Below are 107,027 nucleotides of genomic sequence, written 5' to 3'. Positions count from 1 at the left end.
GTATGTAGAAAAAAATGTTTCTTCAACTATTTTATACAAGAGCACGCATAATCCAAAATGGTTTTTTAGAAGATGATGATCTCTCAAAACAAACATCTGGATAACTTCAAAAAGTTCAGAAACTTAAGTCATCCAAAGCTGAGAATGAAACTTCCCAACTATTTTACTTGTCCTATTAAAATGTCCCTTTCCACCAGCTCTTCAGGATCCATTGCATGGAGTTGTATCAGTTTTTCACCCTGCTCTGAGACAGTACTAACCATCACTACTGATCATATTGATTTAGAACAGTCCAGTCATCTTGCCATTTTCTTCTTATCTGTCTTTTCAGCAGAACAGATGGAAAATGAAGCAATTCTGTTTGTGATGCCAAAGAAGTTGGAGCATCATGGATTGAAGCAATACAACAGGAACAAATTACCCTAGAGACCAGAATTTCTCAGTGACAATACTCTGAGCCAAGTCCTAACCCTGTTACTTGAACCAACTGTTTTCAAGACACCAGCACTCTCAAACTGCTTAGGCTAGTAATTTAAAGGGTAAGGAGAAATAGAACAGCAAAAGGATAAATTATATACAATAAATATGCATGGGTTTGTGTCTCCACTTCCCAGGTCTTATGACTGGTACTGGGACCTACGTTAAGGATCATTTTTAACAGCCACCACTAAGAAACTAGAATTGCCCTTTCAGGGTTAGACAGACTTTTGACCTTTATGAGGACATGGGGATGAGTTCCAGTTCTCTGTTGTGTGGAAATACTAGTAACACATAGCTGCAGCCGGTGTGAACGATAAAGCTGGCTGAAGCTAAATCACAAAACTCATTGCCATCTGGTGAAGTACATCTACAACTATCTATATCTGTGCAAAACATTTCAAATTTATGACTAATTACAAGAACTTTGGTTTTTTTTCTTTTTCCAGTTCTCATGAGCACTACATTATTTTGTAGAAGCAAGTACTTGCAGCCTCCACTTTCGTAGCTTGCGTTTTCTTTTCCCAAATCTGTAGTAGACGAGACAACTGCTAATGCTCATTCATCTACTGGGGACAATCATTTCTGTATGGAAGACATCCATTTCAGTCACCTCATCAGAACATACCAGTTTCTGACGTAAAGAGCAAGAGAAATATCTCAACACAAGCAAAATTACACATCTGCTTCGTTAAACTCAATGTTACAAACCTGAACACAGAAGAGTACTTCACCCACTCCCTCCTCTGAAGCAAACCTTTTTTTGTGTAGATAGGCAGGTTTAGTTTCATGACTATTTCACATGCAGCTGTTTTGCAGCCAAGCAGATGTTAATGGTTGCAACTACAATTAAATGAAAATACTTCCCACATCTTGAACACTTACCAACTGCTTGAAAGACCTGGAGACATGCATATTCAGAAACACCCAAAATTTAAAGCATTTCTGATTAGCCACCTCCAGGCCAACCTTACATCTTTCAGAAAGGACCCATCTAAAAATGTTCCAGCTTGTTCACCCACCCCTACACCAATATTAATTCTGTGGCAAACCCAGGGTATGAAGGTATAGCCACCAAGCAAGAAACAGTTTCTGGTCTGGTCTTTGGAAAAGACTTCAACTTTGGTTATTTGCTGACAGGAACAAATCAAATGAACTGTCAATCATCTCTTGCAGAGTCAACCTCCACTCCCAAGTTACAAGTACACTTTTATTTGCAGCCTGATTTACACCAGTGATGACTATATAGCACAGCATTACTTAAAAACATTGTAAAAGGGGGGGTGGGGGGGCGGTCTATACCCAATTATCAAAGGACTCCGATGGCATATACATCAGTAACAGCACGGTAACAGGATTAAGTTAAGAAGAGCATTCAGATGTTCAGAAAACATTCTAGAGTGATTCTCCTCAAAGTCACTCACTTTTATATGTGACTTGCTTGTTTTTTCAGCATAGAGGGAAAACACCAAATATAAAGAACAACGCTGAAGTATTTTTCTGCTGCAGAATCTACCAATGCCTTACATTTAAACTAGAGACTTTCAATGAAGTCCGAGTCTAATTTACATTGGTGGTACATTCTCATTATTTAGCATTTTAGGCAGGTTATCCATCTTTTTTCGTATGATTGCTCATATATTGGCATTAGCTTTTAGTTAGGATGATCCCCTTTTGCCTGAACAGCAGTACCCAGACTACAAGCTACTGCTGAAAAAGAAGCCTCTTTATATTACAGCATATTACTTTTTCTTGCAGAAGACTCACTGAGACCACTTTGTAACAATAAACCTCCATCAATTATGTAACACTAGTAATCTTTTCTACCATGCAAGTGTTGCTGAGTAACAGATATTTTATTTTAATTAAAAAAAAAACCCAAACCCATAATGCTTTTGTTTAACAGTAAATTTATTAGCCCTGGGAATTACTGCAATTCTACCCATCTGCTACACACAGGCAGACTTACTCCTAGAATATGCAGTCCATAGCTGAAGTTTGAAGTGATATTCTTATCCCAAACCCCAAAGGTAGTTTTAAATCCCTAGACAAGGTATGCATGCTTTTCCTTCTTTAGCTACTCATTATAAACTGAGTGTTAATTGTTTACATGAGATCAGTTTATGTCTACCACAGAAGAAGTAAATATAAACTTTATTAGCCATAACTGTTTAAGTACCTCAGCCAATCTGAAGTTAGTTTTCTACATGAAATACTGGTGCCTGAGGATTCCCCTCTCATACACTGGCACATCAACATATATGTAAGATAAAAATGCAACAAAACCAAGGCAAAGTTTTGAAGAAAGCATCTTGTTGCAAGAGGTGCAGTGCTAGTGCTGTCTGGAGTTTTTCAAGAAGCTAGTATATACAAGAACACTAATTATTCTGGGAATTTATCACCAATATCATCTCAGTACATCCACACTTCCTTCCTCTCATCCAGAAGGCCTGGACAATTATAAAACTGTTAATGTAAGAATATAGTAAAACTTTTCATGGTTTCTTGGTAAGAATTTTAAACAATTTAGTCCTCTGTATTTTAGAGGATTAAAACTCAACTTATATAACTTGCTCTTTTTTTCAGCATAAACGGAAAGCACCCTATGTAAAGGGCAACCCCAGAGTATTTTTCTGCTGCAGAATCTGCTGATGCATGTGTACTGACTAAAAAAAAGGCTCACTCTTGACTCTTGGAAGATGTTAACTACGGCAGACAGCAACTGACTTCCACCTGAGAATTTTTTTCATGTCCAAGAGATTAGTAGTGCTACTTTCAAAGGCAATTCCTGAATGAGAACACACCCCTCTAAAACAAATACTGGGTAACACCACACTCAAAAGCCAAGCTTTATCAGTTGCATTTTGTTATCCTTCGATTTTCCAACGCATATCCACTGCTGCACTGCCGCCTTCTAGTCACCGTAACTGAAAAAAGGAAATGCAAGTTAGTACACTCTCAGAAACCAAGAGACAGACAAAAAACCTAAATAATCTTCTGGTTGATTGTTTTTATATACAATGTATACATTAGCATTATATTCAATTTCTCTCAACAGTATGAAAATACATCAATAGCTAACTACAATAATCAAAACTATCTCAGCACTACTTGCATTAATGCACATTTCTTGTACAACACTGTCTCCAGAGCAAGTGCTAAGTAAAGCCTCTGCAATTCCTGTGCATATCCCCCTCTTGCCTACCACAAAATCCCACTAGCTCTTGACCATCTCAGCATGATACTCAGGAGTCCTGTAATAAACTGGCATATACACTGGTACTAATCTGTAAGTAATGATGTGCAATAAATTAAATAAAACTTGTGATCAAGAAAAGGTAAACAGCTTGCTGAATTAGTACAATTACGTCCTTTTTACCTTTCCTGCCATGTAGTCAGTTAAGTTCCATTTCCTGCTCCCAAAACTAACATTGTCACCATGCCTGCTAAGAATTTGGAAATGTTTATAAGCTGCAGAGTAGGCTGAGAAAATGTGCTTTTATCTCTCATATCTTTATTAATTACAACATGGCCCACTACCACCAGTAAGTGACAAAACACATCTAGTGAAATGAGAAAAAAGCACTTAATTTTTCCAAAAGAGAGCAGCTTTTTCACTTGCCAAGAGTAATCAACCTTCCGCTTCCTAGCTAATACAGAGGAAATTAAGCTAACATGGCACATACATACAAAAAACTTGGAAACATTCTGACACAACCTATATGATGATCTGGCAAAAACTTTTAAAGTCACCTAGGATGCTGCATATTAAAGACAGCATTCCATCTCTTTATTAGAGGATTCATGATCTGCATAAGCTTCAAACCGCAAATTTAAAAATTGACTCCTGCTAATTTTTTGCAGGTTGGTGGGGGAGCAAGGGAGAAGAGCTTACTTTTAGACATATTTCCCTAATCTACTTTGGTGCCATACTACTGACATCAGTGATTTCTGAATGAAAAGTGATTTCTGAATGAAAAAAAGCTAGGTTTTTTAATCTTTAAAAAGACACCTACAGTTCAAACAGTGTCCTTTCCAGTAGGATTTGTGGTTTAAATATTTCAACAGTCACACTTAAGAGGAATGTGAAGTGAAGATAAGGAAAGTAACGCTTTTTTTGTTGGTTGAAATGTTATCAAGTGACAGAAAAATAAAAAGTTGGTCAGGTAGCAGCTTTTATTTAACTATATGCTTTCTTTGACTCAGAACAGAAAATACCTGTGATGCTTCTGTATTTGATCTGCAATACAATCCAGTACCCTGAAATAAAAGCATATGTTTTCTTCTTTATCAAGGTAACAGTAGCAATTTATCAGGCATATTTACAAAATACTACTGGCATATTCCAACAAAAGCATTGCACAGATACTTAAGTTGCTGTGACTCTAAAAATAAACTGTAAGCCAACTCAGATTACAAACATCACACAGTATGCAACAGAACCTATCTTTCACACAAAATGGAACTTCCCTGAAATCAGTGACCATGTGTCAGATGGACAACACTGAACCAACTACAGCTTTTTCTTTTCACCATTTCAAAGTTGGTTCTCAAAAGCAGTATTTAAAACTAACAGCAAAGTATGTCCTTACATTTACAGAGTACTTTGAAAACTTATTAAAAAATTACATAAAAAGTACACACACTTCTTACATAAATACTTCCCTTGGAAAAGAGATTTATCCTTATCCTTCACTACTAGATTTTAAGAGATTTTGAACACATTAAAGTTATTTACTTTCTTTTAAAAATTATTACTTAGTAGAAAAGTTTTCTGAAAAGCTGTATCAGCATGACAGCCACTACCACTTTTTGTTTTCCTGGTGAGTTATCAGAGAAACAGAGACAGTCACTCTTCCATGTGAAGTCTGAAGATAGTTGTTCCTACATCTGCTTGAAAAATAATAGAGTAGCCTTCAAAGTCATGAAAAACAGCTGACCTACAAAGTTTTAAACCACTCTGGAGATGCCTGGAAGTCTGCAATTTAATCCAAGGACCTCTGCAGAGATTAATACCTAATCAAAGATTATACTCAGTATAATCATTAAATTGCATGTTCCGCACATTTAACAAGACTGATCAAATGTCTGTACTGACATTTATTATACCAATTTAGATTTTTATGGTCTGGTCTTATGAAGATTCCTAGACTAAGTACTCTCTGCAGCATGATTTAAAGTGCATCTGTAATCGTATTTTATGTTCAGCCATGCCCAAATTAGACAAACTTCTGCACATGAGAAGTCTTTCACTGTCATTCCTAACTTGGTAGGCTTAAAAAGCCTACTTAAACCCCCTCCTCCAAAATTCAAACAGGAAGTTGAAAATATTATTTAGCTACCAAGAATGTCCATCCACATCTATTAACACAGAAGCACCAGAAATCTTCCTTCCAGCTATTACGCTAGTATATTTACCTTATGTATTGCTACATGCACCACTCGTCTCTGCCATCAACACAGATGAACCAGCATTACTTCAGTGGTATCTTCTAGAAGTTATCACCCTGCAATCGAGAGAACATACAACAAATTGAGAAAAGTACATTTTACAGCACATGTCAACCTATAGTGCTTCCCCCCATTTCAAAAAAGTCACAAGCTTGGGTTTGCAGATTATTCTGTTGCAAGTTTTACTACTTCTCTTTTAAGTTGTGGAGGATTCACTGGCTTGGAATGGAGTGGAATGGCTTAGTGATAGGTTGCATGGCTTATGGATTCTCATTCCTTTTCAATGGTGCACTGCCACGTTAAATCCATAAGTTGAACGACAAAATTTACTGAGGACTAAACAGTAGTACAAAGCTTTTAGGTTTGTGCTTTTTGGTTTTTTAGTTGGAGGTCTTCATGTCTACTATATTCAAGAGCATCTTTTGAACTTCATGGCTTTACCTGAGTCATAACAACTTGCCACAGGTTCTGCCACATGTACTAGACATCCCTGTAACGCAGTGTCAAACTAAACAGAGTCAGGCATCCAACTAAACGTCAAGTTTGCAATGGCTTGCTTCAAACTCCCAATAGCCGAGCTGATATTTGTCAATCTAAATCAATTCCTGATTTCACAAGGCTTTAATTTTGTTTAATATAGTATAGGCAGCCTCTTTAAGCATCTTCACTGAAAAATACCGGGCACAAAATACCCCCTCCCAACCCTACTTGGCAATATTCTGTCTACAGTGAGCTGCATTATGTCTTTAGTTTCAAAATTGGTGCCATAAATGCTTTTATCCAAGAAGAAATGTTGAATTTGGAGAACTCCTAATGTATTGAAGTATTTCTTTTCCTTTTTTTTTAACATCTAGACAGCACTTCCATTGCCATAACGTGCAGCTTGTCTTACTGTACTAGAGGAAGATAACTTGGTTCAATTTTGACTTAGACTGAAAAACTAGTTTGCTTTGCTTACCATCTTTGCTGTTTCACAGGCATTTGATGCTTTAAATCAGCTGTGGAATGCTGAAAGATTCACTTGTTTTTATGAAGCCATAAGCCTTTGAGAAGTTGGAGAGAAAGACTTCTTTGCTTATCTTATTTTCTCCTTTGGAATCAAAGATGTTCCTTTAAAAGTGAAACACTACAGAGTTGCAAAAATTTGAAACAGTATGAGTAAGCATCGTTTTGCAGCTTCTTTGATGGAATTGGTCAATTTTTTTTTATTTTTACAGTATTCTGTAGCTGACTTACATGTACATGATTTATTTGGAGGGGAGATCTTTTCAAACTCCCCATGAAACAGTAGGAAGGCAGAAAACAGCATTATCCACTTGCTTTTTCGGGTTAAGTGGATGATATCCTCTATTTTTCTTTACACAAGGATCTGAAGGCATTTTGTACTGGGAACACTGTGACTTCAAATTCTAGGCAAAACTGAACTTTGTGTGGAATATCCCCACCACCCTCCAAATCACAAGCAATACTTTGTTTAAGAATGAGATGCTGAACATGTAGAACAATCCATCTCCATGTTAGATGGTTGGATGTTGTGTGGAAGATCTTAAGAACTGCTTGTTCCATTCATGAGGAAAATCAGATGGGAAGTGTGGCATTTCAGGGAAACTTTACTTTGAAAATTACAACACTAGTACACAGCTCAAGTTTTATACATTTAACATCTGCTTTTTGAAAGAAATGTTAACAATTTTGAAATGAAATTAAACATTGGTTTAACTTTTCCTCACAAAAGCATAAAAGTCATGGAGGGGAAAACTTAACAGGCAACAATAAAAAAAGGTAAAAACAACTTTTCCTCTTAGTAGTCCTCTGGTAGTAAAGATAGAACAACTTGCACTTTTCTTTTTTTTTTTTTTTGAGAAGTAATCTGTCTTGGTCCAAAAGTTTAAGAGTGTTTTTAGTATCTGCTTCTGCCTCCACCTCTATCAGATCTGCTTCCACCACGGCCACCACCTCTGGGTGCTCCGCGGCTTGAACTACTGTAAGAATCACGAGGAGGTGGATAGCCCCTTTCCATGGATGGGGGAAGACCCCTGTCTTGTCTTCCAACACGATCACGGCCACTTGAGTAGACATCACTTCTGCTGCTTGAGTAACTTTCTCGGCTTCCATATCCATCTCGTGTGCTGCCGTAATCATCATATCGACTGCTTCCACCATAAGATGGCGGGGGCCCTCGTGCAGGTGGAGCACTACGTGAGTTACCTGCAGGGTCAATGGTCAGGTAATATGGCAACACCATAAGTTATATATAACAATTTCAATCTGAATTTACAGAATTGCTGTATTAAATGTTTACTGCTACTCTTTTTTGTATGTATTGAGATGTTCTTAACAATCTGCCATGTTAATGGTATTTAAAGTGGGGATTGCATATCAGGCAGTGAGTGGATTTAAAGACTCTGAAGGAATGAAGACGGTGTTTATTCAGGCAGGCTCTTTACTGGGTATTCCAGAACAGCTTGTTATTTTAGAGAAGAAACTCAGCCATATTTTCCAGAGATAGTTGCAATTCTGAACTGTAGACTTTGCTTCTTTAGCTTATAGCTTATTTAACAAGATGATCAAATGATAACCAACAACTGCACTTTCACTGTAAGGGGAAAAAAAAGTGTGCCACTTCCCCCTAAAACACAAGCAACCTAGTAAAAGTCAGATTTTATGACACCTGTACAAATTACTACATGATCCTCAAAATGGATTCTTACCATAACTCTCATATGAATCTCTGTAGGAGCCTCCACTTGGATGATCCGAGTAGTCTCTGTCACGTCCACCACCGTATCCATCACGATCACTATAGGAGGAAAGACTACTAAGACTTAGTACAAATCAGTGGGATTCACAGAAAGACTAAAATGTCAGGGAGAAAAATCCAACAGTAGGTACCTATATCCCCTAGAGGGGTATTCGTCACGTGAACTGGAATGACCATAATCACGATACGCATAGTCTCGTGGAGGTGGCGCATAGTCCCGTGTATCCCTGGAACTGGGATAATCTCTGCTTGAATAACTACAAAGAACAAGAAATTGAGATGTTAGCTATATGTCACACATCAAAAGATCGGGGATCAAAATCCTTCTCTGAAGAAAAAAAAAGCCAAACTAAATTAGTAAGAGAATTTACCCGTCTTTAGTGCTATAGCCATCATCTCTTGGAGACATGTAGACATCTCTTCGTGATGGCATTGGTTCTCTGCGTGGAGGACCACCATAACTGTCTCTTCCACGTGACACAGGAGCTTAAAAGAAACAGTCCAAGTTTTTAAACTTAATTAGCATTTAGCCACACAGAAGACTCCTCAGGGCAAGTAAGTATTAGCAGACTGTTTATAGCAATTTAAACATCTCTGTAGCCTACATTTATAATACTTCACACTTCTGCTTCTACAGCACTAGAAGGAACATTCTCATCAAATCACACCAAACTGTTCCAAACAGCTACAAAATGATATTGGTATGAAGACAACTGATAGATTAGAAAAACAACACACTATCCCACAGCAGATTTAAGTTAGAATCAATGATTTGCAACAGTTCCTGAAGAAAGACTACGGTGCTACAGCTGACTAAGCAACAAAATAATTCAGGAAGTCCTTACCTCTTCCTCCCATACTACTGCTACGCACTGGTCCTGAAGGTGCAGATCTTTTAGGTGGAGGGCCTCCACTTCGTGGAGGTGGACCTCTCTTCATGGGAAGTGGCCCTCGAGAAGACCCTAGAAGGATAAGCCATGAACCAACTTGTTATTTCTGTGATATTCACCTGTATGCCCCTAAAGCCTGAACTACAATAACCTAGGCACTGCTACTACCCTTATGTGATTAACAGTAAAGCTCTAAAATTAGACCTCAAAGCTTTCTCTTGTGTTTTAGCCACTACTAGATGCTACTGGCAGAGTTGAGAGCCCACCAAGGTAACTTTTCCATAGCCTAAATTCCTGTCAAGAACTGTCTTTTAGAACTTATCCAAAAGCCACAGGGTGTGACACAAGGGAGAAAGACAGCTGATACCTGTAATCACTCACAGCTTAAATGCTCAACAAGTTATTGTTCCAGAAGACAAGAGCCACCTGGGAAGATGTACTAGAGAAGATCCTCCAGAGAGGGAACAGAGGTACTACAGAGTCTGTAGAACCTAATACACAGACTCTTCAAGAGAGGAGTTTTCACTATGTCCAGGGGGGGGTTTTCTGCATTATAGCTTTTACTGTTTTACCTCAGGTGCTGCTTGCTTTTTCTTTTAAGTGACAGTTTTGTTTTGATACTGAAAAGTCTCTGAATAAATAGCTGTATCTTAAAGAATATCCAGTATCAAGTAACATACTATCCTTCCACTTCAGAAAGCTTCAACTCAACACACTACTATGTTATAGCAACAAACAAGGCTTAGCTTCCCTAACTCCCACTATGATCTGGAAGGACAAGCCCTACAATTTATTAAGTTTAGACCTCGTGCTAGTAAGAATGAAAGGCAGTTCCCTTTCCCTGGTGGAAGAGAATCGCTTTTTCAACTTGAATACCAGAAAGCTTCCTTTCTCACGTGCAGGGCAGGAGTTTTGCTTTTCTTTCATAGCCAAAAGTCAAGTGGAGTGTTAGTTGTAGAAGGGAATCTTCATATTTGAAAGCCTTTTCTTAAGGTGTACTTGCCTAATCAAAAATTTGACTAAACTGCCGAGATCATATTTCACCATTTTAATAAAGAACAAGGAGTGCACTATTCGGCCGTTTGACTTTTTTTTCCAGTAGGATTATTGTCATCTTCCAATGGGATTGTCTTGTATGTTGTCCAAGTATATAATGAGAGAGGTAAATACATACCCAAGTGACTCCCTCTTGAAGGTGGTCCTCTCGCGCCACTTCCGCCTCTTCCACCTCTAAGGCCCCTGGGAGGACCTCTGCTTCGTGGAGGGGGTGGCGGCCCACGCCTACCACCACTTTCAAAGGATGGCTTGGTTGCTTGTTCCACTTTAATTGCTTTCCCATCTAATGACTAAAGAAGAAGCTGCTTTACTTACTGCTCAGTCATGTTTGTATTTCTTAAATTAAGCCCCTCTTGCTTCACTATTACAGGGCTTCCATTTTATAAAGTTAGAGCAACTCTAGAACTGATTTCAGTCTTCAGTATTAGTCCCCATGTACTCAGCAGCATGTTGGGCCTAATTTCTACAGTACTTCATTCTTGTGGTATTGACGAAAAAAAATTACAGAGCAGCATCAGAAATGACTTTCAGTGAAAACACAAGTGTCCAATGATTACGGCAGCCCCATGTCATTTATTCTGTAAATGAAACACGATTTATGATCTCCAATTTACTTTCAATTGCCACGGACTTTTGTACCAAACTAGGACTGCACCAGTAGTTACAGGATTAAGCTGAAGATATCTTAGCTTCAGTTGGGGTTTCTGGCAATGGGGAGGCCGTTTAGTATATTTTCTTGATGTCCTGATAAAACGGTGATCACTGAAGTATTTAGAAGTAATTTCAGCATCTACAAAGCAGAGCGAGTATGATAATTCAACCCTCTTTTCTACTGTTTCAAGCTGGGTTTTCAAAAAAGGTGACTGTCACAATTTATTCTATTACTTGCTTTTCCAGAGTAGAGGTGCTTTGTGGTTTGGGGTTTTTTTTTTCCTGTTTGTCTGGGGGTTTTGGGGGGTGGGTGTGTGTGCACGTGTGCAGTGTCGTGGAAAAGTAGAAGCTTTTTCTGGAATATAGACCTGCGATAACAGGAACTCTGCAGCCAACTATTATACCTCAAATATGAGCAGGTGGTAAGACATATTGAGTAACTCAATCTAATTAATCAAATTTCTGTATAATCTTTCAGACACCACGCATTTGGTAATGATAGAGCCAAGATCACAAGCTCTACTGAAGTTCAGTTACTGCACATCTATCCTGGCAAACATGGTTTATTTACCTTTTTTAGCAGTTAAATATTTAACTCTGCTATGACAACTAATCAATTATACATGCAGGAAGTGTTGTTTATTTCACTTCTTTGCTGCAATAAATGAACATGACTGCTAGTAACGGCTTACTCTGCTGATAGTTGTTTACCAAGGTACTGAATCTTTTTTGTTCTCCACTGACATCTAGCCCTCTCTGAAATAATCCACTTTAGTAGCTCGTGTATTCTGCCACCATACATAGTTGTAGCTACTGTTTGAAAAACCTATGTATATATCCACTGGTCCAACTTGATCCATTGTAAGGAAAAAAATACTAGCAAAATCATACTGGTCTTGGCTTTGACTTAATAAAAATATTTTACTTATGGAAGGTTCCTCAAAAAGCCTTTTGGCATGACAAGCTGAAACATTCCAGGAGCAAGTATTAGTAGCTCTAATCACTGGAACTTCTCAGCTTGTATCATATTGTTTTGCCATCATCATTCGTCTGTCTCTGTCACCCTTCTCAAAACAAGAACAGTGGACTTGAAGCCTTAAGCTTTGCCATCATGACCACTGCTGTCCTCAATTTCATGGCAGATTCCTGACAGCTTATCTCAAGTTTGGAAACCAAATACCATCCCCCTCTGCTAGCATCGGTTCTGAAAACCTGGATGCTAGGTCCAAGTTCTTTCCTTTTTTATGTAGGAGGTACAGTTTTCCTTATCGTTTCTCCTCCTATTTCCTTCTGCCTTGCACTTATGCATTTACATAGGCAAAAGATAGGTTTCTTTTGAAACTGCTTTATGCAAGCAGTCTTAAAAAGCTATGCCTACATTCCAAAAAGACCTTTCATTAGGTCCAAGAAGATTCTTTTTTTGTTGTTAACCAGGAGAAGATATTTGTCAAAGTTTGTCCTGTTTTAAAGCAGAAGGGACAACTTTATTTTATAAGTTCTTATGTCAAAGAAGAAAGGTCTCATCTCACTGAACAGATAAAACTCGGACAAGCCATCTCAGAATAAGGAATTTTTTTTCCAGTGAGCCCAAAGCACCAGCTGTCAACACAAACACTCATAGTTGGTGTTTATAACCTTCATTCAGAGTGTTACAGTAGCATTTTTAGTATGATATGGGCACCATAAAGTGCAGTCACCTTGGTTCTAAAAAGCAGGAAAGTCATTTAAGATACAAGTCATTTAAGGATAATAATAGATTGGCAGGCAATCATAAAAACTCCTGTAAGTGGAATGAACAATCTATACAGCTTTGTAAGGTGAGCCAGGGAACCTTAACCAAACAATTACAGAACTGTCCTGCAAACTGTTCCATGTTCCAACAGAAAAGATGAATGAAATTTGAAGTTTTGGGAGTGGGGCAGAAATCAAGTATTCCGAAGAAATTGTTACAGAAAATTGCATGAAACTGCAACCTAACGCATTGGGCTTTCCTCTCCAATGGATCGTTTTACTGTTGATGCTGCAGTGACTCCACCACTTCTGCATGTTCCTTGATGGCACATCAAGTGGGCTTCCGTTCAGCAGATATATTCAAGAACCGAAGATCATTTCTTATTACACTGAGAGCTTCTACATATTGTATTGCTTCTTCACCAAAAGAACTGGAAACACTTTCTGTTGATTAGAGGAAGACAACCTTCTGCAGCGCTGAGTACAGTTTAGACTATTGTTTGTAGTATTTGCTTCTAACCTCTTAACACAGTCCAGCTGGCTTGGCAGGTCTACACTGGAATTAGATCTTTGGCTTGTCCCGGATGTTTCCTCTAAGGTCATATTCTCTCTTTAATTATCCATTTTGTCCTCAGGACTTAATATCAAAAGATCATGAGAACAGCCTACTGCACAGAATGTCCACTACAGACTTGCGAGTATTCACACTTGTGTCCACATAGGCACATGCATTTCATGACATCAGTACGTAGAGTTGACTACCATGCAATTAAGGTTCTTCTCAAAGAAGGTTAATAATTTGCTATGATAAAGTACTTCTAACATTTCTTCTGTGCTGCTCAGACATGTTAACATTGATCCAATTCCGCAGAGAAAGTAATTTAAATGAAAAGTCTCCACCCCCGCTCCAAAACCATTATCTCCTGACCTCTTTCTGCAGGACTGAAATTAATCTTCAACAAGCAAGCTTAGACTAGTCTATGCTTGTCCCATTTTACAATGAAATATAATTAACCCCCTTCATTCCCCCCACCCAGAAAGGAGCAAAACATTGGACATATGTTTTTCATGAACATTTGCAAAGCAAAAAATCAAGTCCGAATTTGCTCTTGCAGAATCTATCCAAGTCAGCCTCTTCTACTGGCTGCAACTTTGAATTCCATTGGATTGACAGAATGAGCAACACGCTGGTGATGCAGAACTCTTCCCCACGGCCAGACAAGTCAACTGACTCCTTACAGACTGCTTGAGCTATTGACTGCACAGTGCTTCTGCTGCTTCTTCTTAAGTGCCTGAAATTCTCATGAGCGCTCCATCATTTCCAAATGGACAGAAAAACTCCAAGTTCTGATTTATTAGAGTGATGCCTTCCCACAGCATGTTTGATGCCTTAAACATCGCTCCTCCTCAGATCTAGAATGCAGAGTCTTTTTGAGGTACAAACAGTACTTATTGTCCAGAAGGCTTTCTGAAGATGAGGACAAGAGACTACCTCATGAACATCTTCCACATCTTTCATACCCATGGTTGAACCAAGCTAGACCAGTACTGAACTGGAACTATACACAGCAGCACCTAAAGGTTTATGTTAAAAAGGTCATTCTAGGACAAATCTAGAGTGAGGATGTTCTTTTCATACACTATTTGCTGCTCAAATTTCAAAGCGGATTAAGGCACTTTTAGATTTGTAGTGTTGAAGACAGAAACCATGAGAATGATGATCCACAAGGCAGTACTTCCTAGCATTTCTTGACAGTGATGCACATCATGCATTCCAGAACATGTAGACATTACCTCAGCCACAAACATTCAATCTCATTTAGCTATTTTACTAAACATTATTTTCCTGAATGTTTCCAATGTGACTAAACACATGCCACAACATTTAAGATTTCGAACAGTTGGTGATTATTTCCAGAGGGATTTTCATTTCAAAGCTGCACTCCACAAACACTTAGGATTAGTGACTGAACTTTCAGTCTGACAATTAGCTGTTGGTGCTTCCAGTTACCTTATGTGAGGGTTCAGTGTAATGACTACTTCAGAGGAAATCAGTGTTTAAGAACTGCAGTAAACAAGTCTTCAGAACTGTAGCAAACTACACAATGAAGAAATAAATTCAATAAAAGGAGTACCTTTAAGGATGTTTAGGCTGGTACAGAAAGGACATTATCTGACTTGTCACACTCTGCCTTGACAAAAAGTACTAACTTGTTTAAAAAGGAAGGAAGTCTCCAAAGAAAGTTAACACTAATTGTCATGAGGTTGTCCTGAAGCACCCAGAAACTAAGTACACACAGCAGAAAGCCTGCTGTAACACAAAACAAGGAAGTTCTACCATTTGTGTCCACTGTGAACACTACAGCAAGCTCATTTTTCTTATTCCCAATGTGCAAATATTGGTTATGCTTTACTTACTGACTGCAATGACTGACATTTTTCTTTCTCTTCAATGTCTTATGCTAACAAGACAAATAGCTATCAAAATCCCAAGTGTTAATCAGAATCAGTAGAAGCTTCTGCACCTTACATGAATGGCATCTCAGAGACACTGCTTAGAAAGAGGCCAATGCAGCACGACCTTAACACAACCGTTCAGATTATGCATGAAAGACCAGTCTGAAATTCAAGTTAACTCAGAAGACAGCTTTCACTGCCTAAAGAGACAGCACCTCTATGAAGGTAAGCAGCTGTTGACCATTAAGTTGCAAACTTGCATCTAGCTTTTCAAACACATGCCAGAACACAGATCACAATAGCCTACAATCCTTTGACAAATTATTCTGGTATTTATCTCAGAACTTTTGCTCCAAATTCCTAGGTTTTTCTTTTTAAAGACATTACATATGCATCAAATTTTTATTTCTTCTTAAAGTCCTGTCATTGCATTGTAGGGTGTAAACAAGCAAATTCAGTTGCTAGCTAACTGCAAAGCTATTTCACATTAACTGGCAAGACACTCCTCATACATGCCAAGTAGATTGGCAATGCAACTCACAAATGTAGGCGATTATCTACAGATTACAAGATAGCGCATCAACACTCCAGCACAGCAGGGAAGTCACATCGAACCCACATTAAGGGAACCATTAAGTTTTCAGGTAAGTTACTTCCCTAAAGTGTAATTTGATTTACACAGCACTGCATTTAAATATGACAAAACAAAAACATTATAGGAGACATTCAAGAATGAAGAGCTGACTACTAAAAAGCCCTCCATCACCAATTAAAAAAAAAAAAGACAGTATAACTGACTGACAGCCAGAGTTCACTTTCTACTGCCAAACCCACAATCAGGAGAAAGTGATTCCAGCTCCATGGAGGCAGAAACATCCTGCCAAATTTGAAGTTATGGCTTGTCTCCAGGATCTTCTAAACCCCATTGTCTTTCCAACTTTTATTACTAGTTAATTTACCCCAAAGATCAACATTGCTAGTCAGTAGCAACAGCAACATATAATTGGTCTTAATTCCTACCTTTCCATTCATATCTCTGGCAGCATCTTTTGCATCTGCTGGACTCTCAAATGTGACAAACGCAAATCCTCTGGACTTGTTGGTTTCACGATCTTTCATCAAAAGGACTGCAGAAATAAAGCCAATTACTCTTTCCTGTACTTAGGCAGCAACACTTAACCTTTATTTAACCTTTTAAGCTCAGAACTTCTTAGAGGACATGAAAGCACCATCATTTCAGGCGATCAACGCAAAAAAGTCATCACAGCTATGTTGTTGCTTTTTCTTAGTATCTTAAAATAGAAAGGTTTTTCTTTTTACCTTCCACAATCCGTCCATATTTGCCAAATACAGCCTCAAGGGCTTTTTCATTAGTCTCTGTGTTCAGGCCCCCAATGAACAGTTTCCCAGGACGATCTGCTTCAACCATTTTGATTCTGCAAATGACCTATTAAAAGCATAACGTTGTTATTAACAAAACATCAGACTGCCACCGAGACTTCCACACCACCTGAGGGAATATAAATGACTTCTTTCCTCAAAAGTACAAGCAAATTGTTTTGAGCAAGATGACAATTAAGAGATATGAGGTATAAAGAACATTAAAAAAATTAAGATTTTTAGACTGAAGCAACTAGAAGTAATACTGCCTTAAGTTACTTCTTCACATTATATAGTCTACTCCAAATACATTAAGTTAACTTTAAGAAGTGGAACAAAGCACTGATGAAAACTCGTGTAAGATCAAGTAGTATTGGTGAAGTCTTTCAGGGTTACTGTCTTTTTGCCCTCGATGGTAATCCTAGCACTCCCTCCCTCTAAATCCTGCCATAGCTGTTCTAAACAATGAACTTAATATGTCAAAGTAATACCAAAATATTAACTTTAAAGTCAGCTTGGGCCAATATTCCAAATTAAGCTCATTCTTTAAAATACATGGGAAGTACGCCAAAGTTCTGGCCTACACAACGCATCAGCCTGCACGGATACCAGACCATCACCGCAGCTCTTCACACAGCAAGGCCACAGCTAGGGCCAGGCGGGGGAACTTAAAAAAAAAAAAGGCCAGAGACAAAGCAAAACCTCAAAGTGCCTGGCAAAACGCCTGGCGCCTGTGGCCAAACGTTACCCGCTTGCCTCCAGCCCCATGGCGGGAAAGCCCGCAGCAGCGTGCAAGGAGAACGTGCGCAGCTCCCTCAGCACACAAGGAGAGCAGGGACAAAGCCCCCCGGGAAGCGGGAGGCCGGCGGGGGCCGGGCCGCCCAGGAGGCCTGGGTGCGCGCGCGGCCGCCCCCCTCTCTACGCCACGAAGGCGCGCGCCGGGCCGATGAACAGGGGGAGCGGGGGGGGGTGCGTCAGACCCTCCGCGGTCTCCAGGCACCTCCACAAAATGGCGGCCACCTTTAGCAGGGACTCTTCTCCCTCCCGGCGCCAGACGACCGCCCCGGCGCGAACCCGACCGTGCACCTCAACCCCGTTTTGAACTATCCGCCCGGCCCTCGAGGCGCGGCGGCCGCCGCCCTCCCTTCGTCCTCCTCGGCATGCGGCGGCCCACGCGGCGGGACCTCGAGAAGAACCCCCCGCACCTAAAATGGCGGCCACCGCGCCTCACGGGGTTGGAACCCCCCCCCTCCCTCGCTCCGCCACAGCCGCACTGCTCCCTCCACCCTACGCAGGGCCAGACGTCCGGAGAGGCAGGCCTGCCTCCGCCGCGCCTCGCCTCGGGCCCGCAGCGGCGGGCGGGCGGCACGCAGCTCCCTCGCCCACGGGCCGGGCCTTTCGCCCCGCCGCCAACTTCCGCGGCCCACTCCCGCCCTGCAGGGCGCCGCTTTCCCCCTCCCCAGAGCCCCCGGGCCTGGAGTTCGCCTGGCAGCACTCACCTCCGCTCAGACCGAACTGCAACTGCGCAATGAGAGCGAACAAAGGCGCTGCAGGCCTTTATACCGCTGACGTCACCAGCCGGCCGGGGCCCCGGATGCACGCGGCGGCGAGCCCGGCAGGGGGAGGCCGCAGCGCTCCCTGCGGCGGGCGCGGAGCGCTCCGGCAGCTGAGCGGGGTCGGTGGCGAGCGGGCAGGCACGGCGCCTCGGCGCGGCCCATCGGAGGGCTTACGGGGCCTGGAGTACCCCGTGCTGCCTGGAGACGGGGCGTGCAGCGGCCGGGAGTGGAGTGGGGTGGGGGGGCGTGAGCCGCGATAAATGAGCGCGACTTCATCCTCCCGGCTAGGAAAGGCGGACTGCCGCCGCAGCGCTTCCCTCTTTGTCTGCCGGCTTCGCCGCTGCCGCGGCTCCTCGTCCCGCTTCCGAGCGGGATGCCCAAAGGAGCCGCTGCTTCACTAGTTTGGAAGCAAAATCACTCGCGATGGTGTAGTCTGTCAGGGTTGTGGGATAACAATGGGGTCACTTTAACTTTGGGGAAGTGTCTGTGCGGGAGGTTGACACCGTTCAGCTAAAACAGTCTTAAGGCGGTTTTAGTTAATTAATATATGTGCATGTCAATACCCCTTCCTGGGAGACTTAAAGTGAAATAAGTGTAGTTTAAAATGAAATATGTTGATAGCACAAAGTTTTGCACTGGTTCAACTAACTCCATTTTTTAATTACATCTGAGGTTCAATTGCAGGTATTTTCTGTTGCTGACTAAACATCATAGCTGAAAAGTTAGGAGAAAGTCTGTGTGTACAAAATTGGCTAAGTTTTCATAATTTGAACTTGTAGATTATCTAAAGTGGTATTAATCAGTCAACAAGGCCTGTTTTCTTAGAGTCACCTAGTCTAATTACCACTCAGTCTTTTAATTCAAAAACAAAAATGGATTTTTTTGTTACCTTCTTAAAACCAAGTGATAAAAACAAATGGGAAGTTGCCTGATTATGTGTTCTATGTGGTTTTTAAACAGTGTAGCTATTTTGCAAGTCTGTCTGTCTCCATTTGTTACCTTTTATAAAAATTCCAGAAGCATGGGGAACATAGTCACTGAAAACTTTTAGCCAGGACCTGTAACTAATGCACATTCCTACTCCTTGAAGAAGGACCCTTAGAGTTGATTTCTTCAAGATGCAAAAGCTAAGGAATTGCAGGTTCCTTGAACGGTTTAGGATTTCATATAGCTCCTGACTCATCCTTGTGCAGTGAGGGAACAGTGCCAAGATGTATCACAGGTGAATTATTTAATACACCTGGTTTCCATGCTGAAATCCCACTAGAATTAACCAGAGGACTTAAAACAACCTCAGGTGAATCCCCTGATCCCAAGTTTGAGTAACAGGATGCTAAGGGCCAGTCCCTGTGCATTCATGGGGATCCGCGGTGCTGAGGGATGCCTGTCAGGCCTGAGGAGCTTGTCTCCAGAGCCACTTCATGTTCCCATACTGCGCCTGCACCAGCTGTGGCAGGTAACCAGGTGGTTTTTCCCAGGGCTTTTCAACGGGTATCCATGCTGTACAGTAGGCAGTGGTGCCTGGTACCTATTCTGGCTCTTGCTTGTGCATACCAAGATCCCTTTCCTTACAGGTACCATAGCATGTCTTCATGGAGAAGTCGCTGGGGCTGACAGGGCTCCACAATGAACCTGCTGGGAGCTAAAAGGAAAAAAAATGCTGCCTTTCCCATCTGTATGTACTGCCCTCCCAACTCTCTCCACACTGTTATTTGTGCCAGCTGCATGGAGGGGGAGGACGGGATGGGTGGGATTGAAGCAATTAGAAATGGCGGTATAGTTTCCTAGACCGTGTTGTCTTGTCAGAGTCACAGCAGACAATATGGCCCACGAGCATATTACCTCATCTACTTTCTTAATACATGGGATGGATGTTGCTCAACTCCTCTGTGACTTCTATTCTCCCTTGTGGTATTCTACAGACCTTTACTTCTGAGAGGTGCCACAGAGTCTATAGACTCTACTGGTACTGCCCAGTGCTGTTACAGTCACAGAGCTGCATAATTGTCGCATCCTGATAAGAGAAGATCAGCCTCTACTCTTATCTTCAGTTTTTCAGTCTCCTCTGTTCAGATACTGATATTCAACTGTTCTTTGTGTTAGGGAAAGCAGAAGGCGACATTGCTTCAAACTACCTCATAGATCTGTTGAGAATACAAAAGGAGGTAGCTCTCAAACACTTCTCTAGGCTGTAGTATGTACTTAAAGATGATCACCTTTCCAGCATAGATGCTAAGAGTTTCTGGATGCTGTTACTGTGCATGGGAAAAGGGAAAGATGACCTTCAGTAACGAAGTGGGAGGGCACTGCACGTGATAACAATGCAGTTGCCGAAGAATGGCATAGCTAGATACTCATCCAATTATCATACGAAAAAAAGGTTCAAATTCTAGTTTCAATACAGAAGAATTTAAACCTCAGAGTCTCCCTGGAATGGATAGTGAAAACTAAAGCGAATTGTTAGTCCTGTAAGAAACATGCTAAAAATAGTCTCCATCTATGTGTGAAGTCTCTGTGTGCTTCTATGACCTACAGTAGTGTATTTGCTGACTGCCTCCCAGGTAATTGGAAAGATAAGCAAATGCAAACTAAAGTCTCTTTTTCCTCCTCGGATTAAAAGAGTAAAATATTTCATTGGTAACTCTTGGCTTCATTTTAATAACATTCTGTTAACATGTACTATACAGGTAGCTAGAAGGGGATTAGCATGAACATAATTACATTTGAAACAGCATTTGAACATAACTGCTGTAATTGTATTAGAGCCAGATTCTTCTATCCTTTGTCCTAAAAGATATCTTCATCAGGCTTCTCATCAAAACCTTAGTTCCATCTGCACTGCAAACTGGAACAATATTTTACTATATTCCACTACACAGTTTATGTATGGTCTTGCTCCAAGTTCAGTGAGACAGATCTTTTTCCTAGAAGATTAGAGGATATATAATTCTTCTAAGTCTTCCTCCTCCTCTCTTTTTGTTTTTCTTTTTTGTAAGTTTGAATTTTTGTAGAAAAATTACAGAAACCTTCAGGGAACAAACTGCAGTCTGAATGGAAACTAATTGCTCTTCTACTTCATTCAGTAAGAAGTTCAAGGCTGAAGAGCCATGATGGTTTCTTTTGCAAATGATCTCTCAGCTTTTATTTTTTGACAGGAAATTAAGATAGTAATAAGAGGTCCTGATATAGGCCCCTACAGAATAGGAAACAGACTTAGATGGGATAACTGAGGAAACAGAGACCAGGAAAACTCTACCAACCTTTACACAGAAGACAGTTGCTATCTAACTAGCATAGATATACTTGTCCTTGCATTATCACAGCTTATAAAATTTTCCTTATGTTTTTTAAAGTAGAAGAAACACAATTAAGCATGTTACAAAACCACGTACATGTAAAGAAACTGATCTTTATGCCTTTTCACTGATAACCACAAAAATGAGCCCACTAGACGGGAGAGGTGGAGAACATTCCATGAGGGTAATATTTTATGAAATTTTTTGGTAGCTTTCACCTAAAATGTCACTCTCTTGAGTGAATCCTATGATGTTTAACAATGTAGTTGAATTTACACTACAAACCTTTTTATACAGAGGGCAGTACTTTGAATCTCCCTTGTACCACACTGCATATTTTCATCAAACGTATTGGCCTTTTACCAAGTTCATCATACTTTGGATTTAAACTGGATAAAGGGTTCAGGAGAGCTGGGGGATGAGGACTAACGAATACATAAATAATCTGATCCCATAAGACTCATTCAGAATGAATAAAAAAGGAATGTAATTCCCTCTAGATACATAGTAAAAAACTAATAACTGAAAAGATCAGTTTAATACTTTCATGACAAGGAGCAATTTTCTGGGCAGCTATCAGTTGATAGGTATTTATAGAAATACAGCATTTTTCCTCCATAAAACTCAAACTAGAGTGGATGAGAGCAGCACAAAACAATTCTTTCTGGCACTGACTTTGTCAACCAGTTTTAAACTGGAACTCCATAATGTGCTTCTCCCAGATCACCTATTTGGGATGTAATTGTGGCCCCTTTCAGTTTAGTAATACAAGGTGGATCACAGGTCCCTAAGACATAGCTGGAGCTGCCTGAAATGACAACTCAAATTTTCCAGGCTCAGCTGAAAAGATGGAAGACAAGCAATTATCATGCACCCTTTATTCTTTTTCCTCTTGCCTGGTGCTGTACTACGGTCAGGGCAACTCACTACTGATTGACGAGCTGGGTAAAACTGTTGGACATGGAGGTTTTGCAGGGGTAATGCAAATGTAATGTCACAGGTTGTAAACCAGAATAGCAACAGCTTGCCTAAACGGGAAATACAGAGGGGAAGATGGAGGCGTTGTCTACCCGGTATTGACAGCGATGCCTTTAGCATAATGTCTTAGACAGCAGTGAATATGCGTCTTGCCATGGCAGTGGGGAGCTCTGCTTGCAGCCATCACTTGTACTTACCCTACTTCTCAGACAGGTTTTGCAGCTGTCCTCGAGTGCTGCTCCTGCCATTGCCACCTGAACGAGCGAGCCCGGAGCTTGGCATCATGTTCATGGCACTGCTGTGGCTGCGTTGTGGTAGCAAGGAGCCACAGGACACCATGAGCTGGTGCGTATCCCACTGCTGTTGGCTGCAAACATCACAAACTGCTGAAAAAGACATCAAAAAGTCATCAAATATAATTCTTAAAAGTCACAGGGTTGCAGATAAAAATTGCAATACAAAATCTTGGATTTCCACCCCTAATTTCTGAGCTGGTAAAATCCAGCTTAAGTCTTTCCCTGTTATGCTGGGAGCTAAAACCTGGAAAGAGGTTCTGGTACGAGTCACCACAGGGGACTTTGGGAAAAAGGACTGAGGTGAGCGTGGAAGGCAAGAAGAAGGGAAACCACCTCCCTACCGAGAGGGAGGTGACAGCCCGCCCACACGTCCCGGAGCCAACGGCAGCCTCCGTGAAGAGAAGAGCCGCCGTGCCTCAGGGTGCCCTGCCTCAAGATGGCGCTCAGCGCCTCACCTGCTCACCGCGCAGGCGTCGCGGCCCCAACGCGATTGTGACGCCGCCGCTACCGGCCTCCGCCCCGGCTGAGGCTGCCTCCGTAAGGCGCTGGCCGGGGAGTCAGGGCTGCTGCCTCGGCTCATGCTGCCTTCGCGCCTTCAGGCTGGAAGATGAGGCTGCTGGCGGCCAGTCTCTTGCTGGTGGTACCTCTCTGTGCCGCTTTCTACCTTCCCGGCTTGGCGCCGGTCAGCTTCTGTGAGGAGGGCGAGGAGAGCGAGGGATGCAAGGTGAGAGCCCTCACGGGAGGGCCCGACACGGGCGGTCTCCCCCCCCCCCGCCGCCGCGGAAACCGAGGGGGAGGACCGCCGAGTATCCCCCGGCGCGCTGCGTGCGGGCCCGGGCGGTCTCCCTCAGGCGGCAACCTTTGCTCCGGGAGGAGCCAACCACCCCCAGCTCCCTTTCGCTTGGTGCGCTTGGTGGTTTTTTTACGGTGAAAACCTCCCCTTTTCCCGCTGAACTTTTCAGTCAGTGCCGGGGGGGGCCTTCGCCGGTGCTTCGTTCCTTGTTGCAGCCTCCGGTGGCGGCGGCGCAGCCGAGGGGGGGCGGCTCTGGCGTGGCCCAGCGCCGCGGCGGCGGTCGGGGCCTGTCAGAAGTACGTGGTAACTTCGCTGTGGGATAGTGAGCTCCGAAACTTGTAACAGCTCTTGCCAGCTAGCAATGCGTTTCGTGTCGGCCGCACATGTGTTTTTGCAAGTCTGTATTTTCATACTTTTTCTCCCTTGTCCTTCCCTGTTTCAGTCACTAATAGAGCTCTTTGTGAACAGACTGGACTCGGTTGAATCGGTTCTGCCGTACGAGTATGATGCGTAAGTACGTTGCAACAGGCTTCCAGAAGCGTTTGGAAAGCCTATTTTTTGTTCTCAGTGCAGTGATGCCACTCCTGATACAGTATGCGTGTTTCTTGTAAGCGGTGTTTTGAGTGTAGGGATGGAAGAGTAAATCCAGTGTTCGGTGGCAGGAATTAAATACAAGAGGGCGGAAAGGATGAGGGCCACACCTGTGCCTCCTGACCGTTCTCTGTTATTGTAAAAGACAAGGTTGCTGGGTTTCTAATGGGTGCATTTTTTTGAGCTGAGTACTAGATTTAGTGTTGACTGTTTGATATGTTCGAAAAATCTTCCTGTTAGTCAAATCTAGGAAGACAGGAGCTTTGTGTTCCTTGTTTCTGGCAACTAAAAGAAACTGGAAGAAGAGTCATTGTTATTTTTCCTTTTTCCACCAAAGCTCTGTATCTAATTATTGTTTTTTTTATTTTGATTATTGTCTGTGGAAACTATTACCTGCTTTTGTAGACATTTATAGGCCTACTAAGCAATGTTACACAATATGATTTGCAGTCTTGCTGTTGGGCATACAGAAAAGAGAAACTTGGAGGTGTTGTAGGTCTTATTGTGTGCAGTGCAACAGTAGCAGCAAGACCAGAGACTAGCTCAAAAAGCCCACAATGTCTCTATTTGCATTAAACTTTATGGATTTAGGACCGCTTATTGAGGAAAAGTACTTATTCACCAAAGATAAGTGATTTTGGTTTTTTTTTTCCATAATCTACTAGTACGCATGTTTAAATAACAAAGATCCAGAATGGTTACATTCTCTCTTCCATATTCAGCTGTTTCAGACTGTGTGTAGTTGAAAAGAATTCATGAATGGCATTTGGCAGTGTGGCATATTAAAAGCAATTCCCTTCTTTGGAACGTTTCACATTAAATACTGTTTGTAAAGACCCCTTTAAGAAAGGGGTGTAGTTATTTTTCTGAAACTTTTTTCAAGAGAAATGGACAGTGCATAGCATAGTCTTTTTTTCTTAATATGAAACATTCTGTTTGTTTAAATTGCTATTTGAAAAGGATGCTTGGACTAAGCATCATGCATTTTGTTAAAGATACTTCAACTGTGTTATATCTTGGTTGAAATTTATATCAAAATAGAAATATTTCTATATAATATATGCCAAATTTCTTTGCAAAGGCACTCAAATTTTTACTAACAGTGGCTGACCTGCCAAAAGAAGCGTGAAAACTGCCGTGTCAAGGACATAACTTGAATTGTTTTAGGCTGGTATTTACAGTTATATGTCAATTAAAAATTAAAGGTAATCTTTTTCACTTTTTTCCAGTTTTGATTTCTGTCAAGATACGGAAGAGAAAAGACCATCAGAAAATCTTGGACAAGTGTTGTTTGGGGAGAGAATAGCATCATCTCCATATAAGGTTATTTTTTCCCTTGAAGTTGATCCAGTTTAGATTTGATAGCTGTCATTCTGATGGCTGTAACCCACAGACATAGCTAAAGACTTGATGATTGTGTGATTATTTTTATATTTTTAATATAAGCTTTATACTGTTTCTGTAATAAAAACAAAGTCCCTCCCACCCCCCACCCCAAAGGCATCTTAGAGTGGGTAATTGAAGTTAGAAAGCTGAGCCAGTAATCATTCTTCTTTCCTGTTCCTCTGTGGTAGAGAAATCCAGAAACTGTATCTTAAGCAGTTCTTTAACAGCTGGGTGTATAGTGTTTCAGGTGATCTGAAATCATTAGTTTTTTTAAATGTAATATTGGAGGCTGTAAACTGGTGGTTCAGGAACTGTTTCATATACTTGGTTGTACTATTGGGCAACTTCCAGAGTGGGAAGGGGAAGCCAAGTTGGGGCTCACTTCCAGCTTTTCTCTACTTGTATGCACTTAACATCTGTTGTCTAAAACCAAATTTTTTCATTGTTGATGCATGGCACTTGAAATCTTCTGTAAAATAAATGTATGGAAGTATTTTGTAGATTAGGTATGTAGTATTTTTGTCTCATGCTCTGCATTAGCAATGGCCAAATGTAGCATCTCTAAACTGCTGTCCAATCAACTTGGGAAAATTATTGTCAGTAACAGAGATATGGTCAAACACTGGCTCCTAATGCTTGAAAGCTGTATACTGTTCAAGTGCAACTTCCAGACTGGGATTTGCTGGTGCAACTGAAAACTGGGCTATGTTTGTGTGTGAGGGTTGCTAGATAATCCAAATCCCTGTGAGAAAAAGAGGCAGCAGAGTTTCTGAGTCTACTGCTGCTCAGTCATTAGGGACCTAGTCACACCTTTTCATAGGAGTGTAGAGGAGGTGATGCCTCGTCCCTTCTGTAAACTGCTCCTAGAATTCTCTTTTTCTTTGACTCTCTGAGCTAATGTAATTTTAAGTCTTATGACTGCTGGCCACAAGAAGCTTTTAAATACGTAGCATGATGGGTCATTTGGGCTGGATACCTATTGAATAGATTAAGTATTATAAGAATTAATTGTTTGAAATGGCTGCACAGTACAGTAATTATAAAATGCTGTTATTGGTTACCACTTAGGCCTTGATAATGTTAGGATTTTCAGTCATGTTTGAAGTATGTTAGTTCACTAACAGATAAATCCTAACTGGGTTAGAATAGAAGTTTGATATACAAATGTGAGTACATTTGTGTTAGGTGATGTCTGCACTTGAAGCGTAGATGCTGTGCAACTTGTTGCATTTTTGGCAGCCTTGTCTAATAACTTAGTCATCATGGGGAAACGCAGCTAAAATTAATGTGAAACATTCAAAAATGGTGTAGTTAAAAGTCTGGTTTAGCAGATGATGAAGTTACTAAAATAAAACAAACTGATACAAGAAAAAAGCAATAACTTTTCTACTAATTTTCAAATGTCAGTCCTCAAGGTTTATCTGGAGGTAGTTTAGGCTATTGAAAAGTTTTTTAGCAATGTGAAAGGGGATTGCTGGTGCTGGATATACATAAATCTTGACATTTAAGTTAAAGCTCTTGTATGGGAAATTCTGGCTTTAGGAACTTTTATAGCAAGGAAGTGAATTATCTCAAAGTCAGCTTTACATGAAAAAAAGGCTCAAAGATTTTTGAAGCAAAACTGGAATTACTTTTTTTGTGTACCTTTTTAATAGTTCACTTTTAAAAAGCAAGAAACATGCAAGAAGGTTTGTACAAGATCATATGACCCAGGAAACAGTGCTGATAAAAGCAAACTGGCTTTTTTGAAGAAAGGAATGCAGTTGAATTATCAGCATCACTGGTAAGCTGTATGCTTGAGGTTGGGTTTTTTTTTCCTGCTGTTTTACATTGTTATCTATGTTTTGAGTGGTTGCTTTCTTCCTTCTATGTGATAGTTGTCCTCTACTGTGCGTCTTGTGGGCACTACTGAAAACAATGTCTGTTACGTGAATGTTAAATGTCAATGTGAAATAAGGTGCATCCCTTTCTGAGGACGTGTTCTTTGATAATTTCTGTCTAGGATTATCGATAACATGCCTGTAACGTGGTGCTATGATGTGGAAGATGGACAAAAATACTGTAATCCAGGATTTCCAATAGGATGTTTTGTTACTCCCGATGGTAGAGTTAAAGATGCTTGCGTTATAAATGTAAGTGGTGGAACTTTTTTTGTTAGTATGGCAGATGTAATTTAATTTACAGTTTTATTTTTAAGCTTCTTTTTTCCTGATAAAGAAGAGATACCCTTGTAAACATGGTTAATATTCAGAACGTGGGCATTGACAAAGTTGAATGCTGCTTCTGTATGCAGTGTCTCACTGTTACAATTGTCAAAAAAAATGTTCATGTAGATCTTTTGACCAATATAGATAAAGCTATAAAACAACCATATTGGTGTCTAAAAGCCTTAGAAAATTGAGGTTTTGTTCAGAAATCTCATGTTTGTCCATCCTTGTGCCTACTCATTCTTTGTCCACGCAACTAAGAGTCGTATTTGTGTGCAAGACCTTCTTTTACCAATTTCAGATAGAAGCTTCCTAGTGAAGTCCTAGAAATGAGCAGTGTGTTCTAGTTGCAAAAGTTATGTCTAGCACAGTTTACAAGTTAAATGTGTCAGGATTTTCCCAGATGGCTGTAAGATAACAAACACAGCTGTGAAAGGGAAAGAATTACATTGACAACCATTTGAAATGTGTCAGTCATCCTGGGAGTTCTATGGTGAACTAGTACAGTTACAGATAATAGTGGTACAGTTTTATCTCTCCTGGGGTAAGGGACCACACTCCTCTCAGTGAGGAGAGAGCTCTCTACTATGGCTCTGCTCTGCCGTATGACTTACTGCTTGTATGCAGTGCAGTCAATTTATTTGTATTCAGCAGGTCTGAAGCTTCTTGGAAAGTGGTGCATTTATCATGCATGTTGAGTTTACTCGGTCTATAGTCACCTTCCAACTGGGTTACTCTCTCAGGCTCCCTAGACTATTGAAAATGGTCTGTGAATTGAATAACCTGTTCTAGTTAGGTGTTCAACTCCATTAGTTTGTATGTAAGGTTGTTTTTATGTTAACTTGATACTGGTGTATGTTGTGTTGGAAGCTATCTGGTACACAGAAAACAGTTGTAGCAATGTCAGCAACTTGGATGAAAAGGTTTTTTTAGAGGGGGACCTTCATACATAGGCAGCAATAGTTGAATTTTCTAGTGAGTGCTTATGGAGCTTGTACTGTATCCATGAAGTGCTGTGCAAATTGTGTGTGCTAGCTGTGGTGTGGATGCTCTGCTAGTGTAGCTGTCATACCCAGTGTCAATTTTAGTCTGTAGATTCTAATTGCAATGAGAATGTTGCATGTCGTAGTGCTAGAGGGATGATTGTTACATGGGCAAATAAGAATGTAGCACCATGAATACGACTGTAATCTCTGGGCTGAGTTGGGGAATGTCATCCTCTTTTAGAAGTATACCCAAATACATATTCTAGCAGACATAATTATCTCTTTAAAAATGGGGGCAGGAAAGGGGTTGTTATCATGCAGTGGCACAGCTACAGTTCATCCTTGCATTTATGCAGCTGGACATGGAGGAAACAAGTACCTAAAGATGGGGTTATAGTATGATACAGGTATGATTCTAGTCTTATCCTGATGGGAATCTTGATCACGGTGAAAGCAGAGGAATCCAGATAAATTTAATGCAAGACACGTTCATATTTTGCTGGGAGGGGGCAGGGGATGGAAGTTGTATGGTAATTGGAAAATGGCTAATATACACAATAAATAAAGGAATTTTTTTTACCTGGAAACTCAACTAGCATGTGTCGTTCTGGTCCCCTAATTCAAATCAAAGTTAAAAGTTTTTTAAACAGTGACAGTATTGAGAAGAAAAGAAAATCCAAGTCAACTTAATTGACTCTGGTATCATCTGAGCTTTATATAGTTCTTTATAATTCCAAATTCTGAAAGGATAGGGATGACAAAGCAGAATAGCTACTGAAGGTGAAAAGTAGTCTTTTTGAAGCAGAACCTTGTTTGTAAGCTTCAGTAGCTGGAGTGTCTACCAGGAAGACTGGGGGTGGGGAGAAAGAAATGGTGAATCTGAATTACTTGTACTTTGAATAAATACATCTTTGAACTTGTTTTGGCAGCTTATTGTGGTAAATGCTACTAAAATTTAAATGTATTTGACACCATTTTTGTAACACGGATGTGATACTTTATTATATGGTATTTTATTTATATATTTTTCTATATATTATATTGTATTATATAAATATTTTATACAGGTATGTTAAAAAAGAAAAGTGAGTGTTGAAGTATTTCCCTGTCTTTCTTGCTCGTTCATTGGACAGTAGTCTCGTTTTAAAGTTCTTGACTGCTTGCGCCCTCTCCTGTTGGAGAAGTTTCTCAATCTCTTGGTGATATTTTGTAGTCAGAGTTTAACAAGAAGAACACTTTCTACCTCTTCAACCATGTTGACATAACAATCATGTACCATAGTGGGAAGGATGAAAACTGGCCTGGTGCAAGACTGGTGATGGCGAGACTGAGACCGCAAAGGTAATTGTGCATTAAAGGAGCCAGTTCTGGTATTAGGGAGTCCTAACAGTAGTTGCAAACTTAGAAATTGTACTTGGTGTCAATAAGTTCTGAGGAACTGGTTATTCTGAATTCTGATAAAGCTTTCAGTATACTGGTTCATGGCTGGAACTGTATTTACAAAGAGGAGTTCCACAACTGTAAATGTCATTTAACTTTGCTTTTAAACGTTCCCCAGAGTCCCTCCTGATGGACAAAACTGCTTATGCAGACTCTTATAACCTGACACAAACAATAGAAGCTTTCTCATGTTTTTATTGATTTGCATCTGGGTGTGCACTACTTCCTTTTAAAAGCCATGTTTTCAGATACACTGAGAAACATCCTTTAACTGAGTGACAGTTTCCCATGTCATCTCTCTTATAATTGCTCCATTGCCTCCCAAATGTACTTTGTATGAATATACAGTATTAGCACAGGTGTACTTTTTGCTGTGTTAGTTTGGATACTGAGGTATAGGTGAAGTAGCAGGTTAATACTGGTATTCAGAACAGCAGAAAATGACTAATTTTCTAAGAAGACTAACTTATTTTATTAAACAGTAGCATCTTAGTTTCTGTGTTGACCAGAGAGGAGATGCAACAATTTAGAGATCAGAAATAGACTGAAGCGATTACTTTGTCCTCTTGTCAGTCTGTTCATTCACAGTTCATACTTACCTACATATGAAAACTGCAGTCCATTTATAAAATTTCAAAGTAGGTTGCTTTTTTTTTTAGCTAAACTCTTCCCTCTTTTCTACAGACATTAAGTACATGCTTAAATTACGCTACCACAGTTTCTCAAGTCATGCAGACATGTATGGTACGACATGACTCGGGTATACTTGTTTTTTCTGTTGCAATGTTATAGCTTGTTTTTACTGAATTATACTTGCTATGCAAGTTTATTCCTTCCATTTACATCTGCTCTGAGATAGTGGCAAGGAGATTCTACCAACCTTCTCCATTTTTGATTAACGCTTTAGCAGTTGCAACCTGAATGGTTGAAAAATGAGAATTTGTCTTTTCACCAGTAATGCAGACCACAAGGGGGCACAGTTAGGTTGCACATAACCTTAATTTTGTCATTCTCTGACCTGCTGTTTTGCTTGGTGCTTTGCTTTGACCTTGAAGCTCTCCTGATGGGGAGTATTTGTGGTTGGAGCACCCTAGGCCTTTCATGAAAGTTTTTATTATCTTGTGGCTTGACTTAGTTGTTGACATATAATAACGCATATAAGGTAGAACTGTTTGTCTAAATTGGGTAAATAGAACTTGCCCAAGAGGACGTGAGAGGGAAGCTATTTACCAGTGTTAGAGGAGGTTCACAGGAATGAATTCAAGAAAACCTTAAGGTTTCTTAGACTTCGTGCTTCTATAGCTGCAGTATTTCTAAGGTACTGCCGAGAAAGGTTTGCATATTTGAACTTTAGAATGTAGAATGTTGTTCTATATTTTTAAGAGTACACAAGATTGATGAGAGGTGAGATTAGACCACTTGTATATGAATGGAAAATTGAAAGGTTCCCACAGTCATTTCTTTTGCCCCAGTGTAAGAAAAGATAGTAACAATAATTAAAAAAAGACACTCCCAAATCCACCAAAATAAAATGAAGTAAACACCCTTCTCCCTATGAAACTTGAGGGAAGGTGAGAACCTGTGGGAGACTGCTAAGAAATTCTCAGTCTTCCTTAGCCGACAAGCACATGCTGAGGTTAAGTCCCTCCCCAATAATGCAGTCTTGTTAAAATGTGGAAGGGAGGTATAATGGCAGGGAAGGGGTATTTTATGTTAAAACTTACCATCTTACCTGGTAAAGATCTCCAGACTTCACAGCCCAGTTAACCAAGCAGCATTTTAGCTTAGAACTAGGACTTCATGCTGATAGTGGCAGAAAAGTGGGTAGCGTGAAACCACATCTCGTGACCTTTCGGAGGTCTGTGGTTCTCATGTCCCACATGCTTAGCAAGCAACTTTACCTATAATGCTCTCAAATGCCTAGAAGCATGAACAGATATTAACTGAATGTAGGATAGTGATCCAAGATCCAGATCCCTAGGATGCTTTCTGTGGAGTTTTCAGCTCTCACCACAAGTGCTTGTGAGAACTAGCGTTCAGTGGCTTTAAGGCTGTTACAGAAATTCTGAATAATGATACCTTATTATATACATGACTTTATTTTTCTCATATTATCTCTAGCTACAAACATAAGTTAATAAAAATATATTTTAAAATCTTCAACCTTTGTTGGTAGAAGAACAGAAAAGCAGGTTCTCAAAGAAGTTGAATAGCTGGCACAAAATGATATACACAGCTCTCCTTGGTTTTTTTTTTTTTGTTTTGTGTTTTTTTTTTTTTAATAAAAAATTGTTTTAATTACCTTAGAAAAGAATTTGTGAAAATTCATCCTGTAGAGCATATGCAATTTTACTTAACTTTTTTTTTTTCCCCCTTAGCTACAAGCATACAGATGAGAACAACTTAAGTTGTGAAGGTCCACCTATGGAGATTCCTGGAGAATTCACCAATAAACTGAATTTGATCTACACTTACTCTGTGACATTTGAAGTAAGTATTGAACCTGTTACATGAATACATAATTCCCCAAAAGGATGAAATCAGAAAAACTGAATAATTTGCTAATAGCCATAACTGGATTAAAGCAGTGTAAATTCCATAAGCATGGTCTTGTGAAGCAGTTTTCCCAAAACCTGTTACTTTTCCATTACTGTGGTTTAAGTGACACTTGGAATGTATAAATAAAGACTTTTTTTTGCCCTGTTTTATTGATAATAGAAAGGTAATAGATTGAATAACTGCAAGAGTTGTCTTCCTTGAGGTATGCGCTATGTTTTCAGAGTTCAGTCAGGGTACTGAGAGTCTCATGTTGAAGGAGCATTTATATTATACTTGGAGACGCTTTTGTGTTAAATGTTGATTTTTAGCATATTGTAAAGCTGTTTTTTCTAGTGAAGTTGCAGGTTTTGTCTCATTTTGTATTGCTTTTATTCACTAGGTTTTTTTATGGGTAGGTGGCCATTTATCTTTTAGAGTTAATACTCTAATGTTTACTAATACTTTATTCAGCCTGTTAACGACTTAGGAGGAAATTAGGCTTTCTTGCAACTGGGTCTTTATCCCAGCCTGGAAAGTGAGCCTCCTGTGAGGGTGAGAGTAATTTGGTTCAAGCTACTTCAAACCTTGGTACCTTGGTTCCAGTCTGTCCCAAAAGCGTGGTTGTTTTTCTGGTGTAAGACACCAATCTTACAGGATTTGGCTTGAGACCACCAGCTTATTTTGTATAGACAGTCAAGCAGCTGTCATATGGTAACCGCTTTCATTCTACCAAATTGAATTTGATTTGAACCAATGACCTTGAGGTGCAAGGCTCTGGATCCTGTTACTTTTCCCTTGAGACACCCAATCCTCCTTAGGCTCTCTAATTTTACTACATGAATGAGCCTCCTGTCTATTAACATTTGTGTTTAAATCTTGATGATAAATTGCAATTTAGAATTGCAATGTGAACTTTGTCCAGTTATTCATGAAATGTGTTACGCATTTGGGCTACCTACTCCCTTTTTCTCGGGCATAGAGCAGGTGAAGCTTGGCTGCTGTGGGACGTCTCAATTGCCAGGCACTTCAAAACTGCTTCTTTTCTCTGTTACCTCTTAGCCTTGATTTGAAAGAATACCTGATAATGTTTTACTTTTTATTAGTAGTTTCAAAATAACTTAAAAGGGAAGTATTTATCAGTGAAAAGTATTCTTAAATAGGAGAACATTAGTTTCAGTAAGCCTGAATATGTAAACCAGTAAAATGTGTAACTGTTTTATGGTCCTTTCCAATATGGCAGCTGACAGAAAAGCTGAGAAGGCTATGGTGTCTGCTTTAATTCATTGAAATGGGCAAGGTATTTAGCTCTGTGTATGTGAAAAGTATACACGATTGTGCCTGTAATGTTTAATACACAGGTGTGTATTAAAACAAAAAATGTAAGCATGTGAACAGTTTGATACTCAAGTAACTAACTTTAGAACCATTCTTCTGAAACTCTGTGAACTAGCTGTGAGCTACTGAGCAACTATTGATTGAGCTGATGAAGAGCAACTTATGGCATTTTCGGCCACCTTGTTGTGTTGGTGCAGTTCTTCATTGTTACATGTTCTTGATCCAGAACATGAATCGGAACTTAAAAATTCTAGGCTGGAGACATAGTCTAAATTCTGAGAATTAACTGTACAAACTTACCACCTGGTGAATAAATGAAGAAGTTCTGCTGAACTTCATGCCAGTCATGAGAGAGAATTTGGTAGCAGGACAGCAGACGTACATCCCATGAGACAAGCTGTAGAGGACAAGGCTTGGGGGTCAGGAAGAATCATCACTTGTACAGCGCTCACATGAAACGCTTTGAGGAGGAGATAGAAGAGAATGGAAGCATCTTTTGAAGGTGAAAGTTGCTGAATGATTTCTTCTTAAATCCTTCACAGGGATATCTGGAAATGAAAGTTGTCTGCCAGGAATCAGAGTGGAAAATAGTCTGTATCAGACACCATTATGGCAGGGAGAGAGGAAGCCTGTGCTAAATACATTAAAGATGATGGAAGAGAAAAATTCCAGGGAAAACTAGAAACGTACTCGTAGAGTATGTTTAACAAAGCTGAAGTTTCAAGATCAGTGTGCTATGCTGGGAGTATCTTGTAGTGATGGCATGATTGTTTTTCAGCATGCGTTTGGGAGCTGCAGGCAGCTATGTACCGAATCATGGAAAGATGAGGGTTAGTGAAACCTCCGTTGAAGGTAGAAGACGTGGATAGGAGATTTCAATAAACAAGATATTCTTTGAGAGACTCAAGATAAAAAGAATTAATGCAAGAGGGAGGTCTGACATCCAGGCTTGATACCAAGCTTAGATATTAATGCTGAATGGAAGGTTTGTGGAAGAGATTTGATGTGCTTAGTCCTTCTCAGAGACTTCAACAAACTTGTACTTGTTTCTATTAATTGCTATTTAATTTCTTCATAGGAAAAGAATAATATTAAGTGGGCTTCCAGATGGGACTACATTTTGGAGTCCATGCCACATACAAACATCCAGTGGTTTAGGTAAGACTTGCATTTATTCAGTGAATAACCTTGCAGGGGAGCACAAGGATTTCTTATTTGTGCTTCTAGGGATATATAACTTCTGCTGTGGCAGAATGAAGCCTGTTAGTTTTCAGGCAAGAAAACTTTCTTGTTTTCAGATGTGAAGTAACTTTTATCAGTCTTCCATCTCTTGGGAGCGACTGTAGTATTGCATTTCACTAAAGGAATTCACCATTAGTGTCCAAAAGGAAAGCAGCGTTCATCGTTTTACTTTATCATCTCCATTCTGTAGAACTTTTGAGATGTTGCTGCTCTGCAGTGTTCTTATTGTTACTGTCTGGCTTTCCAACTGCCAAGTGAGAGGTACATATGTGTACTGCATGTTTTGTACTCAGCAGCTGCTTACAGTAAAAAGAAGGGCTTTTTTTTTTTTTTACAAGTAGAAGATGTATATGGAAAGCTCTTACTTCCCTCTGTACCACGCAAATGATGTCAAGTAAGTATATAATTTATGTTGAAATGTTAATGTTTTGCAATATAAAGTGTTTGAAAAGGATAATCTGATTAAATATGTCTCTACAAAATGTTAAATGGCATGATGTAGATTTCATTGGTTGATATAAAATCTACTTGACAAGGTCTGCTTTAACAGCTGTAGCTGTTTCACTAGGGAAATTACTTCTGAGCTATGTAAGGAGGAAAATAAAGAAAAGCAATATGTAACTGTCTTGAGAATTAACAATATATCATAAAATACTATTCTTCTCATCTCTGTCTCCTAAGAAATCATTAAGGTACACAACTTAAAACAGTTTATCTTCTCTGGGTGGGAAAATACTACAAGATCTGAATGACTTAAGTAAAGTCTGAATAGCTAAGGCTATTCCTCAGACTTGAGCTGTACCTGTGGTATGAATTGCAGTGCGTGTCCTGAAACCTGAATTGAGTGGATTTAAAGTTTGCCTTTTTCTTTATCTACAGTATAATGAATTCCCTCGTAATTGTTCTCTTCTTATCTGGCATGGTGGCTATGATAATTCTGAGGACTCTTCATAAAGATATTGCAAGATACAACCAGATTGACTCTTCTGTGAGTAAGATTTACAGCTTTTACATGAGCATGTTTTCTGGCGATAGTGATGTCTCTGAATTAGTTTTGAATACAGTCTAAAGAGATGTATAACTACTAAGAATTTGATACATGCTAATATATCTGGGGGTTAAAAATAGCTTTATCGCTATTTTATCTTTTCTAAAGCAGGAATACATGGTGCTGTGGTTTAGCCCCAGTCAGCAACCAGGCACCACAGAGCCACTTGCTCACCCTCTCCCCCTGGTGGGGTGAATCGGATGAATCGGGATGGGGAGAGAATTGGAAGAGCAAAAGTAAGAAAACTCGTGGGTTGAGATAAGAACAGTTTAATAATTGAAATAGAATAAAATAAAGCAATAATAATAAATTGTAATGAAAATGAAGACAAGGAGAGAGAGAGAGAGGAACAAAACCCAAGGGGGAAAAAAAAAGTGATGTAACAGCTCACCACCTGCTGACTGACGCCCAGCCAGTCCCTGAGCAGCAATCACTGCCCCCTGGCCAACTCCCCCCAGTTTCTATACCGAGCATGATGTCATATGGTATGGAATAGCCCTTGGGTCAGTTTGGCTGTGTCCCCTCCCAGTTTCTTGTGCACCTGGCAGAGCATGGGAAGCTGAAAAGTCCTTGACTAGTGTAAGTATTACTTAGCAACAACTAAAACATCAGTGTGTTATCAACATTATTCTCATACTAAATCTAAAACAGAGCACTACCAGCTACTAGAAAGAAAACTAACTCCCAGCCAAAACCAAGACACATGGGCAGATGCAACAGTCTTATTTTTCTAGCGTCATTTGATGAACTTGTAATATGCAAGGACAGACTTCAGATTTTAGAAGTATATGGAGTGATTCGTAGAAACTTTTTGATAGTGAACAAACTCACATTTGAAATGTAAGTCGCTTTGTTCCAAGGTCTCAACCAAGGAAAGCCTCTTTTTTTAATAAATACTTTCACAGTATACCAACAGCCACAAGACACAGTGCAGACATTGAAAAGTGTTCTGGCATTGGTTCACTGTCAAGATGTGGCAATTTCTCCTGAGTCCTATGGTTGCATTATGGAGTCAGTCTGGACATGTAGCTGGTGGTATGACACTGACCTAAGCAGCCAGTGTGTTGTTTATGGAATCTCCATTCTTGGAGATATTCAAAAGCCATCTGGACATGGTTCTGGCAAACCTGCTTTAGGTGGCCCTGCTTGAGCAGGGAGGTTAGACAAGATGACCTCCAGAGGTCTCTTCCAGCATCAACCATTGAGTGATTCTGTGACTCTGGCAACCTGGGATTATATGTAAGATTCCTTGTCAATGCAGCCCTGTTTTAAGTCATGTTATGTGGCCCTAGCAAAGGACTTGCACTGTCTCTGTTGGAGAGACATTTGTAGCACAGAAACAGAGTTGCTACCTGCTTTGGCATGTTTTCTGTCTAAAAATGCGTTTTATAGTCTGAACAACCAAACTTGTGAAGAGAACAGGTATTGATAACTGTTTTTTCCCCATCGTCAGGAGATCAGGCTGTAGGAAGCTCAGTTGCTGTATTTTTTCCAATTCCAAGGTGGTATTTCTTTATAGTAGTTTGTAGTATAGCTTGTCCAGAAAGCAAGTGTGCTAGCACGTGGCTTGTGAAGTTTGGAAAGTTTGTCGTCTAAATTTCATGAGAAGTATGATGCTATGCAACTTCATAAAGCAATGTATTAAAAAAAACCAAAACAAACCTATATCGGGTGATTATTGCAAAAAGGATCAAAAATTAAACCAAAGGCTAATAATAGGGGGAAAATAGTGTGAGGATGAGTAGTTGTCTTGCTAAATGTTATGGGAGAGATTCTGATTAGTTACAAGTTGATGTTGCCTTTCGTCTGTGGTGAAAGTGTGGTAGAATCATGTACTTTGTCTTGAGTTAGGAGATTGTAATATTGCAGTTCATGTGCAACATAACTTCTGGTTTCTAGCTGTGCTAGAACTACTTGGTGTGTGTGTAAGTGATTTTTATTTATTTTAAATACAATTCTGGTGATCACTGTGTCAAACTGAGCCTGGTTTGTCTGACTTAACGTAGTGACTGGAGCGTGTTGCCATCTGACTGAACCTGTTCTGAGTTCTTTTGAAATACGTACTCCTTAAAATGGGAAAGGGGCAGGTCCCTGTAGTGGCGTGCTGCCTTCGTGGAAGAGAATGTAACTGATTGTCAGTTAAAGAGACTTGACCAGTTGACTGTGAGTGAAAGGCTGAGTAAAAATTACTCTTTCTCATTGGTAAAAGTGGTATCTGCAAGCCAAAGATGAGAAGTCATGTCAGATACTACAAAGGCTTGAATTTTCACTGTTGCTGTCTATCTGGATAAAGAAATACTTTAAAATGCACAAAAACGTTTCATATTGAAACTAAAACATCTGAAAGTACTTTTATTCTTCTTTGTGTTTTTGATATTTAATATCTTTTGTTAATGCAAATCCAGACAGTAATTAAAGTGGAAGAATTTTTCCACATCCTTTAACTGATCGTTTTTGTGAAGCTCCTGTTTGATCTCTCAATTAAATTATGTTCAATATCTTATACTGTGTTGTCTTTATTAGTTGGTCATTCTTAATGTGATAAAGAGCAAGACTTGTAGAAGCTTGATTAGTTTTTATGGATAACAGCAGGGATAGGTGTGACTTTCAAAAAAACACTTTTTTTATTTTCTTGCCAGTTGTAAGAGACTTAAAATCTGTTGCAGTTCAAGGAGCTGATTTAAAAAGGTATGAAAAAATTGTGCAAAAGAGGACCTGGGCTGAGGAAGATGCAATGAAGCAATTAGTATCTCACACTTCGGGAATGCTGGTGATTCTACTTGAAAAGAGATACATGCACAAGCCAGTGATTGTGGTATTAGCTGAACGTTAAATGCGCATACTGATACCAGCTGGCTTTTAGTGTGATGTAGATTTAGTGAGACATACATTAATGAAGTGTTTAGAAATCATTAGATTACTTTTAGGGTCTTATGACTAAGAAAAGATTCCTGAACTGAAGAGCATGTCAATATCTTTTCAACAGTGAGAGGTAAAACTCTTGTCCTCTTTTTTTAAACTTCTTTGATTGTGACTACTTGAGTGTAGGGGAGTTAAATCTTTGTTAGAATATTTTGAGAACTAGGCTAAATTAATGGATAAGGTGAGGATTACTGCACTTTTAAAAAATTTACAGTAATTTTTAGCATATTAGCCAAGACTCAAAAGTATCTTAGATTTTCCTCAAATCTTTTTTTGTAACTATAAGGTGTAGCTTCCTACTTAGATTAGTTGTACAATTCTTATCCTCATCTTTGAACTGTAAAGGTTAGCAATATAGAATACCGCTGAATTCTTTAAACAGAAGTCTGGAAAATACTGACTCGTAGCCAACTGGCCTGCAACGGAAGAGTTTTATTAAAAATCGAACTTTGAGACAAACACTCTGGCCCATAGGCCCGTACAAGATAAATCAAGGGTCTCAATCTGCCAAGCTTGGTTTCTCTTTATTTTTTTTAAACCAAGATATTTTCCATGTAGCTATGTTTTAAAGTTTGTATTAAAACCAGAGGGTGTCTCTTGAGTGCGTTTGCCAGATTAGGTGTTGATAAGAAATCTAATACCAGCCATTCCAAATTTGTACAACATTTTCCTTGTTCTGTCAGGAACTAAAGTACTAGGCATTTATTTCTGCTTAGTGCTCATCGTTTTGAAAATAAAGATTTGCTTCAAATGGTAACCTTTTAAATTCTTTAATTCCTTACTTACAACTACCTGGGAAAAGTCTTTCTTCTGTCTTACCTCAACAACTTTCTCATCATCATCACAATTAGTTCAACTTCAGACTTATAGGAGACAGTGGTCTTTATGCTTCTTTAACCAAACAAACCTTTCTTTACTGGAAGAGCACTGATGTGTTGGAATTATACCTAGATGTCTGGTATAATTTTCTTTGTAGGCATAGTTTTTGTTGTGGTGTGTGTTTGGTTTTTTTTTTTTAATCTAAGTGTTATCTTGTGTTTAATAGCTTTCAGTTTTTGTATTAGTATATCAGACTTCTGAGAGTAATTTCTAGCCAACAAATGCAAGCAGAGGTATCAGCATGGGGAAGGCAAAGATAATCTTCCAGGAAAAAAAAATTACATAATTTGTTGCAAGTTAAGATGCTCTATGTCATTTGCCAGTTTGGTCTGTATTCTTTCTTACTCTATTTTTGTGTGTGCTGTAATTCTAGTGGTAATTAATTAGCATTGAACTAAACTCAATACTCCTAGGTTGAATGAAACGTGTAGCTTTTAACTTTGTGAGGAAGAGAGTGGTCTTCTTGAGGGGTCGGTTATTTGTGGTTGTGTGTGCTTGGGGTTTTTTGTGAGGGGAGGTGTTTGTTTTGAGTGATTTTATTGAAAAGTTTTGTTCTTCAGCAGTGGTTCCTTACAGCCACTGGACTGAGGATCCTCCCCCCCCCACCCCCACCCCCCATGCCATCCATCCGTTCACCTCTGGCAGTGGGACAAAGTGTTGGCACTTGCCCCTACTGATTCTAGGGAGCAGACTTTCTTCTGGAGTACAGGGACCATTTCATTCTTTTCCAATATTGTCATTGAGACCAATGTGCTTTGTAATGGAAGCAAAAAAAGATAAATGCTTGAACTAGATTGAAATGGTATAATCCAAGTTAAATTAAATGGGAAGCCTTGTTTTAGTTTTAAATTTAGAATGATGTTATACAGTTTGGCTAATTAGATTTTGTTTTTTCTTGCTTTAAGAGATGACTATTTTCTGGATAAATCTTGCCTTTTTCTTTCACTGAACCATTATGGAGTTATAAAATCCATGAGTGATGAATCACATGCAATTAGTGTGTCTTTGGATCTAAACTGGAAGTTAATCAAACTTTAAATATGTATTTTGCATCTTGTTTGTGTTAATTCACTACTGCATTACGTATCTTTGCTAAAGACTTTTTTATTTTATACAGGAAGATGCCCAAGAGGAATTTGGCTGGAAGCTGGTTCATGGAGATGTGTTTAGACCTCCAAGGAAAGGAATGTTACTGTCTGTCTTTTTGGGCCAAGGAACGCAAATTTTCATTATGACATTTATTACTTTATGTAAGTAACTTTATTAAGGTGATGTGTTTTTAGTGTAATAGTGTAAGAAAGATGCAATATTATTAAACAAATGATAGAAGCCTGCTTTTGAAAATGAATTCCTTCCTTTAGTAAAATAGAATATTAATACTGTTTCATAACAATAATCTAGATAGCTTCAGTAATGCTGTCGTTCAAAACGTTGTGGTATCTGGGCTAATTCAGATTCTTCATGATTGCAGAAATGAAGCTTCCTTGTTACAAGTTTCTTTTTAAAAAACAAAACCAGTTTGTCATGGTGTAAATTATCCAAGGATCCAGTAATGCAAGTTCAAAGACATGTAATCAAAGCTTTAATGTTCTCGAAACACTTTCTATCTGTTTGACGCAACAGCCTGCAGCCATGCAGAAATAAGAGCAAGAATGCATGCCAATGAAATAATCCTGACACAACATTGAGATAATATGAGAGCCTACCACAAATAGTTATATAAATATGTGATGATGTAACCTGCCACAAGTTGGTGTTTTATTATATGTTATCTATAAAGTATATGACCATTCCTTTTCTTACTGTACAGTATTATTGGGAAGTATACTGATATTTTATGACAAAAGAAGAATTTTTCAAATTCTGCTCTCCAGGTTTTATTCAAATTTTTTGGTCTTTCATAGAGGAGCTGCTTTTTTCTATTCATTACATGGTGCTGTAAGATTAATAGAATATTCTTGACGGGTTTGTCTTCCAGTGTTGATCACAGCTCTTTGTAACTTACTTAACTGCAATAGTTTCCTGTGCAACTAGTGTAGTATAGAAAGAAATCGGGGGGGGGGGGATCCTTTTTCTGTTTAAAAACAAAACTTCCCACTAGAGATCATTGACAAACTCCTTTTCTGAGAGTATCTCTGGGCTGGCCTCTACAATTAGTTCAGACACAGACAGCCTTCTTTGAGAGGCTTGTTTTCAAGATAGCATATTCTTGAGTAAAGTGTCCGTCATGGTGGCTGAGCGCCTTTTGTGGAATTTCAAGCAAGTGACTCCATACCTCTAAGATCTTCTATCTTTACACTTATTTCTACCTTATAAAACAAAAACCAAACAAAACCCCCAAAACCCAAAAAACCTCAACAACTTCTCCCCCCCCCCCCGCCCCCAGCAAAAAAACCCCCTTAGCTCTGTCAAAGGTTTTGGCTTCTCCAGACCTACTGTTCTCAGATGTCCTTTATGCCACATATTAAACTTCTCTTGTTACTTAGCGTGCATAAGTATTGACCATGGATGTTTACAGGAGGACTGTAGGATTCTGGAAGCAGACTTTTTCAAGCTGAAATTTGATTCAGGTTCATTGTTCATCTGTGTGGCATTTTATTTTTCCGTCTTTTGGCTATGAGAAACTTTCTATTTAAAAGATGAGGTGGAAATAATGCTTTATTATGAATGAAACAGTGACATTAGGGTTATGGTCATGTGATGGGGATATATAAAAGCTTATGCACATAGCCTTCATTTAAATATTTGGTAGTGAAAGGGGTAAACCTGTACAGTGATACATATTATAGGGGAATCTTGACACGTGTCCAAAAATGACTAAATCTTTTTGTCTCTTTAGTCCTAGCTTGCCTTGGTTTTCTTTCTCCTGCCAACCGTGGTGCTTTAATGACCTGTGCAGTTGTATTGTGGGTCTTACTGGGAACTCCAGCTGGTTACGTGTCTGCTAGAATGTACAAGAGTAAGTACACGTGTTTGTTTAATGAGACACAGCAACTTAAACTAAGAATTGCTGAGCTTAATATAAACCTCAGACTGGAGCTGGTGTCTCAGACAATAAATCTGCTTCTTGCTGCCATACTGCAAAACAGTTGGAAAAAGTTCTGAACTTGAAATTGTTTTTACTTTTTCCCCTTAGCGTTTAGAGGCGAGAAGTGGAAGACAAACGTTTTGCTTACAGCTCTGCTTTGCCCTGGGTTAGTATGATTTCCCCTCGTTCTTTCCTTTATTCTTAAGTATAAATGAATCTGAGCTGGGAAGGAGGGAGAAAAAAGTGAATTGTTGTTATGGTGCTTGTGTGTGGGATTATTTTCTTTATTGTTCTCTAAGTTGCTGTTCCTTTTGTATATTACCTATCTGTGAATATAAAGAAAACACACATTATCCCATCACTGCACCAGAACATTAGGCGTAGTGATGGGATAATTCCAGTTTGGTACCACTTAACTCAGTATGTTCCAGGTAATCCTATCTTAACAGTTAATGGGTATGGTCACTTTGTTAGGAAGTATGTAGTTTTGGGGTAACTTTGGAGTGTCTGTAGTGCTCTTCTGTAAATAGGGAGAGACAGCCCTTTAGGCAGAACTTCTATTACCTTAGTTATAGTAGCAGTGTTTTCTTGTAACTGTGTTATTGAAAAGGACATAAGAAATTAAATTATATTATTTTTTTTAAACAGCTATATACTGCTATACTAAACAGTAGAAGTTTAGTATGCTTCTGGGTGAGAATAATGCAGAAATTCTCTTAAACTGGTTATAATTTTTTTTTTATATAAATGTAGGTAGTGTCCAGTTTTGGATATGGCTGTAGCGTGTATCATACTATGGCCAATACTGTCATGCTTGGGAAGGGTGAGAGCTCTCCTACCTTTCATTTTCTCATAGCTCTCAAGACCTTTTGTGAGAATTAGGTCAGTGAACAAAGAGAACAGAAACTAATTTCTTCAAGTCTTCCGTATTTCTTGGTTGCAGCTTTGGGTACATGAAGCTAGCCTTTGACAAATGTCCTTGGCGAAAGTTGAGGAAAAGATTATAAATAATTTCTTAAGGTATCTCTCCCCCAAAAAAGCCCAGAATGAATAAAACATGACTTGGTTTTGAGTATAGTAGAATTTCATCAAATGAAATGTAATGCATTCGATAACAACTGAGTGTAGTATTTCTACAAGGAAATCTTATTTCTAAACAAAATGTGCTTCAGTCTCCCTGCTGTCATTTAGATATTATCTTGAGGGAGAAGAAAATATTTATCGGTGGAAGAAATATCTTGCTGATCATTTAAACTCCCAAATAAATTAAGTTTCACAGAGGAAGTAAAATGATTGGGGATGGTAGAATAGGAACAGATGTCTTGATTATGCTATGCTAGTTCAGTGAATTTGCATAATATCATAAACAGCCTAAGGCTGTTATAGTCTCAGTAGACTGGTGGGAGTTCATATTTGTAGTATTTTTTTCTAACTTTGGAGGGGGTAAGTGGAGTCTGTGTTACGAGCTTGGGCAGATGATAAAGATTAGCAAGACTTTGAAAATGGAATTGATTTTTATTTTTTGTTCAACAAGATGCTTACACCAGAGGTCACTTGGGTGTGCTTATTTAACAAGTCTATTCCCCCAACCAGTTTTGGCAAGTGTAAGGCCTCTCCTAGGAAAAAAAGAGCCTGTCTATTGCTCTAATTCCCACTCCCCCCCTTCCTTTTTTAGTTAAATACAGTGGAGGATGCATGCCCACTTCGGGGCAGTGTAAGTTCTGCCTCAGGAACACTTTTTTAACAAAATCCAGGCAATGGTGCACTTTGCATGGGCCCTTTCTGAGGCTGAATTTTCTGTGATGAGACTCTGAATCCATGAATAATGGCAATTTAATCAATCTTTTATATGGCATTCCCTTGCAGTATATTTTGCTTTGCTTTCAGAATGGGATGGGTTTGAAATCTTCATCATACGTCTTGCAGTTGTTTTCTAGTGTTTTCCCAGGATGTTTAGAAAATGAGGCAGATGGACTTAACTGGGGAGGGAAGAACAGGTCTGGAGACATCATGACTGATGCAGTCTTTATTTAAATTCTCCAAAGGTGTGGGCTACTTAACTGTGTAACTCCATGAGGTCTTAATACAAAGATTCTTTTAGGGAAGAGCCCTCTTTAATCCATCCTTCTGCTACCATATTGCTGTGACACATGCTGCAGCAGGGTATATGTTTGTTGTGAGGGTGACATGTGGCTTCCTATATATGAGATTTTGCTATCACTGTGTTTTGTCAGAGGGAATTTACTAATTATAAAGGACCTAAATAAAGGAATTAAATGACTGGCAATAATAGGAAAGGTGATTCAGATAAGAGGGGTTTTATTTATTTTATCTTTTAGCATTCTTTGTATAGATTTTTACAATGGAATGTTTCTGTTACTTTCGGTTTTATGTGCAGAGTCTTTATTTAGATAGTGGCTTTACCATAGATACTTCCATTAAAAGCATTGGATGTTGCAAGCATTTTTATATTAACTGCACTATTGATGAAAGTAACTAGGACTGTTAGGAAATGAAAGATTGGAAGAAGCTACATTTTTCTGATGCAGATTTTTAACTGGTTTATGTTTTTTTAAATACTAACTGATACTTATTCTTTCCTGAATATTTTAATATCTTTTCTGATCTTTTTTCAGGATTGTCTTTGCTGATTTCTTCATTATGAATCTCATTCTGTGGGTGAAAGGATCCTCAGCTGCCATCCCTTTTGGCACTTTGGTTGCTATCCTAGCTATGTGGTTTGGAATTTCAGTCCCACTAACCTTTGTCGGTGCATATTTTGGCTTCAAAGAGAAGGTGGGGCTCTTTGAATACAGTTTTGAAATACCCCTGTCCTCTGTAGTTGAGCCATTGGATCCCTAAGCACACAAGTACTGGTTGGATTGAAACATCTGTGGCCCTATGATTGTAAAATGATGTTTCACTTTGTCATTATTTTAAAACGGAGTATATGCTGTAATGTCACACTGAACTTTTTTTTTTCTGTCCGTTCACTAGAATCAGAATTTAATAGTGCTCTTGGAGGTCTTGCTTGCCTTTTGTACTTCAGTAAAACCTCAGCAGCTTCGTTTTTGAAGTAGTACTTCAGAAGTACTTCAATTTGTACTTCACTAGTTTGAGATAATGCCAGACAACTAAGAAGTTTGGGTTTTTTATTAAGGACTGAACATATTTCTTTTCTTCATGTTCTGACTTGCTTACTGGCCTATAGTTGGAGTGTCTAAAGCATATGTGTTTTTTCCTAATGATGAATATCAAGTTTGTAGTTTTTTGGTTTGGTAACTTATGATGTCTTATGGATGAAAATAAAATTACATTTATCAAATATATAGATGCTAATATTAGGGAAAAGTAATCTTATTTATGATATAACAACTTACCTTTTAATTAATTTCTTTTGAAGCCTATTGAACATCCAGTTCGTACAAACCAGATTCCTCGCCAAATTCCGGAACAGTCCTTTTTCACAAAGCCATTGCCTGGTATCATAATGGGTGGTATCTTGCCCTTTGGCTGTATTTTTATTCAACTTTTTTTCATTCTGAATAGCATTTGGTGAGTATCACTTTTTTTTTCTAGTTACATTGGTCTGATAATAAACATGCAGTAAGTTTGAACATCCCAAACCAATTAATATAAGGAATAAACCAATTTTTATAATTTTTGGTGGTCTTGCAGACTTTTGTGGAATTTCCAGAATCTGCATATTTATTCCTGTGCTTAGAACTTATAAAACTAGTTGTTTTATTGACAACTGCAAAGTGTAAAATTAGAGTCCTGTTGCCTTGTTTTATCTTTCTGGCTCTGCACAACACAAACGTGGTTTCATGCTGTTGTGGTTAGGTGGAGCCTAATCCATTGTGGAACTATATTAAGATTTATGGAACTAGTATGATCTAGCAGTTTCAGCTGTTAAATCAGAATCAGGTCAAGATCTTGGGATTCCATGTTCTGCAAAACAAAGATTCCACCCCCTGTGAAACATCCACACCACTCCTAAATCTTTTCAAAACCTAGTCAAGCAGGTGCATGGAAAATTAAATCAATGCAATCTTTCATAACTTTCACAATGTCAGTATGAAATGTTTAATATATTGTTGTTCAGTGGAAAATATTAACCTGAAGTCTTCTGTTTATGTTGATTTCTTACAGAACATTTTTTTCTAAATCAGTTCTTAAATGCAAATATATTAGATATGTTACCCTTTCACATTAGTCCTCAACAGTAGTAGAAACCATGTAATATAGCTATGCTGGAAAATATAATCAGCTGACAAACAGATATACTCTGGACTTTTGTAGTTGAAATTACTGAATTCCCAAATTGTTTCTCATTACTTATCCTACAGAAAGGAAGCACGGAGAGAATGTGCAACTAATACTCCCTCTGTCAAATCTTACACTGCAGTAATTATCACCATCACTCAATAAAGTTGATTTGGTTACCTCCCTTATCTGAAAGCCACCAGATTAAAAGTAAACAAGCATATTCCCTTGCATTAATTTTTGTGAGTGTTTTTGTGTTTGGTTAGCCCTTGGATTGGGGTCAGACTTGGTATGGGGATAAAGTGGGAGTGGAGGACCATCTGACTGATGTAGTGAGGAGATGCAGAGACACCTGGAAAACTTAGCTGCAGTAGGAGGAATGAGGTGGGTATTGTAACTAGGGAAAAGTACAAGTGATGCAAGAGTCAGGGAAGCTAAAGGTCCTCTCAACAAAGAGACCTGAAGGGATAATCAGCTCTGGTGAAAATTGTCCATAACTGTTCTCTGTGGAAGTTTATAGATGCTAATTTCAGGGGAAGTATAATTGAAGACTTTGAGCGTTGCTCTGTAAAGCAGTGGTTTTATTACTGCTAGCTTAAATGAATGTGTATTTACAAAGTACATTCAGGTAAAGAAAACTTTTTATGAATCAGCCAATAGTGGTACAGACAAAGTTACCCCAGTGGTGTGGGTTTTTTGGGTTTGGGGTTTAGTTTGGTTTGTTTTTTGATTAGCGTAGCATCTGGCAATGTACCACTGTAAATTAACTCAGAACTTTAACCAAAAATGAGACTTTTGTTTTTATTATTTTCATTTTAGGTCTCATCAGATGTACTACATGTTTGGATTCCTGTTCCTAGTTTTTATAATTCTTCTAATTACATGTTCTGAGGCTACAGTTTTGCTGTGCTACTTCCATCTGTGTGCAGAGGTAAAAAGTACAGTTTTGATGTAGATACCACTTGTAGCTGGAAGATGTTAGAAATAGAGTTGAGGTATTCACATATGCTGTGATGTGCTGGACACCGTGAATGGATAGTATTGTCAGGCCTTGACGTGCCTGTCTTAGTCGCTCTTCTGAAATGTGCCTTGTGATTCAAAATCCACTGTTTGCAGCAGATAAGCAAAAATAAACAGCCTTGATCTTAAAATAATTTCATGTTCATAGTGGAAGCAATACAGCTGACTTAGAGAAAGAAAAAAGTAGCTATGTGCTATGTTGAAACCTTTTTTTGAGATAAATGTTGAAGAATTAAATTATTTCATAAGACAATATTACTTTTTAACTGGCTTATTTATGTTCTGGTTTCTACGTGATGTCTCTTACTGAATGGTTTATTGTTTCTTTCAGGATTATCATTGGTGGTGGCGATCATTTTTGACAAGCAGCTTTACAGCAGTTTATCTCTTTATCTATGCAGTTCATTACTTCTTCTCTAAACTCCAGATCACAGGAACTGCTAGTACCATTTTATACTTCGGTTACACAATGATCATGGTCTTGATTTTTTTCCTTTTCACAGGTAAGTACAGTGTTCAAACTAAAATGAATGCAGGGGTTTCTGTTTTTTTGAAATGAGAAACATTAGGTGAAATTTAGACTATCTGAAACATTAAATACAATTTATGACTCTTTAGGCAGTGTTACTCTTATGGTTTGTGACACCGCACATCACAGTAAGATATTCTTAATACTGCATATTTTATTAGTAGTGAGTTCAAACCATTATATTTTCAAAGTGCCGTTCTTGTTCACTTTGATGTCAGGGTTGTTTAACTTGATTCTGGATTTCATAATTGGTTCTAGAAGTTCTATATTGTGCTCTGCATATGGAGAATAAAATATGTTTTCAGCTTTCACTATTAGCAAGTGAAGCAGGTTGGTGCTGGGGCAAAAAGCTGAATGATGACAATAGAGAGTTCTAGTACTGCTAGAGGTGGCCTTACCTGCTCATTAAGCACCACTTCTTAATGGCAGGAATGTACCTTAACTGGAGGAACCTATTTGAAATGCGGCTCTCCATTTTTAGCAGTCCAACTTTTCTGATGTTACTCATGTAGACTGTCTTCTACAGAATTACTCTAATGTTCATAATCACTTGACTCAAACTGTAATTTCGAGGTTGATTTGATGTGAAATCTGTGCCAGATTTACCATGTGTTAGATGAAATTAGAAGCTCTTTGAAGGGTACTGGCCCTTAAAAATAGCCAGGAGCAGTTTGTGTTGGTGTTCATCATACTGCTGCTGTTGTGTATGTGTGGTTTTAACACATGAAGTCAGATCTTTTATGTATCACTGTGCTTAGCATCATGAAGTACTGCAGTGGTAGAACTGGAGAAAATGCTAGTTCATATGTAATGGGTTGTTCCGTAAACCAACCTTTACATTAATTCCTAAGATTTATAATAGAGGATCTCTTTGTGGATGGTTCAGAACATCTTCTACCTGATTATTGAAACCTGCCGTAATTACTTTGTGTTGGCTTTATGAAATGCATTATTTCACTCCCTTGATGCAGTTAAAAAAGAGTGGCTAAAATAATGAGAGTAAGTCTTAGCATCAGACTTCAGGTTTCTCAGTTCAGCAGTGAGAAGGACCTCTTTCATCTTTATTGCCTCTAATGCTTGTTGAGTATGAGGCAAAAAAAGCACTGTTCATAATAAAACACTGAAGAAAATTACTGTATGGGTTTGAACAAAGCAAGTACTCTGTAGAAATTATATTTAATAACATTAGCTGGCACTTATTGCTAGATTTTTATTGTTGTTTGTTATTTAGACCTGTGTCTCTTCAAAAGAAAGTAAAAAAAGTTTTGAGAAAAAAGGGAGGATTTAATTCTTTTAATTTTTAATTATTAGAAGGCAAACGTAGAAGTTGGCATATTGCCAGTTAAACCTCTGCTTAAATCCTGGCAAAACAGACAGGCTCCAGATGTCCTCTATTTTATATATATATAAAATTATATATAAATATATAAAACTCAAACTATAGTGTAAAATGTTTTAATTACTTTTAAACTAAAGCAATATGTTAATGTGTGTCTGGGTTTTAGCATAGGTTAGTTGCTATTCTGCCAATTTCAATTTCACTTACAAGATGCAAATTGGTGGAATTAAAAATATCCCTTTCATATATAAAATGATAATTGAAATTGTCATGGAAGCTGCTGAAATGGTATTAAAGGCTTCAGATGTGCTGATCCTGGAGTTCTTGATGTGGAGGCCAGTGAGGCCCCAAAAGTACAATAATAAACAGTGCTGCTGTTACTTTTGCAGTATCTTTTTTTTTTTAATAGAAACATGGTAGCAGTGGCTATGCTGTATTTGTAGTTCATGAAGAAAGCTGCTAGCTACATGGTCACTTTTTTAAAAGTTGAATAGAATAGCTAGGTCACTAGAAAGGTAGAAGGTATATGGAGTGTGTAATAAATCCTTGCTAATATAAAATGCTGTGATAAATTTCTTTCCCATATTTAGTTTGACAATTGATTTTTTGGGCTGAAATATAAGCTATATAAGATAGATGACTCAAGCAAAGGTAGGTGTAAAATATTCCTTAATAGCACTTGCTTTGGAAAATAAGGGTTCGGTCCTTCACAAGCTTATGGAGGTGAGGGAGTTTACTAATGTAGCTTTATACATTGTGCACAATAATAGTGTTCTTCCTGTGTGTATGTTCCCAAAATGGGACTTTGATCTGTTAGTGCTTAGCTAGCACTTTAGTTAGCACTAGGTATTTTGGTTTTCTCTATTCTTGCATATTAGGTCTCGGCAACTGTGACAGAAATATAAAGGGCAGCGTTAATACCTCCTATGGGGTGGTGTGCTGTGTCACTGTGGACATTACAAAAGGGATCGTAATGAATAAGTAAATAGGAACTGAATGCTTGTGTGGCAACGACAATAATACAATCTGATCAGTGAAATCTAACAATTAATGTGCACACCCAAACAAGACAATTTTATTTTAACGTACAAAGTGCAGCTAATCTTTCAAGAAATAATAAGTGTGGTTGAAAGGGGATAGCTACATGATTACATGCATTTTATGCTAGGAGACGAAAAAATGCTGAACGTAGTCAAAGCATGTTGCTTTACAGTGACCTCTATTTTTGAACATCATTTTCACTTGTGAGTTAATGCCATTTTCAAAATTGAGTTTTGATCTTCTGGGTAGATTGTGTTTAGAATCCGAGATTCTGAAGCACCCACCACTGTGCGGTGATTGAAACCAGTATGATACAGAGAGCTTTTAAGGTACATAAGAAGTATCAGCCAAGTGCAGAGTGCTTTTCTGTTTGCTTTCTTACAATCTGTTCGTGCTTTGAATTCTTTTTTCTTCATTAAACAATAAAGCTAGAAGAAACGAATAAAGCGGAACAGTCTGCTTAATGTATTTTGGCATTATTCTGTGCAATAATCCTTGTTTTTAATTTCGAATTTAAACTAGTTTACTAATAACTTTCCCATACCCAGTTAGATCCTAGCTTGTGATCTTCTTTCTGTGTGTAAGAAAACTGTTGCTGAGTGGTAGTATATATTGCAGACCAGAGCATTCAACAGTATAGAAACTGGAGGACAAAAAGACAAAAAAACCAACTGAGGTGTCAGTGTTTCCCTAGTAAGTATAAATGGATGTATCGGACATATTTTGCTTCTTGGCTAGAGAAATGACTTGAGGCATCTTCACAACTGGGTTCTTGAATTTTAAATAGCTCCTGCAAAAATGATCTTTTAGCTGTACCTCCCAGGATGATCAGTCATGTACAGTGGGCTGCAGTGCACTAGGATGGCATCAGTTCCCTAGACTAGTAGGGGTTATTTAGAAAGGCAGAATCTTAAAATATGAAAGTCACCCACTTGGGGAAAAATAAAGGTCTACCCTGCAAAAGTAAGTTCTTAAATGTATGTTGTTCAGATGCTTTTTCATTTAATTGAAGCTGGTGAGTGTTTAGGATTGGTGAAAGTAAACATTAGCCCCGAAAGTAATTTGTAATATTAGATTAAAACAAACAAACAGATTTTACAGGCTCATTGGAGAAATTGGTGTCAGGCTTGGTAGCTTTGTGCTGTGTTGTTTGGTAGAGATGTGCATATGAAAGCTGTAAAAACCTTACAATGGAAAGGAGTTTAGACCATAATCAGAAAATAATTTTAGAGGTCTCAACTCTTTCAATTAGTGGGGGCTTTTTGTTTATTTGTTTGGGGGTTTGGGTGGTTTTTGTTTGTTTTTTTGTTTGTTTGGTTTTTGTTTTTTTTTAAGTACTTTTAGAATTTTTTTTTAACGGCTTTAAAAAAAAAATACACCTTTGGGTATCTGTTTTCTGTCATGTTGTGTTCATTGATATCTGTCAGCAACGCAGTAAGCTGAAGAGGTATGCTCCTTGTTGATAGTGCTTCAAAACTTTGTTTTCAGTTTGAACATGTTTTGAAAGAAACAAATATAAGCCAGATCCTTGGGTGGTCTTATCTAAAGCTTACCTAAATAGTCCTACTATTCTAATGAGAGGCACATTTTACATAAGGGATGATTCTAATTTTGGTGCAAGATGTGCTTAGAAAAATGCTCAAGATTGAAGAGCTGAGTATGCTTTTCAAGCCATGCTACTTGAGATGGCAAAGTTGTATTTTAACTAGTGCAATTAATAATGACAATTTTACTGGGTAGAGCTACAGTTGTAGGAAACTGATCATGGGTGTATGTGTATTTTAAGATTGGCCTTTAGTCAAAATAGTTAAAAGGGGAATCTGAGAACCCGTTATACTAGTCAGCAGTGGCCTAAAGATCCAGTATGTTGATGCTTTTCTGTATAAAGTGCTAAAATTTGGATCAAGTGGCAAATTTCTGAAATGGGCTAAAATGTAGAAAGCATATTCTGGCTAGAATTTTCAAACAAGCCAAAGTAGTTCAGAGTTATTCTTCTTCCCCAGTCACATTCATTTGCATATTCCTTTCTGATTGGGATATTTACTCCTGTATGGAAAGTTGGAAGCTTTTTGACTGAATTAGCTTTTGTGAACCTCTTAGCGGTTCATGGAATCACAAGCACCCCCAGGTCTGAGGTGGAAAAAAACCACTGAATTTCAGTGGAACTGGGCACTGTACTGCTTACGTTCTTCAAAAAAAAAAGTTAAGCTTTTTGCTGCAGTATCATAAGCAATCCTGTAGGTAAAGCAGCTGTACAACTTAAAGCAGCTTATAAATAATGTTTCCTTAACTTACATTCATTTCTGTCTATTAACACTGATTTTGTAATATCAACACAACTCTCTGCTGACCTGAGCTTTTGGAAATTCCTAGTCAGAGTGTTTGGCCCATGTTACTTAAAAAAATTAAAAATAATAAAAAAGCACTAAAACCACCTAGTTGACTTGCTGTGATCAGTTCTTGCTTCTAAATCTGTAGTTGGATTCTTGAGGTAGATTTTCAACCTGGTTGTGATTCTGCCAGCACCTTTAAATCATTCTGATCTTTGAGCGTCAAGTATACTGTTTAGAAGAGGTACTTTTGGGGTCCTTAGTTTGATGCTCTTTTTGAAGTTTCTGGTCCATAGAGCTATCTACATCTGGAATTTGTAGGATACATTTGTTCATGGGAGGGAAGAAGAAATTACGATACCGGTAAGCCCTAATTATCGATGTGGAGGTACCAACAGAAGGAAACTCTGGTGACCAGGGAAGGTACTGACTACATAAGGCTGTATCTTGGTGGTGAGTCTAGCCTTTCTCTCCTGAGCTTAGAAGTTCATGGTTCAAATCTGGTGTCTGACAAACATTACCACTTACTGCTTGTGTTAGGAAGCATAGTCTTACTCTAGTTCCACTACATTGGCAAAATTTCTGATAAAGTTTAAAAAAAGAGCAGGGGGTACTTGGTCTTTGATTTGCTAAACAGACTTTTTTTAGGAGGGAAGTTGAAAATCAATGTTACTGAAACCTGTGAAAATCTGTTTATAGATGAAATACTTGTTCACAGTATGAAGTCTTCAGATTCTGCTATGAATGAGGCCATGTTTTATAGAAAGCTGGTGTATCAGAAGGATTCAGAGTGACAAGGATTGGAGGAAAATACTGTGGATTTAGAGTGTGTTCCCATATTAAGTTATGGCATGCTCAGGAAACTGTGGAAAAATCTCATTCTTGTGTTAAAGTTACACATTTTTGTTATGATATTACAATTTTGTTCTAGAACAGCAGATAGATTTTTAAGATATCTCATCTGTTAAACATTTGGAAGAAACATTGCTTCCAAAGCCATAAAAGGCTCAAAGTGGGCTATATTATAAAAACAACTAGAAAGCAGATGCTGAGAACAATTATTAGGAAAAAAACCACGAGAGTAAGGCTTAGAGTAACGATGCTGATATTGGAGTATTGGACACAGTAGGAAGGAGTGAGAATTGACCATAAACTGCAAAGACTTGGCGATGTCAAGCCTACAAAGGAATTAAATTCCTTCTGTGGTTGGTGTCTGATCTCCTATCAACAGCAGTAAATCTGCCGTCTCCCACTGTTTCAGAGGATGATAACTGCAAACTTGGAGGGAAAGGGTAATCTGAGGCATATAATAGTAGGCTGTCAAAAAGCCTTTAACTGCAAATATACATGGTAGCACAAAGAATACAAGAATTGGCATACAGATAATAAGCATCCAAAGACAGGTTCCTCACTTAGCAAATGCGTAGATGTGGTCTGAAAGACAGAAATGCAATGAATGTGGAAAAGACAAGCGGTTAATAAACAGCCTCCTAGTTAGTAAACCAGTCACAATGAAATAGTGAAAAAAGTTGCAGCTGATGTTAAACATAGGCTGTATAAACAGAAAAGGATGAATGTAAAACTGGAGGAGCTGCGTGCATGATCTTGCAAATGCCTGTAGCGTAGCTGGTAAGGGCTGTCACAGGGCTGGCATGTAGCTGTGTCTTTGAGAGTGAATTCAGCTGAAACTGAGACCTTCCCTTTTTTTAGCTGGTAAGGCTTAACATCTCTGTGGCAGTTTACCCCTAGGTAAAAGCATGAGGAACAATGCATTGCTTCCTTTAGAGGCTTAAGACTCAATTAATTGTATGGTACTCAATGTCTCCTTGCATACTAAGTTCTTCAAGTAATTTAAATGTGATGGACAATGTCTTTGCAGTTACCCCATAATAGTGACTGTGGGGTGCAAATTACTGACTTGTTCTTCAGCATAAAACTAGAAGATTGGTATAGACTAATCTCATTCAGTGTCATCACCTCTCTCCATCATCTTACTCTGCACTGTGCTAACCCGAGCCACAGGACTTGACATGGGGCCCAAAGTCCCTCCAGAAGGTAGTTGTGGGGCTTTTTTCTCCTACTGTTGGGTTGGATGACTAAAGAACTGGACTGGTAAGAAATCAAGGAATTCTATACCAAACCAGGCCACAGGTCTGCTACCCAAGCACCCTAACAGCAGTACTCCCAGGAAGGGGTATGAGAACAGGGCAAGTGTGTACTGGTACTTTCTCCCAGCTTCCCATCAGCTGTGGCTCAGCGGCCTTTTTAGTACTTGAAATGGTGTCTCTGTAATTAATAGCCTTTGGATTTCTTTGTTCATGAAATTGTTCAGTTGCCCAAACTAGTGTGGTTTTTTTAGTATCTGTAGTGACTTGTGACAAGAAAATCTGCAGCTTGAATACATGTTACACAAAATTATGTTTTGGTTTGTGTCACTGCTAGTTTCATTTGATGCTTGCTCCCAACTGCTATAGCACTCAGAGCATTGCTTTAGCAAAAGGAAGTAGCAGGTTATACAGAGTAAGAAGTTCCCTGTTCTTGAGTATAAATAGAGGACAATAAACAGAAAACTGGACCAGGTGATTTTTCCCAAGACCTTGTTTTGTGTCATTCATAGGTGGCTGTGAACTATTGTAGACTTAAAAAAACGAGGTAGGTGTTAGCTTTGTGTGCGTATAAGTGTCAGTTTTTTAAATGGCGCTGCATGCCTGCTACTGGTGATAGTAGCATCACCTTCAGTGGTTTAAATGTACACCAAGCAGCCTGGTCCTAAAAATCATCTTTGATCTAAATCAATAACTTAGCCTAGGGATGAATGTGCGTTGTTAAATTTAACAAGTGCCGTTATTCTGGATAGTTAGCTGGATTACAGTGTTATATTCTGTCCTGCTGGGAAGTACTTGTAGGATTTTTCTCTCAGAGCAAACTAGAAGATAAACTAACCATTTTCACTTTCTCATTTTAGGGACTATTGGATTTTTTGCCTGCTTCTGGTTTGTAAGTAAGATTTACAGTGTTGTGAAAGTGGACTGAAAAGCTTCAAAGTGTCTTTTGAACATATCTCCCTTGCTGTTTGATAATTTTTACCATGTATTGAAAAACATCCTGTGTAATTATTCTAATTTGTAAAAGCTGAAGAGCAGACTACAGCATAAAATACAGATTTTTATGGAAGGAAATGGCACCATTGGTAAAATGTTTACATCAGTATACTCATTGAATATGTTAATTCTAATTCTAAAAATTATATCCAAAATTTGATTTAGGACAAATAAAAATTCTGTGAAGTAGTTTATTTGAAAAACGAGTGCGTTATACAGTCCTCCAGCTGAAATTCCTTGTGATTTTTTTTTTTGTTACCTCTTTTGGTTACCATTTATATACCATGAAAGCATAGGACTGTCAAGTAAATCTATGTAAAATGTGAATTTTTTTAACTTAACTATGATTGTACATACTATCCTGCACCTTCTTTACAACTAGATATCTTCTTACAAATGTACATGCATTTAGTGTAATGTAGACTTTATTAAAAATATCGACACTGGTTTTTGTTCAAATAAAACTGCACAACTCTAGCTGACTTGTTTCCTTTCTTGTTAATTAGGCCTTCACTGCTTGGACACAGATCACATTAGTTTGACCAGTTTATAGCTCTCGAGTTTTATATTGTTTGTAAGCAGTTTGGCTGTGACTTTGGCTGCAAATTGTCTATGCAAGCAGAAGGACTGGTAGGTCACTTGAATCCATGGCTGTAGGATGGACAGGGGCTTCTGAAGCTGCTGCTGCCATTACCTGTGCCTCATCTGTGTGCTTACTCTAACTTTACCCAAAATATCTTTTGCTGGGCCAACCATTACTTTCTATCAAAATTGGGGATGTAAGGGGATGTTCACTCAGATTAATGGATGGAATACTCAAAGCTTATTAACTGTCATATGGAAACATTCATCTCTGGAAGTTGCTTTTCAGTGTCTAAGCCCACAATTTAACAAGACCCAAAATGACTCCATATCTCTTCGTAGTCATACAGATACCAGGTAACTGTAGTTAATGTTTAATATCCTTTCCAAAATCTAACCTTTGGTATGAGGATTTCAAGTCTCACATCTACGTGTAGTTGTTCCTTCCAGGTTATTTAAGTGTGGAACAGGTGACCTAGCTAAGCTGGGATGAGTACCAGGCTACATCTTTTGAACAGTGCCTGTGGCATAAAAATGAAGCTTTAGACAACTTAATAAAAAGAGCCAAGCATTAGTGTACCAGGAGGAACTGGCTACAATAAAGATTGTTTCAAGTGAGGTTCAGGTATGCCCTTGATGGCAACTTGGCGTCCCAAATGTTTTCCCTTCCTACCACCAAAATCTCAATTTCCTTTCTGTTCCCTCCCAGAGATGGAAAACTACAAAGTTGCCATTAGAGATACCAGCTTCCGGTTATCTGCTGGTTCAAGAGCACCATTTACTCTACTAAAGATTTCATGCTCATATTGAAATTGGTGCTGCTCTGTTTAAAAAGATCCTTCCTATTAAATCTTACATTTAAAGTTTGTGGGAGTGTTTATTGGATACTTTTAAAACAAAACAAAAAAAAAGAATTGTTGGCTGAAGCTGCTTTTGAATTTTACATGTTCAAAGGGAAATTAATTCATGAGAGAATTTGGAGCTACAATTGGTGTAAAATCCCAGCAAGAAAATTTGCCAGATTAATAAATATGCATTTCGCAAGAGGCAAAGTAAAATGAGTTGTAAAATTGTATTTACGGTGCTTTCTCTGCTTTTACTGTGACTACTGGGGAGCTAAAAAGTAGAAGCTGGGCTAAGCAAGTTTCTGAAGCTTGCCTGTAGTCTAGAGCCAAAGCCATAAAAGTAAAATCAGTTGTTCTCATGCAGTTATCATCAGACAACTTGGTTTGTTTTTTGTAATAGGCCCCATTCATGCAAATCTGGCATAATTCATAATTCAACAGTCTTTGTGGTAGAGACAAAATGTTGCAGAGCAATAGAATGTATCTAAAACAATCAGAAAAAGGCTTGAGTATTGGTCTCATTTCTTCAAAATAAATGGATGCTGTCATGGCAACAGCAATTATTCTGCTATAATGGTCTGTCATGGGCTGTACATTTGGGTATAATTAAAGTGAATTTTAAGGATGCTCTTTATTTACATGCTACAGGGATGAGCTGGGGCAGGCTAATATCTGAGTGGTGGCATGTTTTAAAATAGTTTGTCCATTGTTGTTTTCCCATCTGTGGACACCTGTGAGATTTGCTGCTGCACTCCTCCTGCCTAAGAGACAACTACCCATCTCATCTCTTGAAGTCCTCTACATCTGAATATTTTTGCTAGCCCCAGATCTGAGATTTGTGCTGTTTGCAGAGAATCTGGCCATAAGCCATCAATTTTCTGCTATCTTTTTTTGACCGAGGAAAAGCTGCAAGCTGTCTTTTGGCTTTAGAGTTCTAGAGAAAACCACCAGTTTGTAAGTTAAATATGGATTGTTATGAACATGTATCAATTTAAAGGTGGTGTGAGCCCTAGCCAGAAAGTAGTAGACAAACTTCTTGGGTTTAATTTTATTGGGTACAGAATGGGCTGTAGTAATGGGGTTTTCCAGTGACTCTCAGCACCCTTTGGGAGTTTTTAGACTATGGGTGAAGATCTTGTCTGCTCTGCATTGAATCGGCCATGGGTTTTGAAGACGAAATGGTCAGTATGGGGACACCGTTTTTTTAAGTACTTAGATTACCAGTAACTGGTGTCTGATCTCTAACCCATTTTATATTAACTTACAAATAATAGCTGTCACATGGAAATAACCGTTATTCATCTACTCTCATTAGAACAACAGGCTTAGTAAAACATTCCCTATTCTCTTGCAGATAGTCAAGCCTTCCTGCCCTCTTTAAAAGAGAACAAAATGAGGCTGTTTAGCTTTTCCGAAGTGTGTGTATAGGCATTTACACTGTATTTTTGCGATGCTCCCAGTAATGGACTCGTAGCAGACAAAGTAAAGCATCTCCCGTGTAAGACTCTTCTTGTAATAACCACCCAAATCCAGCAGACTTTGTAGAATGTCATGTTTGTCATATTTTAAGTAAAACTTGACAAGTTATAACAGAACCTCAAAGGAAGGAGGGATTTCAGTGCTGATGTTTTACATTTCATTCCACTTGCTTGAACAGTGTTGAACAGCTACAGACTCATCTTCATTCCTGAATGTCAATGCCAGAACAAGGCCGTACTGATGTACAGCGAGGGTGGGAGCCAAGTGCTGTACATATATGGGATTCATGCCTGTACCTGTGTAAACCTCCTTGAGGACTATAAACGGTGCTGCTGTGGGGGAGCTGGGAACACGTGGCCTATTCATGATTAGTTGGGATGGAAGTATGTTCGATGAACAGCAATACACTTGTCTTCAATGGCTTGCTTAATGTTCCTTATGACAGTTGTGCTTTTGTATTTGGTAACACATTCCAAGTTCACATTTAAAATTTGTCTTGGAATTAAGTCTGCAATGCCAATAGCTTGAATGTTTACAGAGATCTGTTGCAAAGGACTGGGAGAGAGGAAATTTAAACCAAACTTTACCTGCAGTTAAATGCTAGTGTAGACATGGGATCCCTTCTGGAACCTGTAGGTGAGATCTTTGACACCAATCACCACATGAAGATCCAGCTGTGAAAATCATACAAGGAATATTAGACGTTTTGCATCATAAGAACTAGGGACAAGGCAAATGGCTGCTGAGGTGGATGGAGAAAGGTTGGGTCATGCTGGTCAGAAACTGTAAGGAAAGGATGGCTCTTATACCTGTGATTTCCTGATGGAGATCTGTTCTCCATAGTCTTACACCAGATGTTCAGATGTCCAGTTCCATTCCCATGAGCTATATCACTGAAGCTATTGGAAATAAAGTAGTAAAGTTCAGCACAGGTGTCACTTTCTCTGACCACTCTTCTATTACTTTGCATTTTCACTTGCAAGCAGGAATTCCTTGCAAGCAGGAATGAAATCACTGCATTTCTACAGAACAGCTGCTGGTGTTTCTAGGCTTAAGAATAGAAAGATGCTGCTGCTATGCTCTTCACCTGCAACTATGACTTGTTTAATTCAACTAAACTTAGATCTGAGTCTTAAAAACAGTGTCTACTAAACTCATGTCATGGAGTGGAGTTATTTCAGTATTCCTATTTTTATTAAATATGAACTGTGTGCACTAACCATTTGTTATTTTTAGAAAAGGGTACTGCCTTTTCTACAACTGTACTGTTCTCATACTGATAACGGGCATTCAATACCATGGACAAACCTGGTAACATGAAGCTGTAAAATCTCCCGAACTGTGACACAGGAGCAGCAGTTCTCCCAGGAGCACCCAGGAAGGCACTCGGGGCGGTGCAGGTGGCTTTGGGTTACATGGCCTTTGTTTTCCCTTTCTCTTTCACGCCCAGGGACGCCGTTCTGCCCCGAGCAGAGCTCCTCCTGCTAGAGAAGTGTGAAAAAGAGGGTCTGACCCCATTTCCCAGAGCTTTTCAGCGCACTCCTCCAGCGACGGAGACCAGGAGGGGGTTCCAGAGGGCGCAGCCCTTGCAGCAAGTGCCCGAGGGCCCTTGTACATGAGAAGAGATCACACGGTTTTAGCCTCTTCATTAAGGCCAAAGCCATGACTTGACTCCAGTGTGATTCACTTGTGGAGAACAGACTTTTTATGGCAAAGAGCAGGAGGGAAAGGGCTTAACAACAGCCTAGGCTTTCCCCTAGGATAATAACTGGCAATGCAACTCTCGGGGAGACACGGTGGATTCTTCTTAGTACAGTTTCTTTACACCCGTGTGGGATGTCTTTGACTTTACTGGGATAAAAGCAGGATGGATGTCTTTCATGTTCTGTCGAGATGCTGCAAGTCTGTACCCAAAACTTCAGGTCAGGGTCACCGTCTATTTTGGTATCCAAAGTAGCTACAGTTACGGAGTTCACAGTAAGGTACTTTGTCTTCCTAATCTCTATGCCTCTTAGTTACAGGCTACACACACTAATTAGCTTTGCTCATACAAACTGGGAAGCCCTTAGACTTTCTGTGAAGTTATTAGCACCAGGATTTTTATAGATAACATTAGTGTGTGCGGAGTTTACCCAAGGTAATTTATGTTCTATTTGCAACTCAGGGAAAACTCTTAGATGTTTGACATCATAAAACAGTAAAACCAGGAGATTTATTACAGGGGCAGAGAGAACAGGGCCCTTGAGCTGCTTTGTTTATCATAAAAAAAATGGGTTAATCAGATGTGCACATGTGCCTCCCATATTTTCTGGTTTCGTTTCCCTCCTGTGCTGCTCCCTGACAGGCTCTGCAGTAGATGAAAAGGCATGGGAGCCCTGGCAAAAGTCCTTTGGACTCTACAGGATGAGGATTATATTTGTACATCCAGAGGATGTTTATCTCCCTCTTGAGCTACCGTTAATAGAGAAGAGACATATGCAACCAAGCTTTCAGTGAGGCTGTAACTTCTCCCGGAGAAGGACAATACAGGAAATCCCAGTAGCACGGCTGGTGGGTGGATCAAGAGCCGATGCTCCTGGACTGCGCTGGAGCTTCTGGTGTGATAGCAGCACCTCAGAAACGCTCAACCCAAAGGAGGATGGCTGCAGGCAAAAAGAGATACAGTAAAGATACCTTTCGGGCACCGTGGCCGGGCCCTGCTCTGGCCGGTGCCGACGGGCAGGGCTGCGGCTGAGGCAGCGTCCTCAGCAGCCCGGCCAGCGGCGCGGGGCTGGGGCGGGCAGCCTGCAGCCGGGTGTCCTGGCTGTCTTAGTTGGTTTAATACGACGCTCCCTCTGTCCCTTACGGGGGTTTCTGCAATACTGATGTGAGTAACATCTGGGCGTTTTGTGGGGCTTTGTAGGGAAATGCTGTTACCTTAGAGGTGACACCACATAGAAAAAGTGATTTCCCCAAACTGCAGAAGCTGTGGCTGCGTTTGCCTTGGTTCATCCGGCAGATGCTGCTCGTGCCTTTATATTTGCAGGTCCTTGCTTTGTACGGCCTGGTCATGCGCTTGGGGTTAAAACTAATCCAGATTAAGAGACAATCCATCCGACTGGCAGGGGTCAATATGTAATTTCCCCTGCGGGTTAGCATGGGGTACTTTTTCCAACAAATTTCCTACTGATGCCGCCACTGGACATCTCAGGATGATCCCCATCCTGCCTGCTATCGCTACTCAGATCTTGCTCTTTCTTCCCCGGTCTTCCCTTTGCTGTGGACATGTGGGGTGCATCAGGTAGATGTACTCTGATGCTCCTGGGCAGCAGCAGGAGAGACCCTCTGGGTTCCTCACTGGTGTTGGTCTGTGAGCAGAAAGAGAAGCGTTGTTTAGCATCAGGTGGGTCCTATGTCGTTCAAGCAGGGCAAAATGGCTGCATGTGGCCAGGAATCCCTCTGGGAGGGGTGCGGATGGGGCGACAGCGGGGAGCTCCCAGCGAGGCTGGAAGAAGCAGGGTCACGCAGGCAGCTGTGAGTCCTCAGGCTCCACACAGGCTCAGCTGGCTTCCAGCTTTCTCCTGTCTCTCCTCTCCAAACACCTCCTTTGGAGACTGCATCAGCAGGGAAGCTTTGGTTAAGAGGGAGGGAAAAAAAAGGCAGATACTTCAGCTGAAAAAACGGCCCATCATCCTCCCTGGATTGCAATAAGGGCAAGCACATAGAAGAAGAACGTGGGAATTAGGGAAGCCGAAGCAGAGGTAGAGGAAAAGCAGGTGAAATGGTCTGGCGCATGTCTCTGGGAGCTATGTGGACAGTTTCGTGCAGGGCAGACTGCAGGAGATGAGCTAGCTCCAGCATCAAAGAGGGAAAGTGGTGAGCTGGGTGAACTGGTATTAATTGTGCAGCTGAGGGTGGTTAAGCAGCAAAGCCCATAAGACCCTGTGACTTTCTGCAGTTGTTAGGGCTTTCAGGTGTGGTGAGGAGTGGAGATAGAGCAGGGTGTGAGTGCTGGGCTGTTGGCTGGAGCTTCTGTTGGTCCCGTACCCCAAGCATCAGGACAAGACGTGAGTTAAACAAGCCACGGTTGTTGAATTTCCCCTCTCTGAAGAGGGTGGGGGGAAGGGGGGTGTTTGTGGCAGTAACTGTGGTGGTGTTGCCTTGGGATGGGGGTTTCCTGGGCAGAAGTGAGCTGTGTGGTCATCTGGGAGGTAGGATGTGCTTTCTGAGGCTCCCTTGGGGCAGGGAGTGTCTCTGGGCAGGAGGCTGGCTGTGCTATGGTGTGTCCTGGCAGGGTGTCCCCAGGCTGCAATGCCACTGTCACACCAAGCTTGGGGACCCCTGGATGAGGTACCTCCCCAGGAGCTGCCACGTACATGCTTTCTGGAAAACAGCAGGACCCTGGTGCTGCAGGACCTCAAGGTGGGGAAAAGGATTGTCCTGGGCTTAACTGAGACCAAATGGCTTCATGGTGAAGTGTCCAAATTGGGAAATTTAAAGCAGGGAATGAGACCCTATCAGCCAGGGTGTTTCTGTGCCTTGGGTATAAAACCAGGAGGATGGCACTTGTCCCATGGTGGCAATGGGAGAAGGTGCTTGGCCCTCAGAGGTGGCAGGACAGGCATGTCACTGCCATGGATGGCTAGATACTGCATGTGGCACCAGCCTTCGGATGCACAGGAGAGGCCCTCAGGGCACGTGTCATGCTTAGCTGCTGTCCTGTCATGCTGTGGTGTATGTTGCGGCTGGTGGAGATACATCTGGAGCGTGTTTAGGTCTTGCATTTTATGAAAGGGCCGACTGCTGGGGTGGCTATGGGCATGGAGAATGCCTGCAGACCTTGTAGGACAATGTTGTGTTGGGTGATGTAGGGAGGAGGATGCCTTTTACCTCTCAAACTTCTCACTCAACCCCCAACCAGCCTGGAAGAAGATCCCTTTGAGGGTCCTGAACAGGTCCGTGCCCGTGGATCAAATGCAGCGGGTGGCTGTTATCTCCAGCCCTCTCTTTGCATGGCAGATGCTGCAGCGTGTGCTTTGCAGGGTCAGCCAGGCTTTCCTGGCCCGATGCAGGTATCCCTTGGGAAGCGCAGGATGCCTTCCCACGCACCGCATCACTAATAACTTTAAACCACCATTTCTGCATACTAGATGTAATTCTCTTCACATACTGACTAGAGGTGTCCAGGCTTCAGAAATGTGCTCACTGTGTATGAAATCACAAGCCGGCGGCAATCTAATTAACTGGCTCCTCGGGATCTTGCCACGGGGCACGTGGGACCAGGCCTCTTTATTTCCCCCTTCTTCCAGCTCTGAATGACTCCCAAGTTTCCTCCTGCTCTTTCCCTTAATGAGTTGTGCCGCACTGGGACAGACCTCTCGGCTGAAAGAGTCTAATTGCTGGAGTAAGGATGAAATAGCCATTAGAGTGTTTGCTACTAATTAATTATTGCTTGTCACTGCTCAGAAGTGGAAGGGTTCAATTGCAATGTAACAGGCTTACCAGTGCTAAATAACTTCTGTTTACAGCTATGGGGACCTGAAGGTTGATGGTTACTTGCTGCTTGTAGCACCGGTCTTCTGGGGACATGGGAGGGGCTGAGCCCCCTGCCTGTGTCATACCTCTTTTTTTTTTTTGGCAAAGTCTTGTGGTTTCTTGCTCATCCTGAATGTTTTTAGTTGGTTTAAAATGGATGGTGTCTGCCTTACCAGTCAAACATTGCACTCTAGGAAATATCAAAGAACTAATTAACCTTTCAGGCTGCTCAACAACATTACAAAAAGATTTCTTGTAACTAAATACAGGACATATCTGCTGTCTACTTTGCTCATTTTTAATTTAGAAAAGGTGGAAAGCTGGTGGGGAGAAGAGGAGAAATCTGCGCATCCAACTGGAGGACTGATGGTTGACAACCAAGCGGCTGTGATTTATGGCTGGGTAATTTTCCAGCTGCCATAGTTTGTGTTAGTGCAAATAAGAATTGATGGCAGTTTCAGTTAACAGCCGATGCAGTGAGGAGCTGGCACGTGGTAGCTTTGATCTCCTCTGCCACGGGAGCAGCCGCTTCTCAAACCACCCAGGCTCGTCTGTCAAAACCCGGAGGAGCGGGTGGGCTCCAGCTGCGTGGAGGGGTGGGTGCCTGGGAGAAAGGGGGGAAGGTGCGAATGGATTGGGGCAAGAGCTGGAAAAGGCTGTCAGCGGGGCAGCGCTGTGGGAGCAGAGCCCAGCGTGTGCCCAGGATGGCTGGGAGGAACTCTGCATTTCTCTCTTTGCTCTCCTTTTCCAATGCATTGCTGCTCTGCTGTCCAGGGCACCCCAAATCCCGTCTGTGCTGTGCCCTTCCTTAAGCATGTCACGCTGCTCCTCCAAGCACTGATAAAACAACCAAGGAGAGTATTCATCTACCAAGGCATGATGGGCCATGCCACCAAGCACCATGATGATGCTGAGACTACGGGACAAGGAGCTGGGGTGTTTGAGCATGATTAAAGAAACCCGAATGTTTCCCTTCCTCTCCCTTGCTAACGCCCTGGGGATATTTGGGATGGCCCTACCCAGCCCTATGTCTGCCTTGCCCCGCTCCCTGGGGATGCAGCGGCTGGGGCAGGAGCGTTGTGCCTGTGGAGCTGGAGCAGGGCTAGTCCCAAGGTGACAGGAGCAGGACTGGAGCAGGGTGCCGGTGTTGCAGCAGGGGCAGGACCGGTGCTGGCATCGTGGTGGTGTCCACCGTGCGTGCACAGGGCTCGCCTGGCCTCAGGGAAACACCAGCGGCCATCGGAGTAATGGAGAGGTGTTTAGTGGAGAAGAAACGAAGTGCATGGAGAGAGCATTCACCAAACACGAAGCCCCTCAGGGCTGCCCTGTGAGCATCCCACGGTGGCAGCCTGGCCCCAAGCTTATGCGAACGTAAGGGTGTGTGGTCCCCAAACCAGGCGTTACACTCTCTATAAGGCGTTTTTAATTTTTCGCTGAGTTATTTTCTCAGCTTTAGCAGTGATAGAAAGAGGTTTTTATTCCAGTGCAGTTTATTTTCAATAATTAAGGGGGATAATAAGACAATTGCTGGCAAAGTACATTGCTTATAGCATAGTCTTTGTTTTAAGGTTTTCCCCAGTGTCAAAGTTCTTTGGTGGCTCTCATTAGGAAATATAACACACGCCAGCCTTTGACAAGTGGCAGCGAGAGGAGTGTAGCCTAGTGGGAAGAGTCTAAAATATTTAAATATAAACTATTTACCTCAAAAGTTGACTCTCTGAATGTTTCTTGCCATGGTACCTGACTAATTATCATGTTATCAAAGCAGTGTGCAAACCTGTAAGCCTCGGCGTTTGGAGTGGTTTGACAGATAAGCCTTCCTGACGGAAATAGATGTAACTTTGCCATTATCAGTCTGGTTCACTTTTGAATTTTGAATTACTATTTTTTTTTTTAAACTAATAGTCTGTTTTATGTAAACCGCTCAGAGATTAGGAGTTGATTTCAAAGATCATCCTCCATAAAGTCTCTTGATCATATTTTATGGTTCCTGTGACTCACGGGTGTAATCTTGTATCCCTGGGATATTCATGACATGTTTGCCTAATTCCCCATGGTAGCTAATCTCACTTCTGTACCTTAAAAAAAATTAAAATATCTTTAAAGCAGGACTGATAAAAAAGCAACTTTTACAGCCAATCTTCAGCTCCAATTGCTCCTGCTGGGGAAGTCATAATGATGAATTTGTGACATAATTTCTGTGGCAACATGCTGGGATTTCATAAATGGGGATGGTGATTATAGAGCAGGATCAGGTGAAGCTGGATTGTGATGGAAAAAGCCCTGATTCAAATGCAAATTGTTCAATAATGGCATAGGGGACACCAGAAATTACTGGCAATTTATTTTATTTGGGTTAAGCTCCTCATTCAGTCTTCTCCAGTTGGAAAGTCACTCTTTTAAGGATGCGAGCAAAAGAAATGGCTGGAAAATATATCTTTCTCCTCTCAAGAGAACAAAATTGTCCTAATTTAATAATAATTAATCAGTTAGTGTAATTAATAACAATGATCTGTATTTCTATGATTCCTCCCATTCAAGACTCTCCAAGTGCTTCCCTAATTGATTCCACCTTACCACTCCCTGTAGCAGGACCACATCATTTACCCCATTTTTCTGGAGAACGGGGAGGCGTGTGAGCCAGGAAAATCACTTTAACCAGGTTAACTGATTTGTCCAAGGTCAGATGAAGAGCCGAAGTCAGGATAGATCTGCATTTCAAAGATCAGCCTCTACCCAGTTGGGTTTTGGCTATGGGACGGCACGTGCAGGTATTACACGGCCACGCGAGTGGTGGTCACCCAGTTGCAGCCTCAGAGTAAATCTGGTGGTTTTCTGGTGTCCAGCACGTGGAGTTGGGAATAGCAACAAGGCCCGTGGGCACGCATTGGTGCTGAAAGCAGCAGAATTGGCTTTTCATTAGTTATTCTCACTGGAATTAGAAGCAAGTTGGTTTGTGTTTTGGGTTTTTTTCTCTTCCTTCCCCCCCCCCCCCCCCCCCAATCACTTGGAATTTAAACTGTTTAGCTGAGGATTAAACTAATTGCTTCTGTAAAATGCTGTTCCCACACCATCTAGTGTACATCTGTTAACTGGGGAGGGATAACTGAACTAGTTGCCAGATGGTCTCTTGGATTTGGGTGGCTGGGAGCCAAGGAGCTGCCAGTTGGCGGTTTGTGGGGTTCTAGCAGAACAGTCACGCTACGTGCACATTCCCCTCGGTTACTCTTCTCTGCCTTAATGAAGATACTGTCTAATGCAATAAACCAGCCATTAGCCCCCTTCCCGCACTCCCCCCCTCCCCAGAAGGGGTGAGTTTATAAGTCTGATTTGTCTGACTGAAGCAGGCTTTTCCAGGAGCTTGGGTTCTCCGCACGCTATGTGTGCAAAGGCACTTTCTCAAGTACGTGAGTTATTCAGTCCCGTGCCCGCTGGTTGCCTCTTTCTACACTGTAGTGGAAAGATGCTGTTGCAACAAAACTATTTGAAAGTGTTTTTTACCTTTATAGCTAGCAACTCAAAAACTTAATTGCTTATTGAGTGACATGCATTGCTTGATGCGTTGCTTGATGCAAAACTTCATTGCTTGATTATTGAGTGACATGTCTGAAATGCATATTGGCTCACATCATGCTGTACCATTTTAAAAACTCCAACCTGAGGGCCAGATGCTGTGTTTTGTATTTAAAAAGCATGCAATATTTACCTGTGCTTGGAGGAGGACACAGCCCTACTCTGCTGGAAAGGAGTGTTATGTCAGACTCCGAGGAGACTCTCCGTAGTGGGGTAACACAGGAGCCCTTGACCAAAACTCAGAGTATCTTTCCTGGGACTGGGCCAGCACTTGGGATCTTCAGAGGTGACAACTAGGCAGTGTGTTTTGCGTGGGACTGCTGAGAGGGGACAGCCGTGGCATCCAGAACCCAACCTAGGCATGGAGCTTGCTCTGTTTCTGACCATGCAGTGCTAGACAGGGATGGGAATTGCATCTGGTGGGTGGTGAAATCACTCCTAGGTGTGGGACAGCCACAGCCTGGGGTGGTTTGGAGTGGGAAGAGGCACCCCATGCTGCAGGTACAGTGCAGAGGAGGCAGAGAGCAGTACCCGAGCTGATGGCCAGCTTGGACTGTATTCCCACTTCGACTTTGTGCTGCTGAGGTTTCCTTGTCAGGGTGTGTGCCTTTGATAGCCGTGAAAATCCAAAGCTGGCTGCTGGGGTAGGAAAGGACAGAGCTGGGAGCAAATCCAGTTTTACAGCAATGTTTTCTTCTTGGCAGAGTGTGTATTTATTGAGAAATGTTAGGCTTATGTGACTTACACCAAATGCTGCAGTGTAAATACTCAACTGGATCCCCTGCAGTGTAAGTACTTCCTAAGCCATGATGCCTTTACTCTCCCACCTGGGCTGGAGCCTACATGCAGTAATGTGCTCGTGTCTGTCCAGGTGAAGCACTGCCCAGTAAAAATAACTAATAAAAGCAATGGATGCACTTGGAGGTGGTGATACAACCAAATCCAACTGCTCTTGACAGCCAGAGCCTCATCCAGAGCCTGCTGCAGTCTGTGGGAAGATTCCCACTGATGCTGGTGGATTTTGCAGGTGGAAACCTCCTACCTCTGGGGGGTTTATCTGCACACCTTGGCACGGGCACTGGTGCCCATAGTTCTCACAATGGGTTGTGGAGTGGAAAGCACCCACCTTGGGATAAGTTAGTGAAAATAGGGCTTTCTTCTAGTTGAGGAGGTCTGGGGTGATGCAGTGCAGAACTTTTTTTCTCTCTTCCACCAGCAAAGCCTTTCCTGCCCTGGCTCGGTCAGCCTGCTGGCTTGAATGCTGCAGCTCTTGCAGAGCTCTCCTTGGAGGCAGGCCCCAGCAACAGCATGAGAGAAACTCAAAGGAGGGGGGAATTTATGGCTTCACCATTAAAAAACACTTTGGCAGCTAAAAATTTGGTGTTTGGTTTACTGTCAGAAAGGTGGTGGACATGGACAAGTCCCAACCAAAACCTTTTTTTGGGAGAAAGTCAAGTCAGCAACAATTTCTTCTCTGTTTCATAAGTGAGATGGAGTGACAGCACCTCCAAACCCATCGGTGCCAGGGCCAGACCGTGGGGGCTGCACTCCTGTCCCCCTGTGACCTGAACTGGCAGCAGACCCTTGCTTCTCTCCCAACATTGTGAGAGGAAGCTCAGCTGGACAAGGACATTGGAATGTTAGGCTTTGGGGGATGATTCGCCACCTTGCAGGAGCCCGTGCCCATGGGCTCTTTGGGATTTCCCTCTCGGCTGTGCATGGCTGATTCCCTCCCACGCTCATGGCAGACGACGGGCTTTCTCTGATGGCAGAACAGCACGGAGGGAAGGGGTGGTAGCACCTTTGGGTCTACATCACCTGGAGGGTGACCCAGCCATTAGTTTCTGGAAATTTTTTTCTTAGTTGTTAGCATTAAAAACTACTTCCCATAGTCAATGACTGCCAACTTACTGAACTTGTCTGGTGTACAACACAAAGCTAATGAATATTGCACTCTGCCATATCTCATGCAGTTCTCTGCCCAGGTTAGACTGAACCATTTGGCTCCATTAATGATGGTGTTAAATGCACTGCTTAGCAATTGCTATTGCTTTGAAAGGTGAATTTATTTTTTCTCAAAAGGAAGGGTTTGGCAAGGGGCAGGAGTGGTGTGTGCCTCCAGTGTTGGTCTTGCACGGCTTGCAAGCCTTCCTGGGGTGGGTTGTGCTGGTGAGTGAACTGCCTGATATTGCAAAGCAGTGGCTGTTTCCAGATGTGATATGTGCTGATAGGGAGCACTGAGACCCTGTCTGTGGGGAGCTGGGAGCTACCCTGGGCACAGGGAGGTCAAAAAGCCCTTTGCTCTGTGCCTGGAGGAGTGCTTGGTCAAGTCAGACCCAACCTTTGGTGGGGCATTGCCCGCATGGAGGCTCTCTCGGGTCATGGCATCACTTGGTGAACGTTTGCACGGCTCCTGGTGCAAGCAGGGCTGGGATCTACGAGGCACCCTGCATAAGCATGGGAAACAGCCCCAGCCCCACGGAGCTTTCTCCCGGCTTGCTGTGGTGCCCTGCGGCACGCTCTGGTGAGCCCCTGACCGTGCCCCTCATGCAGCACGTGAGCATGGGTCGGGCAGCAGCTTCCTCGGGCAGGGGCCATGTGGGGATGAGAATAGCACACAGCTATATATGGAGACGTCTGTGCCGCCGTTCAAACCCGCGTCCTTTTGTTCCTCCTCCGGAGGAATGGGATGTTCCGTGCCAAAGCACTGTTCTCTAGAGGAATGACACCCTGTCCTGGGGGCCCAGTGCCAGGAGCAGGCAGCTGCCTGTGCTGTTGCCCTGCCAGGCAACCTATGCCTCTTCACTTTGCTCCAGCTTTAATGTGAAAAGTCTTCTAGAAAAATATGCCTGAACACTTGGGGTTTGGACAGGGATCTGGGCAGGAGCAGCGGAGGGAGGAGAGGGGTCTCTGGTGGGTATTAGTTCTCATCTGGGGATGTTCCTGCTCCCTTTGAGCTCCTTCATCTGCCCCAGCCCCAGGAGTGCCGCGGAGCTGGTTTGTGGATGTAACCACCGCTGTTGCCTGTGTGGTGCAGGCTTCCATCCCCAGCAGCCCCGCACAGTGCTGGATCTGTCCCTGGACCTTTTGGCAGATCCTTATGTGAGCAATGATGCATCGGTGAGGAAATAAAGTAAAAAAAGAGACATTTCTGTTCCTGGCAGTGGCTGTTGGGAGGCTGGGGATACCTTAACACCCTCTTTGCAAAGCCTGCGTTTCCAGTGGGGTTTTGCTGTGCAGGGAGCAGGGGGGTCCCACTGGAGGAGTAAGTAGCGGTGGGGACTGGACGCAGTGGAGTTGCTGGAGCTGGGACCGTTTCAGCTGGACCTTTCAGACTTCCTGGCGAGGAACAGCGTTGGGTGGGTGCATTATGGCATGGGGGGCAGACGATTTGAGCTACTTTTCTTCTCCACTGGCTCCAAGCCTCTGGCAGTGGGTTGGGGCTGGCCTGCAGCAGGAGCTGCCAGATCATATCCATCACTGCGCTGCAGCTCTCCTGGGACCACGCTGTGTCAGCCTGGCTCGCGGCCCTCCTGCTGAACTCCACGATGCCCATTTGTCTTGTGCCTGCTCAGCTTCTCCTGCTCTTGCCTGCTGCTCGCGCACGTGCAACTCCAAGGGAGAACAAAATGTGCGGGTGGCACTGGAGGAAGGAGGAGATGAATGGAGATTTGGGCTCGGAAGAGAGTTTTGTCTACTGTCTACATACAGGGATGTGGGTAAGGCCTTGTCTGAAATTCCCAAGGAATATAAAGTAGAAAATAGAATGCTCTTTTGGGAGTGGAGAAAGCAAAGCAAAACATCCTGAACAGGACCCATCAAGAGTGCAGTGCTGCTGCTTGGATGCTCAAAGGGCAGGGCCCAGAGGCTGCCCTTGGAGCAATATTAGATATATCACCAAGTCAAGATACATGGATGTACAAACTCCATCAGTGCAGTCACGCTCTGCCCTGCCCATCCTGAGAAGGGAGCTGGTGCATCTCTGTCCTGGGAAGGCAATTCTGAGAAATAGGGGGTGAAATGTGAAGCAAGCCTTTATGGCTGCTTTTAAGGATGAATCAAAGAGATAAAGGCAAACTGAGATGCTGAGAAGGTGCACATATGGAAGAAGCTCCTTTATTGAAATTACAGGCACACAAATCCAGAAAAGCCTCGTGGGTTGGGTCTAAGAAGCTTACCAAAATCAGCACCTAATCAGCATGATCCCTCCTTGCCCGGGCTATGGGGAAACTGACCTTCAGAAACCCAGGTCTGCGATGAGCATGGCAATCCCTGCGGCTGCACAGTGGGACGCGAAGGGCCCCCGCTCTGCGGGGCTGTGACACAGGGCAGAAGAGTGGAGGAAATGGTCAAGGGCAGAGGACAAACCCCAACTCCTCAGAGTCACAATTTCCCAAGACAACACTGAGCTGTGATGCTTAGAGAGCCTCCTTTGGAAATGAGTGATGGTGAAATGTTAGCTTTGGTTTCTGTATCCATCCGTTGCATTTTTAGGAGGGTTGCTTTTTCACCTGGTCCAGAAGGTCAGGTTTATTGCAGCCCTTGTATGGAGAGGATCCTTAGAGGTTGCAAAAGCCATGGGCAGCTTGGAAACGCCAGCCTGGCTCTAGGATGGCGCGTGGCTTTACAGGGAGCCATCCTGCTGCGCAGAGCTGCGTCACTCCTTCGCGCATCCAATTCATTAACGTGCAAGGAAATTTGGGAGATCATCATTTAAAACTCCGTGTCTTCCACATAATGGCCTCTATTTTCTCCGAGCTCATTTGGAACATGTTTGGGGGTCGTATGAGAAATGAAGCGGAATCAGAGCTAGCCTGAGGGACGCTCCCATTTACGTGCGTTTCTCTCTTTCCAAAAAGAGGTCTCCAGCGTATGCGTGTGTAGGAGAGAGTGGTCTGGGCAAAGAACGCGCCCTCAAAGCAATTCCAGTTCTGTCTTGGGGATGTGCCTTGCGTTTCACATAAACTGAACTGGGTCCAATATGCTCTGCATGTTAGATTATGGTTTCGTGAGCACGTTCAAATGTGAGACTAGTATTAGTAGGCACTCGCACTTCAATTTATGCTAAAAGCCAACAGATGGGGAAAGTAAATGCCAGGAAACCAGGCCCCGATCAGGTGGCTTGAGCTGTGCTCATACTGTATTTAGACAATAGGCTGTATTGCATATTTGGAGGCTGATCTTGTGAAAATGAAGCCCTGCTGGTGCTAACCCACAGAGGCTTTGCACACTGGGAAAATGGCCAAATTCCTCTGGAAAATGGTGAACCTCCAGCTGGGGGAATTAATGAAAATTCACTTTTGCCAAAAAGTAGAATTTAATCTTTTTGCATGACAAAGATTGGCTCTCATTGACGGAGATTCCCTCTCTCCTGCCACCCCATCTCTCTCACACGCAGGAGGAAACATGTGGCAGTCAAATACCCAAAACTGCTGCAGGGAGCACGAGTAATTTGTTCCCTGTATCTGCTAGAGCTAAGGCAAGAAGTCAGGGCTTTGGGCTGCAGTAGGAATGGGTAGGCTTCATGCTCATAAACCCTTCCTAGATGTAAGGAGTCACCAGGGATGGGATTGCCCAGGGCATCTCTGGCACTGGATGGTTTGATAACAGCACGGTAAGTATGTTTGCAGAGATGTGGGCTTATACAATCTGTCTCGAGGTGGGCAAAAGGACTAGGGCGTCTCTTCTAGCTCCATTTCCTATGATTTCTGGCACCTGCTCCTCAAAGCTAGTTATTGGGAAACTTGGGCTCAGTTGCTGGAGGAGATGGCGGGCTGCGTAGCTCTCCTGCTCCCAGTGCTGGCCCTGTCCTGGAGTTTCCTTGCTTTCTGGGAAGCTTTGTAGTGGTTTGGCTGTTTATCAGTCAAATTTGGCTTTGCTGGGATGCTTCCCTAACTCTTTCCCTCCATCCAAAGTGAGACTAGGCTTTTGCTCTTCGTACCAGCTGTGTAAGTGAGCTCCTAAAAATCCACTGCTCTGTCCTATCCCCTTGCCCAGGCTGACTTCAAGGAGACCAAATTCACAAGGACCACATGCATGAGGCAAGGTCTTTGGAGGGCAACAGATCCTCAATCCTCCATGGGTCAAGAGTTTCAGAGAATTTTGACCTAAATAACTTTTCCAGACCAGTTTTAAGTTTTCTCCTCTGGTTTCTGAGGAGGGTGCGCGGTTCCCCTCCGTTAGCTCAGCTCCTCTTCTTCCCTGGCACAGACTGCAGGATCTCTGCTGGTAGCACAGGCAAGGTAACCAAACACCTCAGATGGACACCAATCCAGGTAGTATTTTAGTTTTTAAAGTGCAGTAAAGAGCATTTCAAGGACTTTGCTCTTCTAGCAGAGCTGTCTGCATGTTTCTGAGCAGAAACCTAATCCAAGTGGTCTTGTAAAGCCTTGTGCTATTTTCTTCAATAGCTCAGTGGTTAAGTTCCTTGACAGTATCTCTTTGCCAAACTGCCTGATAATCACAACTGGAGTAAGCGAGAAGGCCAGTTTATCTTCAAATGCAATAATTATATGTGGAAGAAAAATAACTCGGCATGCTGCTGTGCTGTATCTTGCTGCCCTGCCTAAGCAGAACAGGCAGCAGAATGACCTGGAGGATGGGGTGCTGCTGTGGTGTGCTGCTGGGGAGGAGGGCTGGTTTTCCTCTCGAAGTCCAGCCTTTGACCTTGCCACTGGACTTTAGCTTATGATGGGGAAAAGGGGGAAATTCAGGATCTTTTGTCATTTCTAATGTGAAGGGGAACAAACTGATCTGGGTTCACTGATTGCGTATCTATCTTGGAGGACCTACAATGGATTGTGTTTAGGGAATTTGCCTAACTTTAAAAGAAAAACAATATCTGGGCCTAAACTTTTAACTTCCTTGAACAATATTACTGTGCTCCCTGAAGAATAATCTGCAGAAGGATTTCTTTCCTTTAGGGAAAGACACATTGCAGTGCTGTTGTAGCCAGGGGTAAATAAATCTGTTGCTTCTAGTGCAGGTATGTAGCCATCACCCACTCCTTCCATGGCTCCAGCAGGTGAGTTTGCCCAGCTACATGTTTTTTGCTCACTGTAATGTAAGTTTGTCTGCTCATCTTAAAAGCCAAAGGCTGGGGACTTCTGGCAAGTGATGGAAAGCATTTTTTGGAGCCTGGTGCCGTTGGCATGCAGAGAAACGGAAGGTGGGTGCAACAGTCTGGGGGGGTCAGGGTGGCCAGGTGGGCTCTCCCCTCGTTGTCTCCCTCTGCATGGAAGAAGCTTCCCTGCTGCTGGCTGGGTGGATGTACGGCACCTTGCCCTGGGGCTCCCTTGCAGGTCCCTGGCCACCGAGAGCTTTGCTGGGGTCACAGCGTGAGCCCAGCCGCAGCCCTGGCTCCTGCTGCCCGCTCCCTGGGGCCTGGCACCCTGCTTACAGCTGCAGCGCTGGCCTGGGGAACCGCATTTAACAAATATGGGCTGTAGGGAGAAATGAGAACATCTTTAACCACCCCGGAGAGATTTGGGTCGTGCTTATGACTTGAATGTTTACTTGATGAAGAGTGAATTGATGCAGTCCCCCCTGCCCCCTCGCAGCCCTTGGGAACCACTTGTGAAATGAATAGCAATTGTTCTCTGCTCAATTAGTCATATATAAGTGAATGCCTCGTGGTGGCCTTCCCCAGAATGGTGCGTAATTGATGCATTTCACTGATGGTTACACCAGAAGGATCTCACTTTCTTTGCGTGGCAAAGGATGGGGAAAAGATACAATGATGGCCGAGTTGTTCTCGGCCTCTGGAGAGGAAGCGTGCAGTTGCTGTATGGGATGCTATTGAGCCGAGCGCGGTGCTCTTGAAACATATTGAGCTTATTAGAAGTGCATGTTGACTCTGGGACTTCAGTCTGACTGCGTGGCAAAACAGTTAGGCCAACGAATATGTGATAATGTTTTTTATAAATGCGATAATTAGATAAAAGAAGGGGGAGTTGGAGTTTAGACTCGAAGACACTAATTAAATTCACATTGACAAATCAACATATTGGTCTCATATGGATTAAAGCAGCCCTGAAATACTTCTTTTGCTTAGATTACACTAATTAAATTCATACATTTAGCCAATCCACAACAGTTACCTCGAAACACAGAAGGCTGAAACTAAAGCTTCGAAATGCACGTTGGTGAACGTGCCGAAGTTGGAGCGTTTTTGCAGAGCAAAAAGTTTAAGAAACTTTGGGGCTAATGTTTTTGAAATTTTTATACCCTTGCAACCAAACGCTGTCAGAATGATGCATGCTTTTACTTAAATGCTGAGTGCTTAACTGCAGTTTTAAATTATGCTCAGTGATGAGGTAATAAAGTATTTCAGTAAATATGTCTCGAAGGAGAACTTGGGAAGGCAAAAACACATCTATTCCCGGTAGCCAGTCTGTTCAGGTCAGTATTTAAAAACCCTAGGTCACACGTTCGAGAATTATGGCCTGCTGCTGGCAATACTTTTGGAAGTTAGGACTTCATAAATATATCAACTACTCAATGCAGAGCTGCCCTGCAGCAGCTGCCGCTGAGCAAAAGCCAGGGGACAGGAGTTTAAAAAAACCAAACAAACTAATATTTGTGTTCAATAGCGAGTTTCTGTTGGGTTAAATCTTAAAAAACTGAGCTTGTTGATGTGTGCGTTGCCCGGAATGGGGGAGGTGGTGTCCAACTGTGAGCACCCTGTGCTGAGCTGCTGGCTACCCTGTCCCTGCAGGGCAGGTAGGTGCCTTGGGAAGATGCTTTTGGGGTTGCAGGCTGCCTTTCCAGCCTCCCCTGGCTGGAGAGGACCCCAGCAGTGTTGCAGGGTTGTGTTTTGCACTGCACGGTCTGGACCGACCCCATCTTTCAATCTTTAAGGACAAAAATCCAGCACAAGCGTTACTGCCTTGTCTCCAAAGCCTTAGGTGTGAGACCCCCGCAATAATCCCGAGTCATCACCATCTAGTCATTAGTGAATATTCTATTTTCTGTCAGTAAACACAATTTAAGCACTTAGCAGTTAAGCTTCTTAAGATTCATAGCTGATGAGGGAGCAATTAGGACAGGATTTTAATGAACACACACAAACTGGGGGGTTCCCGCCAGGGGAAAGGAGAGGTTCGAGCTCTGTCTAGAAAAGTGTTCAGACACATGGCAGTAAAACACACTTAAACAGGAACTCTACTTTGGGACTAATTATACTAATCTTTGCTATGTTATCTGTTTAAAATCTGGCTGTCAAGCAGGCAGCTGGCCCTGCTCCTGCCCGTGGCTGCCCCGTAGCTGTCCGAGTTGGGGGGGTTTCCACTGCAAGTGGTGCCGCACTATTGCAATAACTTACTATATTTCCTTGATTAGAGGAACACTTTTTGCCCGTGTTCCTCCCAGAAGATTTGATAGTTACAGGGTTTGATCACTAGTACTGGGAGAGATTTGGGGCTTTATTTCAATATAGGCTGCACTTAAATTTAAGTGTTTCCAGCTGCAGGTGGAAGGTGAGTCTGTGTGGGAAAGCAAAGGCAAAGGGCTCTGTGAGGAGCAGGGGGGGCTGTGAAAGGTGGCAGAGCTTTTCACGAGTGGTTTTTCATCTCTACTGTGTGTGGGTTTTTGGGGGGTTTGGGGGGTTTTTTTTGGGGGGGTGTTGGTTTTTTTGTTTTTTGTTTGTGTGGGTTTTGTTTTTTTTTTTAAATCAAAGCATTGAGATGCTGGTGGATGGAGAGTGCTATATAAATGCAAATTTCATTCACTTCTGTCTGCTGTCAGCTGGGGCGCAAGGGAATCGCGGTTCCCAGGCTTGGGAGTGATGCGGGTGTGTGGGGATGAATGAGCATCGTGGGGAATAAAATCAGCATCTCTGGGGCTCTGCTCTCCCTGCTGTGGTTTAAACAGTTGTGGGGGTGGCCGGGCGAGGGCTTGTGCCCGGGGATGGCACTGTGCCCCTGGAGCCCTCCCAGCCCCAGCGTGGCTTGTATCTGCAGGGCTGCCCTGGGAGGGAAAGGGGATAGCGTGGTGGCTTTCCATGTAGTGACCTTGAAGGCCCATTGGAGTCCAACACATAGCAGCTACAAATCCTTGTCATCTTCAAACTTCTTTACAGATGTTAATTAATCTGCCTAATTTGAGCTGTTTGTCAGTGACTTGCATTTGATCATCACCGGCCACGTTGAGGAGTGGTTGGTTGCTGCTGCATGGGTAAGGTGAGGGCTAGCAGCGGCAAAGGCTGGTTGCTGGGAATTGTCTGATAGCAGTCATTTTTTGGGGGGAAAATATTGGTTTATTGCAATATAGGGCTTCTGTTACCCATCTCTGCCCAAGGTGGGGTTTCTGGGTTGCTCCTGCCCCGCAGCTGGGACACTCGCGTGTGGCACTGGTGCAGAGGCTCTGGCTAACAGGGTGCCCGGTGGGGAGGCGGCACCGGGTCCCTGAGTTGGACCCAGCGGGGCACAGTCCCCACACATGGCTCTTGCTTCTCTGGGGTGGGTGAAAGTTTCTGTTTGAGTGCTGAAATCTCCTTAAAGCCTCCGGCTTTGTCTCTGCGCATCGCGGGGGTTGCTGCTGCTGGAGCTGCAGTTCTTGCTTAGCTCTGCTGGTGACAGTGTCGTCTGAGTAAAAACCCACTGCGGCTCTCAAGGTGGTGAAACGCTCAGCGCCTCTGTCCCAGCCCCGCTGGGACGCGGGGGCCCGGCTGCTGGCTGCACCCCCGGGAGGCGTGTGGCTGTGGGCAGGCGGATGGCGAGGGTGGGCGCCGGGGCTGTGGGGGTAGGAGAGGAGGTCAGGTCGGGGTGGGAGGAAACAGGTGAGGAGGGGGGATGAAATGCAGGAGGCTCAGCGAAGTTTTAGCTAAACATCCAGACACTAGATTTGCTCCAAGTGCCCGAAGTTCAGACTAATACTGCTGCAATGGGTTTAAAAAACGCCCGTTGTCCTGGAGGGTGCTCAGGTCCTCGGCCCATATCCAGTGAGGTCCCCTGGGAGCTGGGCTGGTTCAAACCTCTGATTGCAGGGATTTTTGTGGGGTTGCACCAAACCACCACACCAAGATGGTCATATGGTCACGTGGAAATTGGAGGGGGCAACTGGCCCAGGCAGCTGCAGATCTGGAGCCAGCCAAACTCCGGACAGCACGAACGCGTTTTTGGTTTTTCTGTTAGCTCACAGCAGGTAGAGCCCTGTACAAAACAAGGTACTTGGATGAATCCGCAACTTTCCCATGACTTGCCATGCCTGCATACCTCAGCTGTGTAATTACATCTTGCAGAGGATCCATCAACTGCCGTGTCCCCAGCCTCTAGCCTGTCTATACGAGACACCCTGGTACTGGAAATGAGCTGTGCTTTTAGGCCAGTGGTGACCAGTGTCCTTGAGAGGAGAAATGCTCAGCTGTGTATAAGGTGCATCAGAAAATTGCACAATAAATGAAGCCAAGTGGAAACTTGGATGGGAAGGGATTAGCTGATGAACTAAATTGCACACTGCCAGTCTCCCTTCATGTGAGCGTAATAAGTGTAATTCAGGTAATGAGCAGAAAGCAAGGGCCCACCCTGCCTACTGGTGGGCTGCAAGAGCAGAGGAGTCCTTGGTCTGATCCTGGTGTAATTCAGATCATTGATGTCACCCGGTGCTTCCAGTCCTCTGGAAAACCAGCTACTCTTAATTGTAACCTGCCCCATCCCATGGCAAGTGGCCCTTCCTGCTGATTACCCCCTCATTTTAAAAATAAAGAGTACCCACTCTTTGACCTGGGCCTCGTTGCACCTCCAACCTCTGCTGTTCTTTGTGAACAGCTTGCACCTTGCGGGCACCCTCTGGCCGGCAGCCGTGATGTCCCCAGGCTGCGTGGGGGCCAAGGATGACACTTGCCACACAAGACCCTGCTGGTGGAGAGGGGCTGGGAGTGCTGGCATGCAAAGCTCATTTTTTTTCCTGGGGCTTTTCAGCTGCAATATGGCTCTAAAGATAAGTTTTCCCACCATAAAGGAGCCTGGCAGGTATCTCAGATGTCTTTTGGGGGGCATAGCGACTCTTTTTTTGGGCTTCTTGCAGGCTTCCAATCCCAAAGCTGTCCTTTCTTTTTCAGAACAAGCTATTCTCTGAGGGGGGAAAAAAAAAGAGACCAACAGAATAATTTGCTTAAGACTCAGATTCACAGCAGCAAGTAAGATATAATTGCACCCTTTGATCTTCAAAGATCTCATCCAGTGTCTGCTGAAGTCAGTGAAAGCCACTCTGTTTGACTTCAATGAACATTTTGTAATATACAACTCAGAAATATCCTTCCATTTTATCTATACATGTCTGATGCCTCTCTGGTGAAAATAAACTTCAGTGTGTAAGTTTGGGCGTTTTAACATAATTTTATGTGGCATGAAAGTGTTTCATATTTGAACATGAAAGGAATAAAATTTGTTTGCCCAAAAAAACACAACTGCTATTAAAGAAGCGTGTGGCATCAAGCCCAGATCACCTAATAGGAGTTTACGCAACACTTGTAGCTGCATCAGCATTGCTGAAACAAGTGCTCAGTTGCTAATGAGCTGCCAGCCAAGCAGCAGTGCTGCCATCTGAAAACCTTTCTGGTCCTTAGCATCTGTCTGTAAGAGAGATGTGTGATATATGCCCAGAAAATTATCTTCATTATACCAGATTAATTCTGCACATAGTCCAGTGCTTTAGCCTACTGTAAAACTGGAACTGTCTCTATGTAAATACACTAAATAATTATCTGAGATTTGTCTCTATGTGGGGGTTTGGTGTTTTCCATCCTCATCTCCATTCCTGTGTATGTCCTCAGCAGCAAATGTTACGGACTAGTCCAGAGGGGAAGGTTTAGCAGCATGAGGAATTTGTAATAGAAATCAAATATTAGTACAAGCAAGATGATATCTTGCCCAAATGAGACTTGATTACATTATTAATCTTGATAGTTATACATGATTTTGTGTGCATGTGATTTGAATACTGGATTAAAAAGCGAGGAGATGAGTCGCTGAGATGATTTGGTTTCTTGGGAAACCCAGGCAGAAAGGTGCATTTACCACTGAGCAAAATTTCCACGGGCTCTGGGATAAGTTTGTTGGCAGGATGAAATCCTGCAGAGGCCTTTCCCTGCAGAAATCCTGGACCAGAGCTACCCATCGTACAGGCCGCGTGCAGCAAAGCACTTCAGCATGTGCTTGAGCACCCCGGCCACCGAGGGGAACTGAGCCCTCTGTTGCAGTTAAGCACTTGCTTGTGTTTGTGCTTTGGATGAACAGGAATGGTTTTAATGGCACACTAATGATTGCCAGCACCGTGGCCTCAGTACATTTTCTTCAAATGTCATCACCTAATAGGACATACCCTTCTGACAGCTATCGCTGTAGTACCTTATCTTCTCTTCTTTCCAGTCTAGCTTCTCTCTCATCCTCTTTTTCTCTACTCGTTATTACTTTGTACACCTTTGTACACCCCTCTCCATCTCATAGCGTTTTGGGTCAGGAAAGCACCAGGCTGCGGTCCCGCTCCTGGGGTGATGCACCCCATGGGGTGGGTGTTGTGGGAACGTGCTCTCACCAGCCTCAGGCTCTGCAAGCTCAGCCGGGGCCCTGCCAGCAGCGAAACCTGGAGCATCTCCAGCAGCTGAGGAGGCTGTGATTACGTGTGTGTGTGTTAAGGATTTGGCAGACTAGATCCCAGATGTTTCAAAGACCAAATATCTCACACTTGGAGTGTTTAACATCTGATATCTTACTTTTTTAAAAAATCCTTTTTACTCCCTATTTTTTATATGGACCAATCGTAATGAGGGGAAAAGTCTCAGTGTTTGGTCCTTATATTTACTTTACAGTGGGATTGCTCTAGTTCTTCTACCCGCTTTTTGAAGGCTGCTTGTAGGGTGTGTAGTTCAGCGAAGCAGAACATTGCAAGAAAAGATAACTTCTGTAAAAATCACCAAGACCTCACTTCACAGGCTGATTATTTTTTAATTATTAATTATTATTACAGCAAGATAGTTGTACTCCTCCTTGAGTCCCCTAGAGTCTGTTAGGAATCTGGTGTGAATGGAGAAAAAGCCCCTAGAGAGCCTTTGAAAAAGTAAATGCATGCTTGTGTTCGGTGTGTACGAGTGAAGTATGATAGAGCATAATTTGCTAGGAATTACTGGCATTTCTAAAGAGACTGAGGTTTTGGACCATGCAGAGGAAATAGCGAGTCTTAATCATTATCATCACCTTTGAATTTTGCTGTTTAGGTATCTGCTAAGTGTTAATTTTGTTGTAGAAATGGTATGAACGTGACCGAGTCCCTATATGGGATGTGATGCAGCAACGCTTCTGAGAGCTGAGCCTAAGGCTTTCCACAGGACCAAACTTAAAAAAGTGACTGCAAGCAATCGTTTTCACTTGTCTACATCCCTGAGAGTTATTCCACTCTTTCCCCACTCCTTAAAACCCAAACCCATCTCGGTGCAGCCCGCGGGGACACTGGCCCTCTGACAGCTCCCACCTTGGTGACAGGTGCCACATGTGTGATTTGCCCACCAGAAAGATGCAGGCAGGAGACGGGATGTAGGAAAGTTCAGATAAAGAAAGCTGGTGAGGAACCATGAGCACAGGTGCTACAGGTAGCGGTGGGGTATGCACGGCTGAGCGGCTTGGCTTTGGTGTTTATGGATGGTTTTGTGATTGGTGTTTTGGTCTTGCTGGTTTTGGAGGAATTATTCTGGATGAGAGATTGTTATCATATAAGCTGGGGTCAGAGCAAGGTGAGAGGAAAGAAGAGGGTGGAGCAGCAGGCAGAGAGGGGAAAGTGCTCTCCACGGTGTCAGAGATGAACATGGCAGGAGAGGAGCCTGTGCGGATGGGGTAGCTTGCAAAGTTTAGGTGGCAGCACTGGGTGACTTCTGTAAAGCTTACTGTTGTTACCACACATGTGAGGCTTCCTTATGTTAGGAGAAATCTTAGGAGCCAGATACAGCCATGATGAGAGATGGACTCTGTGATGGAGGCCATGCCCGTTGGTGTCTCTGGTGTTGCACATTAGGATCGGTTCAAGACACAGAAACCTAATCCAGCGTCGCAACCGAAGAGTGTAAATGCCACCATGTTCCCAGGAATATTTTTGAGCTCCTGCCATTAAAGATTACCTTATGTACAGCTGGGATCAACTGGGCATAGCTCAATTTTAATGGTGCAACAGTGACAACCAGTGGCCAGCTGGGCTAATCCGGGACAAGTGCCATCCCTCCAAACCAGGGCTGGGCACCCTGGGACCCTTGCTCCCGGAGAGGGCCGGGGTCACACTGGCACAGCTCTGTCCGTCCTGTGGGACATATCCCACTGGAGAGGCTCCTGAGAACAGCAGGCTTTGATGTTTCCTTCTGCAGGGTCGTGCTCCCACACTGCTAACGGGTGAAACGTCAGCATAGCAGTTTTGGGCTGGATTCCTGGTACCGGGTACTCAACTGCTGTAACACTGTTAGAGGACAACGTTTGGTGTAAATGGTCATAGAGGGCAGAGCATGCCCTCTATGCTTCAGGAAGAAGGGCTGAGGCTAAGCCTCTGATGGTGCCAGTTTACATTTGCAGATGTGCTTGCCTCCAAAGCCTTTATTTCCTTATCGCATCCTTGTGTGCTGCGAATGGACGTGACCTCATGGTATGTGGTTGAACATCTCATGTAAGACTTTGCTTTGCGTACCCAGGAGGGAGGGCAGCAGCAAATGTCTTTTCCCCAAAGGTCTGTTTGTAACCCAGCAGCTCCATCAGCCCCCTGGAGATTTGGATCCTGTAGAATGACAGGATGTGTTGGTCCAGGTGGCCTCTCCCTCATCTGCCTTTTGGGGAGGTGCAGGTTCTCGGAGCCAAGTGGGGTCTGCGTTGGTAGGCATAATCAGATTTTGTCCAACGTGTGACCAACTCTGCTAGCAAAACTCCGCCAGAGGCTGTCATGCTACGTTGGCTCTGTGTGCCTGCTTTGTGCTGGCCCCCCCCCAGGGTCCACGAGCATCTGGTCATCCCAAGTGATGTATCCACCAGAGCCTTCATGCTGGGACGTCCCAGAGCAAAGCTGCTGCCTCCAAAAGCTCAGTTTTGACTCGAACTTGAACAGCATCAGCCCCTTTTCTGTTGGTGCGAGCGAGAAGGTCTTGGGCAGGGGCAAAGCAGCCGGCGTCCTGCCTGCGCTGTGGCTCAGAGCAGCTTCTCTGCAGCCTCAATTCGCTCTTTGTTTGCTCATTTTGTTTTTCCCTCCCCTCAACCTCAAAGAAGTCATTTAGACCCCCAAGTGCTTGCCTTGCTCTTTGTGTGCGGAGGACCCTGCCATTGGCCAAATGCTTTTATCCCGAGAGAAGCGGAAATCCCACCGCCTGCCTCCACCTGGGCGCTGCTGCGTCCTGCTCGCAGCACGCCCGAGGACTCGGTGCCGTGTCTAGCGCGCTGTCTTACTGCAGCCTTTCCCCTCCTGAGAGAAGTTTGAGCCTGCACGGGAGCTGGCGGGGCTCGAGGTCCTCCTGCTCCACGTTTGCCATCTGTTTTGGGCAGGCCTTGGTCCCTTTCCCAGGGAGGTGGCAGCGTCCCTCCCCGGGGCCACTGCAGGGCGGGCGCATGGGGGAGGGCAGCCTTTGCTTTTCCCCTGCACGTTTGGCAGTTCAAAGGCTGCTGATCTTCTCATTGCTGCTCACAAATCGGTAGATGATACAGATGTGCGTATCTGGTTATATCGCAAAGGAAACCGCAGTTTCGTAAGCAAGGGTATCGAACAGCTCAAGGTGTCTAGCCGAGTCGTGGGACTGCCAGTAAGTTGCCATTTGCAAGATCTGGATCAATTTTTGAGAATTTGGGACCAAGGTAAGCCCCTTTCGAGCTGGCACGTGCAGCCCAAGGCTATTGACCCCTCTTGTGCAGTGGCTGGTGCTAGACCAAGCTGCCCCCCGGGCATCTGTGATGCCCCCGAGACACCAGGAACCACTTTGGGCCCTCGGCGGGCAAATTTTGCTGAAATCCAAAATCTCTGGGGAAACGCTTTGGTCTTTCTTGGCCCAATCCAAACACGTTGTGTGTCCCAGTTTGGGTTTTCTCAGGTGAGTTGCAGCTCCCAGTGAAGCGGTGCCGACTTCCAGCTGCAGTGCTGGTCAGCTTAACGAAGACTAACTTGTTTGATTGGAGTTTGTCGTTCCGAAGATCTTAAATTCTTGTCCCATTAGCCGTTTTGACCTCTGGGACCATTCGAAACAATTCTGTTGTGTGTGTTTTGTTTTTTTTAAAACTTAATAATTGATTTAAAAGTTTAAGAGTTTGGGGTATAAGAGCACCCAAGCATGAAGCTGAGCTGCTCCTCGGCGAGGAGAGACAAGGCAGAGCCCGGCCGACATCGCGCCGCGCTCGCGGGGCCGGAGAGCTGAGACGGAGCCGATGACCCGGCAGCGCATCGTGGTCCTCTCCTCCGGGGCCCTGGGTCAGGATCCGCTCTCCTCCTGCGCCTTGTTTCCCTGACCAGATTGGGCTAAAAGTAAAAAGTAAAACAGGAGGTGAAACCCTTTACTTCTGTTTGTTAATCTTTCTTCTTCTATCTTTCTTTCTCCTTTCTTTTTTTCCCCTTTCTTTCTTTCTTTTTTTTTTTTTATTAGCAGGGCTCCTTTTTTCTCTCTCTTTTGCCTCAATAGAAAGAAAAAAAGTTTTGTCAGCACTCCTGTTTCTTTTGTTGTTTTCTTTTTCTCAGAAGTCTTTTCTGCTTTTATCCTAATCCCAGGCATGCATGAGGGAACAGTTGTGCTCTGTTGTTTGTCTGTTCTGCTAGTTTTGAACCAGTAGGGCTCCCGCTTTGTTCTCTTTATTTTCTGAACACAGAAAGGTAAAAGAGTAGGAATAGCGATTGAAACTCTTAAGAAGAGAAACCTTCGATATTTATTTAGATTTAATTCATTTTTTGCCATGTTGGTAATAATTAAGGCATGATGACAAATAAAAAAAAAAAGTGGGGGGGGGAAGGGAAAAGGAAAGAAACCTCTTTTCACCCCTCCGAGATCAGAGTTTTGCTACCCGGAACATTTTAAGCTTGTACCTCTCAAGACGCTGCATTTTTAACTGTGTTGTCCAATTTATTCACTCTCTGGAACCAGACAATGATTTAACATATGCCGGGGTTGTTGTTTTTTCTCCCCGCACACAGAATTGCTCCTTTGTAGAGACAGTTTTATGACTGAATCGCATATTTGAAAAGCAGCGTTAGGCTGGTTTACCTGATGTGATGTCAGCCTGATTTTCAAGTCAGATTTGGGTTTTAAGCCTTGTATTTATGGCTTTAAATCCACTCTGGCGCTTCTTAGCTTTTTGGGGTGTGTGTTGCAGAATTGTGGGTAAAGCTTGTGCAGGTTTTATGATTTTTTTTTTTTAAGTATTTCTTTAATAGTTGGGCATGCCAACTGATAAATTGCCTGAAACGTTTTAACAAATTAAACTAAAACTAAGCACAGATCCATCTGTTTCTGTTTCATCCCTGCAAAACAAACCTTTTATGATTTTGGTATCCAACATGTGCTTGTTCTCTGTTGCCATGGAGATGCTGTAGGCCCGAATTTTTTTTTTCACAGGCTGTTACGATGAAGTTTTTTTTGAAAACTGTTTTGATTAATTTTTCCTCCACTTCAACTTCTCTCTCACTTAAACTGTTTTCCCCTTTTGTTTCCCACTTGATTTATGGCAGGTCGCTGTCATTTAAATAGATGTGCGTTTTGAAATTCCTTCTTTCTGTTCGAATGCAAAGGAAAAAAAAAAAAGAAAAAAAAATAACCCATGCAAGTCATGCTCAAAGACTTGGTTATTGTTGCTTGTTGGATTTCTGCTCTCTGTGGTTGTCGGGCCTAATTCAAAGTAATTCAGGCTACTCAGTGGGGGCAGTGCATAGCTCCACAGGAAATTATGATAGCAAAAGTCTTCCTGTAGAGCTCTACACTTGGCACTACAAAGTGCCTCGGGCTGCAGTTACCTGAATAGGGTTGAATTAGACCAGACAACCGCATCATCCCACTTCTTAATCTATTAGAGCGATATACAAGTGGCAATTGTTGATTGCAAAAATGGGATTAAGAGGCTCTTCAAGTGAATTGATTTTCTTGTGAGAACAAAAAGAGGAAAGAGAAGGCTCGTTTGAATCACACAGCCAGAAAGTTTCGTGAATGGGTTCCACTCCAAATGTTAGAATTAAAGCAATCAGTGTTTCCCCATGGAGCACGCAGGTGAGAGGAATAAACTGCTGAAAAATAGAAAATGATGTCTAAAACTTAAAGTTTGCAGTGCTGTCGCCAAATCGCGGCTCTCCCCCCGCCACCCCTCCCTCCCTCCCTGCTCCCGGTAGCAACAACACATCCTTGTTTCAGCTGAAGACTTTGTTGCTCTTCATCAGCCTCTGCTTATTATTCTTGAATCTTTATTTTTACCGACACGTTTCATTTATTTATTTTGCTTTAACTCGGGGAAGAAAAGGGCAGAAAAGCTGCTTTGACTCCTCCTGGTTTCCCCCAAACCTTTCCATTTATTCCTTCCCCCCCCAAGATCAAAGCAGTGCCGTGTCTCTCCCGAGTGACCTCCAAAATGCAATGCCTGCACTGCTCCCGGGGTGACTCCTCGGGGGGTTCACCCAGCCCCGCTCGTGCTTGCTTTTCCCCTGGAGCTGCTATTTTCACTGCAACCACAAGTTTTGTGTGGCCAAGTGTCATAAATCTCCCGTTAACCTCAGCGTATCATCCATTGGGAAGAGCAGAGCCTGGTGTTCGAGCCTCACTGGGATGGGTCCTGCTATTTATTTTTGGATGGCTCTTGGTGATGCTGGAAATGATTCTGCCTCGGCTGAAAGTCAAGGTGCTGAGCATATGTGTGGTGGATGTTGAGCTGCACGGGGAAGGTAGTGGCGAAGGCATGCCCCATGCCGGGCGTACCAGAGGACGGTGCTTGGGCAGGGCTAGCTGTCAGCAGTGTGGAGAATAGAAATGACACCCAGCGGGAAAAGGAGCTGCCGGAGCAGATGGAGGGAGCGTAGTGCTAGCACCAGCATGGGGGATCGGCTGGGAGGAGATAGCGGGGAAGGTCCCTTCTCGGGCACAAGCATGAGAAACCTCCCCTCCCACCGTAAAAGCACAAGAGTTCGCCCCAGGAGTCAGCGCCAGGGCAGGGATGCAGGGGTGACCCACTTTCAAGTGGCTTCAAAGATTTTTGGGGAGGCGAAGAAGCAGCTGAACTAGACCTTCCTCCACAGGCCGGAGAGCATGTGTCCATCCTGGTAACAGCATCGCCAGCGTGGCTGCTCGGGGCTTGTCATGGGGTTTGTTTGCCCTTCTTTAAATTTGTCGTTGTAGGCTTGTTTTCTCACCTGGCCCCTGTTTGGCAAGGAGCTTGATGAGAAGCATCCTGGAGCCGAAAGGGCTGACGGAGTCGCAGCTGTGAACCAGGAGGGCCCAGGCTGGTGGAGGGCACAGCCCCCAGTGAGGGTCTCGCCCTGCCGCTTTGGGAAGGGGCAGAAGCAAATTTGGAGCAAAAGCACCATCTCGAAGTGTTACTTGATGATTCTTTATTTCGGTAGATAGTTATATTCTTGCAAAACCTTTCCTTTCGGGTAGGTGGTGGTACAAGAGGGCTGGGTTTCTATGGCACCAGAGACCCCTCTGGCAGCCAAAGCACCCTATGTGCATGTTCACAAGTGCTGTGAATCCAAAGGAAACAATAAAACAAAATGTGCCTCCCATCAAAGTTTGCATTCGTACTTCCCCAAAGCCTTCACCTTGAGCAGCCACCTTAAGCCTCTTCCCAGCACATTCCAGCCCTTTCCCGCCTCCCACTCAGCTCTAACAGTTTTACAGGGTGTAATTTCTAAAGACCCACTTGCACAGGTTTACCCTTTTCATCTCTTCTCCTCCATGGAAGGATTTTTCCCAAAATCTCGGTCGCAGGATGCCAGGAGCCCCCACCAGGTGCCAGCATCCACAGGCAGTAAGAGGGTGCAAATCCCCCCTTTGCAACAACATTGCTTTCTCTAACCGCGACCCATTAATTGCTCCGTATTTAATTACCCAAGATGGCATCAGGTCCGCATAGCGTATTTGCATGCGCGCTATCAATTATGTCATAATAAATGAATTTCCTTTTCAGGATTCCCTGCAGCCGATGGCCGGGTTTCTGTTCCTCCTTGACTGTTCTGACTTTGAACAGGTTTATTCAGCTGTTGTCTGCTAAGCCCTACAGAAAAGAACAATAGCTTCTGATCTGTCTTTTATGGGTTATTGGGAACTGGTGGTCCGCACTACAGCTTTGGTCAGTGATTAACCAGAGTGAAAACAAACTACACAAGGCTAAGTTGATGTTGGAGGAGGAATGAACCCACTTCATTAAGGCTTTAAGAGGAAACCTTTTCTTCTTCAGTGCTTGTTCACAACTTTTCAGGTCTCTATTTAATCACGTAATTCTCTCTAAGTAGGAAGAGAAGCTTGCCTCACAGCGAGAGGTCTTTTGCCACATGACAACTTAGAAAGATAAATTATATATAAATATCTTCATGGTTTTGTGCAGAGGAAACCAAATTCAGTTTTACTGTGTGCAGCTAATTTACCAGTTTCTTAGGTGCTGTGGGCTTCCCAGCATCCCCTTGCAGGAGGGGAAATCTTCGCTGCTATTGCCTTAGCTTTTGGCGTGTGTGTGTGTAGAGCGAGCAAATCATATCTGGCCAGCACCAGACACGGGCGGCTGACGGGGGCCAAGGGCAGATGAAGAGGCAGCAATAACAGCAACCCTCCTTTACAATGCCACTGAGCCAAAATGGAAGTGCTCCTTAGGATGGGTTTTTTATTCCATCGCCCGGAGAAATCGCACCCTCCTGCATCCTGGGCATCTCTTTGCAGTTGGCACCCCAGGGAGCTAAAACAAAAGGCAGGAGATTTGGGGTGGATGAATTTGGCACTGGTAAACGTGGCGAGCGTCTCTGGCCTGTGAGGTCCAGCCTTCGTGCTGCGCTGAGTAATCGCACAAAGCGCGTCACGTCGGGGCGGCCCACGTGGTTTTGTTTAGTGTAATTTATTATTATTATTTTTTTTACCATGGCAGTTAATTATGGTTTGGGGAGCATATGACTTTGACCCAAAGCACAGCAGTAATAAATCAACCCGCTGGCTCCTCTGGGGGTATCCGGCAGCAGCAAAGCCCGTTGTTCCTGCAGCCCCTGTGCTTCCGACGGTGCAGGCAGCAGCCCCTCCTGGCTATCGGCGTGTGGGCAGGGCAGGGTAACACAGACAGCCTGGGAAATGCCAGGGAACGGTTTGCTGGGCACCTTCGGCATCTCTATTGAGCCCCGGGTGGACAGCAGAGGTCTTCGTTGTGCAGACGCCCAAAATGCAAAGGGGTGCGCATTAATCTGGTGCTTGTGGGATGGGCATGGCTGGCCCAGGCTCCTGCTCACATGCTGGGATAAATGGGGGTTGCCTTTGGGGCCAGGATGGAGAGCGTTGCTGCTGGGTGGATGCAGGTCACCTGGTTTTCTCATTTTCCCCTCTGAGGGCTGCAGTGGGGATGTGTAGGAGATGCTGCTGAGCAGAGGTGACTGTACCTCTGGGCACCTTCTGCTGGCAGGGCTGTCTTCTGACCCGCCTGGGTGCAGCAGCCCACTGTCACTGCAGTTCGTTCAACACCCTGAGACTCCCCGCTCGACACCCCAAATTCAGCACGAAGCCTGGATTTGAGCAATCAAAATCCTCAGCTGCAGTTGTAGGGAGACCAAGGGTGGCTTCCCAAGAGCAGGGCACACACAGTGCTGGGTGAGTCCCTGCATGCACCCCAATGCCTGCAGCTTTTCCAGGGCTGCTCCCTTCTCCTGCTGACCCCAAGCCATAGCCCTATTCCTAAACACCCTTTCCAGCTACCAGGAGTGGATGCCGCATTCCCTTCTCTACCTGCCCCAAGTGATGTACATCACTCCTCTGCACCCATCTGTTAAACTTTGTGGGGAAAGCACGGACCTTGATGAACAGATGTTTGAGGAGAAGCAATTTCTAGGCCCAGTGAGGCAGGAGGGGAGCAAGAAAGCGGGTCTTGCCTGGGGCACCCTCCACACTGCAGAAGCCATGGATAAGGCTTGGCTCTGCTCCTGGTGCAGCCTTGAACCAAGGAGGGATGGACCCACCTGCGGGGGGAGCAGAAAACCCATTTCTCTTGGGAGAATGGTGGCTGCAGCTAAACAGGTTGGGAGATACAGGGGAAAGGAGGGTGAAACATCTGCAGAGGAGATCTCCCACTTCTCATAAAGGCAGGAAAAGTAACAGGTGATGGTTTCCTCCTTAAACTGAACAGAGAGAACACCATTTTCCCTCCAGTGATGCATTGCGAAGCATGATTTTGCACAAAACTATCATTTTGCTTTCTCCAGGTGTTTTGTAAATTGATTAATTTTGGGTACAAAAATGTTTAAATACTTCATTAGCTGAATTCTTTGAACTTGAATTAGAGGAGTTTGTTGAAATAATTTAATGAAGTGCTTTGGTAGGAGCAGAGGGGGAGGAAGGCTGGGGCGCCGGGATGGGAGCAGTGCGGATTTGCAGCAGGTGAGGATCTGGCCCAATGCAGGGTTTGGCTATTAAATGACAGCACTAAGCTGTCTCAGTTAATAATTAAAATGTATGTTTAAATAATGCATCAAAGGAAATTGCTTAAATTGCAAACTTGAAATTTTTGGGGTAAGTTCATGTTCAGACTCAGGCTTCAAATGTGGGAGGAATTCAGATATCTAATGTACTGACATGAAACGGGGATTTCAAAAGCTTTAGCTTTTGTGTTAAAATGATGAAAAGAGAGTGGTAGGAAAAGAGACTGCCGAGCTCCTCAGAGTGTTTGTGAACAAAATAGCACCTTTTTGGGGAAACAAAAGCAACCCTTCAGAGTCTATCAAACAGTTTATGCCCTGACTGCTGCAAAAATTGGGCAGCAAAAAGTATGAGAGATTCTTTAGATGATTCCTCCGGAGGGAAGGCTAAGCTACAGATTGAACAGAGAGAAAAGAAAGGCAGATGTGCCTTGGAAAAAAGGATTATCAGACTAGTGTCCATTTAGGAGTCTGCAGCTGAATGAGGAGAAGAAACTGAAGCAGGGTGAGACTTCCCACGATGTTTTATATCTGGTGCAGAGCTCTCCTTGGAGACAGCGCAGGGTCTCACGGCATCAGCCTGGGATGTGCTGTGTACCTGGAGCCACGGGGAGATCTGTGCATCCTTCCCCCAGCGAGGTCCAGTGCCTTCCTGCAACCGTGGCAGCTGGCACCGGTCAGTGCCTGGCTGCAATCGGCCGTTCTTGGCTTCTCCCATCCTCTGACTCCCTCCCACTCAGCCCCGTGTAAGACGCGCAGAAATTGGCTGCTCCAGCCCATCCTGTGCCCCCGCCTGCTGGGTCTGGCCCCTGGAGAAACATGACTTTGTACTTGGAAATGTGGCACGTGCAGGGCAGCGCAGCAGGACAGGGAGTGCAGGGAAAGAGCCCCGTCCGACACAGCGTTGCTCCAGTGTGAATGCGTCTGTTTATCTCGTTTGCATCTCTCCTGCCAGCTGGTGACACGTCACCAGCACCGGACCATCACCATCCCCATCCCCACGTGGGGCTTCTTGCAGGTGGGGAAGGGTCCTCTCCTGCATGGGAAGTCTTTTCAGCAAAAAGGCTGGAGACCAGGAGAAGCCACTGGCCGCTTAATTGCTGCCGTGCCCTGGCACAGGGGAGCTATCCTGCTCCCAAGCAGAAAATCCGGCTGGCTGGGCTGAGTGGCAGCTTGTCAAAGCCTCGCTGGTGCTCTCAGACGCACAGCCAAATGAGTGTGTATCTTTTTTCATCACAGTGTGTGCTTTGAGGCCAAGGGAGGCCAAGCCCCCATCCTGAGCATCGCTCCTGTGCCACCATCCCGGGGAAGGGATGCTGCTGGCAGGGTGTGATGGACACAGCCATGCTCCTGGCTCAAAGTCCCGGGGTGGGAAGGATAAACTGCACTGTGGGAGGCCCGCGCTGCTACCTTTCCGGACCTTGCAGAGCAGTGAGGATTATATCATCCCATAGCAAATGGGCCGGTTTGGATCTCCTTAACAAGATCTGCTCTAAGGGAAGGTGGCCCTCAACGAAAATAGCAATGGACCCACATGCTCCTGGGCTTTGTCCTGTTGGCATCAGGCTATGTCCAGGGTGGGTTTGGGGATCAGAAATTGTGTGGCGCTGGCTGTTTTGTGCTCCCAGTGAGGATGGGCTTTCCCAGCATCTCGTCCCAGCATCGGGGACGGCACAGCCCAGTTTCACCCATCCTGCATGAGCCTGGTTGGGCTCCTTCCCCTTTGGGTGCTTGCAGGGAGGCAAACCTGCCTCCTGCTGCCAAACCTCAAATCCTCCTCTCCCCTTGTCCCCGGGGGATGGGGCCGCATGGCAGCGGCTCGTCCTGGCTGGTTGTCACCGTTGTTTCGTTCCTGTGGCCGTAGGGTTTGGCCGTGTTGACGTTTGTCTGGTTCAACTCCAAACATAAACCTCTCCCAGGCTGAATAGAGAGGATTCCTGGGTGCAAAAGGCCGGCTTTCCCTTCACACATGAGGGGTTTGCTCCATTATGCTTTGACGTCCTGCAAAGAAGCTGCCTCGGCATCAATGGCATCTAACACGGTGACACATGTAGGGCCCGAGGGCTCCAGGAGCAGGTTTAAATAGGACCATTGAATCCATCCTCCTGTGTGCACGTGACTGTCGGTGGCAGGAGCCCAGCAATCGATTGAGCTGTCAACGTGTGCGGATGGACCAAATTTTGAACTTTCTGCCCTTTGCAAAATGACTGGTCTCGGTGCATCAGGTCTGATTCAAGCCTTGGAACAATATTTGGCTGCTCAAGAAGTGACCAGGGGGTACAGGACCTGTCCAGTGTGTGTAATTACTGCGCCGTGGCTTTCTCAAACCTCTTGAAAAGAAATAATTTAAACTGCAAATTGTTTCCCTCCATAGCTGAGCACTGCACAAAGGAAAAAGTCTCCATTCCAGGTTATTATTAGACTCTGGGGCTTTGGAGATGTTGTATCTAATGGACAGAGAAGTAGGTAGTGTTTAACCAACAGAGGAAATAGTGTTTAACCGTAAGCATGTCTCTCTAATTTCAGCTTACAGTTCTAATCATGAGCGGGTCTGAGCATCAAAGGCAATTTTGCTAATGCTGACACCACAGGGATTTCATCCCTTTTACCAGGGGATGAGAAAAGGCCCTGATTTCCAAGGACAGGTTTTCCCCTGGATTGCTGCTACTGGTCCAGACTTCTCCAGCTGGAGGTGGCCTTGGAGGCTGTAGTCCAGCACTGCAGCCTAAGGGCTGTGCCCAGGCATCCCTCCTTCCAGCTTACACCCACTGCCAAGCTCTCCAGCAGCTGCCCAGTGCCACCATAGCCTTTTCGTACAGCAAGCATCTGAGCTGGCCTGGTTGGTACAAAGATACCTCGTCCAGAAGGGAACATCAGTTTGTGTATGACACGGCAATGGTGTTGATGCTTTTTCTCCTGTATGCGGGTGTTTGCCCATCTGCGAGGTGCCCATCAGCATTTTCTGGAGCACACAGATGTGATGTTTGGAAATCTGGACCCATGTGCTCGACCTGTGAAATGATGGCCACACAGGGGCAGGCTCTGTGGGGTATGTGGTTATGACCCAGATTTATTAAGGTCATCAGGTGTCTACTGATTTTGGCTGCTCTCTGTGGCCCCAGGTCCTCACTTTTCACCTGGGAACAGCTGGATGGAGGCTCCCAAAGAAGGGGTGTGTTTTGCATCAAGGAGCTCTTCACATCTCTCCAGAAGCGTGTGCTGAGAGCCTGGTGGAGCTGCCGGTCCGGGATGTCATGACTCTCTGCAGGATGGAGAACAAGAAAGAGTGTATGGCAGCTTTGAACCATGCTGGGTCAATGAGGTAATGTGCAATCTCTATTTCCTTGTGAGTAGGAGCACTTTTTACTTGAAATCTGCCTTTGCAGAACTTCTTTAGCATGTACACAGTGGGGCGTGTTCGGGGAAGCGTTTAGATGATGTGTCTGAGAGATGATTGGTGATGTTGGACTTTCCTCACCCTGTGGGAAATCTTGAATCTTGCTGTGATGCTGCTGAGGTGAGGCCTGGGGGGTGATGCCAGGGTCTGTGGGACTCCCATAGTCCCTGACCATGGGGACAGCATGCCACAGAGCCTCAGGAGAGACGATCAGGGCAGCCTTGGCAGTGCAACCCCTCCACGTGCAACCAATTGCAAACCCTGCAGTGAAGTGCGTGCTCCCGCAGCAGCTCCCTGCTCAGCGGGTGATGGCCTTGGGCTGATCCTGGCTCCCTGCCTGGCCAAGGGGAGATCACCTAGGGTGTCAGCACCCCGAGGATGGCCCTGCCCGTGCAGCAGATCCCCATCAAAAACCGCTACCCGTGCAGGGATTCACGGCGCTGATGCCGGGGATGCTGCGGGGAGACCCTGCCCAGAGATGGATTAACTTCAAACCCAAAAAGGGGCGGGCAAAATCGCTTCTCTGGCCATGCAAGGCGAGTTTCTGGCTCTGGTGACTCAGGATTAGTGCTCCACAAAGGGAGGGTAGGAGCATTATAGTGAAATGTAGACTCTCCATAGGAGGCACCCATACATCCTGGCGGGGAAGGGAGGGGGGGGGAGGGGGAGGGAAGGCATCTGTGGCCTGGCCAAGTTTGCTGAGGGAGCCCAGATCGCCCTTGCTGCTGCCCAGACGCAGGTGTCAAACCTGAATAGAGCCAGGTGGAAAGCGCGGCGTGGGTACCTGCAGGTAACATCCCTCCTGGCTGCATCCCGCGGGATGCCTGGCCCCGGTACCCCACGGCACGGATGAAAGGACTGAAAAGAGAGGACGCGTGGGAGGTGGGAAGAGAAAACCATATTTGCATGCGTGTCAGTGTATAGGGGTAATGTCTACTGGGAACTGTAGTTAGTGGATGCACAGTCAAGAGTGAAACAAGAAATGAGGTTAATGCTGCATAGAAGCTGGTACTGTTTTCTCTGCGCCCATGTGCGATGTGTACGTGCAGCATGACATAGGCTGGTCCCGTGTCCTGTGGGCACAACGCCTGCAGGAACCCACCCGCCCTCTCCATGTGGGCTGGGGAAGAGGAGTGGGGGAAGAGTTCGTCACGGGACCGTGTTTTCCCCCTTGTTCTGAGCGTTTAATTTCATCATGAGGGTGCTTTTCTTAAAAAGCAAATGGGGAACTTCTCCTGCAGGGTTGAATGTCATTGCTCCTCTGCCACTGCTCCTTGTAGGTTAAGTTTCCACCAGCCTCTGGCATCAACAGGTGAAACACAGCGTTCCCTAAGGAGATGCTTGGTGCTGGTAGTGCCTTGCTCTGGGACCCAGCGCCTAAATAAAATCTCCAGCTTTTTGGAGGATGCTAAGGGGATGAGGGCTTTGGGGGGATTGGGACTTGTAGGGTGCACAGCTTTGCAGCTGGGATGGGAGGAAAATGCCTGCAGGCGCTGGTGATGCCTCCTCGGGTGCCTCTGTGCACCCACCGCTTCCTCCCAGGGCTCTGGGGACACTGGGAAGCAGTGGTGGGGCTCTGGGGAATTAGCTAATCGGGTTTAACTCACTTCATCTAACATTGGAAAAATGGCACGCACAAGCACGTATGTAATTATCTGTATAATTATATATGTATATGTATATAAAGTCTGAAGACTTTTTGTGAATAGGGAACTTGGAGGGTAAATACAGGACTGAAAACCAAGAATCTTAATTTTGCCTCAAATTTTGGCTATACTGTTTCTATAGAGACCAAAAGGAAGCTTTGGCTCCCCCACTCAGCTATTAAAGTTTAGTTCATTGAAAACTGTCTTCATGCTGTGATACCCTTTCACAGAGTAGAATAGGGTCTGAGCTAATCCATGAAAGTTGTCATGCTATGAACTAGTAGTCAAGCTTTTTCCTTTCAATTGAATCTAAAACTATACTGTACTTCACACTTGATTGGCCCTTCAGATGGCAGGACTCAATATCCCTGCTGGAAATAAGCTCGTCTTCACACAGTGATGTTGAACGTGGAAAGATCTTGTTTCTGTGGCATAATTACTAGAGCCGCAATATGAAAGTCGTCAGGATGAGATTTTTTTTTTTTTTTTTTTGTGTCTAATTAATATATATCAAACTTTTCTTTCTTCGTCTTAAAGCACGCTCAGCGAGGTTTAGGTGCGATGCTAGCAGCACACGGTCCGCCGAGAACCTGGACCTGAGCAAAGGCTCCCGCTCGCTCAGGAGCTTTTCTCTCCTCAATGTTGCATGCACAAATGTAGCAAGGCAAAGTTATCATCCGCACACCAGCCTCAGCCATCCCCCATTGAGTGTACTGTAGCAAAGGTAATGAATGGGTCTTTTTTTTTTTTTTGCTTTCTTCTTTTTTTATGTTTTTTCCTCCCATCTATCAAGATAACTGTATAAAGCAGGATTTGTGCACTGGGGCAATTTCTCTAATGGAAATCAGCCCCTTCCTTTGACCTTAGCTGCTACTTGTGCGTGTTCACAGGGACTAAATCGATAGCGGGGACAGTGGACCGTCACTATAGGTGGAGCAGCCGTGAGACTCTCAATTAAGACTTCACCAGTGAAAAGTTACTGTATTTTTATGATTAAATTTTTAAATGGGGAAAAATGCCTTGAACTGTATAGACCAAAAGGGGGCACCAAGGTATTAAAAAAAAAAAGTGATACTGGTTTTGGTAGTTTACCTATATAAACTGTGACGGTTTCTACTGTAGCTTTCTTGCTTAGCGTAGTTACTAAACAACAACAAAAATCTCCTCGAAGTTTATGCGAATTTCCAGTATTTTCACTGTGCCGACATGACACTTTGATTCAACTGGGGAGGCTGCTTTGGGGATTTCTTCTGATCTTTTTTTTCTTAATCTTCATCAGTTAATTTTTTAAGATTTGAAGAGTTTTATAAATGTAGAGGTGGGTTGTGTGGGCTTTCTTAATTCAGGAGTGATGCTTTAGAGAATAAGCACCAGATGAATTTAATGACACAAATCTTCAAAGCGCTATCTGCCTTTTCTGGAGTATTCAGTATTGCCTTTGCCACCGCTTTTAAACACAAGTTTGCTGTTTCCTTTTGGCTGCATTTACCCCCTTACTGGGTGTAAGAGGATTTCTCCTTAGCTGGCCGTGGGACGAAACGGAGGGCACAGGTAGGGACAGCGTTAGCCCCCTCTCCCCGTTTGGGAAAGCAGCTTTAATTACAAACAGCCTCATTTATGGGTCGTTCAGCCCAGCGTCGTGGTCAGGACAAGGCACAGACATTCGAAGAAACTCTGCCCTGTGACTAACACGACATCGAAGTTTTTATTCTCCCACCGCTGCGAGAAAGGGATGAAAGAGCAGAACAAACATATATTTCATCCGTTTTCCATCCCCGTCCCATAGATAGATTTGGTTAAAAGCCTTCTCGGTGTGAATGGCTGCGACGTAGGAAGGGCACAGAGCAGTTGCGTTCTCGAGTCTGGGGGGTTTTTCCTTCTCTTGACTATGCAGGGTTTTATGGTGCACGGTGCATGTTTATAATCTCCATTTTTTACAAGCATCTAGCACGTAAAACGCCAGTTAGATGATTATAGCTATTTTGTAATTGCTGGGTTTTATTTGTGCCTTTGTAGCTCTGCTTGTACAAAGACCTTTCGTAAAATTGTCAGATTCAATTATTTTTCACACCGAATTGGAACAAGTTTGTTTTCCTTATTTTATGAAACTACCTTTATTGGTTTTTAAATTATAATTTAGAAATGAAAGATGGGGTGTTTTCAAGCACTGAATATAATGTTTTATAGTTTAATTTGTACTGAGACATAAGCCTTATTTTTAGTTTTGTTATGTTACCTAATTTATTGGATCGTATATTGTATAATGCAAGGCAACCGAATAGCTGAAGTTACATTAATAATTTTGATACATGTGGCTAATTAGTTCGTATTTTCTATGGATCTCAGTTTAAAAAAAAAATCTACATATCTGTTTTAGATTTCAGCAATAATGTTAAATGCAGCAGGTACCTAAATAGAAGTATTCATACAAAATTGTGACATTTACTTTTTAAATATAACTGACCTTATATTTTTAAAAAGTGACTATCCCTTTGGTATCTCACAATTTGCTCGCAGAAGGATACAGTCATCTTATCTGCCCACCATTTATTAACAGCACCTTCGAAACTGCAGGGCACGAACCTGGCTCGTTCTGTGGTTTAAGAAATGGCATTTTGATCCCATCAGCTGCCTCACAAGAAATGAAAAGTCGTTGCTGTTTTGGTTGCAAGTGCTTTATGAGAAAGTGTGGAAAGAAGAAGAGAGACTTGAAATACCATAAACTAGCCCGAGTAATTTAGTTGAAAAAGTAATTTGTTGAATATCTAATTTTCCTCTTCCAGTTTTGTTGCAGTTTTAAATTACTCCATCCTGTGAGTCTGGTATTACTATATTATTCTAATTTAGCTTTTCCAGCTGACTTGTTCAAAATAGTTTCTGGATTTAAACAGTTTCCTTCTGTTTCTGCAGTTTACTTTGAAAAATGATCACTAAAAAGTGTTAGACTTCAGCTATTCTTTTGATACAATTAATAATAATAATAAAAAAGAGTCCTCCTATTGAAAGCACTAAAATATTGTGCATTTACATTCCGCTGTGCTGTTTGGCTGATCATAAATCTATCCTGTACAGCTCCAATCAGGTTTTAAAGGTCTGTCATAATTTATTAAACCAGTTAACAAAAATGCGTAGGTAAAGAAAACCCATTCAAATGTGAACACGAACCACTTCAATCACTATCTGCAGAAAGCTGATTTATCAGGTTAAATTCCCTTTCTGCGATGAATAGCATTTTGCTCTGGAATAGACTTGCAATCTGAATTTTTTTTTTCCCAGGAAAGCAGAGAGGAGAGAAAAAAAAGAAAAAAATAGGAAACACATACTTAGTTTTGCCTACGTATCATGCTATAATTGCAAAATAAGCTTTTCTTTCTTCATTTCGGAGGCGAGGAGCTAAATATTACCGCTTTTGCTCCCATGCAACTCAGATTAATCGAAAGTGCAGATGTATGAAATGTGCAGGCAGAATTTGAAATCCGATTTCCCCCCTTGATTTACAACTATAACCTCTGGAAAAAAAGGTTTGAAAGTTGGCTACTACAAATGCCTCTGATTTTATTTTTTCCTTATCCCGTGTGTGTGTGCTTTATAAGGGATGGGAGGACCTGTGCTCCTGCTTTGGGTGCTGCGCTGCGGAGTAAGTTGTTGCCCGAATTTCCATTGCTTGTAGCACAGAGGAGGGGAAAAATCTGCCTTCGTGGTACTTTACTGGCACTGCCATTTCACTGACCCCAGCTCCACTGCAGATGGACATATCAGCAGATGAATTCACTGCTGATTTCCCATGAATGGGAGCAGTTTTTTGTTTTGTTAAAAAGCAAACCAAGAAGCAAAAAGCCAAGCAAACCATTTCCAACTCCCCGTTCAGTTAAATGCTGAGGGTACAAGTTCTCCGCAGCCGTGGTTGTGCGTTGGGAGGCTGTGAACCCTGTAAGAGGTGGCAAAGCACATCATTAGAGTAGTAATCCAGCTGTATTTTAATTTTCAGGGTACAGCAGAGCACTTATTTGCTGTGTCTCTCTCTGTCTCCCTCCCTAACGTCAGCGCAGAAAGGAAACTTAATCTCTCCAGTGACCCTGCTTCTGTTCTTCAGCTCATAAAAGCCAAAAAAAGTCAAGCCAGAGACTCCTAAATGTTGGCAGATCCTGTAAATTGCCCTGTAGCATTGACAGGATAACACCTTCTGGGGAGCAGATTTTTGCCTGGACTCTGAGTTTTCTTCCCTTTTGTGAGTTTAAGCGACACGCTTGATACCAATTCAATGTATCCGTACTTACAGTATTTGATCTATAACAAATCATTTTATTATGCACAATGACTGGAGATAATTATGATGGAATACAAATTTTTAAATGAATTCCAGGGCGTTGGATGCCTCATTACCTACACATAGAGGGAAGCTTCTGTATTTCTGGCTGTAGAAGCAGAGACACAATTTAATCAACGCATTTAGAAATAAAATCCTAATGTCTCGTTCCAAAGTGGGCAAATTAAATGCACAACAGAGGAACAGTTTTAACATTGCCATGTATAATTAGCAACTCAAATGTAGGCAGATATCGTTATGTTGTTTTGCTTACCACTGATTAACCTAATATTGATAGGGAACAAGGGAAGAAATGGGTTCTGGTGAGGTGGTTAGGACAGGAGCCTCAAGTACGAGCTGGATTTGGTGGTTTTATAAAAATGTGCAAAGAAAAAAACCGCCATTCCTTTCTGTTCCTTGCTTTGACACTGCCTAAATTAAATGCAGAGTTGTGTTGGCTTTGCACATTGTTTTTTGCTCGTTTGACATTTAATACTGTTGTATCAGGACTGCTCATCTTAGCTGAGATACTGAGGGGAAAATACCCAATTTAGACCAAATGTGAGAGGGACTTGCTGAAGCCAATATCTGCGCAAGCTGCTGAGCAGGGAGGGAGTTTGCCTTGGCTGTAAAAGGCAGCTTGCCCCCAGGACGTGGCTGGGGAGAGGATGGGGAGTGTTGCTGCCAGCACAGCACTGGGACCCGAGCAGGTCTCCGGCACTGCTCTCCGCAGCCTGCAAAGGGTCTTCTTTCGGTAATTGGTACTTCCTAACGCAGGCGGATAAAATGTACTTTCTCCATAAAACTCTCATTAATCTGCTGTATAAAGTATATTTTAAAAGTTGATTGTAAACAAGGTGGTTGTCTGGGCTTTTTACTATCACTACCGCTGCAATGCTAGCACATTCAATAAATGTCATGTTATTGTATGTCTGAAGTTCAAAAAAAAAAAAAAAAAAAAAAACGGGGGGGGGGGTTAGTTGCAATCTGTAATTAAATCCAGCGGGAAGTATTTCCTGAGTGGCAGAGACCTTTCACACTCCGTTACCTAATTCTTTACAGGTGATTTTTCCCCCCCTTCTTTTTTGGCACTGGGAAGTGGTAGTCATAGCAAAAGCGGCTGGATTTCAGAGCGAGAAAATGCTTTCTGCCGTTTCATAGTGAAATTGGTAAACGTGATGCCTAGTCCTCAGAGTGAGAAAAAGTAATTTCACATTTTTTTTTCCTCCCCAAGAAGTAAAATGTGATTGAAGGGACTGGAAGATAATGATTTTTATTCCAAAACAAACTCTTTGGGTTTAAAAAGAGCTCGACACAACGCTGCGTTTTCCCCTTTTGTGTCAGAAATGATGGAGGGCAGTGCGGGGAGGGGGCTGCTCCTTTGTGGATGCTCCCCCTGCCTCCATTTCCCCACCCTTGGGTACCTCCAGCCCTCGGGGCAGGGGAGGCTCTGCCCCGGCCGGGGGCTCTTGCCCTGCGACAGCGGCCGTGTAAACCCTCACACCGGCACAACAGGGAGCAGCCCGCGCACAAGACGGCCTTTTCTCTCCCAAGGAAGAGTCCGCCTCTCCCCTCCAACCTGCTTTGCTGGAAAAAGGGCTTTCCCAGCCGAAATAACTTACTTACATTGGGAGGAGCCTTTTGTGGCCAGGCTCTCGTATTGTTCTTTGAAAAAGTGGCCCTTTTTCCTCCGCTCCCCAAAGAATAAAGCAATGCAAAGAAATACAAATGGCACAGCAATGACTCGGGCTGTTACATGCAGGTCTGATTTGATATATGAGATCAGTTCCTATAGTATAAATCTGCTCTGGTTTCCTTCTGAGCTTTGTGCTGAGATTCTTGCCCGGTGTTTTGATAATACCTTCTGAAAAGCGAGTGACTCGAGAGTCAGTTAAAACCATATTTCTTCCGGGCAAATAAATGTATAAATGCTCCTCAAGCATGCTTGCAAGCAGAAATGTCAGCTAGTATTCTCCAGATATTTTGATGTCGATGAAATAACATTTTGCATTGACAAAGATGGAAATTTAAAGTAATGTCTTGGTGCAGCAGCCTTCAAAACGGTAGATAAAAATACAGCAAAATTTCCTTACTGTTGATAGAAAAGGTTGCTTAAATTTTAAAACACGTAAATAAAAAAAGTGGTTGCACTCAGTTTAGCGATGTTCCTGGCCCCTTGGCAGCATCCTTTGTGCCAGGGTTTCACCGCCAGACCTTTGAGATGCTGGTTGCCCCAAATGCTGCTCCTCTTGTTTCATATTGGCCCCCCAAAACCTCTTGCATGGGTGTTACTGCAACTCCCTGGCTCGGGTGCCTCAAAGCAAACTTGGGAGCAAAACTGCCTCTTTGAAGTCAACAGCTCCTGGGGAAACCAAGTCACACATATTTTTTCATAATAAATGGTGCTGAAATTCCCTCTTACCTCAACACCAGCGTTACCGCTCTCTCCATGGCTGTGTCTGCGGGTGGTGCTGCTAAAACAGGACAAGGGGTTCACAGACAGGGGAGAACTGGTGTTCATCACTGCCCGCATGGAAACCGGGAGAACTGCCACTCTGGTATTGCCATAGCTGATTTGGTGAGCAGGTTTGCCCCTTGGAATGTTGGTCAGTCCCAGAGCTTTGCAAGATCGTGGGAGGAGTAGAACGTTGGTGCCTAGCAAGGGAACTGCTTTATATTGACCAGTCCATGAGCAAAGGGACGGCTCGTTCGTACCAGCCATGGCATTCGTGTGTGCGCAGGAGGTCCTGGGGAGGACTGTCACACGGTGGGACAGGGACAGGCACTGCCTCTCCCGCACTTACAGCTATGGGATGGTTATAGCGGTGTGCAGGGGTGAAACGTGTAGCGTGTGTCACATCCAGGGGTTATTCTGCGCGCATGTCACCATCTGCTCCACCATGGCCATGTGCTTTCCGGAGGCTTGTGTGTACGTCAAAGCTGCTGTGTGGTGTTTTGCACTGTGAGTGGCCCGTGCCCTGCTGGCGGCTTTGCCTGCACCTTGGGTTGAAGATTGGTTGATAACAAATGCCATCAGTGCCGTACGCATGGAAAAAAATGACGGTCACAATGCTCGAGTGAAGGTGGCTTGTCTGGACTTAACCAGGGTTTGGGTACGCAGTACTTCCTTCTGAGCACCCAAAATGCAGCAGCTTCCCACCCCTTTCCTTGGTGGCTACAAACCAGAGTGCCTGTTCTCCGGGGAGCAGCTGATCTCTTTATTGTAACTGCAGAGCCTAAACAGCCCGACTAACAAACGTAGGATCAGAAAAGACAATCAAGCAGGTTGGGTGCTTTGCTATTATCTGTTCTTGGCACAAAGTGGAAGTACCTCATCTACACCAAACCTCGCTCATTTACACTTCGCTTATCTGCAAATTCCATAATTTATGTACACAAAACAGCGATTTCTTCACATTTATTAGCACTGATTAATAGCAGAACGCTGCAGCGAGCCCTCCTGTTACTCCAACTTCATTACTTTTACAAAGTAGACTACAGCCCACTTACCCAGAGACGTTTTGCTCGGAAGAATTATCGATGATTAAAACCAAGCTACACTTGTCAAAATAAATTACCCGAGTACATTTTGAGAGGCAGCAGCCTTCCTCTTTACGGCAGTTGCCTGCCTTGCTAATTTGCACCGCGCGGAGACTTGTGGCGGGACGGCGGCGCTGGTGGATGCCACGCGGCAGCTCCCTGGCGTGGGAGGAGTTTGTGGAAGTGATTTGGATTCTCTTGTGTTTCCTCGTACGTTACCGATATTACATCAGCTGCGTGTGCGATCAAACTTCATTGATAGAGGAGGGTAATTCGTTCATTGGTTTGCAGAGCTCGGGTCCCCCTGGATTGCCTCCAACCCGCGTGGTGTCTCCGGCTGCTGGATTTTGCATGCGGATGCAGGAGTCAGCTGGGAGCCGGATGGCGATGTGGGGAGCTCCCCGTTGGCTGTAAGATGAGGTGGCACAGAAGTGCGTTTATTTTCATCAATGGTGTGGAATGAATTATACTCATGAAATTTGCTCCAGACCTTCCTCTTTCAGAGGGTAATATGTAAACAAATGGCGCAGGGTGCCGAAATGTCCTACTTTTCCTCCCAGGGGAGACCCTGGTGGTGGCAGAAAAGAAGACGCAATGTGGCATATGCCTTCTGCTCTCTTGTTCAATGGGGCAAGGAGAAATGCTCCTGCACTGCTGCTGGGCAAGCACCCATCTATAGGAGACAGTATTGAGGCTTCTAGTGAAAACTCTTTAACGCTAGGGCAGGGGGAGGTCTGAGTGATGGTGTGCTGCTTGTCTGCTCACCACAGTGCTGGGGCTGCTGCTTGTGCAAGGACCGGTGAGGACAAGAGCCCCTTCCAGCCTGCTGGGCTCTCTCTGGGCAGCAAAGGGGCTGAGGGTGAGCTCTGTTGTACGTGGTCTGGCTACTTCATGTGCTTGGCAAGGCACTGCTGGTGGTGCTTGTTGCTGCTGCTGGAGGGGTTGGGGAGGATGCTGATGGTAGCCAGAGCAGCCCAGCAAAGGACTCACTAGAGCAAAACAGTGCTGTGGGTTCATTCCTGCTATGCACTGCGACTGTGTGTGTAGCTACTGTAAGGGGTTTCTCTTGGTAAGCGGATAAGGCAGGTAAATATTTGGCCCCAAAGGCAGTGCTGGGAGCAGCAGGCTCTAAGGTGGGGCTCGGTGCCATTCTGCGGTTGCCACTTGTGTTGGGGCACAGTATGAGCAGATACCAAGGAGGACTTGCACCCTATGGAGAAGCAGAGAGCAGCTGGAGACAGCTAGCGAGGGGATGATGCAGGGACAGGGGGATGCTGCCTGGAGAGCTGTGTTTGGGGACATCCCTCGGTTCCTGTGGTGAGTGTAACCAGCTCGCTCACTTCACCTGGCGTGGGATAGTCCCCCCATACCTGAGAACATGCTACCTTTCATCTACACCGTGGCTCATCAGAGGCGTTTTTGGGGTGAGCGCTCTGATTCCCAGATGCAGTGGTGGCGATACGGAGACGGGTGTGAAAAGGACTTGTTTCTTAACTTTCTTAACTGCCAGCGTTAGGGTGTTCGCAGCAGTATTTGGGGACATTGTTATAGGCAAAGCAGAACTTTC

General features: G+C 43.1%; 2 protein-coding genes, 1 long non-coding RNA gene and 1 other non-coding gene across 7 annotated transcripts; 1 reads left to right on the top strand and 3 right to left on the bottom strand.

Annotated features, from left to right (window-relative positions):
- Positions 1-2,615: 2,615 nt before the first annotated feature.
- Positions 2,616-18,457, bottom strand: RBMX (RNA binding motif protein X-linked). Of its 3 annotated transcripts, XR_012044814.1 has the most exons (10): positions 16,795-16,921; positions 16,495-16,601; positions 10,754-10,925; positions 9,535-9,651; positions 9,061-9,175; positions 8,821-8,946; positions 8,640-8,728; positions 5,896-5,984; positions 4,696-4,737; positions 2,616-3,404 (listed from the first exon to the last, which is right to left on the bottom strand). XR_012044814.1 is itself a non-coding variant. In XM_072877364.1 (9 exons), the coding sequence occupies exons 2-9, from the start codon at positions 16,901-16,903 to the stop codon at positions 7,829-7,831; spliced, it is 1,158 nt and encodes a 385-aa protein (XP_072733465.1). In that variant the 5' UTR covers positions 16,904-16,921; positions 18,354-18,457; the 3' UTR covers positions 7,521-7,828. The 3 variants fall into 3 exon arrangements, 2 of the variants coding, with proteins under 2 accessions (XP_072733465.1, XP_072733464.1); XM_072877364.1 differs by lacking the exons at positions 2,616-3,404; positions 4,696-4,737; positions 5,896-5,984 and adding exons at positions 7,521-8,136; positions 18,354-18,457 and having other exon boundaries at positions 8,640-8,743; XM_072877363.1 differs by lacking the exons at positions 2,616-3,404; positions 4,696-4,737; positions 5,896-5,984 and adding an exon at positions 7,521-8,136.
- Positions 16,671-16,742, bottom strand: LOC140658767 (small nucleolar RNA SNORD61). Its single transcript, XR_012044864.1, has one exon. It is a non-coding gene; the product is annotated as a small nucleolar RNA SNORD61 (small nucleolar RNA).
- Positions 18,458-19,051: 594 nt separating the features above from the next.
- LOC140658678 (uncharacterized) lies at positions 19,052-23,390 on the bottom strand. 2 transcript variants are annotated; one of them, XR_012044816.1, is made up of 3 exons: positions 23,225-23,390; positions 22,882-23,070; positions 19,052-20,052 (listed from the first exon to the last, which is right to left on the bottom strand). It is a non-coding gene; the product is annotated as an uncharacterized lncRNA (long non-coding RNA). The 2 variants fall into 2 exon arrangements; XR_012044815.1 differs by lacking the exon at positions 19,052-20,052 and adding an exon at positions 21,534-22,734.
- A 68-nt stretch (positions 23,391-23,458) lies between these two features.
- LOC140658676 (transmembrane 9 superfamily member 2-like) lies at positions 23,459-57,478 on the top strand. Its single transcript, XM_072877362.1, has 17 exons — positions 23,459-23,704; positions 24,216-24,283; positions 25,594-25,687; positions 27,406-27,533; positions 27,753-27,882; positions 30,157-30,284; positions 32,762-32,873; positions 35,335-35,414; positions 36,378-36,486; positions 41,465-41,597; positions 43,187-43,306; positions 43,484-43,541; positions 46,012-46,171; positions 46,779-46,930; positions 48,461-48,572; positions 48,993-49,164; positions 56,866-57,478. Exons 1-17 carry the CDS (start codon positions 23,588-23,590, stop codon positions 56,931-56,933), a joined length of 1,941 nt encoding a protein of 646 aa, XP_072733463.1. The 5' UTR covers positions 23,459-23,587; the 3' UTR covers positions 56,934-57,478.
- Positions 57,479-107,027: the final 49,549 nt, after the last annotated feature.

Source organism: Ciconia boyciana, chromosome 12, assembly GCF_034638445.1.
Source record: "Ciconia boyciana chromosome 12, ASM3463844v1, whole genome shotgun sequence".
NCBI classification, from domain to species: Eukaryota; Metazoa; Chordata; class Aves; order Ciconiiformes; family Ciconiidae; genus Ciconia; species Ciconia boyciana.
This window is presented reverse-complemented; position numbering and strand designations above follow the sequence as displayed.

What these genes read in the sequence shown, in the direction of transcription:
- RBMX (XM_072877364.1), bottom strand. Translation starts at nt 16,903, where the DNA reads ATGGTTGAAGCAGATCGTCCTGGGAAACTGTTCATTGGGGGCCTGAAC. An exon ending in CCAGAGATATGAATGGAAAG is followed by an intron (nt 10,926 to 16,494) that starts GTAGGAATTAAG and finishes CTTCTTCTTTAG; the next exon opens with TCATTAGATGGGAAAGCAAT. An exon ending in CAGTAGTATGGGAGGAAGAG is followed by an intron (nt 9,176 to 9,534) that starts GTAAGGACTTCC and finishes GTTTCTTTTAAG; the next exon opens with CTCCTGTGTCACGTGGAAGA.
- LOC140658676 (XM_072877362.1), top strand. Translation starts at nt 23,588, where the DNA reads ATGAGGCTGCTGGCGGCCAGTCTCTTGCTGGTGGTACCTCTCTGTGCC. An exon ending in AAGATGCTTGCGTTATAAAT is followed by an intron (nt 27,883 to 30,156) that starts GTAAGTGGTGGA and finishes GATATTTTGTAG; the next exon opens with TCAGAGTTTAACAAGAAGAA. An exon ending in ACTTCCATCTGTGTGCAGAG is followed by an intron (nt 48,573 to 48,992) that starts GTAAAAAGTACA and finishes TGTTTCTTTCAG; the next exon opens with GATTATCATTGGTGGTGGCG.